The sequence below is a fragment of the Caretta caretta genome, chromosome 1 (genome assembly GCF_965140235.1).
Source record: "Caretta caretta isolate rCarCar2 chromosome 1, rCarCar1.hap1, whole genome shotgun sequence".
Lineage (NCBI taxonomy): Eukaryota > Metazoa > Chordata > Testudines > Cheloniidae > Caretta > Caretta caretta.
Genome location: NC_134206.1, coordinates 246738217 through 246882395, shown reverse-complemented (window position 1 = coordinate 246882395; position 144179 = coordinate 246738217). Strand labels below are relative to the sequence as shown.

Sequence of the window (144179 nt, the reverse complement as noted above, 5' to 3'; positions counted from 1 at the left end):
ACCCTGAGACAGAGACAAACACCTACAAGATCTCTGTCAAGCATTCTTACAACTACAATATCCACCTGCTGAAGTGAAGAAACAGACTGACAGAGCCAGAAGAGTACCCAGAAGTCACCTACTACAGGACAGGCCCAACAAAGAAAATAACAGAACGCCACTAGCCATCACCTTCAGCCCCCGACTGAAACCTCTCCAACGCATCATCAAGGATCTACAACCTATCCTGAAGGATGACCCTTCACTCTCACAGATCTTGGGAGACAGGCTAGTCCTTGCTTACAGACAGCCCCCCAACCTGAAGCAAATACTCACCAGCAACCACACACCACACAACAGAACCACTAACCCAGGAACCTATCCTTGCAACAAAGCCCGTTGCCAACTGTGTCCACATATCTATTCAGGGGACACCATCACAGAGCCTAATCACATCAGCCACGCTATCAGAGGCTCGTTCACCTGCACATCTACCAATGTGATATGCCATCATGTGCCAGCAATGCCCCTCTGCCATGTACATTGGTCAAATTGGACAGTCTCTACGTAAAAGAATAAATGGACACAAATCAGACTTCAAGAATTATAACATTCAAAAACCAGTTGGAGAACACTTCAATCTCTCTGCTCACTCGATTAGAGACCTAAAAGTTGCAATTCTTCAACAAAAAAAAACTTCAAAAACAGACTCCAACGAGAGACTGCTGAATTGGAATTAATTTGCAAACTGGATACAATTAACTTAGGCTTGAATAGAGACTGGGAGTGGATGGGTCATTACACAAAGTAAAACTATTTCCCCATGTTTATTCCCCCCACCCCCACCCCCCGTTCCTCAGATGTTCTTGTCAACTGCTGGAAATGGCCCACCTTGATTATCACTACAAAAGGTGTCCCGTCCTCCCCACTTTCCTGCTGGTTATAGCTCACCTTAAGTGATTACTCTGGTTACAGTGTGTATGGTAACACCCATTGTTTCATGTTGTCTGTGTATATAAATCTCCCCACTGTATTTTCCTGTGGCGGTTCAGTGATGAGACAGAACACAGCTTTATGCAAGCAAGCAGGCTGGTCAGCGGAGATGGGCTGTTCTGCCCCCCCGCCTTCCACCTTCTCCTTTTATTATATTTCTCCCCCTAAGCATTACACACTGCTACCCAAAGGAATGTATGACGTTGATTAATATACTTAGTTACCATCCTTTATCTACTACAATCCTGGTTCTCAGGCCTTGAGCCCAGGCTAAGAAAGCCTCCCACAGTTGCTGTCCAAGCAATCAAGTTCTCATGGTTCATATCTAGCCCTTGTCCTTGGATAGAGCAATGTGTGCATTGCTTCTACAAAACAGTCAGGGTGTGCCCTGCCTGCTTCCAGGTGGAATAGCTAAACATGAACTCTTCATCCCCCCGTTTTTTATTTAATGATATTTGGCCATCTCATGGTAGCCGTCAATTTGTTTTGTCATGCTATTTAACTCCCAGACAGACAAGGACATAACCTGGGGAGCTTTCCAGGGTGAAATTTTACAAAGTCTTAACAGGGAAGGAATACATTGTACACAGCAGCAGCAAAAAAATAAGCCCAATGATTACAAACACAGAATAACCAAAAAGCTCAACATCTGCAATACAATCATCTAAAAGGGGTACACTTCTTTTACTACAATTGTAACCAGCAAAAGGCAATATAAATATCATTCTACTAAGACAGCAAAGGGTGCCATCACTTAAATTTGCAGGAATATAATTAAAGGTGCGTGAACCGCAAGTAAAAAACCATCCTGATGGTAGGATGATATGGCCATAATTATATGAAACATTAACAGCATGGGAACAATTTAAAAGGGGTTGAGAAATTTTTCGACAGCCCAAGGGCACCTTTGTACTAGTGCAGTTAACTACACGCGCACAGGTGACATTGTGAGCCCCGGCCGGGTACGGTGTGTGGAGGGATATAGCCGTGCGAGGCAGAGTATAATTGGCCAGGCCCCAATTAGCCATGCTAGAGTACTGGGAGGAAAGATTCACATAAGCAGAGAACAGTGTCTTATTCTCCATCTCCTCAGGGTGATGACATACTGGAATAAGGCATGTATCTAACAAATCTCCAGCTGCTACAAAATTAGTAACATTTGCTATTGAAGCCAATCTTTCCCATATGTTATATGTCATTCGGGCTCGTAACGGGGGAAGCGCTTCCGAGCCAACCCCTACAGGAAATAGCAGGCACAAAAGGCACACAATCATTACAGAATTAGCAGTGATTTGGGCGAGAATCGCCACAAACAAAGTCTCAGGAGTCTCTGGCTGTTGATCTGCTGCCAGTCTTCGTTGGGCCGCGGCGACCAATGCTTTTACTGCTCCCCATGTCACGGGCTGGCTTGGGACGCTACGTCTCCTCCGTCTCCGTCCCGCCGTTGTCGACCTGGGAGGCAACGCGTTCTCCTCCAAGGTCAGCTGAAACTCCAGTATGGGGTTTGACAGCCCCTGGTGCCATGCCATGCTGCTTCAGTGCCGGTCGCACACACCGGGCCAGAACCCACAACGGTCCTGCAGGGAGAGACACAGCAGCATATCCCCGACCCCAAGTGATTAGAGGTACTGGGCCCAGCCACTGTGGATCGGGCAGCTGACGGTAATAGACACGCGGTCTTTCCAGTACCTCGGATTTATGAAAATGCCAATCCGCAGGGGTCTGCTGATCTGCGTTCAGCGTTAAGTTATTTAAAGTGAACAAAAGGATATGCAATTGCTGCTGAATGTCTCCTAAGGTTCGGAGACGCAGCTCCCCTTGTTTTAATTGTTTGTCAAGCAAGGTTTTTAGCGTGCGATTGGCACGTTCAACAATGGCTTGGCCCGTGGAATTATAAGGGATTTAAGACGGACGTCCCAGCGGGCACAAAAGGTGGAGAGGGCTGCAGAGCAGTAGGCTGGGGCATTATCTGTTTTAATTTGGCAGGGGCGACCCATAACAGAAAAGCAGGCCAGCAAATGGTGAATAACTTTGTTAGTAGCTTCCCCACGTTGTGGGGTTGCCCAAAGGAAGCCTGAATAAGTATCAACTGAAACATGTAAAAATGAATAGGGGCGAAATTGTGGCACATGAGTAACATCCATTTGCCACAGCTGATTTGCTGCGGTACCTCGGGGGTTAACGGCATAAGAAAAAGTAGGAGCAGCAGCAGCACAGTGGGGGCAGGAACAAACAACAGAACGTGCATGATCAGCAGGAATGTGAAACTGCTGAGCCAAAACAGAGGCAAACTGATGAAAAAAGGCATGGCTTTCAATGGGGTCAGAAAAAAGGGAATTTACCTGACCACGCAACATGCGATCGGCGCGTGCATTGCCCTCAGTGAGTGGCCCAGGCAGAGGGGTATGACTGCGAATATGAGCAACAAAGTAAGGGAAATGACGAGTGGCAAGAAGATGCTGCAAAGACAAAAACAGGCGAAGGAGGTCTGCATCAACCTGAGGGGTAATGAGGGCAAGGGGTAAATGATCAATTACCTGATAAACATAATGGGTATCCACAATTAAATTAAAGGGACAATCAGCAAAAAGTTGAAAGGCCAAAATAACAGCAGCTAATTCTGAACGCTGTGCAGAACGCTGAGGCAGTGTAAAACGAGAATGCCAATGAGGGGGGTCACCCAACTGATAAGTGACTACACCTCGGTGGGGAGAGCCATCAGTAAAAAGAGTGACAGCAGAAACAATGGGTTGAGAGCGGCTAAGACGATGAACAACCAGGGGCACCTTTTGGGTAATAACCAACTGAGGATCTTTTGGATGATTGTAAGAAATCTCTCCCACATAATCACAAAGAGCAACCTGCCAGGCCAAGGAGGTGTGGCACAAAGAGTCAAATTCAGTACGGGACAAGGGGAGCACAATGGCAACTAAATCAGTGCCAGTGAGTTGCACTGCACGGTGGTGGGCTTTACGAACAAGATCAGATAGGGCATCTAAATACGGATAAATATTTCGAGGAGGGGTGGATGAAAGGTATAGCCATTCTATAATAGAGACGGCTGTGTCTGTACGGGGTACAAACAGAGCCGCAGTTGGCGTATGAGGGGTGGCAAGAAGAACCAATCGTAAGGGACGGACCTCTGGGAGTCTGTCCACAAACTGCTGACTCAATGCTGCATTGATTTGTCGAATGCAGGCAGTATGCTTTTCAGTGATGGCAATAACTGCACCCGGTGCCCGGGCTCCACGCAGGAGCTCAAACAACGGCTGCAGCATTGAAGTGGGGAGACAAAAGTAGGGCCGAATCCAATTTAAATGGCCCAAAATCTGTTGTAATTTAACAAGGGTTAGGGGTTGAGGTACAACTAATTCCGGACGAACCGGAGCAGCATAGGTTTGTAAAACCTTATATCTGAGGTAGTGGTAGGGATAAGAGCGTTAGATTTTTTCTGGTGCCACTAACAAGCCATTTTGGCTGAGAATCTGAGATAAAGATTCAAGCTGTTGTGCCGTGACCCGGGGACCACTTTGCAAAATGTCATCCATGTAATGGTAGACCTTTAGCGTAGGGTACTGGGCACGGAAAGGGGCAAGGGCCCGATCCACAAAAAGCTGACACAAGGTTGGACTATTTTGCATTCCCTGAGGCAAGACCTTCCACTGATACCTTTGAGAGGGTTGCTGATTATTATATTGTGGCACCGTAAATGCAAATTTTTCGCGATCTTGAGGGCAAAGGGGGATGGTGAAAAAACAATCTTTTAAATCTAACACACAAAGTTGATCGGTTTGAGGAATTAAATTTGGATTTGGTAAGCCAAATTGCAAGGGGCCCATAGGTTGGATGCATTTATTTATTTCCCTTAAATCATGTAACAGCCGCCAAGCACCCGATTTTTTCTTAATAACCAACACCGGGGTGTTCCAGGGACTAGTGGAGCTCTCCAGTCGCTGTGCTTGCAAATGCTGCTGCACAAGCGAATGAAGTGCTTTTAGCTTTTCTAGAGGGAGGGGCCACTGGTCAATCCATATGGGCTCTAAGGATTGCCATACCAAGGGTAAGGCGGAGGGCACGGTGGGTGAGGGAGGGTTTTGGGCCATCAGATGTTAATATCGAGGGTGGTGTCTAACTTTGTAAGTAAATCACGGCCCCAAATATTGAGGTGGACAGGGAGTACAAAAGGGCGGATGGTAGCAAGGGTACGGCCTCCCGGTTTAGAGACCGTGACCCAAGACAAACTTTGGCGCCCGGGTTTACTACCCCCGATCCCCCACAATTCTCTAGAAGGAACCGTAGGCCAACTAACCGGCCACTCCAGATCACGAATCACTGTAACGTCAGCTCCAGTGTCCACCAGCCCTGTAAAAGGAACATCATTTAAGAGAAGTGTTAACTGAGGTTTCGAGGGGCGGACTGACATTGTCAGAGCAACAAGTGGAGAAGACGCGCTGTGAGACGGCGAGTGAGACAACGTCGATCCAAAGCCGCCTCCGCCCCGAGTTCGATCCTCGGCAGCTGGCACCTGATAGGGGACTAAAATCAATTGTGCAATTGACCGTCCACGCGGGAGCGACTGTGGAAGATGAGTCCACACCTGAACCTTAATAATGCCAGTGTAATCAGCATCAATGACCCCTGGAATGACAAAAAAACCCTGTTTCCCAGCATGTGAGCGAGGGAGAACAAGACCTACAAAGCCGGCAGGGAGAGGTCCCGTCACCTGTGTAGGTATGGCACAGACCTCCCCTGGCAGCCGAAAGTCAGTGTCCTCCTGCATGATCAAATCAAGCCCTGCACTTCCAGCAGTCGCCGCCCTCATAGAGTCTACGGATTTTAAGGCAGAGGAGCGGTTATCTGAGTAGGAAATACCCCCGTTTGGCCCTGGGTTCGGGGGGGACCCGTCGCGCGGTTTCCCGACCCGCTACGACACTGATTAGCCCAGTGATAACCTTTCCCACACTTGGGGCACTTCTTGGAGGGTCGGGCTGGTGCCTTAGATGAGCGGCACTCCCGCTGAAAATGACCCTCCTTACCACAGCGGTAACAACGCTTCCCCTCCTTCCCAGTTTTTCTGAGGGCGGCAGCCAGAACTCCAGCCTTGTGGGCTTGTGTGCCAATGTTCTGGCACGCCCGCAGCATGTCTGAGAGCTCTAAAATACCAGAGGCTTGTGCTGCCTGGAGAGCACGGCGGCAATCCTCGTTTGCATTTTCAACTGCCAATTTTAACAGGAGCTCGTGAGCTGCCTCAGTGTTATCCACCTGCCGGAGGATAGCCTCATGCAATCTGTTGGTAAAATCCAAAAAGGACTCTGAGGCACCCTGACGGATACTGACAAAGCTTTTGGTAGGCTTGCCTGAATCCGGGACCTTCTTGAAAGCATGCTGGGCACAGGTGGAAATAATGGGGAAGACGGCCTGAGGGAGTTGAGACTGCATCTCAATAGTAGCAAACGGGCCCTCCCCTGCCAAATGCTCATAAATGATACCGTGCTCTCTATGTACCTGAGCTTGGCGTTCTGCCATCTGCCGATACTCACTAAGCCAAATAACATACTGACTGGGTGACAACATCATGCGCAGCAGCGTTTTCCAATCCTCAGGGATTAGGGAGTACCCAGTACCTATCCCTTCAATGAGACCACGCACAAAGGTGCTAGTCAGGCCAAACTCACGAATTGTTTTCTTTACCTCTCTAACCACCGAGTATGGCAAAGTGGTCCAGGTGCCCACGGGGTTGCCCTGGTCATCATTCTGCCAGGTCACCGGGCAAACTGAGACCAGATCAGCCAGCTCCTCCGCTGTAAGATCTGATCGAGCTTTCGCTGCGTGAACCATTTGTTGCACCAGCGAAAGCTTCTGAGCAGATACAGATGACCCTCCGGGAGGCCCCGGAGCATGGGGCCCCACGGAGGGAGGGTGATCACACACTGGCTCTAGTGGGGAAGGCAAGCGGGGCGGTGGTAATGAAGACACTGGGGGCAAAGCAGGGAGAGGGGGGCTGTGGGTACGGGAGAGGGTCTTTCCGAAGCGACACGCTGGGTTGCATCAGTAGAAGGGGGGAGAGCTGCAACGGGGATGGCTACAGGAGCCGACGGGCGTGGCGAGATCACCAGCCTCGTGAGAGAGGGCCTATCCGCGGTGACACGCAGTATCGCGTCGCGACAGAGGTGCCAGGCATGTAAAGCCTGCACGGGCGCCCGAGGCTCTTCGTGCAATGTCTGGCCCAATCGCTCCCAGTCTGCTAGCTTAAGGCTTCCGGCTTCAGGATACCTGTAGCAGGAGAGTGAGTTCTCGAGCCGGGCAGTCATGCTGAGCCTTACGCAGCAAATATTGCAGCTCATTGCGGTGTTGCACTTGCAAAGCAGAGAGGGAGCTTCCCATACTTACCACAATGAAAAATACTCACCGGGATCCACGAAGCGGATGAGTGACGCATCTGAAACCCTTGCCGGGCGAGGTGAGTGCTGAGGGCCCCACGTTTGGGCGCCAGTTGTGGCGGTTCAGTGATGAGACAGAACACAGCTTTATGCAAGCAAGCAGGCTGGTCAGCGGAGATGGGCTGTTCTGCCCCCCCGCCTTCCACCTTCTCCTTTTATTATATTTCTCCCCCTAAGCATTACACACTGCTACCCAAAGGAATGTATGACGTTGATTAATATACTTAGTTACCATCCTTTATCTACTACAATCCTGGTTCTCAGGCCTTGAGCCCAGGCTAAGAAAGCCTCCCACAGTTGCTGTCCAAGCAATCAAGTTCTCATGGTTCATATCTAGCCCTTGTCCTTGGATAGAGCAATGTGTGCATTGCTTCTACAAAACAGTCAGGGTGTGCCCTGCCTGCTTCCAGGTGGAATAGCTAAACATGAACTCTTCATTTTCCACTGAATGCATCCAATGAAGTGAGCTGTAGCTCACGAAAGCTTATGCTCAAATAAATTTCTTCGTCTCTAAGGTGCCACAAGTACTCCTTTTCTTTTTGTGAATACAGACTAACACGGCTGCTACTCTGAAACCTAAGTTCTACTGTTATACAACTAAAAAATAATTATGATCCATACAAAATGTATTTTTAAATTATTTCAAATTGCTATTAACATCAATGGTAATTTCTTGGGAGTGTCAAGAGGGAAATGGTCCATGAAATTACACTCTGTAATTCACAGTAGAGGGAATGAGCCCCTTGTAAGAATTCATATTTGGCCAGAAGCAGGAATTTAAGATCACATGGCTCTCATCTCATCTGCTAGATACTAATCACTATTTACTTTAGTATGAATGACTGAGTCAGCTCTTACTTCCATATCCACATTTAATTAGAAAGATCCCTTCAAACTGTATGTGTTGATTTTTCTGAATTATGCTTTTTCTTGACAGATGGCTTACAGTTTCCAGTCTGACAAAGCACTGGCACACAGACAAACAGTTCTGGACCCAGTTTCTCTCAAATTTCACTGATTTTAATGCTATAAATGATTTGATAAAGCTGCCTACATTATTGATATAGGAAACCATTTGTCACCAGTTTAGTAAATATTGAACTGCATGATTAGTGACAAATTAAGTATAAATTGGCAACACTTCAATGCAAAAAGCCTGACTAGCGCAAAAGATTAGTCATGAATGTACAGATAAGTAAATAATACTCTGTATGTATTTCTACAGTCTGTACCCTTATGTTCACCCTTTTTCCAAGACTATGATAATTTTTTTTACAAAAGAACCTGTGAGGCATCATTTTAAAACTCATAATCTGCAGAACATTATTGTCCCCATAAAATGTGTGGCAACATTGTACGTAAAGTTTTATAAAATTCTACTGTATAAGACATGTTCCAAATCTGGAGAAACAGCTTCAGACCAGTTCCCCAGAGACAAAACGCTAATCAACACTCAGCCAGATGTCAACATAATCAAATGGACTATCACCTGGTTAAGTTGCCATTTTTCTGGCAGGAAGAAGGATCTGAGCGAGAAAATTACATCTTGGCAATGGAGCAGCTGGAGGCTCCCATACAAACAGACTTTCTGTCTCCTGAACCTTAGCTGGAGATGATTTTCAAAGAGGAAAATAACTATAAGTGAGACCAGAGAACACAAATCTCTCCCTTCATCTCTATTCCTGGCATCAACAACACTTGAAAGACAAAGGAATCATCATTGGTCTGGGGAGAGATCCTGGCTGGAAGAGTCAACCAGTAAGACTGCCAGAACATATGGTGAGGGAGACTTTCACTTTGAATTCACTTAGCTTGTTACGTTAAGTATTAGTTTGTGTTGTACCTTTTTATTTCTCTGTAACCAGTTCTGACTTTTACGTCTCATTACTTGCAATTGCTTAAAATCTATCTTTCTGTAGTTAATTTGTTTTGTTGTTCTATCTAAACCAGTGTGTCTGGATTGAAGCATGTGGGAAACTCCATTTGCCATAAGGTTTGTGAATATCTTCTAGTCATAAAATGACAAACTTTCTCTGAGTTTGTATTGTCCAGAAGGGTACTGGGCAGTACATGATACACATTTCTGGGGACAAATCTGGGACTGGAAATTTGCTGGCATTGCTCTAATATAATTCAGGAGTGGCTGGCTAAAGCACTCGTATTTTACAGTTGGGAGTAATTTACATGCAAGAGGCTGTGGGGGGGCAGACCAGGAATGGTTGCTCTCATAGTGAAACAGTGTAAAAGACACCCCAGGTTGGAAAATTGAGGGGACACAGCTGTTCAACAGTTCAGATTATACCTTGGGTAATGTCATGCTTATAGCATGTTCTAGCCGACTGTCTCAAAGCACATTATAAACATTAACATATCTTAGCCTGGAAGCCCTCTCTGGGGGATGTGAGATAAGCCATCTATTTTCCAAATGAAGAAACATGAAGGGCATCTACGCTCAGAAAAAATGGTGTTGCTACAAAACTGTGGGTGCAACACATGCAAAATAAATGCTGTCTTGGTTTGCATCATCAGTTGATTGCACCATTTGGGAGCAAGCCTTTAGAGCTTGTGTAAGTCTGTAGTCAGGAGCTCAGAGTAGAGGAAGCTCTCTGCTCACCCTGCTGGTGAAAAGGGAAAACTATCTCTATAGAAAGAGCATCATTTTACATATGTTACATACCCATAATTCCATCAGCCACACTTAGAAATCACCCTAACTGCACCAGACTTTCCCTTTGGTAGGGAAGGGAGGTTGGAACTCTATGACAGAGGAGGGGGGATCTCTCTCTTTGGGGAGAGATGCTCATCTCTGAGTAGCAAGACAGCTTCTCTTGGGTCAGATGCTCTTAACATCCCCCTTCTGAGGGTCCTGTGGCAGAATGGACTCTTTAGTGGAGACTGGTGGGGTGTTAGTACAGCTGAGGCAAGGTCAGTGAGGTTCTCCCTCATTGCTTAAACTGAGTTGAAATACAAAGTATGGTCAGGTGGTGGTACTTTAAAGTGGGATTAAGCAGCAGTTTCAACAGTGCTGGAGCCAGATCTGTAGAAAGCACTGTCCTTAGATACGTGGATTGTTACTATTTACTGACATGAGCTGTGAATGGGATTTGGGGTGGGTGGAGTGATGTGCCCATGGAAGTCTTACCTGCCAGGCATTCACAGAGACTGGAGGGGAGAGCATTGATTGGATTATAGTAGATTTATAGAGTGCTCTAATCTTTGAGTGTTATAATATTGCTGAGTTTTCTCTGATTCTATGACCCTGTTTCCACTTATAAAGATTCCCTTGTTTTGCATCTAGACTTGGAGTACAATAGGGCAGTCTGCCCCTTTAAGGGCCTCCAGAGCCAGGGACCAGCAAGCCCTGGCTTAAGGAGAAGCTCAGCAGGCAGGTGTTGGGAACCAGCTGATCCAGCTAAGCAGAACCTAATGATTGGCTCTGATTCCCAGCAGGAAGATATAAATGAGGACCCAGGCCTATAAGGGGGTGGTAGGAGAAACAAACACATTCCTCAGCAGCAGGCCTGCCCTGTAGTAACCTTGACATTAAGGGAGGGCCATGACCCTTGAGTTACTGGGTAGTAGAGAACCCTGCAGTATCTGCCTAGGTCAGGACAATCACTTCTAGTTTTTTCCATATTTCTTGCATTTGTGGCAGAAGAATAAAAGAGCCTGCGCAGAAGGCTAAAACAGAGTTGGGTGTGGCTGACTGTTTCCCCCCAAGCTGGTAGACAGGCCCACCAGACTACACAATTTATTTGCAGGAGAGGTGGTTCTGCCTGTTAAGGGCAAATGGATTTATTTATTTTTCATGGAATTTGGGATGGGGGAACAAGCTCGCTCTGCTCTTCAAGACGGACCCTAGACATATTGAACCTGGTCCTTATTACTGCTCTTAACCACATGGCAGAAGGATTTTATGAGGTCTGGTCCACAACTAGGGCTCCTTGGCTCTCTGGTAATACTAGTAATAATAATAATAATAGTGACACTTGCATACAGTTGCACTAGTGAAACGTGCACCAGCTTTCCCACGCTTGGAAATCACAGGCATTGCAGCTGAATGATTCAGCCACTCCCCAAGTTCCAACCCACAATGCGGAGCCTCATATGTCAATAACTGCAAGGGTACAGCAATACATCCCCTCCCCCCCAGTATCCCATGGGGCAGTGCTACAGGAAGTTCCTTACCTGTAATAAAAAAAAGGCAAACATATGTTACAGGTAACTATAGCAAGTACCAGATCAGCAGCATCCACTAGCGAGCTCCTTGAACTCCTGTGCTAGGTTCCCACTGCTTTTGGATTGTAACACTTCCTGCTGCAGTGAAGAATTTTTTATTGCACGTTGTGGGAGGGCATTTATTCTTGTTTTCTGATGCTAAACTTAATACATTTTTATTATCTGAATATTCAGAATCACTCTGAGGCCATTCCAGTAGTATACTGTTGACAAATCAGACCCCATTGGCCTGTCTCGTGTGACTATTTAGCTAATATGAAGAGCTGCAAGATGGACGCAAACTCATGAGTGAGGGACCTGTTCAGAATCTGGAGCTAGCAGCCAATCCAGGCCAAGCTTGTCTCTACCAAAGTCCTGGGTGATCTACTTGCAAAATGTCACAGAGGCTGACAGAGTTGGACATTGAAGCCTGTGCCAAGCTGCACAATGATAAGAAAAAGGGGTTGAAAGTGCAGTTCAGAAAGGCCCAGAATTCTGGAGCCAACAGATTCAGCTGCTCTTCTTTGAAAAGCTGCATTTGAGTCTCTTGGACAGGCCATCCAGCAAGTTTGCCATGCATGTGGCAGCTACCCAAGAGCCCAACAAGGACATACCTGGAAAGGACCCTAAGGATCAAGAGGTGACTTCCCTGAAGTCCAAGGATTGGATGGCAGAAGAGATGAGGAGCCATTGTTGCAAGGCATAAAGCTGTATTTCTTTTTATTATATTTTCCCATTGTTTAACCAGGTACTTAGAAGATAGGGGGTGGTTAATTTAATTCCATTGCCACTATTATTATTTTATTACTTATTGTAAAGGCAGACATTCCAGCGCCAATATTCTTGAAAGTCACCAGATGATATGATTGCAGATAGCCTTACAAATTCAATTTAACAGAATACATATGCGGGCAGTTGGACGTTAGAGAAAGGCTTATTGTTAATTTGGGTATGGTTCTTTCTAGAAGCTGTTTCACATCATTGGTAAAGTCTGTTCACTACTTACTCTCTGTCTGACTGCATCATTTCCTAGGTGTAGATGCTGCCTACATGATACTTCACACAAAGCAAGTAAAAACATTTCATTGAGTCAAAACAATAGAATCACCCATGATGGCAGAAATTCCCTGGTTTCTGGAAGTGTCAAACAGTACTAAAACTTACTGTACACTCCATTAATGCCATCTATAATAAATTAATCAGTGTGACAGCCCTCTTCCCATTGTGGAGTAAATACTGACTGCAGGTAGGTAAAAGCAGCAGATTGGAGATTTTCTCAGGTATCAGAATGATTAATCTCTCCACCATCCAGTCCTCTAGCTCCTGACCGTGTTAAGAAGCAAAACCTCTTTTCCAAGTCTCATGAAAACTAACATGCCTCTTTGACTGCAACAGAGTGTCAGTTCTGATCATCAAATTAAAATGTTTTGTTCCAAATTTCCAAGAGACTTTAACATAGAAGTGAGTGACAAATAGCACTAGCTATGTAACTGATTCAAACCCCCCAGATAGCCCCTTCTACAATAGGCTGACCCCAAATACACTCCAACTTTGGAAGTGTTCAGATCTGGATCCAGGTTTTTGGCGTGGGCCCAACTATAATTATAAGGTTAAAAATAAACTATAATTGTTAACAATAAGGATGACTGGTGAGGCCAAATCCTGCTCTTTCTCCATCAGCTTACACTGACCTTACACAGGTGTAACAGAGTTCTGAGTTAGTCATTAACAACTGCATGTTGCATTTTCTCCAGTTTTGTTGATTTCTTCCTGTCTTTTGTTGTTCTCTTCGCTAGCTAGAGGAGGAAACATTTTATGTGCTTTTCACTGTCACATATTTGTTACGCTCCTAGTTCTTTAACTGGCCACTTGTTCTTCCTTAAGGGAGGTTGTGGAGTCAGCTGCTACTGCTTCAGAAAGGGACCAGAAAGCGTGATACAGAAGACTAGAAAATGAAAGTGGCATATAACGTTTACAACCTGCTCTGTCAGTAAAGAATCCCTCCTAGCTATACTGATATGCCAGTCACTGATAGAAAAGGCCCAGTGAGTGCTATTCAGGAAGGGGGGATGTAAAGTAACAGTGTGGGATCATGGAGAAGGCAGCTCAAAAATTAGCTCAACAACCTTGCTTAAAAAACAAAGCTGACCTTGAGTCAGTGTTTCATCAGAGTATGAAACTGAACCCTTGCCATACATTTTGTTGTGTCGGAGAGTGAGTGACCAAGAGCCCTCCTAGAGAGATTCAGGAGATTAAGCACTGTAAAAAGAAATCTGCTCTAATTCTAGTCTTGTGGTACTGGTGCTTTATTTTTGAAGATTCCTACCACCGCCACCATCTTCTAACCTAATGAATGTTATGTGGGATGGTTAATTTCACAGAAGCCCAAGACAAACCAAACCTTGTCAAACTTAAAATAGTGATATGTCAAACATCACTCCAATTGACTCAGCAGTGTGTGCGAGGCACAGAAAGTTTCAAAAGGAGTACAAGAAATGTTTGGGGACTGCTTGCATCAAGGTTCCTTCCCCACTCTGAACTCTAGGGTATAGATGTGGGGACCTGCATGAAAGACCCCCTAAGCTTATTCTTACCAGCTTAGGTTAAAAACTTCCTCAAGGTACAAACTTTGCCTTGTCCTTGAACCATATGCTGCCACCACCAAGCGTGTTAAACAAAGAACAGGGAAAGAGCCCACTTGGAAATGTCTTCCCCCCAAAATATCCCCCAAAGCCCTACACCCCCTTTCCTGGGGAAGGCTTGATAAAAATCCTCACCAATTTGCATAGGTGAACACAGACCCAAACCCTTGGATCTTAAGAACAATGAAAAAACAATCAGGTTGTTAAAAGAAGAATTTTAATTAAAGAAAAGAATCACCTCTGTAAAATCAGGATGGTAAATACCTTACAGGGTAATCAGATTCAAAATATAGAGAATCCCTCTAGGCAAAACCTTAAGTTACAAAAAGACACAAAAACAGGAATATACATTCCATCCAGCACAACTATTTTACCAGCCATTAAACAAAAAAAAATCTAACACATTTCTAGCTAGATTACTTACTAACTTTTTACAGGAGTTCTGGGCTGCATTCCTGATCTGTTCCTGGCAAGAGCATCACACAGACAGACAGACCCTTTGTTCCCCCACTTCCAGCTTTGAAAGTATCTTGTCTCCTCATTGGTCATTTTGGTTAGGTGCCAGCGAGGTTATCTTAGCTTCTTAACCCTTTACAGGTGAAAGGGTTTTGCCTCTGGCCAGGAGGGATTTTATAGCACGGTATACAGAAAGGTTGTTACCCTTCCCTTTATATTTATGACAGCTTGTTTTTAATAGTATAGTTTCAATTGAATTACAGATTGTACAAATGAAGTTTTATGGCCATTTTGATTCTTAAGGTAGCTTAATCCATGACTCATCAAATACCCCTGTGGGTGCATGTACCCAAATCTTTAAATTCTAAATCTCCTGGCTAGCCTGATGGCTTGGCTATAGCACACTTTCTCACATAGTGATGATTATGGCTCCCTCCTCCCCAGAAACCAAATATATGACAGGCTAAGACACTCAGCTGGCCCTCTAAATTCCTTCCACCTAGATTGGCTGGGAAGACTCCCCACCCCACGTAGCCTTAAAGGGCCAGTAGACCTGTTTACACCATGCATTGCTTGTCCAATGAGCATATTATCTGCTGGACAAAGGCATCAGGATTCTCAGTCTCATTTCTGAACCCAGGTCTCCAGCATGACAGCACAATAAACTGCCACTGTGCTGCACGGCGTGTCAATGTGTCAAAGTTCATATCATTTCTTGCTTTTGTTGATATTAAGAGCCATGTTTTAATTTCTGATTAAACAAGTTTTTTAAAAAAAAAACCTAACATTGGGACTCATAGTTAAGTCAATGTCAATGTTCACATGAGTAAAGTTATTCAGGTACATAAGCATTTGCAGGATCAGGAGCTAAGTACACGCTTATAAAAATATCCTTCTTCACCCTGGAGCCTCTCTATAGATTTACATTAATTTTGTTTGTGTTTTGAAATATATTCCTCTAACTGAGCAATGCAATCTTTTACTCCCTTTCCCAGTAAAACAAAAAAGCTTTCAGTGTGATATGAGGGCATGCTCTGTTAAGTGACTCAGCCAGCTTACACTTCACCGGATTTGACATCTAGCAGCTTGCTTCACTGTTTACAGCTTTGCCATCAGGTTTATCTATGCTAGAGGATTTTCAGTGGTTCTGGCGAATGAGTGTTAGCAATGTCAGAAACCCTACTGTAAGAAAAGATTTTGGCTGTCAACATGGTTTTCAGCACCATGTTGATTAGCCTGGCCCAGCAGGGTTTGATGACATTCATTGAAATTGTATCTAGACTAGGGCTTCTAACATTGCTAACATCCATTCAGATTAACCAACATTGGCACGATTAGGAAATGTTGATAACACTTCTTAGAACAGACATCGCTTCTGTGAGCCAGTCCACACCCACCCATGGTACAAGCCATGACAGGTGGCTAACGCAATAGGAATCTGAGGATCCTCTAATCAAATTTGTCCTCACTTATTCTGCCAGGGTTGCCTTCCACTAGCCCTGGGACTCACCCCCAAACCTGTCGGATCCCCAGGTTTCTACAAGTGGCTAAAGCCATCTGCAGGGCAGTCCTGTGCCTCCACACCAGCTCTTTGCACCCAGTGAGCCTACTGCTTCCTGAAAATTCTGCCACAATGGAATCGCACTACCAGGAGCTCCTTCCTGCCAGTAGCTGCACCTGGGAATCCATAAAGGGGGATTCCCATTACCAAGAAGCTAGGTTGTATTACGTTTTCTAGGTAATCTCTGCAAGACTAGATGGGGGTCATGTACTTCCTCCTATCCCCACCCTCAGCCAATATGGAATCACCCATTCCCTGTCTCAGCCCTTTGAGTCCTCATCTGCTGGGTTCCTAAAAGGCGTGATGTTGCATTAGAGGTGCTGGTCCCACTCTTTTGCCTGGGGAGGGGGAATATCCACATGCAGACTGTGGGGATGTGATCTGGCCCTGTGTAAACAGGGTGGTGACAGATATAAGTGATGGACAGAGTAGAAGAGCCACTAATGTATATAGAATTTACTTTTTATTTGATAGAGCCTAAGAATGGTCAGCCAAATAAATTAGTTCTCAAAGGCTAATGCCCTAATTTACTAGTATTGTGTTCTCAGTGTTCATAAATATTTCCAACATGCCGCTAATGTTCAGCTGATCACAATGAACAAGAACACTTTAAACACTGTCACCTATTAAATAAAGATGGCAAAGGGTTGGATTCATCTTGCTTTTCTAGACTGTTCAGCAGTGAGAAAAGCAAGAGACAATTTGATACTAATGGTCCGTTAACATTTTCAGAGTTTTTTTTTCAACTCTAATATAAATAGCCTGAGACATTTTGGAGCCCAAAATGTATGTGTTACTATAGTCTCTCTGTAAATAACACAAGTGCTGGTGACCTTTGTGATAAATTGTATTTATCTTGCACCTTTGACTATCTCACCTGTACTTTGCACATTAATTCATCTCCACCAGGATTCCGTCTAACATTCCAAACCCCAGAAGAGCTTTGCCTTCAAAAAGCAACGAAACTGCCAGGTAAACTTTCCCACATATTACACTGGCTTGAGGAGTAGGACTGGGCAATATGCAGTTCTGTAATAGTGACACAGTTAAGTGTGACCATTCAGGGCTAAAAATGAGAACTTTATACCCCTGGGAAAGGAAGATTCACAATTTTGCAATGGGACAAAGAGCACTTGCTTCTGGCTTGATAGGTTCTAAGATATCGTATCTTAAAATCATAACATTATTCTATATAGAAGAGTTCCTTTTAGGTTCCTACAATGTTATTTTCTCCCTATACAGTTGCAGTGAAGATATTGGCACTCCTCTTTACAGACAAAAAAGAATATTAAAGGCGAGTCTATACGACAAAGGTTTTGCCAGCATAGCTGTACTGGCAAAGTCTCCTAGAGGAGCCACAGTATATATCAACAAAAAGTTGTTTTGTCAGTATAGTGAAACTACTTCCAGGAACAAGATAAGCTATACCAGCAAAAGGAATCTCTTGCCTGTATAAGCTGCATCTACGTGGTGTTTTGCTGGCAAAACTTTATAGTATAGACCTGGCCAAAGACACTTTTTTATAAAACTGTCAATCATTTCAGAAATAATTTCTCTCATAAATATGCAAGGGTAGTGAACACATAACAGGGCAGTGTGGAACAAAGGTTTTATTGTCATTGATTTGGGATAACCAACATAAAGTAAGTGTGACTTTGCCATTCAGGACATCCTACACTCAGGCCAATTATAAAGCACATCATCATATATTCCGTGGTGTGTGTGTGTAATATGAATGTGATAGGTATGGGTGCTGCAGTCTGGAAAGTTAACAGGTCCTTGGTATATGGCTGCTTAAAGGACAGAATATAAAAGGGAAGGGAAAGCTGAGTCAAAGGGAAACCAAGGAGCGGGTGTATTCTCTTTCCTCCTGGCTGGTTAAAGCAGGAAAAGCTTCTGGGGAATAATTTCCCAGTGTTATTCCATTGATGTTCCTTGAAAAGGCCTTAAAAGACTAACACCTAAAGCTTTATCGCCCTGCCCTGGCTGGCCTACTGCTCACTAATTTACTTTTTTTTTTTTTTTTGTGGTGATAGCTTGAAGTCAAAGGTTTTATACAAGCATGTATGTACCCAATGGCAGGCGCATGGATCCCAGCATCAGGGAAGTTAAGACTGCCCCTGAAGACTAAGTGCTGCCCTGAATGTCCCAGGAGCACAGGCCAGTGGGAAGCAGTACAGCTGCTCTGCTCTGCAACGGCAAGAAATTGATCTAGAGAGGAAAGAAAGTAATTAATGCTGGAGATATGAGAAAGCAAGAATATATTGAACTGTCCACCAAGTAAATGTGGATAGATTTGTTTTCATTGATTTCCTACCACCTGTTCTGAGGTATCCCTGGTGGAGTGATGCTTTTATTTGCAGAGTCATTGCATGATTTTAACAGGTTTTTTCCCCTTCAATGGCAATGATGTACTTATTATAGCATAAACACAGCCCCTAGGAGCCACCTAGCGTTTTTAGGTTTAAACTGATACTTAAAGAAGTCTCCAAAAGTAATATCAGAATAATAAAATTAAAATGAGTGTATTAATGGGCCTTTTTAGTCAGTCTAGCATTATCATCGTTCTTGGTAACAAATCATGTTTCCATTCATAAAAGAATTACCTGAACTGAATAGGCTGGATAGAAAGAAAGGTTTCTCTGCTGTTAGTAGATTTTGTCACCCATCCTGGAGTCTTCTCTTTTGCTCATAGAAATATGTATAAAAGACCCTGGGTGAAATCCTGGCCCTAATGAAGTCAATGGCAAACCCTCCACGGACTTCAATAGGGCCATTAGTTTGGGATTTTCATTTTGCCTTTGATCTGTGCTGACTGAACAAGAGGGAAATGTCTCATCTACTTAACTAACTCCCTACACTTTGTTTCCTAATGAACAAAATCTCTTCTATGAAAATATTCCTTTTCAAACAATGGGCTGGAGTGCGCATAGCCCTGCCGTAGGGGCAACACCACACCCCATTCTGTGTGCCTGCATCTGGGCTAGATACAATTTTGGTCTTTTCAAACCCCTTTTTCCTGGAAGTAGGATGAATTGTCCATTCACAGGAATTCCATTGTATAGAAAGATTTGCTAATGCAGTACTTGGAGCTATATTTTTAATTAACTAAGTTGTCTTTTTGTATCCTTACAAATCCATTACAGAGACATGCCGTTAGCAGACCCATATTAAAGGAGGTATATGTGTAAAGTGGGAAGGTATGAACTTTACTTTAATATTGCCTCTTGCCCAAGCACTGAAGCATGTGTTTAACTTTAAGTATATAACCCATTGAACTTCAATGGGCTGTTCATGCTTAAAACTAAGCACATGCTGTCCTGCATTAGTTAATAGGATCCTATAGTAGGAACAAGCCTTCCTCTTCAATATCAAGCCCGGGGTCTTGCCTATACCTAAAACTTAGGTAGATTTAGTTACATTTCTTAGGGCTGTGAAATATTTCTCAACCTGTGTGATGTCGCTAGGTTAACCTAATCCCCACTGTAAATGTAGATAGGTGGACAGAAGAATTCTTCCATTGATCTAGCTACCACCTCTCGGAGAAGTGGATTACCTACAGCCATGGAAAAACCCTTCTGTTGATGTAGGAAGCATCTACGCTACAGTAGCTGCTGCAGTGTAGACATTCCCAAATAGCTGGCCTTGGTGCAAGAGGATTCTGTGACAGTGAGAGGGGAATGCCTAAATCTTGGGACCACTGTTGTAGCTAGGAGGCTGTAACAGCCTTTCCTGTTGCAGCAGCATTGTTTTATAAGAAGCAGTGGCCAGCAGATAGTAGCTTCATCTTCCCCTTCACCTTCTTCCCACCAGACCTCACTACCCTGCCTCACTATGTCGGTATGTGAAGGGGGCCACCAGAAGCCAGGCAGCACTAGAGTACAGATCCCACATGTGACCTACCTAAATTCTCCCTCCACCTTTTCACACTCAGCATGGTGTCAACTGGTAAACTTGTCCAGTTTTAGTGCCAGCCCTGGATGCAAAGGATTTGTGCACTAGTAAATAATTTAACCGCTGCCTCAAACTCTGAATGAGCCTGACTCTAGAGTCCCAGGAAAAAATAGATATCTTTCTACCTAAAAATGACTGGGAGGAGTTTGTGGGATTTCTTCCCCCCCCCCCCCCAAAATATAATATAAGACATTTTTGTGGGTTTTGTTTTAAAACTAAACATTTTAAAGTAGGGCGGCAGTTTTATTTTTGTATCATTTCCTTTTAGTGTCTGATTAGAGATAAATGTATCCTTTTAAATTTTGCATTATCCTCCACCACCTCTTTGTTGCTTGGTTCAGGGATAGCGTATTAAGTAAAGGAGCTTAATTTTTCTGAATGACAGGTGCATTTGCAATTATATTTTAAGATCTATCAGGTAACCAGTGTTTGAGCCACTTAATAGGTACCATGTTGATTTTGTATTGTTCTAGCTTCTTAATGAAAATGTCCTACAGAAATCTAAGTATAATACACTATTACCTTTATCAAGCAAACTATTGTATTCTAGTCAGAAATAGATCTGGTCAAACTAACTTGATATCTATTTTTCATACAATCATGTTGATTGGCATTAATTATATAATCTTCCTTTTAATTCTTTATGAAACCAGTCCTGTATTACCAGTGACATTATTTTACCTGGGACTGATGTCAGTCTGGCAGCCCTATAGTAGCTCTTGCATTTACCCATTTAAAATATTGGTACAACTTTAGCTTTCTTCCAGTCCTCTGGAACTTCCCCAGTGTGCCAAGACTTATTAAAAATCAACATTAATTATACATTGAGCTCCTCATACAGCTCTTTTAAAACTCTTGGATACAAGTTTTCTGGACCTGCTGACTTTAAAAATATCTAACTTTAGTACCAGATGTTCAACCTCCCCTTCAGTAATTCTGTTTTGAATTTTTTTCTTCATAGTTCTTATTTTTAATCAACTACACAGCACTTAGATCTGCAGAAAAGTGTCTTTTAAAGTTAAGTAAATAAATAAAGCATCTGGGCAGTTTAGGAACATGGGATGTGTCATACTGGACCAGGCCAATGGTCCATCTAGTCCACTATCCTGCCTCCAGCACTGAGTAATCCCAGCTGTTTCAGAGAAAGGTGCAAGAAACCTTGCAGTAATCAAATGTAGGTAACCTGGTCTCAGGGAAAATTTCCTCTTAATCCCTGTTACAAATTGTTTTTATGCCTTTAAAGCAGAGGATTTGTGTCCCTTCCAAAACTCTTCTCTTTTTTTCTTTGTGTTAGTTTTTAATCCTTGCTCTTGTAAATAGCTTCTATGACAGATGTGGCAATTTCATGCAATAGCCTTGAAAAACCTTATTGAATTAAGGTGAAGTATCTTTAGAGTCCATTGTACTAAGTGCAAAGTGATTGTATGTAATCTCTCTATGGGGGAATATGATATGAACCCTGGGAAGTGTTACAAACTTCAAAGAACTGTATTGAACATTGTGCCAGACAAGAATGGACTTTTACGACAAACAGTATCAAGTGGTTTCCTTGTGATCTCTAGGGTGAAGTGAATGCAAATTTCCCACCTCTGGTTATGTGAAAACCTAACTTTTAAAGCTACCCCCTGGGAGAAGATCCAACATCTGCTGATTTGTTTCTGGAATCTGAAGTTCAAAGACCCAAGTTTTATAAAGGAAAGACTGGATTATTCATGGAGATTCTGGTTCTGAGCTAAGGCTTCATGAACTTGGAACCACAGACAAACTCCTTGGTTTGAAGGCTTGACTCCTACCAGAGCCCTGTCTGGAACTGGGGGGGGGGGATAATCGTTGGTAAGTTTATTAGCATGCAGATATTTTCTTGTATTGTTTTAATCTGTTTTCTCTGTACTGCTTTCTCCTTGAGAATAAACGTGCTTGCTTAGAAAAAGCTGTGTGGTAGCTCATAACTGCTGACAATTACAGCTTTTCATAGCCTTTGGAGAGAGCAAAGTGCAGACCCTGGCCTGTTTAGGCAGCCTGGCTTTTTGGGAATATCAGTGTAGGCAAGGAACTGTGCAGCCTGGAAAAACCCTGGTTAGGAGGGAAAGAGGTACACATCTCTACCCAAGAGAGGTGTGACAGCTGGGAGCCTAGAGTGGGTTCTCTTGGTGGACCACAGAGGGGGAATACAGATGCAGATTCTCTTAACTATGGCATCTTCCATTTATAAGAGTGAGTGGTAGACAGGGATCAAAAGACATCACTATACTGCAATTACATTACCTGCAATTAAATTGCAATTACAATTACAATAATTAATATATAATGTAATTATATTCTGGAGTTACTTAGGCCCAGATCCTATAAACCACTACACAAGTGAATAGTGTTATATATGTGAGTAGCGCATTGACTTCAGCTAGTTAATTACTGCTAATATCCAAAATATTGTTGTTCTACAAAATATGTATGTTTTCATTGCCATTCTCTGCTACATCCAGATGCTATGATATTGTAGTTAAAGCATGAGCTGTTATAAGTGATGTGAATTTTAATATGCTTAGATGAAAGGGCACAACAACTAGGGGGCATTAATATGTTATTTAGCTTATTTGGCTGCATTGTTCTTTACACTTATCACTGCTTCTGAGCTCTTGTAAAATTGGCTTCTCTAATTTTTTTATTTAGAAACAAAATACACAGCCTTCCCAATAATGTTGTGTTCTTTTCACAAGTTGCTGAAACATTTTTTAAAAACACCTACATATCATATCAAGAGGATCATGTTGCTGAGTAAATTGGCTGCTAGATGTAGCTCACCCACCCCCATGAAACTTTTAATAATATAATTCATTTCAGCTGCAACCAAAACATTATGGGTTCTGCTTCAGTAATTGTCTGTCATTCTTTTTCATTTTGAAAAGCATAACCTCTCAGAATGCATAATGATCTTTTTAAAATGCAATAGAACTTGTCCTTATTTAGAATGTAAATTGGGCCCTTAATTATTTCTATTCAGAGTAGACCTTGTTGCCATCTGCAATAAATCTGTTCCTTTTGGGAAAATTTGCAGTAAGCACAGACTGATCCCCAGACTTAATCATATTAATTCACCTTAGGGATGCTCATTGGTAATGTTATAAAATGAGTTAGTGGTTAACATAAGGTCCAACCCAATTAATAGCAAATTTAAGACAATAAAACAAACTACAAAGCTGACTGCAATTTCCATCAATTAGCTATAAATATTACAAATTAGGTTTGTAATTAGGACTAAAGTGAGAAAAAAAGCAAGGGTAGGAAAGATATGTTGAATTTCCAGCCAGGCATTCAGGCAGAATGAGGAAAGTTATGTTGTTGAGTGAAAATGCACAAGGAGAAAAATCATGAAGACAGAAAAGCCAGTTTATTGGGTACTGCTAAATAGAGTTTGAAGTATAGATGACCTAAGCGGGTTAGTTTTGGTTTTGCCAGACTCTATTCATCAGGGCTTTGATCCTGCAAAAACATGGTGGGTTTTTCCCTTCACACCCCTCCAGTCATCTGGGGAGGTGGGAACACTTGGGTACATTATTCTAATATTCTTTAGGCTCATCTGCAGCCTAAAGTGCGTAATTTGAAATGAAAACTTTGTTAAATGGTGGGGTGGGGAGGGAAGGAACTCCTTGTCTCAGTCTATGAAATCTGCACTCAGCTACACCATCTGGTTTCAAGGGGGCATTGTGATCATCTAGTCTGACCTCCTGTGTAACACAGAACATTGTGATTCCTGCATGAAGCCAAACAATTTGTATTTGGACTACGACATATCCCCTAGGAAGACCTTCAAGTGGTGGAGAACTTATTACATCCCGTGGTAACCTGTTCCAATGGCAAAACACTCCAACTTTTAGAAGCTTTCTAATATCAAATATCATCTTTCTGGTTTAGGTACTTGTAGACCATGATTAAATCATCTACCTTATACAGTATCTGAGGCACTAAATAGACTGAGCTCTTGTAGTGTCACAGGCCAGATCAACACTATAGACTTCAACATAGCTATACTGGTAGGTCAGTCCATAGATTAGATGCAGCTATACCAGCAAATCTTTGTTTTTACCAACATAGCTTGTTTTGCTTGGTAAGGGTGGTGGTTTTACTATACTGGCCCAAAGCATGGGTTTCCTGGTAAAGCTGCATCCACATTGGGGTATGGAATGGCTACCGTATGAGGACAGATTAATAAGACTGCAACTTTTCAGCTTGAGAAAGAGATGACTGGGGGGAATATGATAGAGGTCTATAAAAACATGATGGGTGTGGAGAAAGTAAATAAGGAAGTGTTGTTTACTCCTTCTCAAAAACACACAAGAACTAGGGGTGACCCAATGAAATTAATAAGCTGCAGGTTTAAAACAAACAAAAGGAAGTATTTCTTAACACAACACACAGTCAACCTGTGGAACTCCTTGCCATAGGATATTGTAACAGGGTTCAAAAAAGAACTAGATAAGTTCATGGAGGATAGGTCCATCAATGGCTATTAGCCAGGTGGATGGGGATGGTGTCCCAAGCCTCTGTTTGCCAGAAGCCAGGGATGGGTGACAGGGGATGGATCACTTGTTCTGTTCTGTTCTTTCCCTCTGGGGCACCTGGTATTGCCACTGTCAAAAGACAGGATACTGGGCTAGATGGACCTTTGGTCTGACCCAGTATGGCCATTCTTATGCAGTATACTCTGTTCCTATACTGGTACATGACTCCTAAGTTAGACATAGCCTCATTCTAAGGCATGTTTGCCAGGCCAAAAATCATTCTTTTATGAACCCTCTTAAATTAGGGTTAAGCATAATCCATTCCCAGGCCATGCAATAGTCAACATTCCAGAGATTTTTTTCTCAAATTGTGCAGCCAAGGTACCTATCCTGACACACAGTAGTTCACCAAGAGAATAAAGAACAAGCATATGCAGGCACAATGAATCACTCTGGTTTTAACACTGTTTAAAGTTTTGAAGGAATTGTCTTATTTTTCTCTTTGCACTGGGTGAAACTTTATCCTGTTCAGAGGGTGAGTACAAGCTGCACAATTTAAGCACTATATTCAGGGCTTAAGTGGGATTTTAGGTCACTGATACATGTTGTGTTGGCTCCCTGCACAGGAACCTATTTCTCCTATTAAGAACTTTATGTTCTAGAACGTTCTGTATGAGCCAGTTTTCTTGGAGGGCAACACAATGTATTGAATTTGTAGCTGATTTAAACCAGTAATACAAATTAGAGCATGCACAATTATATAGGTAGGACCCAATTCCAGTCTCATTTACACCAGTGGAAATACAGAGTAAACCCACTGAAGTCAATGGAGGTAAACTGATGTGAATAACGCACATATCCCCTGTGCAAAGCTATAACCAAATTTCATGAATGCAAATTTGCTTAGAATTCCATATTTGTAAAGAAAAAGCAGCTTGTATTCTCTAGCCTAGTGCAATTAATATCAATTTACAAGGTAAATACAGATTGATTCAGCTTTTACTGGTAGCCCGTAGGTAACCCATGGTTTTGTGACATGAGCAAAGCCTTGTGACTGGAGGGTACAGCATTCAATTTCATTGTGATAATATTATCCTTCAGTCCTACTAGGTTTTTGCAGGACTGTATATTTGAATTTTTGCTTTACTGCAGCTATTTTGGACAAATATTTTCACCCAGAACCTTTTTCTAAACTCAATTCTGAGGTCTTTGGATCTCAGCTGTATTTGGATCACGTTCCAGCATTTCTCTGATCCAGTTGTCCTCTAGAGAGCCCTCAATAAATTCCAACAGGCTGATCAGAGCTAAAGAGAAAATTCTATATAACATTATTATTAAACCTCTCCATCACTTCCCACTGTGATATGTTAACAGTATTTTAGGTTATATTGTTGCATTTAATCCTCAGCATTTGATACTCTGTTCAGATGTAATTCCAAGAAAAAGTACAATATTGTTTAATCTGTGGCAGTTTCTGCAAACAGAAGGGAACAGGGAAATGTGCTTTTGTACTGGGCTTAGAACAATGGAGCCCCGACCTCAGTTGGAGGCTCTAGGCACTAATGAGATACAAAGAATTTATAGTATAATATTCTGAAATTTAAGAAAACAGGGCAAAGATACTGCCTTGAATATCAGCAATGAGCAAATTTACTAGGGAAGAAATAACCCTGCTGCTGAGCTTTTTTGTTTGTGCTACATACGATCTTTGTCCAGTATGATAAATATCCAGTTGGTGCGCCGTTCTGCTGTCAGCAGGTCTAGCTCTGTAAAACAGGCTGCTAAACTCATTTTGTATACAGCCTGCACAGAGCAGTTGTTAATAAAATTTGTTTTCTGGTTAAGAAAAGACAAAAACTCAATCTAGATGTAAAAATAACAAATGTTTTCAAAGGTGGCCAGACCACACACCCAAAAAGCACAAACAAAAACACTTCCCCCTTCAACCTCCCCCCAAAAATACCCAGAGATTTGGCACCAACAAATGTTGGTGCCCGGGTGGCAACCCTGATCTCCCACTCCTAAGGCTGGCCCTGCTTGGCATCTGTTCTGATATTATTGATTTGAAATAACAGAAGCATCTGCTGCTAAATTTTGGACTGGTGTCAAAAAGTTCAATGTAATATAGTGGGCTCAGGATTTATTTTCTATACCTCTACACATGGTTCTGTTTCGATATTTTCTCCCAAGAAATAAATAGCATTGACGACTGTCTTCTTCATACATTGTGTTCCCTTCCTTAAGTTATTAAATGTAGTCTTGTAGTTCCAAGATTGTTGTAATTTTGTTATCATGTCAGTGGTACTGAAAAATAACTGAAACAGGCATATTTTATTAATAATCTCTCTCTCTCTGTAGCTCACATGCCTGACTCTAAAATATGCAGTATCATCTGATTCACTTTAAGTATTTAGACTGTTTCTGAAGGATATTCTTGAATCTTCAAGACGGCACTGTGTTCTTATGGATTAGGCTATGAGGATTCAAGAATCATGCATTAGAATCCAGATTCCAACACTGACTTTCTTTGTGATCTTGGACATGGTACTTGACCTCTTAGTTGGGGAAATTGAGAATCAGTAATATGGAGATAATCATATTTACATACTAAATAATGGGCCAGATCACTCCATCTCAGGAAAAATCCAAGGTGCCTTTCTTGTCGCCTGGATTCCTCAAGGAAACTGTGACTGCTGGAGACCGAAACAGCTGCCCATTATACTGTGGGACATCAGTAGCTCTCTAGACTATAAGAACGGCCACACTGGGTCAGATCAAAGGTCCATCCAGCCCAGTATCCTGTCTTCCAACAGTGGCCAATGCCAGGTGCTTCCAAGGGAATGAACAGAATAGGTTATCATCAAGTGATCCATCCCCTGTCATCCATTCCCAGCTTCTGGCAAACAGAGGCTAGGGACACCATCCCTGCCCAACCTGGCTAATAGCCATTGATGGATCTATCCTCCATGAGTTCTTTTTTGAACCCTGTTACAGTGTTAGCTTTTACAACATTCTCTTCTGTGAAGAAATACCTTCCTTTTGTTTGTTTTAAATCTGCTGCCTATTAATTTCATTTGGTGACTCCTAGTTCTTGTGTGTTTGTGAAAAGAAGTAAATTACATTTCCTTATTTACTTTCTCCACACCCATCATGATTTTATAGACCTCTATCATATCCCCCCTTAGCTGTCTCTTTTCCAAGCAGAAAAGTCCCAGTCTTATTAATCTCTCCTCATATGGAAGCTGTTCCATGCCCCTAATAATTTTTGTTGCCCTTTTCTGTACCTTTTCCATTTCCAGTATATCTTTTTAGAGATGGGATGACCAGATCTGGACACAGTACTCAAGATGTGGGTGTACCATGGATTTATATAGAGGCAATATGATATTTTCTGTCTTATTATCTATCCCTTTCCTAATGATTCCCAACATTCTGGTCACTTTTTTGACTGTCGTTGCACATTGAGTGGATGTTTTCAGAGAACTCTCCACAATGACTCCAAGATTTCTTTTTTGAGTGGTAACAGCTAAGTTAAACACCATCTTTTTGTATGTATAGTTAGGATTATGTTTTCCAATATGCATTACTTTGCATTTATCAACATTGAATTTCATCTGCCACTTTGTCACCCAATCACCCAGTTTTGTGAGATCCCTTTGTAGCTTTTTGCAGTCTGCTTTGGACTTAACTATCTTGTTATCTGTATCATCTTCAAATTTTGCCACTTCACTGTTTACCCCGTTTTCAGATCATTTATGAATATGTTGAACAGTACTGGACCCAGTACAGATGCCTGGGGGACACCACTATTTACCTCTCTCCATTCTGAAAACTGACCATTTATTCCGAAGCTTTATTTCCTATCTTTTAACCAGTTACTGATCCATGAGAGGATCTTCCCTTTTATCTCATGAGAGCTTACTTTGCTTAAAAACCTTTGGTGAGGGACCTTATCAAAAGCTTTCTGAAAATCTAAGTCTCTGTCTCCAGCCTGGCTTCCAGACCTCTGTCCTCTGGGTCTCTAGCTTCATTGCCCCAGAACCCTAATAGGGGAGCTCCACAGAGAAGGTGACTGAGCAGGGCTAGTTAGAAATTTGCCATCAAAACTGTTTTTTGCCTGCAACAGTGTTTTTGACTAAATGAAATGCAGAAACCTTCAACTTTTTGTTGAAAAAACAAAAATGTAGCCAAAAAGCAAAGTGGGGAGGGGTGGTTCTTTTGGATGAAAATTAAATTTTGTTTTCATCAATTTTCTGCAGGACAAAAAATCCATTTCCGACCACCTCTACGTCTGGGGCTATACTGCCTTGATAGTGTATTCTCCATGTGGTTGTGTGTTCAGCACACTCATTCCCTTGGTCTCCCACTCCCTTGTATGCCTGATGCAGTAGAGGACTCTCCATCCAAAAGGGCGGACTCTTGTTCCATGCAGAAAGGTCTGGCCTTTGGAAAATGTGAAGTCTTATGGACAGGTAACGTTTTTGTCAGAAAAGCACGGAGTGGGAGGGAGAATGGGGGAAATATTTCACCCAGTTACAATTATAACAGAATTTACTCCAATTTTGCCTTTTATCAGAGGAAAGTAATCATCAGGCTAAAAGAGCAGCTAATATTACCCACAGGCAGACCCCACTACAGCAAAGCATTTAACATATGCTTCAGTCCATCCCTTGCTTAATTGGACCTAAGCATGTATTTAAGTGCTTTACTAAATTGGACCCTAACAAGTTTAAACACCCTAGACAGCCCTTCATAATCTCCATTTCCAGCTGTGTGATGGCCCCATTTTTGTCTCCTATGGCTTGAAGGGGCATTTTAGCTTCTCTTCTGGGATTCCTTGTACTAGTTTGCTAATGGCTGTAACATATCCTTATTCCCTCCTAATGGAACATTTCAAAGGAGTTAGATTATATTTGATCTGATGGTTGTTTACCTGTCCTACTTAGCTTCTTTTAAAGGGTTTATGATGTATCCCAAAGGTTACTGGCATTTAAAGAAACTAATGAAAAATGCCCGCATAAATGACATGACATTTCAATAATCTGCTCTCAGATTTTCACCCTTATAGCTTTCTGCCTCAGTGAGACAGTTTAAATATTCCCTTTAATGATTATTTAGGATTAGGATATTCAATTGGAGATGAAGGTATGACCTAATAAAACATTATAGTTAAGTTGAGAACATTTCCACACTTGCAGACATCTGATCTTATACATACAGCAAGTGTATACATCCATAGGGAGACAAGGTGGGTGAGGTAATATCTTTTATTGGACCAGCTTCTGTTGGTGAAAGAGACAAGCTTTCAAGCTACACAGTTCTTCATCAGACTTGGGGCACACATAAGCACAGCATGCATGCAGATGTTTTATGCCAGCTGTAGTTAAGGCTATGTTGAGGCTTTCATTATAAATTCCTTCTTTCAACATGTTTGTCGTGTTCTAAAAGATTCTCTTTTGGGGCTCAGATTTTCTGTGGTCAGCCTCCACCCAGAGGGAACTATTTCTGGAAAGCTGAAGCAAAATTTTCTCCTTCTGTCTTTGAGTTATGAGAATGAAAAAAATCCCATTGTAGGGAATTATATAGTTTATACGTAATCTTTAAAACAGCTGAAGTTTACAATTTGAAATGTTGTAGGCCCACCTCTGAAGAGAAAGGCTGGGATTATCAAAGAATCCTTAGGGAGTTAAACACCTAATTCTCATATCAGTAGGAGCCAGTTACCTCACCCTTTCTATACTACAGACCTGTATCGGTATAAATACGTCGCTCAGGGGTGTGAAAAGTCCACACACTTGAGCAATGGAGTTATACCGACCTAACCACCCTTGTAGACAGTGCTATGTACTATACTTAAGTACTACAGCGGTGCAGCTCTGCCAGTTCAGTGTATTAAATGTAGAACTGCCCTCAGACTTCTTTGAAAATCCCAGATTAAGTTCTTTCTTTCTTCTCACAAAATGACTGAGTTGGAAGCATTTATATACTTGGTTTTCATTCATGCATAGGAGTAATTTTATGCTAATATTGGGAACTCTAATACTAACTGCAAAACTAAAGCCTGTCTACAACACAGAGCCAGTATTAATGGGCTGTGTACTGAGAGAAGGAAGGGCAAAGGAGTGGAGAAGGAATCCTCCTCCAGACAGCAAAGTGACATCTGAGCTGTTTCATAGCTGCTAAAGCAGGCCCAAGGCCTTCTCTTTGTGCTCCGTCACTACGCCGTTCTGGAACATTCAGTGGCACAGGTAGCCTCAGAGAGTGCAATGGGTCTGACAGCTTGCTCAGCGTTTGCCACCAATTCACTCTTGTAGTGGATATCTGTATGGAGTGTTTTCAGGAGAGCTGGATGATAAACAGGAAAATCATTATGTGAACATTAAATTTCAAAGTTATCCCCATTTTACAGGATTCCAAATGGACCCATTTCCTGATTTTTCAAAAAAATTGCTATTGAATTTTTTTAACTGAAATTGTTTTTTGAAATTTTTTCTTTACCAAAGCCCAGTTTTCTTTACAAGACCAAGTTTTTTGGAAAACTGAATTTTGTGATGACATCTTTGAAAACTTTCTATAGATATCTTGGGAAAAGTTTAACAACAGACAATTTTTCTCAAAGATTTTTTGATAAAAGGGCCACTTTTCTATTTTAAAAAATTGTTCAATAAATTTTCCATCATCTCCAATTTTCAGTGTAGGAGACTTCCTTCACAGGCAGATTTCAATACAGAAACAGATTCTGTATTCGCAAAAAGAAAAGGAGGACTTGTGGCACCTTAGAGACTAACAAATTTATTTGAGCATAAGCTTTTGTGAGCATCCTATGAAGTGAGCTGTAGCTCACGAAAGCTTATGCTCAAATAAATTTGTTAGTCTCTAAGGTACCACATGTACTCCTTTTCTTTTTGCGAATACAGACTAACACGGCTGCTACTCTGAAACCTGAGATTCTGTAATGAATTCTGTATGCTTCCAACTGACCATTTGCAAGCTCAGTGGGAGGAAGGCTCCCTCCTGTGGAGCTTATGATCTCTGCAGCTTCTCTCCTGCAAAGCACATAAGATTTTATTTCCTTTATTTTATTTTCCTTTCTTTATTTTAAAGTTGATGAAATTTTTGAGACAGCCCAGAGTTCAGGATGGGTGGATTCAAGAGGCCATAATCAAACAGCCATTGATCTTGAAAACTTAAGATGAAATCTTGGCCTCATTGAAGTCAACCACCGTTGATTTCACCCTGGGCTTTGGCGAGGTGGCTTTGGGAGGCCTTGTCTAGGGATGACTATGATCAGAGATCCTGGGTTAAGATCAGCCATGTCTGAGAGGCTTTCATGAAAGGCAATCTTGTTTAGAAGGTGTCAATTGACAACATTTGGTTTAAGGAAGCTGGGTTTGGGACTTCTTACTTAAGGAAAGCAGCATTCAGAAGGCATAAACAAACAGAAATACCCTATGTATCTAAAAATACGGGGAAATTGCATCTTACTACAGAACTATACAGTAGCAGACATTGAATTAAGTTAACATTTACCAATCCTTCTCACAGGAAGATAACTCAGGCCACCCACTTCAAGTACAAAATCATCTTTCATCCCTATATCAGCAAGTCTTTGATTGATATTTAAAAACATCTATAACCCCCTCTTCCTCATTACTGTCCAAAATATAAATCAGCATATTCTGAGGATATTCCAACTGTACACCCAAAAAATGTGGGTTTTTTTCTAAACTCATGAAGTGTTATCCATCCACTAGGGTGTTCATTGACAAATTTTGCGGGTGGGGGGTGGGGAGAAAAAAGTAAACTATAAGTAAATGTGTTCATTTCATCTTGATAAATGTTACCATTTTATGTAAGACTTTCAAAGACTGTTCAGGATGTTTTTAAATACATTTTTGCATTTGTCTTTTTTTAATGATTATTTCATTCGCAAGATCATTTCTTTGATTTCAGATGATCCATTTGATGCTGTGCTTCACACATTCCAAGGTCCCAGTCTGCTCTGGCGGTTGTGTGATGATCAGAAATCTCAGTCAAAACAGGGTCCCTCTGAAGCAGATGCTCTTAGTGTTTTACCTGCATTACAACACTGCCAGGATACTAACCTATCCAAAGCCAGAGTTTATAGTAATAAATGACTTTCTCTTAGCAATTTGAAGTGGTGGTATAGCTGTTAGTCCCATGCAATTAGAAAAAGACAAGGTAGGTGAGGTAATATTCTTTATCACCCCAGCTTCTGTTGGTGAGAGACAGAGCTGAAAAAGAGCTCCGTGTAGCTCGAAAGCTTCTCTTTCCCCAACAGAAGTTGGTTCAATAAAAGGTACCCTCACCCACCTTGCTTGTCTTAGCAAAGCAACACTGCACATCCACTAGATGTTGATGACCTTTGTCTACCTACAGGAACAGCAACTCCCCCTGTGTTGTGCATTCTAGGTGCATATGACCCGTCACGGGGAGAACAGACAAACCACTCTAGTAACTAAATTTATTCTGCACAGCTGTTAAACTTGCAGGAACATAGCTAACGGATAATGATAGAAAATGGGTATTGGCGGTATAGAACTCTAAGCAAGGGTTAGGTGAATCATTCCATTTAAATATAACATCCTGTATCTCCCTCCTGGAAGGTTATTATTTACTTTCCTTTGCTGGGATGGCAGAATTATATATTACAATCTTGCTGCAGAGGTACAAGTCAGACTACTGAGTCATAGAAACAATAGGGGCATTACAAGCTTCCTCAAGAAATAAATTCTGAAAAGCCATTGACTTCAGTGGTCTTACTCTACATTTACACCAGGGTGACAGAGTGTAGAGATGGGCCCAGTTGTCCTTTAAGGTGTAATATTGTTCTTTAATAAATTAAATACATTAAGTTCTCCCAACCACAAAAGAATCTGCTCAAAAGAGACCATAGGCTGAGTGGTTGTATTCTGTGCCAGAAACCCCCCATTGGGGGAGTTCTGGAGGCAGCAGACAGTGGGGGAAGCTGACAGAGGGAGGAGGGTGTGAAGGCAGCACAGAAGCCCCTGGTTTCCAGTGGATTGTCCAACAGCATGGGTTCTGCAGTTCTGCCAAGGGAATCTTATGGCACCCCCGGCTGGTGGCTTTCTCCCAAGGAGGTGGGGGGAGTGATTTGTCCTCAAGCTGAGAATCTTGGCGTCACTTTCAACCACACTTAGACCATGGAAAGCCATTTATCAGCCATGATAGAAGTGATTTTTCCAGTCACTGAATTTATATAAGCAACATTTTAATTAAATCCATGATAGTCTCTCAACAGCCATACGTGCCTTGAGGCCACAGTAGCCCATTAGCTGTGTCTAAATCCCCTAGTATGCTTTGAAAAGCTCAACGGTTATAATTTAATCCAGTTTTGTTCTTATGCAGCACCCTTAATACCGCAGCAGGTATCTACTCTGCAGTATATAGAAATATTTAGTCAGTCAATCACTTTTCCCTTCCTTTCATTTGAAAGCTCTTCTTAAAAATGTAACCTTTTCCTGGTCAGACATAAATCAACTTTTATACCAGTATAATTTGTGTCTGCCTTCATTTCTTGCAGCTTGGAAATTATGTATATGTTTAATATCTCCAAGTTGTTTAGATGCTTTTCACTTCTATGTCAAAATGTAAAATTAGAATTTACACTTAACTGATAAGGATGCAAACTGTTAACATTATTTTCCAGAGAAGACTGGAGGCATTTCATTCAGTTAAATCAAACAATATTTTTTAAAGCCGTGGTCATTTTTTGAGCACCAGTATTAGCCATCTCTCTCTCTCATACACACACACACACACACACTGTTTGCACATGGAAAGTTTCTTCCATTTGAAAAGCTTCTACTGACTTGAGAGAAATTCCTTATTCTTAAAGGTTGTGGTCCAATTCCTGTTGAAGTCAATGAGACTCTCACTGGACTGCACTGGGTGTTGTATCAGGCTGAAAATGGGGAATGCTGATAGAACTGGTAATACCTCTCAAATGAGAAATTTTTAGGTTCACCCCCTGTATGTTGGTGGGTATGTGTGCATGTATAAAATAATTCTTCTAATACACAAAGAAAAGGCAGTAACTCAACTAAATGTATATTTAAAAATGTACTTATACAACTCTCAGTAGCTCTATAATGTAAGTTCCATCTGTCCATGGCAAAGTTGCAACCTGTCCAATTCCTGATCAAAATAACAGTAGAAAATTAAATCTCAGTATTTATACTTAATGCAAGTAATTTCACTTTATATACTGTACAAACTGAAAGATTAGTGTCAGCCTATCAAACATTCAGTTCTGTTAAGTCAGATGCATCTGTAGAATTAGATTTCAAGTAGATAATCTGCTCAGAGTAACAGCTCTCACTGCAAATATAATTACTCCTGTCTTAATCCATTTTAATTAGGTGAGCAGAAAATAGGTAGGCCAGTTTAGTAAACAAACCTTGATAAATGTAATCAAGAAAGACATTACTTCAAAATTACTAGCTTTTTTTTTTTTTTTTTGCTGCTATTCGGTAGATTAAGTTTAGCCTGCTATTTTTAGTTAGAGGTAAGAATATTTAATTGATAACCTTGCAAGATGTAACAGTTTTCCTGGTAAATGAATTCTGCTACATCAACTTTATTAAATTCTAGTCAATATCACGTATTTGTCACAGGCTTGAGCAGGTGGGTCAGTAATTTAATTAAAATGAAATTGGATATGGAGATTAGGCATTGGTTAATTTTATTTCAATTATGGTTTGCAATTAGATTAGAAAGCATATTAATACCTGGGTTATATATAATACATACAATGTTCAAGTGAGCTAATGTAGAAGTTAAAATTTCATGCGTCAAAACATATTGAAAATAACAATATAATCAGACTTGATCCTTTTCTAAAAAAATTGGTTTAAATGTTGAATGTGTTTACATAGGCAGTAAAAAAAAATTAACAATCCTCTCTAGAAGAAAGAATCATTGAGAGGCTGCATGGTCCAATGAAAAGGGCACTTGACTGGGACTCAGACTTGGGCTGTGTCACTGATCTGCTGGGTGACCTTGGACAAGTCACTTTGCCTTTCTGTGCCTCTGTTTCCCCATTCCATGCCTTGTCTATTATAGGCAGGGCTGGTAGCAATGCCCATTATTAAGGGTGCACTGACGTTTTCCATCATGAGACCCTGTTTTCAGTTATAATGTTGCCAAACTTTTGCCAATCAGACGGAAATTTTACATTCCAGGTGTATGCCTTAATTTGGGCATTTCCAAACTTTTCAGTACTTGACGTCACAACCTTAATGTTCTTTTAATTGGAGTGCAGGGTGGGGGAGGAAGAGAGGACATTTTCGGCTGTAAGCTCATTATGTGTTTAGTACGTGTATGTGCAGTGTCTAGTACGATGAAACTCCAGTTGCGGCTGCCACCACTAGTCAATGCTGCGATAAGAAATCATCATCACAGCTGATGCTTGGACACCTTGCACTGCTTGTAGACAGGGTCAGATCGGCACAATTGCCCCAGTCATTGGCTACAGACAAGGAGAGTACGCAATGCAATATGGAGGCCAACAGTGTGTTCAAAGATGGCTTTAAGCCACCTTTTCTCTCCCTCAGTTCTGTGCTGAGCCGATCCTCAATCATCAGCTAGGGCAGCTGGAAGGTGCCTGTAATTTATTTTGACTGCCAACTCCCTTCAGATGCTTTTATGTCGGTGGGTGATCACCAGAACACAAAGAAGCCCCAACTATACCCTTTTTTCTCATGGCCATTCTCATCCACCAGTTGCAAAGAAGGGAGTGACATAGGAGTCATTACATAGGCTCTGTGGCACTGGAAGATCCTCCCAGGACTAACTGTGCTGTCTTTGCTGTGCAAAGTGGCCTCAGTGTAGGGTAGGATTTGAACCAATGAGAGCCTTAGTCCCTAATATTTTGTGCACCTCCCTCTACATTTTTAGCAATTAACCATGTGTGATACATCTGAAACAGCTCAGAGGCTGAAGAATAGCAGTACTCCCAATCCACTGCAACCATTCTTATGGCAGATCTCATCCCTCTGTAGTTCCTCCCTGCTCCCTCTCTCATTCCGTCTCAACTCCTCCAGCCAGGACAGCTACATCACTTCTCCCACACCTTCTCCAGTCAGCATATTGTTCCTTCACTGTACATGACTGACATGCTGTTGCTGCAATTCCCAGCCACTAAATGTATGCCCAGCCAGCCTCTCTTCGCAGTTTTTGTGTCTGCGCAGATCCCTGCACAACTTCTAATCTGAGCCACCTACCTGCCCAGATCCTTCTCCAAAATAGTACCTCCAAAATTGCCACAGCCTAGTCCTGGATCTCATGAACCTGTGGTTTAATACACACCTGCCTATAGTGCTGCCCAAACTCTGCAGTAGTCACTTGCAAGCCATGCAAGTTCATGGAAACCATATCGCACAGGGTAAATTCACGTATTGACAGTATGTCACTCGATGATATGAGTTCCATAGCAATTGTGCCGTAGCATAGAGTAGTGACGAGAACACTGGAGGCATCTGTGCCTGCCAGCTCTGAGTCAGCATCAGAAGGAATCGGAGACATTCATGCCGTTCATTGTCTTCCTGGGAAGGACAGGTGAATCCTGCCCATATATAGGTTGGAGGAGAGCACAGGCCCATAGAGGACACCTGCACAAAAACCCTATTAGAGGTGTCAGTGACTGCACTTCCTGAAGATCCCACAGAAATGGACAGGTCACCCAAACTCCCTGGGGGGAGGTAGGAAGGATGGTAGTTGGAAAGGATGACTGGAGGAAGGATGTGGGTGGATAGCGGTAGGTGAACAACGTTAACACAGATTTGAAATTGCTGTCTTATCCTTCCACTGCTTGGCCTGGTTCTCCTCTTACTTCAGTCAACCTGCCACTGGAGTAGCTCCTTTAACTTCAATGACTCCTGAGTGATGCTGGCATAAGTCAGAGCAGAATAAGGCCTGTTGTCCATCACTTGGTCATCATTTTGGCCTGATTCCAACTGCTTAGGCAGAAACACCCTAATAACAAGAGAGATTTTCTAGGGCGTGCAATACTGATCATTCCTACACTTCCTCATATTCTCTCTCTTCTCTGATGTTTGGATCCAATGAAGGTCATTCCAAAGGTTAATTTATGTGGATTTATATGACTACTTAAATTGCAGTTAACCACATTTTCAAATCACAATTTCAAGCAGCGTGATGTAGTCTTAGAGTGTGTAGCTTGACTTGGCTCCATTTAGCTGGTTCTTTCAAACTGTTAAATTTCTAATAGGTGCTGAATAGCCAAAGTGATCTCTTCAGTTTTCCTTTGAGAAGCCTCCTGGCTTTGAGAGGAATTTAGACCATTCATGACCTCATTTCCACAGTCTCTCATTCAGGCTAAATTTAAATCTAAGCACCCTCCTGACGATTATCATTTTAGCTCAGGTTTTTCAATCCATCACTATGTGATGACCTGCAAGAAATATTGAGATTTCTTATTTCAATCATGACTTATCACTGCTTCTTTTATGTAGGAAATTATGGCATTTCCGCTCAAAATAAATCAACCAAAAGAGACTGAAATTCCTGTCTTCACTGGCCCCAGACAGTTCAGTCATGTCTTAATAGAAAGCATATTTTATCCTTGTTTCTCCTATAGTATGCTGCTTATGTTAACGTTCCCTTTCTTGTGTTGGGAACCCCTGGATTGCTTGTAACATTGCTGTATGCAATAAATTAGTTTCACTCCCGGTCCCCTCATGGTCAAGTCAGGAGATGCTGCAATGTCAGCACAAGCATTTCTCACAGGGGAATAGAGAAAAGGATTCCCAAGTACTAACCAAACTCTTCCTCTTTCCTCTCCAACTTTCCACATTCTCCCATTTTCAGTCAGTGCTGAAAGTAACAACCCACAGCTCTAAGTGACAAGGAGGATGATAACTTTGACTCTTTCCTTTCCCTTACATCCAGGCCCTCTGTTTCAATGAAACCTACGGGTATGTCTACAATGGAGCTGGAAGGTGTAATTTCCAGCTTGAACAGACACAGTCACTAGCTCCAGTCGAGCTACCCTGCTAAAAATAGAAGTGTAGCCGTAGCGACGCTAGTGGTTGGAGGTGCTACCCACCCAGAGTACATACCTACGGTCTCAGATGGGCTCATACTTGGGACAGCTAACCTGGCCCACCGCTCACACTGCTGCAGTTACACTTCTGTTTACTCCTTCTAGCTTGAGTGTAGACAAATCTTAAGAGAGGGGAAGAAGCTGGGAGCAAAAGCAGTCACACAGCCGGATTTCCACACGCCTGTATGTAGCCAAGAGACTTGGAGCCAGCTTGTAAAAATGAGATGGGAGAGGGGCCTCAGGATCCACAACCATGCTGATCCAGCATCCCAGAGATCTGTGAATGGAGTGAGAAAACCAACATCAGGTATTCTTACATAGGCCATGAGTTCTCAACCTTCAGGTCATGACCCCCAACAGGTGTCAAAGGAATTACAGCCGCTCTGCCCTTCCTAGCTAGTTGGGAGAGTAGTCCCACTATGGAAAAGACATTGCAATATGGGTAAAGTTGAGAACCACTATTGTAGTCCACAGGCTAATTGCCATGGATTGCCCATGGGCTAGGGGGCAGATTAATTACATGGGCTTGATACAGGGGGACGGTGACTTTCACTCAGTCTGAATTGCCACGGCAGAGAAGTTTTCCATGTGGTGCAATGGGAATTATGATTCACATAAATTAAAGATAGAAAAAAGTCCATCCCTCTCCCCTTCTGTTAATGTAGAATTGTTTCCCACAAGACATTATCTAGTGCATTGTTCCATCCAGTTTTAGATGCCCCAAAGTGATAGCCTTTTACACATCCCTTGAAAGACTATACCACAGCCTAAGAGATCTCACTGTCAGGAAGCTTTTCCTGATATTCAAGCTCGAATTTCCATGTCTTAATTTCATCCTATTAATCCTGATTATTCCTTTGTTTACTGCTCAAATAAAGACTCTCCATCATTGCCGTTTACACCTTTCAAATATATGCAACAGTTACAATATTACCCCCTTCTTTGTTAGCTCTTAGACCCTGATCCTGTAATGCGTTTATGCAGGTGGGCCTATAACCCCTTATGGGAATCCATTGACTTCATTGGGTGTCTACACAGACAGAGGGGTTTAACTCTGCACCCTTCATTGCAGGATCAATCAAGGTCTTAGTGAAATTACACATTTCAGAACTGGGGCCCACTTTCCTAAGCACAGTTAAACAAGGGGTCTCTATGCAGTGCTTTACACACAGCACAACTAAAGACTTAAACATTAAAGATAGCAGAACTAAAGCGTTAAACATATTTTCACATACAGACACTGCTTCTAAATATCAGCTATTTTATAGAGTTGTTTTCCGCTTGTGGATGTAACTGTCTTTAGACATTTTCATAAATAGACCATGCCGCTGATTTAAAAAAAAAAAGTTCCATAAAAAATACTACTGGGGTTCTGTATAAATTATTCTAAACAATAATCTTTCTCTAGGCTTTTTCTGAGCCAGCCTCTATAATTGTAGCTGCTTTCTGTTAAATTCCATAGAAGGAGTTAATTTAGTAAGTAGGAAACATTTTCTCCCCTGGTACCTTTTCCATAAGGGATGTGAAGTGTAAATGTTGAGACATGCATTGACTTTTTATGAATCGCCACTGTGACTATTAATCAATCCCCCCAGAACATCTGCTGTGGCTTCCGAGATCCACCATTCTTTATTGCGTGCAATGACTTTTTAAAAAATGTCTCTACAAACTGATACAAGCAGAACTTGGTTTTTTCTTTTAATGTTTGTCCCACGTTTTATGGCATTTAATATATACGCTCCTCATTTATTTTATAGTTCCAGAAGCTGAGTTTACATATTTTTACTTTTTTTTTTATTTCAACCATTCAGTATGTACAGGTTACTGCACTGCATTTAAAAAAATCCTGAAGTTTACTTTCAGTTAGAGAGACTCATAATGCAAACCCCAGATCCAAATATCCCTAAACTAAAAGTGGATTGTCTCCATCTCCATGTTCAGATATATATTCTCAGACTTACCGGTTTCATAGTAGCATTTTTATCTAGTATGTAATTGTAGAAAAGCACCAGCCCTCCACCTCTTCCCATTCTGTCTCTCCTACATAGTATTTTTACTCTTCAACAGGTCATAAGCATAAGCTCCCCATCTCTCCTGCATAACTATTTTATGTCCCACCTAACAAACTTCATCTGTTTAAAACCCTGCAGTTGATACACCCTTTACGTAAATGGAAACTATCAAATCCCAATAATCCTCTCTTGTAACGTATGGAATTCCAGTGCTCCTTGAATCCAAATCATGGTTGATGCCTTCACTGATATCATCCTTCTCCTTTCTTTCCTCGTGCTTGCCAGTGGTAGGGTCTTTGAGAAGATTACATGCTCTGCTCCTGCAAAGGCCCTTAAGACATTTTTGGTTCGATCAAACCTTTCTCCACTGATGTCAGTTGTTCCCATATTAATTCCATTCAGTGGTATGTACCACTGCATTTTTAAGGATTGCTCTTACTCTTATTGTGACATACTTTATTTTAGCACACTCCCAGCAGCCTACCTTCCTTTGTTTACCTTATCTGGACTGCATATGTCATGGGCCATATTCCTTATTATGGACAGATTTCTTTGTGAATACTGTCTCCCAGTGCTGCCATGTGTTCTTCAGTTGAGCTGTTCTTAGTTTGATCCTCCTCCTGTCACATCAAGGGCATGATAGCTATTGTTGATATCAAATTAAATGGTGCCAACATGTTTCCCTTCTTCTCTTCGTGCAGCTTGTAATCTCCTTGACCTCTCCATCTTTCTTCATTTTCCTACTCTCCCCCATCAAATGTATCAACCTGCCATGTCTCTCCTGATTGTTCCCATTGGTGTCTCTCCATTAAAGCCTGCTTTGTTTTTATCAGGGACTCCAGCTGGTGTTCAGGCTCCTACAACTGTTTTGCTGATTTTTTTCTTCTCACAACAGTTTTACACTAGTGCAATTCTATTGGTTTCAGTGGAGTTGCTTCTGCTTACACTAGTGTGCGAGGAGACTCAGGCCACTCATCTGCAAATAAGGAACCAAGCCTCTCAAAAGGGCATGTTCAGACTCACTGATCTCTCTGTCTCAGGGTTTGCCATTTGGTTTCAAAATTAATATCGTACAAGTACATATGTGAAAGCAGGAGTATCCTCACTATCAAAATGTTATTGTCCATATTCTAAGTAAGAGACCCAACCGTAGAAAATGGGAATAGGCACCATTTTAGGCAACTTTGACTTCAATCAGAGTTTTAATTCAGAAAGTAAATCTGGATGTATTTTAATTTTGCTTCTCAGTAAGGTCCACCAGATATATCACTGCTGCATAATGTCCCTAAATGACTGGGACTGCATTTAGGGAATGCAGGGAAAATGACTGACAAACACAGTCTCATTTGTTTTCACTTTACAGTAATTGCCAAGTAATAATGGTAGCAATCATAAACAACACCAGCTTTAGAGAGCACAGTCATCAAATCTACATCTATTTGATTCACGTCCATGCCCTCAACCTGGCAGGTTTCTCCTCCTTATGGCTGTGGTTTGCTAGGAGCCATGATAACCATGTGACCAATTAAGTGCTTGTTTGAGGACTAAATTGTAGTCTTGCCCCACAGCTGTGCATGAGCAACACAGCTCTGCATAACCCCACACCCCAGCTAACATTCCCACATAAGAATACAGGATTTTCAGCATGTGTATGTTTACATATGAATACATACAAGTGCTCATATATGAGGAAAGGTGTCACTTCACCCACTGCTAAAATCCACCAATCTCAGAAAGCAGAGCACAGCAGCAGCTTACAAACGCCACAGTAGCACTGCACAGCAGCTAGGACAGAAAATAAAGAAAAATCACCCCAAAAAATTGAAACGACACCAGAAATATAGATAAGCAGAATATAAATTACTTGAATGGCCATGAATCGTCCACCAACACTGCTATTTTTATGGAAAGTAATACAGAAATCTGCAGAGTCAGATTTTCAAAACATTTTTGTGTGTGCAAGTCTGTTGTAATTGAAAGAATTTACATGTACATTCAGCACTTGTACACGCAAGTATCTTTTTGCCTGTGCAAAATCTATTTGCATGTAGGTACCATAGTATGTCTGACTGGGGCGCCAAAAGGAGTTCCTAATTGTTCTCTTTGAATGAGAAGATGACGACTATGACACTGGATCGAAAAGGGTAGAGGGGACATACTGGGGAAGAACTTTGGCACTCTAAAGCAAGTGCAGAGGACCCACCGTGATAAAACAAACTAAGTAAAGGTAATTTTCACATTTTGAAACTGTCTGCATATTCCACAGCCACACTCATTTTCATAATTATTGTACAGAAGTATTGTTAAAACCTGTAGCAGAGTTTTTACAACAGAGTAACAGACCTACCAGGAACAGAGGGTGCACAACATGAAACTCTCAGCTAAATACTCGGCCACTGGAATCCCAGTAAATAGCAAAACACAGCTGAACTAGAATCCTTTTGTGCAGTCTATTGTGACAGGTAGGGTATAGGCAAGAAGTGTACATTGCTGCCTTCCATTCTGTTCACTGGAACGAATATTCTATTTTAAACTGCTCCCTGGGCTATAAGCAAAGTCCAGTAGCAGCAAAGCAATTATCAACAATGGTATTCTGAGGGATTAATTTGGCCACTGGCTGGGAGAGCACAGCTTGAATAAGAATAGCAAACCTGGTCTAGCACTATGGCAGACCTTGCTAATTCATTAAATAAATTCTCCAAGGATGTTCTACCAAAACAAATTAGAAAGATTCACTGGGCACCATGGACAACATTCATTCCTGATTTATCTCTGTTATCCCCAATGGCACCACTTGAGGGATAAGTTTGGCCAGATATGTTCAGATCTCCAGGAGATGCTTTTACACAGCTCTCTATTCCCATCTGGACTTATTGTCTAAAGTTGATAAAGAATCATGGAATGGAAAGGGGAGGGACACTGTGGATTGAAAATGCTCTGAAAGAGGAAAATGCTTGTACTCAACTTCACTGAGCTAAAAAGAAGCAGACACGGCAGTGACAGAAATTGGAGCCCTAGCATTTTTTATTATTTATTTAAATAATTCCAAGAGTTGGCAATAGAAGCAACACATCCAGAGTTGCATCAGATATTTTAATGATATTATTTGAGAGCCACACAAATCATGAGAAACCATGTATTGGCACAGAGAACTTCTACCATTTAGGTCTAACACCTGAGCTAACAGATGGCAAGTGACACAAAACTGATAAATATAAATGAATAAGTCCAAGGAGGGTGAGAACAGGAAAGAGCTTGAGCATTTTGATCAAGCAGCATATTTGTAGAAAAATCCCCAAAGCTTCACTTCAGTTTGCAGATTGTCTGGAATAAGGGAACTGGATTCCAATCATTTTCTTCCAAGTGACGTTGTCATGTTTAATTCATTATTGTATACAAAACACCTTGAGATCCTTGGATTGAAGACCCTGTAAATATACAAACTAATATAATTAAAATGCAATCAAAGGAGATATCATCACTGCACAAGGTGTTCTCCAATCAATACATTTCCAGCCCAGAAAAAATGAGTCTTGTATATCTTTATGTGGGCGGGCAGGGAGGGAGGAGAGAAAGCGCATAATTTAGTTTTTATGTAACTAGGGTATAGCCTGTTGGAAATTTGGAAATATTGAGAGAAGTCAGTGAGACTTCTGTTCGAAGTTCACTGTCTCTCATGGTAACAGCTGCCTTCCTCTTGGTTCCTCCATTTTATTCCACCAAAATTTTTCTTGTGGCTGAAAAGCCATTTTCATTAAAAAAGCTTTCCCACAAACTCTTCAAAATAGATTTTAAGGTACGGCTGCATCTTGGTTTAAACTGAACAATTCTGCACCACTCTCTAGTCTAGAGGGTAAACTATAAACAATACCTACAGGGCGGGATGGTTAAAGCACTGGATTAAGATTCAGGAGGTTTGGGTTCAATTCCCAGTTCTGCCACCAGCTTTCTATATGCCCCAGGGTATATCATTTAATCTCTCTGTGCCTCACTATTTGTCTGTCTTGTTTATTTGTACTGTAAGCTCATCAGGGCACACAGACTCTCTTACTATAGGTATGTACAGCACTATGGGGCCGCTGATGAAAAATAAGGTCTTGAGATAGGCAACACCATTTCTATTTAGTTATTATTTATTTATTTATTACTGTGGCCAGGTTGTCAAGGCATTGAGAAACAACAGCTGTTCAAGAAGTTTAATCACACTTGTCATTTAAGGCAATGGCTGTAGCAGGGATTATCCCTGCTTCGTTGCTTTCCGGCACTGAGCTGACTGTACAAAGAAAGTGACTTTCTACTCACGTCGCGGCTCTTTTCAGCACCACCAACTAGTGAGATGATTTGAATGTTTTTCCTGCCACTTTCCTGGCTGTCTTGCTTGTGCCCAGAGCGAGCAAAAAGTGACAGGAGCTGAGCTCCCTCCTCAACTGGCCCAACTACCTATCCATCCGAGTCTAAAATATAAACAGCTTCTAATTGTTTCACTGGAATTTTAAAGGAGAGAGACAAGGACAGAAGGGATGAGAGAGGAAAGAAGGAACGGAGGGCACAGATGGGCGGCTAATGGTAAAACATGCAGGAAGTGGGTTAAGGGTAGAGTACTCCATAAGGAACTCCTCTACTACTGTTCCATTGAGTGGGACAGGGTTGTTGCCCACACAGAATGAGCTGCAAGTTTGGCCTCACCTCTGCTCTCCACTCCAGAATGAGCTGCAGGTCTAAGCCCAGGACCCATGAACTTTGTAGGAAGTCTGCGCTATCTCAACCAGCTCTGGTCCCTTTCCCACATTACTCCCTGGCAGCTTGTCTCCATTGGAGGAGCACAGACAGGGTAATACATACCCCAGCTCTTTCCTCTCCCTGGGAAACTCCATGGAGCTGGCTCCAAAGCTGGCTTGCTAACTCCCCACGCCAACCCTCACAGTCTCTGCCATTTCATCCTTCCCAGGGACCTCTTCACAGGGTCACAAGGAAAGGGGCCACAAAAGCAGCTACACACCCCCTGTGTGTGGAGGGCCCCATCCACACACATATCTCAGAGTATGATCTAGCCCTGAAATCTCTTCTGTTGTGTATAACATCTAGATATGTATCCTGGATGAATTTGGCACACCATAGATCTCTGCTTGGGCATCCTATTCATGTAAAATACAATTCGACATTGCAGTTATAGTATTCAAAGCCTTGACTAGTCTGAGGTCTGGCTTTCTGAGCTCATAGTTCAGATTGATTGAGCTGCTCTCACAGCAGCTTCTTGAACTTTCCAGGACTAGCAGCAGAGTTCCATCCCTTCTGGTATTCTTTCCCCTCCGTGGTGTGGTGTTTTATCTGTCCGAGGTACATGAGCCTTCTCACCATAGTATCTGAGCACTTCACAATCTTTAATGTATTTATCTCTAACCACCCCTGTGAGATAGGGAAGGGCTAGTACCCTCCCCATTTTACAGATGGTGAACTGAGGCACAGAGAGCCTCTAGGCAGGATCGGCCTTAGGGAAAATGGCACCCTGGGCAAACTTGTATTTTGGCACCCCGCCCCCATTGCCCCTGGTCCTCGTGGGCTCCCCATTCCCCCTTTGCTCCTAGCTCCTGCACTCTCAGCCCTTGCACCCCTTCACCCCTAACCCCTGCTCCCTCCTATGCCCTAACCCCTACACTGTGTCCCTTTGTCCCTAACTCCTGCATTCCCCTCCTGCACCCCCAGCCACTGCCCCCTCCTGCTCCCTCTTCACCCCTAATCCCCGCACCCACCTCCTGAGCCCACGTGGAGAAAGTGATCTGGATGCATGGAACAGCTGGCATTGCTGCCCGCTCCCCACTGGAACGCTGCTCCTCCGCGCACCCCTAGGGGGTTACAGGGGAGCGAGGAGCGAAATCAGGGCTCCTTGCATCCAGGTCACTTTCCCCATCCGGGCTGCATAAGGGGAGGGCAGAGAGCAGCAGCTTCTGATGCTCGCCTCACAGCACAGCCCAGGTAGGGAAAGTGACCTGTATGCATGGAGCACTTGGTGTTGCTCCTCGCACCCCCTCCCAACCCCCTATGGGGGCACAGAGGAACGTGGTGGGAGGGGTGCTGTATCTGTGTGTCACCGCTCTCCCCCCCCCCATGTTCCTCCGCTCGGAGGAAGCAGGGAGAAATCTGGACACCCCCTAGCAAGCAGTTTGTGACACTACACCGGCAGCGCGCACCTTTGCACTGCTACACAGCGCCCCCTTGATCACCGGGTGCCCTGGGCAGCTGCCTGGGTGGCCCACCCCTAAGGCTGGCCCTGCTTCTAGGTGGCTTTGAAAATCTGAATTTAGATGGCTTAAAAGACAAACTGAGGATACCTGCCTAGTGCTTTTGCACATGCAGAAAAGGCCTAAAAATTCTACTACAGGTCATGAATTGAGATGAAATGCTGATCGCCTATACGTTTAGTGCAATCAGTGAATTTCATGGTGTTCTAAACATCCTGAGGTGTCCAGGGCTTGCAAGATATACCATAACACTCAATGAAAGAAAAACAGATTGCTTGTGAGGATTATTGTGAGATAAATGTGGTTTCCACATGATGGCAGTGTAGCGTCTGCTCTCCCTGAGGTTATACAAGTCGGCAGCACAGAATCAAATTGCTCATTGATCTGAATTCCATGGGGCTTAAACTTACTCTGATCTCTTCTGACAAGGAGTTCCACTACCCAGGCCCTGTTACTGACACTATTTTGTTCTCAATGCCTCACGGTCAGAACCTGGGTCTACCCAGACACATGCAATAGGGATTTGTGCTGAAAGAGCCAAATCTTTCTTTATTTGTACGACCATATGAGCCCCAGTCACGGAGCAGGACCCTCTTCTGCTAGGCGCTGAACAAAATGATGGTCACTGCCCCCAAAGAGCTTGCAATCTAAGTATAAGACAAGAGACAAGTGATGGACACAACCAGACAGGGGAGTACAGGGAAACAATGAGACAGTATTGTCAGCATTGTAGGCATTATTCTCTGCACACCAGCAGCCTGTTTGCCAAGTGTTTTGTAGGCATCTTGGCAAATGAGAGTTTTGGGGAGGGTTTTGAAGGGCAATACCAAAGCAGCTTTGCAGCTATTTATGAGGAGCACCTCCCAGGCATGAGGGGCAGCATGAGAGAAAGCACAAAAGTGGTTGCTGAAAATGTAACAAGTGGGCAATGGAGGGATGATATCCTGGGCTGATCCGAGGCAAGCATCAGCAGCCTGGTAGCAAATGAAAGACAACAGATAGGGTGGGGATTTACCAGGAACAGCCTTGAAAATGAATACAAGCTGCTTATGTGTGATGTTATACAAAGGGAGAGCCAGTGGAGGGATTCAAAGAAAAGAGTGACCTGGTCAAAACTCCTGTAGTCTTCACTCAGGGAAAAACTCCCATTTACTTTACCCAGTCAAAACTCCCCCTAAGGTTTGCAGGTTTGGGGCCAAAAACTTTACAACAAAATAAATAAGTTTTAACTTGAAATGTTTTTGGTTAAATGACCTAGCAAGTCAGAAAATAAATGATTTCTTAGTATGGGGCTTCTGAATGATTTACCATATATATTCAAATCTATATGTGTACTATATGTATTCAAATGTCCTGTCCCACCAAACCCTTTCGGAGAACTCTTCTTTCACTAGCTGCTGCTGTCACTCTGGGAATAAATCAAGCAGATGGCCCTGATGAACTGCTTTGTTCAAAAGCAACTCTCACATTTTGTATTTCAGTCAACCCCTCCACCAGCCATTAGCAGATTTTGGGAAGTTTCCCATTGGAGGAGAAAGCGGTGACATGGAGTCTGCGTGTTTTCTTAGTGTAATTCATTTTATTGGCACTTTATACCGCAGGCCTTGAACAGAGGTGGTCACAGATGGCATGAAGCAAACTCCTTTTTCAGAACTCTCAGCCCCAACACCAGTGTCTAGGTCCCAGAAAGAAACTTTGCCCCAACAATTGACTTTTGTTGCAGAGATTAAGGCAGAGAACAAACTGCCTGGCCTTTTGCATTGAGCTTGCCCAAAAGACCCTGTTCTTCAGAACTGTGTGTAACAGTGCCATCTGGTGACTCCTGCCACAACACTGTATTCAAAATCTTAAACAAATCTGCTGCACAATTATTGTGTATGTGAAACTGGCTTGGTTTAGATTTTTAAAACTATCCACGTTTTGTGATCGTGCTTTAATTCCAAGTCTTAAACTGACTGCTAAAGGAGGTGACGTTGATAATGTGTGCAAATTCCACTCTCTCTTAGGACTTGTCTACACTGTCAAGTTTTGTCGCCAAAAACTGCCTTTTGGCGACAAAACAGTGATAGCGTACACACTGCAATGTGACTTTTTTTCAGAAAAAATGCCCAGTTTTGGCAACAAAAAACTTCCACCCCTGCAAGAGACATTTGTCTTTTCTCCTCCCTTTATCGTTGACAAACAGCCAGTGTAGACACCACGGCTCTTTTTTCGATTTTATTGGCCTCCAGAAAGTGTCCCACAATTCCCATGCTGCCGCTCTGGTCAGCGGTTTGAACTCCGCTGCCCTGCAGCCAACCCGCCCCTCCCCCTTGCAGGCCCCAGGAATTTTAAATCTCATTTCCTGCTTGCTGGCTTCCCAGAGGAGCTTCCCAGGTGGCTTCCCAGGTGAGCATGGCTGGCTATCGCACCAAACGCACTCCCGCTTGGACCACAGCTGAGTTGTTGGATCTGATCAGTATATGGGGAGAGGAATCTGTTCAGTTGCAGCTGCGATTGACCCATAGGAATCGGGACACATATGGGCAAATTTCTCAAGGCTTGTGCGAAAAGGGCTATGATTGGGACACACAGCAGTGCAGAGCGAAGATAAAGGAGCTGAGGCAGGAGTGCCATAAGGCACGGGAGGCGAACCATATCTCTGGTGGTGCACCTAGACCTGCTGCTTCTATAAGGAGCTGAATGCTATCCTTGGTGGTGACCCCACCTCCATCGCCGATAGCCCTGTGGACACTTCGGAGGCAGCAGAAAGAGGGGGTAACTCGGTGGCTGAAATGCTGGATGAAGAAGTTGAGCTAGAAGAGGATGTGGAGCTCCCAGTGGGGTCACCTGGTGGGGCAGGCAGCCAGGAACTTTTCTCCACTCCAGAAGTGCTCTACGGGGAGCAGGAAGCAGATGAGACACCAGGTAAATTGCTGTGGCTTGTGTATGGAATCAAAAAGTGGGAGGCAGGTAGTGTTTTCTGTGAGCTGGACATTGCCCTGTGTAGCTAATCTGCATGGCCAAGCAGGGTGTCAATGGACATCAAGACCTGCAGGGAATCCTTCAGAGAGAGGCTCTGGAAAGTTTCCAAGAGGTACTTGTTAATCCTCTGCAGCAGATTCCAAGGGATTGCAGCCTTATTAGTTCCCCCATTTAGGAAACTGTACCATGCCATCTAGCAATCACTGGAGCTGGGACCAAAGCAGCACATAGCTGAGCTGCATATAGACCAGGGTGAAAGCTGCAAGCATGCAGTAGTTGGGCCTTGGTGTCCCTGGTTAACCACAGCAGTGAGTTGTCAGCCAGCAGGTTGGCTGCCTGTGAAAAAAGTGTGGGATAATTTTAGAATGAGTTCCCTGCAAAGCTGCCCTGCAAGCCATGACCATTTTGTCCATATGCACAACTGCCTTCCCCCCATTCCCGACACTCACCATGATTGGGGTGCTCGTGGAGCTGTGTGCCTGCCTAGAGTGTTTCAATCGTTTGCTGGAATGTAGCGATCCCTCTTCTGTGCAGCCCAAACCTTGAGGAACACACCACACACCCCTGCCGACCAGCTTCCGCAAATAAGGAAGAAGTTGAGACGCAGCAAAGAAGACATGTTCCGGGAGGTGCTGCAGCGCGATGAGAGACAGACCAGGGAATGCAAAGAGTGCTGGGAAGCCGAAAGGCAGGACAGAAAAGAGAATGCAGCATTTGCTAGGCAAGCAGCAGAGCGGATGATAAAAGTGATGGAGGATCAGACAGGGATGCTCAAGTCTTTGATACAGCTGCAGACTGAGCAGATCCGTGGTCGACCTCCACTGCAGCACACGCACAATTCTTTGCCAACCCCACCCCCCTCTATGCCCACACATTCCTTTTCACTTCACAGCCCTCCTGAGTTTCCCCATCGCTCCACCCCCGCTCACCGCTTGCACAATGATAGCTGGAGCTACACACTGTTGTGAGGTTTTACCCTTTTTAATAATAAATAAAGGCTAAGGTGTTTAATGGTAGAGCATTTTTATTCTGTGTTCTACAAAAGCGTACAGCAATCAATTCACTCTCAGGAACAGGCTTCTAAAGCATTTTGTTGCATGCCTCTTGGGCCCCAAAATTGTACACGAATGCACCAGGGAAGCAACTCCAAAGCAGACATGTGTTACTGCCCCTCATTGTCAAAGTGGTCCCTCTGGGTTCCTCTGACAGCCCTAGCATCTGGCTATTCAAACTGTGCAGCCAAGCGCTCTGTCTCAGTGCTCCACACCTGAGCAAACATTTCACGCTTAGATTCACACAGATTATGCAAAGTGCAGCACGTGACTATGACCACGGGAATATTATCCTCAGTAAGGTCTAGCCTGCCATTGAGACACCTCTAGAGAGCTTTCAAATGGCCAAAGGCACATTTGACTACCATGTGGCACCTGCTCAGCCTGTTGTTAAAACGTTCCTTGCTGCTGTCCAGGTGCCCTGTGTAAGATTTCATGAGCCAGGGCTGTACAGGTTAAGCGGGCTCTCCCGGGATTACTATGGGCATTTCCACATCTCCCACTGTGATCTTCTCGTCTGGAAAGAAAGTCCCTCCCTGCAGCTTTCTGTTCAGGCCACTATTCCTGAAGATGCATGCATCATGCACTTTTCCAGACCAGCCTACATTGATGTCCGTGAAATGCCCCCAGTGATCCACAAGCATCTGCAACGCCATGGAGAAGTATCCCTTCCTACTGATGTATTCTGAGGCAAGGTGGTCTGGTGCTAAAATTGGAATGTGTGCACCATGAATCGCCCCGCCACGGTTAGGGAAACCCATCTCTGCAATGCCATCCACTATTTCAAGCACATTTCCCAAAGTCACAGTCCTCCGCAGCAGGGTGGAGGACTTGGAGTAATACAGCCCTACACACTTGGAGTAATACAGCCCCAACAGTGGACTTCCCCACTCCAAACTGATTTGCAACTGACCTGTAGCAGTCTGGATTTGCCAGCTTCCACACAGCGATTGCAATACGCTTCTCTACCATTCTGGTGTCCTCGCGCTGCAGGTCGGGGACCAGCTCAGCACATAGCTCCAGGAAGGTGGCTTTATGCATCCGAAAGTTCTGTACCCACTGGTCTTCATCCCACACCTGCATGACATTGCGATCCCACCAATCAGTGCTTGCTTCATCATGCTGTTGCTGAATCAATCAGCAGATGGCACATTCCTGACAGCTCCATGCTGCCAGATGTTATCGTGTTCTTTGGTTCTCCCATTCTTGAGGCTGTTGGGTGGATTCCAGTCTGCCCTCCGGGGGGTCCTCTGGTTATTTCCACTTGACGCCTTCTTCAGCCGATGAACACTGGATTCTTAGGCTGGCACCTCCCTGATCATTCAGTTATTATCCACACCAAGCATCCATCCACATACATCCTCTATCTCTATTTTAATCACAATTGTTAACAAAGCGAGATGAATACAACAAAAGGGTGGGGAGTCTCTGGGTGCTGTTTCTGTTGTTAAAGAGTCTCTCTCTGTGTGAGTAGTTATTGTTACAAAGAATTGCTTTGAGAACAGACTCTGTCTTAGAATGTACTAACACAATTAGCAGCTTGCAAGTTTCACACAGAGAGGGAGAGAAACAGTACCAAAAACCAAGAGACTTCTTAATTAGTAATACCCTGGAATTTAAACTATGGGGACTCAAACTCACAGAACTTCTAATATGATCCAACATCTTTCTTCCCCCCACTTTACATTTTCTTTTTCTCCATTTTCCTGAGATGTTTTCTGGCCATTCACCCCTCTCTACCTACAAGTCCTCCCTTACCTCATGACTGCCCCATATCTCTGGTTCCCTCCTCTCCACAAATTCCTGGTCCTTCTTTCTCTCTAGGTACCCCTGCAGCAGCAGTTCTCAAACTTTGGAGCATGCCTCCCAAGGGAGGCTCAGGAGTGTGTCAAGAGAGGTGCGAGCTGTGTGCTTTTTATTTATTTATTTATTTTAGGAGCTCGGGCTGTCAGCCCTGGGTGGCTGGGGCTTGTGCAGAAGGGCTGTGTACACCCGGGAGGCAGGGATAAAGGGGACAGATGGAGCCCCGCCATGCGGGGACTGACAGACTGTGTCCCAACCCGGGCTCAGCTCTCCTTCCCCGCCCACCTCCTCAGTCCCTCACTGGGAGGCATCCCGGGCTCAGACTCTCCTTCTCTCCTTTCCACAATGCATCACCGGGAGATGGCAGGGCTCCGGCTGGCAGCAGCAGCACAGAAGTAAGGGTGGCAATTAGGGGCTAAATCTGCTGTGAGAAGTGATATTAACATATCACTCTTTACATTGCCACCCTTACTTCTGTGCTGCTGCTGGTGCAGCGCTGCCTTCAGAGCTGGGCGCCTGGCCAGCAGCTGCTGCTCTCCACTCTGTCTTCAGAGCTGTGTGGTGGCTTATGCCCTGGGGGGGAGGGGTGTAAACGATTACAGACACAAAGAAGGGGGGGTCTAATCAAGTCAGTTTGAGAACCACTGTCCTGCAAGTTATCTCCATATCTCCTGTTCCCATGAGGTTCCACACTAACTCACCCCCAGATTTCTTCTTCCTTTTCCTCCCTGAGCAGAAAAATCACTCACTTTGAGTGTAGGTCTCCCTTCTTCTTATCTTACATTGAAACTATCCTCACATATCACTGACTCTTTGATGAGCCACATTACCTCAAGGGACTTCCCAGATCATGTCTGATCCTCCGTAGTAGTAGCACAGTTTACCTCAAAGAACAGGAAATGGCAGCTGAAAAAGTATTGGGCCAACGCCAGGGGAGGGAAAGGGAAGCTATTAGGGACAGGCAGGGAGTTGCAGTGAAGAAAAATGGGAGATGAATAGGCTGAATCAGCCCAGAGGAGGGGACCTATACTGCTGGTGTAGCAGGTATGTCAATATGGAAAAAAACACTAAGAGGAAATACTGGCTCTACCAATTCACAATTACCTGTTGTTGGGGTAATACCCTTTTTCCACTTGCTCCTAATTTTCAAAAAAGTCACCTTTTTAGCTAAAATTCCCCAAAGCTGGTCCAAAGGTTTTGTTTGTTTTGTTTTTAAATTGAGCAACACTGGCTCCTCTGTGCCTTTTTTTTTTTTAGAACAGGAAAAGTATGCACTTTCCCATTCTAAATAAATTCCTGTGGGTTTTTAACCACTCAATTGCCAAATTGGCTGGAAACAGAAAATCAACACTTGGTTTTGAGATTGCATGCCCAAAATTAAGCCTTGATCCAGAAAACTCTTCTGCACACGTATTCTTTCACCCCCAGCAGTATAGTTAAGCACATGCATAAGTATCTGAGCCTTAACTTTGGCATTTTTTGACTTTTAAGTAAATCATTCAACCTCAACTTTTTTCTTTTCTTTTTTTCTTTTCTTATTTTTAGTAATGAACGTATATATTTACACATCTCAGGAAGTTCTAATGATAATGTCAATGTCACAGTTTCAGGGCAACTGCACCCGTATTTCCCCTGCATGGTTCACCAAGGGCACCCACTTCATGCTTACCTAGTATCAGAGGGGTAGCCGTGTTAGTCTGTATCCAAAAAAACAAGGAGACCGGTGGCACCTTAAAGACTAACAGATTTATTTGGGCATAAGGTTTCATGGATAAAAAAACCACTTCTTTTTTACCCACGAAAGCTTATGCCCAAATAAATCTGTTAGTCTTTAAGGTGCCACCGGACTCCTCATCACTTCATGCTTCTGGTTCCCAGAGGTCACCTCTCTTGGATGGAGACCAGCATCTCACTTCCTCTTGACTGGGGATTTCAAGGCTGTACAGCTCCCTGCCTTACACTGTGATATCCCCAGCAAGACAAACTGCTTAAAAAGGCCAGCAGCTGCATTTTGCTCTCTCTCTGGCGAACATGACTAGTGTATTGCCTTGCCCGTAGTTAATAAGTTACCACACAGCGCCCTCTGAGCCAGCACATATAAAAGCACTTCAGACAAAATACTACAACCATAAAAGAAGCTGCTACACAGATGCTAGAAAGCCTATCAGAGTTCAACTCCAGCACAGGGTTCTGGGAGATTTTAGTCCCTCAAAACCCACAACTGGGGTTTCCCCCATGGTTACAAGTTCATATCTGCCTTTGGTCTAGAACCAGAACAAAGGCTGGGCAGACCAGCCATTTCTTTATACAGTCCTAGCTTTTGAACTTGGCCTTATGTATCAGGTAATCAGCAGACAATGACTATCTCCTCAGGGCATAACTTCAAAAGGCTGGGTTTTTGCATAACCGGAGCTGGGGAAACCTCTCCCTAGGGATTTACTAGGAATCCATGTAATGCTTATTGTCCCAAAAATCCATACTTGTCTGCTGTGGCTCAAAAGCTGGTCTTTCTCACTAACAGAAGTTGGTCCAACAACAGGTATTCCCTCACTCACTTTGTCTCTCCCATACTTGTCTGGCACATTTTCAATACAGTCTTTTGAACTCCTTTATGCTTCCCAGTTCTCACATCTGTCACATCTCTCCCCTCAGGGAAGTTACATACAATCCCGGCCCACCTTAATAAATTTAATACAATAAGGTCTTCCCAGATGATTGCCATATCTGTTACACAGTGAAAACATTGAAATCAGTAGGACTTCATTTTCAAAGTTGTCAGAATCCTGCATAAACAGACTTATTCACAGATTAGAAGTGTCATAGTTAAAGAACTGTCCAATATTTTGTATTTTAAAATGTGTTTATTAAAATCATATACAATATATCCTCCTGTCTGCATGTTTACTATTTTTAAAATTCAGTTTCTTGAAAACATGGGAAGGAAGGTATGAAGCTTTTTGGGAGTTGTAAAAAAAACCCCACATTTGTTTCTTTTCAAAACCAAAAAAACAGCAAGATGATTATATCAGAGATAACAAAGAAAATTATTATGCTGATTTCTTTATTTTATTTGCATATGGTTCTGTCGGTTAAAATGGTGCCTGTAATAATTTCCTTTGGACTTCCTCACATTCTGAAAAGGATATTGCTTCTGTGAAGTCATAGCTGCGAAGTGTAGCCTTCACAATACTTCATGGTTGTGATATATGTATGCTATTACACATGTCAAAACTCGCCTTATAGGCTAATAACATATTTTAGCTATGTTTTGAGGTCTGAGTGCATGAAGCTCTGATCATTCCTACCACAGTATCACATGTCTTGGAATGTGTCATTGCTTCTAGTTTTGAAAAAAATGTGTTTTTTTTAATTGTCTGGTTGCTCTCGTAAATCTACTAACTTGGATTCAAACTTGCATTTGAAGCAATTAAAGCACTGTTATAGCTAGAGTGACCAGATGTGCCGTTTTTGAAGGGACAGTCCCGTATTTAAGCCCTCCTGCAGGTATCCTGAATTTTTATTAAAAAGGGGCAAATTGTCCTGTATTTTCTGTCTTCCCCCGCACGCCCTGCCCCCAGCAGTACTGGCGGGTCTTGCTGCTGGCCGGATTCCTGCTCGCCAGCCACCCACCCACCAGCTAATGACGGTGAGTGTGTGGTGGGGATAAGATACAGCGTGGGGCCAGCCGCTCCCCTGGCTGGTCCATCAGCGCAGCCCCCACTGCCTGCTGGCTCTTGGCCAGCAGGGCCCCGCCCCCTGTCCCGTTTCCTGCTAGCACTGGGTGCGTGCTGTGAGCTGTGGTGGCTGGTGAGTGCGGGCAGGCACCAGGTGGCAGCCAGTTACATGTAGCCTCTGCTGCCCATCCATCAGCCCTTTACATGTTTCCCCTCTTGCTGTCTTCTCCCTGCTTTGCCCCTTCACCTCCTCCCCCCAGCCCCACTGAACCAGCTCCTGGTCGGAGTGCTCAGCTCACTAACAGCCTGGCCGGCAGGCTCCTTCCTTCCCGCACGGCCTGTGGCTGGGCTAGGCTGACCAGACAGCAAGTATGAAAGATCGGGACAGAGGGTGGGGGGTAATAGGCGCCTATATAAGACAAAGCGGGACGTGGGAGGGGGTGGATAGGGGGCAGGGACCAGGCTGTTTGGGGAGGCACAGCCTTCCCTAATCGGCCCTCCATACAGTTTTGCAACCCCGATGTGGCCCTCAGGCCAAAAAGTTTGCCAACCCCTGTCTTAACCCCTTCCTGCCAGCACTGTAGCCAGAGATGGCTGGGTCATAATAGGCTTTGCCTTCCCTGGTGCAGCTGCTGACCAGCCGCCGGACAACTGGGCCATGGTGCCCTCCCCCCCTTCCCCAACACCCCCAGTGCCTTCTCCACTCCACCACCCACCCACGAAGGTCCCCACTGCTCACTGCGCTGCTGGGGCCGGCGGATCAGCTGGGGGAGAGGCCCTTCAGGGGCAGGAGGAGTTGGTGCTCAGGGAGGCTGCCCGTGGCCCGGCTCGACTCTGGTGGGGGAAGAGCCGGAGGCTCAGCCTGCCACTGGGGCCATCCCAGCGCTCGGGGTGGCCAGCAGCTCGGCTCGGCCCGGCCCAACGGTGGGTCGGGGAGGCCAGCTGGGGCGGGCAGGCCGGGGCTTCTCCGGTCGGGGGGGGGGGGCCTCTCAGGGCTTTTCCTTTTAGGGGGTGGATTCAGGACTCCAGCGTGGGGGGGGCATGTGAACCTGTGTGACTCCCCCCCGCCATGTATTGCCTCTGGAAGACATGGCGCCAGGTACCAGGAGAGGCGGGTCCATCCCGGGGCCCTAACCAGGCATGGAGGGTGGAGAGCACGGGGCAGGGAGGGTCGGGTCAGGTCAGTCAGCCAGCCACCCTCCCTGTGTGAGAGAGGTGTACGGGAGTGTGTGTGTGTCACCTCTCCCTCTGTGGGGGGGGTTGGGTAAGGGTACGTGTGTCACCCCTCCTTGTGTGAACCCTACAGCCTTAAAGATAAGAAGGTAAATAAAAGGAATCCAACTACCCAATATTTCTTTTTAACAGGGGTTCAGTCAATGTGTTAATGTTAATGTTTGTAACTGCATAGTTCTGACTGATTGCCATTGAACTCGCTTGAATATGAGTAATTTTACCAGGTGTCCCATATTCACCATAAGGAAATGATTATAGCTTTAACATAACTTTTAGTGTAGTACATATTGTCATTATTTATAATAATAATTTATCATTTTAAGTACTCACACCCTAAGACCTCTGTGTCTTAAGAAAGAACTAAAAATAATAAATACCTCCTAACATGGTAGGAACACAACCACCCCCACACAGGGACCTGATGCTGCCAACACTTAGGCTAGTGCTGAACTTTACTGCCCTGTATGCCTAAGAGTTGGCAGGATCAGCACCACAGTTAATAAGGGAGAAAAGATGTAGAAGTCCTGTATTTATGTGTGGGCATATCTAGATGTGCTTTGGACTGTGTGCCCCTTGCCCATGTGGATTATACATTCGTTCCTGTATGGATAGTGCCCAGCACACTGTGCCTGCTGCTGATCGTAAGTAAAATTTTGTGTCCATGTGTGTGGTTGGGGGAGGGGGCTGTCTCTGTAAATGTGTGCCTATCTTTTATGTGCCTTTATGGCTGGTTGCTTGGGTGTGTTTATGAGTAGGCATGGGCGTGCCTAGCAGTATTTGCATTTGCAAATGTGCCTTGATGGCTGGTTGTTTGAATGTGTGAGCGAGCATAGAATCATAGAAATGTAGGTCTAGAAGGGACCTTCAGAGGTCATCAAGTCCAGCCCTCTGCACTAACGCATGTGACAGTGTAGGCCTGTATTACTAGATGTGGTTTTATGTTGAAATCAAACTAGGACACTTTTATTCTAACATATGTGCCCACGCACTACACTAGAAAAAGGTCTTTTTTGCTGGTACAAGCTGTGTCTACACCTGGCCTTTTGCTAGCATCTATGTTGATTGGGAGTATGATTTATTTTTTTTCACATTCCTAACAGACATAGCTATGCTGGGATAACTTTTTAAAATGTAGATTAGGCCACAGACTTTTACCAAAATAACAACAGGTGTGAGTTAAAACCAGATTAGATAAATTGGTGCAGCCCAGCCACACGGGTGTATGGCAGTGTATGTCAAAACTTCTACATCTGTAATTCAAGCTGTTGTTCTAGGCCCCATCTACACTACAAACTTTGATGGAGGCCTGTTATTGGGCATAATTCATGTATTGCTCATGTGGGGGCACACTGGGTGCTACTGGGCCAGAAGAGCTAGTCTGCAGCCTAGAGGGTTACCAGGCATCCAGTTTTCGACTGAAACGCCTGGTCGAAATGGGACCCTGGTGGCTCCAGAGCCATTTAGTTAAAAGTCTATTAAAAGTCCGGTCGGCAGCGCAGCGGGGCTAAGACAGGCTCCCTGCCTGCCCTGGCTCCACGTGGCTCCTGGAAGTGGCTGGCATGTCCATGCGTCCCCCAAAGCATCGGAGCTGCCGCTGGGGCTCTGCATGCTGTCCCTGTCCCAAGTGCCGGTTCCACAGCTCCCATTGGCTGAGAACTGCAGCCAGTGGGAGCTACGGGGGCAACGCCTGAGGACTTGAAGTGAGCTGTAGCTCACGAAAGCTTAGGCTCAAATAAATTGGTTAGTCTCTAAGGTGCCACAAAGTACTCCTTTTCTTTCTGCCTGCGGACTGGGGCAGTGCACAGAGCCACTTGGCCAAGCCTCTGCCTAGGAGCCAAAGAGAAATGCTGGCCGCTTCCAGGAGCCGCCTGAGATAAGCGCCACCCAGAGCCTGCACCCCAAACGACCTCCTGCAACCTCCTGCCTCAGCCCTGAGCTGTACCCTGGAGCCCGCACTCCTTCCTGTACCCCAATCCTGAATTCCTGTTCCCCGTCCTGTTCCCAAACTACCTCCTAGAGCCTGAACCCTCTCTTGCACCCCAACCTCCTGCCTCAGCCCAGAGCCACCTGCACCCTGAACCCCCATTTCTGGCCCCATGCCAGAGCCTGCACCCCCACCCTAGAGCCCAAACTCCCTCCTGCACCCCAACCCCTTGCCCAGCCCCGGGGGACAATGAGCGAGGGTGGGGGGAGAGCAAGCGACAGGGGAGGGGAGATGGAGTGAGCTGGGGCACGGCCTCAGAGAGGGCGGGGCAGGAAAGTTGGCCACCCTAGTTACCTACACGCTTTGTGGGGGGGGGAGGGGAATTCTCCTTTCTGCCCTGACCAAAACTCATGGCAAAGTTGCTCTTTCCCCTCCCCTGCTATACAGCGCTTGTTACAACGCGCCCCCGGCCTGGCTGAGCCCACGGCCTCCCCGCCAGAGGCTCAGCCCGCCCCGCCTGGTGTCCTGCCCCTGCGGGCGCTGCAGCAAAGCGGTCACTGATCCGCACACCCGGGCGCTTCCTGCCACGCCGAGCTGCCGCTGAGCAAACGCAGGGCGAGGCCGGCTGGGCGTGCGGGATCGGAGGGGGCCGCGCCCACGCCCGGGAAGTCCAGCAGCCCTGCCCCCGGGGCGACGGGGAGGGTGCGCTCCTCCCTGCTGCCGTCGCCAGGCAGGGGGAGGAGCAGGGAGCGCGGCGGCCGGCTCCTGGCAGCCAGCTGCTACCTGCGCTGGCGGGAGGGCGTGGCAGAGCCCCCGGCTGCCCAGCCCCGTAACCTCCTGCCCTGGGCGCTGGAGTTGGGCGGCGGCGGCTGCTCAGCCAGGGACCGTAGGGAGCAGGCTCCACCGCCGCCTCCGCTGGAGCTTCTTCCCCCAGCTGGACCATGGGCACCCCGGGCTCCTCCGCCGTCGAGCACAGCTACATCCGCACCGTCCTGGGCCACCAGACCATGCAGGAGCTGGACAGTTCCACCCTGGCTTTGCCCTCCGAGGCCAGGCTGAAGCTCGTGGGCAACCGCGCCGGGGAGGAGAAAAGTCTCCGAATCCAGCAGCAGGTCCAGCAAACGCTGGCCAGGAAAAGTAGAGGCTCCCTGTCAAATGGTGAGTGCCCCAAGCAGGACCCGATTCTTCACCCCCCCCCCCCCTTCTGACTCTCCCCTTCTCTCCACTCTTTCCTCTTCTTCCCCCAACTCCCTTTCTCCCTTCTCATTCTTCTTGCTTTCCTCACCACTTCTCCCCCCCCCCCCCCGCCTTCTTTTCTTCCTCATTCTCCTTGTTCTTTTGATTCTTCCTCCCTCCCCCTTACCAAGATTAATACAACAATACCAATAGTCTCTGGTACATTTTGCTTTCTTCTTTACAGTTCTCTCACAAGGCAGCCTTATCCTGTAGGAAGGCTCCTCCTGAAGGTGACACTGATATTCCATGGCTCTCTGTATTCTCATCTTGCCTACAGAAAAGTTTGAATCAGTCACCTCCAGGAGTCAAATGTTTCCCTTACAAATCTCTTCCTCCCCCTGTCGAAACCATTCTGCCTGTCTTCCCCCTTATCAGCTGTTATGCTAAGACCAGCTGTGAGGTTCTCCATTTTTCTGGCTTCTTTCAACTGTGTGTCATGTCTCCAGTTGAAATTGTTGCTATATAAATGTAACCAGGAGTACCTAAACAATTTAGGAGCGCAATACTGATTTGAAAGTCAAGGGGATTTATGCTTTATCAGTGCTTTTGAAGATCGTGGGCCTTTTGATTAAGCTCAGTATCGGTTATGTTCTCTGTCTTAGTGTTTGTAAACTGCAGTGGTCCTCGGGGAAATGGCCTTGAGGTGATCTAATGGGCCTTTCCTGCCTCTTACAATATTTACCATAAGATCATAGTTGTGTTTCTTCTTTTTTCTTTAATGCTCTCTCTCTCTTTCCTTTCTAATTAAATAAATTAGCCCTGATTTTCCTCTCTTGCTACAGTATTTTCACAGTAGTATAACTCCACTGACTTTAGCTGAGTTATTCCTGGTTTATCAGGTGTGGAATCATAGAATATCAGGGTTGGAAGGGACCTCAAAAGGTCATCTAGTTCAACCCCCAATCCCCAATTTTTGCCCCAAATGGCCCCCCTCAAGGATTGAACTCACAACCCTGGGTTTAGGAGGCCAATGCTCAAATCACCGAGCTATCCCTTCCCTGTGTCTTCTGTTGCCATCCTGTAACCATTCCAGTGTGTTTGTTTTAATCCTCTCTTAATAACTATTTTTTCTAACTGTCCCCATTTGCTAAAGAAAATGGAAAGAATAAAGAAAATAATGTCTTGCCTGCCTTCAGGCTGCAAACAAAAAGTAAACAAAGGAGAGGCATAATAAAATACACATGGGAAAGGAGTGATTAGGAGACATGGAAATGATAATACCATAGAACAGGGATTGGCAGTCTTTGGCCCACAGCCCATCAGGGAAATCCAATGGCGGGCCGAGACGGTTTGTTTACCTGAAGTGTCCACAGGTTTGGCCGATCTCAGCTCCCACTGGCTGTGGTTCGCCATTCCAGGCCAATGGGGGGCTGCGAGAAGCGGCGACCAGCACATCCCTCAGCCTGTACTGCTTCCTGCAGCCCCCATTGGCCTGGAATGGTGAACCGTGGCCAGTGGGAGCTGCCATCGGATGAACCTGCAGATGCTGCAGGTAAACAAATCGCCCTAGCCCACCAGCGGATTTCCCTGATGGGCCATATGTCAAAGGTTGCCAATTCCTGCCATAGAAGATTATTATTTACACTACGCATTGGTGTGCGTAGTGCTTTATAGTTAAATAAAAGGGTATCAATCCCCACCTTTAGGAGTCTCTGACCTATGGGTTGGATTCATGCAGCCACACCCTTTACACGCCACATGGATCCAGGGCCTAAGAACCTGATCCTCTAAAGCGCTGAGAGCTGGATACCTTCTGCTTTTCTTATAATATGGCCTTATATTCGTATTAATTGGCGTTGGAAATATGATTTTATTTTAAAACAGAGGCATCCCAAAGCTAGGGTATAAGGATCAATCATGAAAGCTTTAATCCTGTTTTTTTAAGTAAAAAGATGAGAAATATTGACTCACTCTTTATTATAGTCTGATGCTCCATTGATGTGAAGAGTCTTAAGCTGAGTTTTAAGTACTGAAGCTATCATCTTTTTGTTTTCATAAAAATATGAGAGAAAGTACCCCTTATGGATAAATATAATTCATCCAGCTGTCTTGTCCCCAGCAAAAAAAAAAAAATCTGATCTAGTGCTATTGGTGGCTTCCAGCTCAAAAAAATTCACTAAAAATGAATCGGATGCAGTCATAACTGTACCTTCGTTAAAAAACTTTGCAAGACATCCATCAAAATCACGTACCCTTGGTTTCACAATCAACTGGTCAGTAGCTCTAGACAGAACAGTTTATATGTAAATTCTGAGCTTGAGTATAAAAGAAGCTTCCAAAGATTTTAACAATTGTCATTTGTTCTGTTGAAATGCATTTTTATTTTACTTTATATTATGGCTGACAATAGAGTTGAGACTTGGAAAAATGCTTCTTTAAACTGAAGCTGACAAATGAGGGTGAGTTAGGACAATGCAAATGTCAACACACCCAAAACACTCTGAAAGAGACCTCCAGACCTACTACTTTCTCTAATTCCTCTGTTTGCAATTCTGGTGGATTTGGGATATTGGGGTGGGAGGGTGTATTTGCTTTGTTTATCTAAAATTCAAGTATTTCAGACATTTTGCATTTTTGAAATGCCAATATTTTTTTTAAATAGGCTTCAGAAACAAGAAGCCTATATATAAAATACCTGTGATATGTGCACTAGTTATGCCACTAAGGACTTTAACCACTGTTGTTCTTCCTTATCTGCTCAATTTATCACACTTCTTTGGGTTATTTCCAACTCAAAACACAGAAAGACCCAAGAAAACTGGATTTGCTTCATATTAATTTTTATACTTAGGCAAGCCCCCTCCACAGAGATTTGCTATTATTTTAGATGGAAAAAACCACCCATCTTCCTGAATTATAAAGCCTTTCAAACTTTGCTTTAACACCACTGGCTAAATATGCACCAAATGCCTAATCCTGCATCCCTTAAAGTCAATGGGAAAACTCTCATGCACTTCAAAAGGAGAATGCCCAATCCCCTCTGATATAAATGCCTTATTGGTAAGCATTGCAGACCCAGTTCAGCAAGCCACTTAAGCATACACATAACTGGACTATTCATAGAATCATAGAAGATTAGGGTTGGAAGAGACCTCAGGAGGTCATCTAGTCCATTACCCTGCTCAAAGCAGGATCAACACCAATTAAATCATCCCAGCCAGGGCTTTGTCAAGCTGGGCCTTAAAAACCTCTAAGGGTGGAAATTCCACCACCTCCATAGGTAACCCATTCCAGTGTTCACCACGCTCCTAGTGAAATAGTGTTTTCTAATATCCAACCTAGACCTCCCGCACTGCAACTTGAGACCATTGCTCCTTGTTCTGTCATCTGCCACCACTGAGAACAGCTGAGCTCCATCCTCTTTGGAACCCCTGTTCAGGTAGTTGAAGGCTGCTATCAAATCTCTCCCGCCCCGCCCCCCCGACTCTTCTCTTCTGCAGACTAAACAAGCCCAGTTCCCTCAGCCTCTCCTCGTAAGTCATGTGCCCCAGCCCCCTGATTATTTTCGTTGCCCTCCGCTGGACTCTCTCCAATTTGTCCACATCCTTTCTGTAGTGGGGGGCCCAAAACGGGACGCAATACTCCAGATGTGGCCTCACCAGAGCTGAATGGAGGGGAATAATCACTTCCCTTGATCTGCTGGCAATGCTCCTACTAATGCAGCCCAATATGCTGTTAGCCTTTTTGGCAACAAGGGCACATTGTTGACTCATATCCAGCTTCTCATCCACTGTAATCCCCAGGTCCTTTTTTGCAGAACTTCTGCTTAGCTGGTCGGTCCCCAGCCTATAGCAATGCATGGGATTCTTCCATCCTAAGTGCAGGAGTCTGCACTTGTCCTTGTTGAACCTCATCAGATTTCTTTTGGCCCAATCCTCCAATTTGTCTAGGTCACTCTGGACCTTATCCCTCCCCTTCAGCCTATCTACCTCTCCCCCTATTTTAGATCATTAATAAAGATGTTGAACAAAACTGGCCACAGGACGTACCCCTGGGGCACTCCGCTTGATACCGGCTGCCAACTAGACATCGAGCAGTTGATCACTACCCACTGAGCCCGACAATGTAGCCAGCTTTCACACACTTAAAGTTAGGCAAACACATAAGCACTTGTTTCTACATGTGTCAAGAGGAAACAATGGTACATACTGCACTAAGGGCCCAATCCTATTGTCCCTGTGCCCTAATAGTTTTCATTGACTGAACTGGAAGTTTTGGGTGTGCAAGGAGTATAGCATCAAACAGTATATTTTCTATAAAAGGCATCAAACTAATTGTTCCAGCTCAGCCTTAACTGTGACCTACAAAGAGAAACAGATTGGGTTTGTGCCCTTTTTTGCTATTTCATAATGCATAAAGAATCCTGAAAGCATTTTGTTGTTGTGGGTGTTTTTCTGCTTCTTTTTTGCTTGTTTGTTACAAGTTCAAATCCATCTTGAAATATGTGCATTTTTATTCCTTGAAAAAATTTATAGTTAGTCTTCAAATGAGAATTGCTCCAGTTCCTATACGATTAAAATTAAGTGCTGTTTCAGTTCTATTTTAAAAGAAAAACACCTGGTCAGTGATAAATACCCATAAACAATCTCCATTGTCAAATTATTATATTATTATTAAATATAAGATACTAAGTGGCATTAGTTCCAGCTACTGTTGAACCAGTTGCTGTCACTTTCTAAGTTAAAAGTTTGGTCAGAAAGAAATAAAATTGAGCACTAAAGCAGTCAAATGAAAATTTTGATTGTCTAAATAAATAACAGATTCTGTTTTGCAGTGAGACCAAGTGGCAGAGAGTTTATAATCACAGAGAGAGATAGCAGTATCAAAAATGTTATGCAATAATGGGTCTGGAATTCCTCCCTTCAGTTCACATGTGTAATTTAACAGTAGTGGTGATTTCATGTGCTCTTCAACAAATTAGAACCCATTATATTTCTCAAAAAAAGAAAAGGAGTACTTGTGGCACCTTAGAAACTAATCAATTTATTTGAGCATAAGCTTTCGTGAGCTACAGCTCACTTCATCAGATGCATTCAGTGGAAAATACAGTGGGGAGATTTATATACACAGAGAACATGAAATAATCGGTGTTACCATACACACTGTAACGAGAGTGATCACTTGAGGTGAGATGTTACTAGCAGGAGGGGGGAGGGGAAACCTTTTGTAGTGATAATCAAGGTGGGCCATTTCCAGCAGTTGGCAAGAATGTCTGAGGAACAGTGTGGGGTGGAGGGTGGAATAAACATGGGGAAATAGTTTTACTTTGTGTAATGACCCATCCACTCCCATCAAGCCTAAGTTAATTGTATCCAGTTTGCAAATTAATTCCAATTCAGCAGACTCTTGTTGGAGTCTGTTTTTGAAGTGTTTTTGTTGAAGAATTGCTACTTTTAGGTCTGTAATCGAGTGACCAAAGAGATTAAAGTGTTCTCCGACTGGTTTTTGAATGTTATAATTCTTGACCTCTGATTTGTGTCCATTTATTCCTTTACGTAGAGACTGTCCAGTTTGACCAATGTACAGGGCAGAGGAGCATTGCTGGCACATGATGGTATATATCACATTGGTAGATGTGCAGGTGAACGAGCCTCTGATACTGTGGCTGATGTGATTAGGCCCTATGCTGGTGTCCCCTGAATAGATATGTGGACACAGTTGGCAACGGGCTTTGTTGCAAGGATAGGTTCCTGGGTTAGTGGTTCTGTTGTGTGGTGTGTGTGGTTGCTGATGAGTATTTGCTTCAGGTTGGGGGGCTGTCCGTAAGCAAGGACTGGCCTGTCTCCCAAGATCTGTGAGGGGTCATTCTTCAGGATAGGTTGTAGATCCTTGATGATGCGTTGGAGAGGTTTTAGTTGGGGGCTGAAGGTGATGGCTAGTGGCGTTCTGTTATTTTCTTTGTTGGGCCTGTCCTGTAGTAGGTGACTTCTGGGTACTCTTCTGGCTCTGTCAGTCTGTTTCTTCACTTCAGCAGGTGTGTATTGTAGTTGTAAGAATGCTTGATAGAGATCTTGTAGGTATTTGTCTCTGTCTGAGGAGCTAGAGCCAATGCGGTTGTATTGTTTTTTTCTCCTTTTCACCAATCTGGATCTCTTTGATGTGTCTTTACTGGCTACTTAACTCTGTATCTCGCATTTCCATTCCTTTAGTGATTGACAAAAGTCCACACTCCTTTACGTTATTAACAATTTTATTGATGGGTGAATCTGGCACCATAGCTTATCAAAAAGGGCCCTGACTATATAATTACTTTCACTGAAGAAGTCACATTCAATTTTATGAGTAATAGACCTATAAATCTTCTGAGGTTTTGGAGGACAGTTTTGGGTGTAGGCCAGTTATGGATTAGGTTACCTTTTATGTCTCCCTTATGTTTCTTCATTTGTATAGGTCTGTCATAAATATAAAGGGAAGGGTAAACACCTTTAAATCCCTCCTGGTCGGAGGAAAAACCCTTTCACCTGTAAAGGGTTAAGAAGCTAAGACAACCTTGCTGGCACCTGACCAAAATGAGCAACAAGGAGACAAGATACTTTCAAAGCTGTAACGGGGGGAGGACAAAGGGTTCTCTCTGTCTGTGTTGTCTTTTGCCGGGACCAGAGCAGGAATACAGGTCAGAACTCCTGTAAAGGGTTAATAAGCAATCTAGTTAGATATGCGTTAGATTCTGTTTTGTTTAAATGGCTAATAAAATAAGTTGTGCTGAATTGAATGTATATTCTTGTTTTTGTGTCTTTTTGTAACTTAAGGTGTTGCCTAGAGGGATTCTCTATGTTTTGAATCTGGTTACCCTGTAAGGTATTTACCATCCTGATTTTACAGAGGTGATTCTTTTACTTTTTCTTTAATTAAAATTCTTCTTTTAAGAACCTGATTGATTTTTCATTGTTCTTAAGATCCAAGGGTTTGGGTCTGTGTTCATCTTTGCAAATTGGTGAGGATTTTTTATCAAGCCTTCCCTAGGAAAGGGGGTGTAGGGCTTGGGGGAATTTGGGGGGGAAAGACGTTTCCAAGTGGGCTCTTTCCCTGTTATATTTGTTAGACGCTTGGTGGTGGCAGCAATAAGGTCCAGGGACAAAAGGTAAAATAGTTTGTACCTTGGGGAAGTTTTAACCTAAGCTGGTAAAAATAAGCTTAGGAGGTTTTTCATGCAGGTCCCCACATCTGTATCCTAGAGTTTAGAGTGGGGAAGGAATCTTGACAAGGTCTTAATGGGATTTTTCTCCCTTGCATTTAGCTGACTTTCTCTCTTCTAGTTTGAGTAGATGTTTCAGTAGAAGTTGGATCATACTCAATCTCACATTTAAAAACAAAGAAAATCATTCCCTTTTAAAATTATTGTAGTAGAGAGAGGCATTAAGTAGAAGGAACATTTGCTGAAGGCTTCCATTCATATTTTTTCCTGTTAAATTCTTTGCTACTTCTTCCTAAATAATAAAGCCTTTTTGTTTTTCTTAAACTATGAGAAATTGTGCAACTGTTCCAGCCTGGACAAATGTAAAGTATAAAACATTAGGAAGTATACTGTAGAGATCACTCCTCCATTGGCAGGGAGATAGTCATCCAGATCATTCAGTCCATCTCGAGCATCTGTGATTCCGCAAAGGGCTGATACAGTATGGTAGAAATCTAAGTGCTTCTGTGTTTCATGAATGTTTGAATATGAAATAGGAGAAGGAAGAAAGCAGGAACCCAGAACTCCAAAGGTTACCTGTAGGGGACACTTTCACCCACTCTGAGACAGGGTGGGGAACAGAGATTCATGAGGTGAAAAACCAGAGCAACATGAGAAGATCATGACCACTAACGGACTCTGACTAGCTGGGGTGTGATTATATTGAGACCTGCTGGGTTTCTTGGCTCCACAAGGTTTTAGGCTGGACATATATTGTCCTTTTGTTATAAAATAATTTGTTATAAAATAAGATTGTATTTACATTAGTCTTGTTTCAATTACAGGAGGTCTCCATCGGGCCACCAGTGTTCCAGAACATGTTTATAACCTGGACACAGTTGATAATTCTTTTGTTTCAAGACTTGCACATGGAGTCACATATTATCCCTCTCTCCAGGTGAGGAAAATGTAGGAAATAACTGAAAATATGTAGAATTGCAAATTTATGACTTTGTTTGCTGCCACAAACAGTGGCTCAGGTTTTTTTTTTTCTATCATGTTAAATGTTCACACTGTAATCTCTTTAAACCAGTGGTGAGCAAGCTGTGGCATGCAGGCAATCCGCTGGCGGGCCACCAGACTGTTTGTTTACATTGGCACAGCTCCCAGTGGCCACCGTTCGCCATTCTCGGCCAATGGGAGCTGCAGGCAGCATGTCACCCACTCCACATTACAGAATAAATAGTATCATCTCTGGAAAGGAGGGAGCACTGAGGGAAGGAACTGGAGGTAACACAGGAACCTCAGGGAGATATCATGGTTTTGATGGTAGAAATGGAAGAACCAGGGAGAGTGGATGGCATGGGACAATGGCTTGCAGCTTCCCTATACCACAGTGTGGGACTGTGACTCCTGAAATGAAGCATTCTTTTCCCCCTTGCAGTTCCTTCCATTGCCCTTAAATACGTATCTCTCTTCAATAACAAATGCAACCAACCCCACGAGCCTGACCCAGTCCTACAGCTAGATTGTGCACCCCTTCCTTCCACTGGTGAGCATTCCCATTTTTGAGACTATCCCTGTGAGGAGCGAGCTCCTCACCAGTAAGAGTAAGGAGTTTGCAGTCTGGCCCCTAGATGCTATGGCCTCCACCCTAAATTCATAATTCACAGTAACTTTTTAATGCATGTGTATGTAAATAAGGTGTGGTTTAGGGATTATGACAAGTTGCCAGTATGACCATTGATGCCAGAAAAGCTGTTCATCACTGCTCCAGTGCAAGGTCAGATAAGCTGACTGCATGTACAAACCTGACTAGAATATCATTGTTAATGCTCTTCACTGACGTAGCCTCTTTCATCTGTCTGAGGGTTTAACTTCAGCTTGAGATGTTGGTGTTCAGTGTCTTCGAAAATCAAGCTCTGGGCGTGTCAAGTTGAACACCTAAAAATGGAGATGACCCAGAATGTAGAGGCCCTTTTGAATATCTCTCAATTTAGTGACTTGCCCAGGATAACACTTCAAGATGGTGGCAGAGCAGGGACTAAAAAGCAGGAGTCTTGACTCCTAGCCCAGGGCTCCTAAGCACTAGAATGCACTCCCTCCTCGTTTCAGTGGGAGGTTAATGAAGAAGTGCAATAAAACCCATTATCATCTGCATCTTTGACTGAAGTTCACGTTTTATTGTACTATTCTACTAGCAACTGGCAAAACATTTTATCCACCCAAATTATAAAATAATAGTTAAGAAAACAAAAAAAGCTCTGTTCTTCTGGTGACTTTTGTCCCTTTTTTTGCTGGTTTTGTACAGATGAGCTTACCAATCACTTACAGAAATGGCTGGGGGAATACAGCCACACAATATAATTCATACAAGACCATGGAAGAAAGGTACCAAAGGCAGCCTCTGAAGAGATTAGAAGTTTCTCCTCAGAAAGGTCCTGAGAAGCTGGCATATGTATACAATGATTTCCGCTACAACAGGGGAAACCAAGTTGGATTCACTCCAAGGCATGGTGATAGCAGGAGATCCAATGTTATTGCCCCACCAAGATATGCTCGCTCTGAGATTGTTGGTCATGGTAATCGTGATTCTGCAATCAGAGAGCACATTTATCAAACCCAGTTCCATAGAGGACCTTTTAATGACACAGTCTTTGACAGTGCCCCCACCAGCCCAAGTGTATCTATATACCCACAAGCTGGATTCAGTCGCAGTATGACCAACCTCTTAGAGAAAGAGAACTACCTGATTACAGGTAGTGCTGTGGGACAAGTCAGAGCACCTGTTGCTTCCCAACCTGGATTTCAGAACAGGCAGTCTCTGAAGTCCAGCTGGCAACAAAGTACCTTCAGAAGCACACCGTCCATGAGGGAAACTCCCCAGCCAGCTGCAGGGACCAGCGCTACTGCCGAAACAGGTGGGAAGAGGATGGCAATGACTGCAGCTCTGGCGGCAGCATCATCAGAAAATGTTCTCTTACACGCTGGGAAAGCAGTCTCCAGTGGATCTCAGCTAGGGTAAGTCTGACTCTAAATCTCCTCCAGTTCACAGATACCTGGACATTTTCATGCGGATTTTGTATCCCACGTGTTTCCCAGTAAAAAAAGAAATGATCCTAGTCCATCAGTTCACAAAGCATAGATGCATTTCTGGCCAGTGGCTCAACAGCCGACTCAATCTAAAATATTTCAGTGTGGAAGAGTCATTTTATGATTTCTTTTTGGACTCTTATTTTGGATGAATGGACGGAAGAAGGGAAAATTATTATTATTACTATTATTGTGAACTATATATACTGTAGTGCCCAAAAGCCTCGTGACTGTGGTCTCATTGTGCTAGGCACCAGTCAAACATATAGGGAGACATGTTATTTGCCTTGAATAATTTACAGTCTAACTTGCAATGACATATTGACAGGCCTTGTGCTATTGGGTAGATCAGATCATTTCAGCTCTGGTTCATTTGGCAGTTCTTATATAGATTGAATGGTTTAATAACCAGAAGAATATTACACAGTTTACTATACTTCACATTCCTATTTCATGGTTTATTGTACATGTTAATTGTTCTGCTAGCACCAACAGTGTAATTAGAGAATTTCCTTTTTTCCCCACAAACGTGTAGCCTTCAAATTCCTTTTTTTTCCAAAGCTTTGTTTGTTTTTGTATTTTGTTGTTGTTTTTTATGTTTGCTATTCTATTTGATGGAATTTTGCTGTGGGGCTTGAACATTTCTGATCAGATAGCTACAGCATCATTTGTTTTCTGAGAAATTAAGTGTACAGACCATTGAGGTTTGCAGTATCAGAGTAGAGCATTGTTCTGTGTGTTGTCAGGTCAGGACAAGTTATCATACAGTAAAACGATTCCAGTCAAAATACAGCCTGTTTAAACAAAAATACTGAATTCCTGATATGATTCTGATGCTCTTTTAAAGCAGGCAAGGTTAAGGGATTAAGCTGACTGAGGCTATGGAGCAGGCAGTGCTGACAACTGAATTTCTGTATGTATCCTCTGACTAGGTATGAGGAAGTGACTGGTTGAAACTTAAAAGATTTTGCTGTTCATTTCAGTTGGGATATGCATGCAAAAGTTCAGATTTTATTTGTACCTGAAAAGAAATATCTGAACCTTGGTTGGTCAGCGAAATTGTCCTAAAAAACTCTCAGGAAGAGCCTCTCTCATGAGTATTCCTTACTTTCTGTGTCCAGTTGGCCAGTTCTGAGAATGGTCTGCCTTGAGGTGTTATGGCACTTCTGGTCCTAGTCAGAACAAGGAAGTACAGAAACACAGGAAAATGAAAGAATCAGAATAAAAATTAGCCACACTTTTTTAAAAAACAAAAAACTCAGAACAAGTGTGTTTTGGGGAGAGGGGCGGAGGAAGGAGTTGGTTCAAGTTTTAGCTCAAGATTTAGGCCAGTTCTTATTTTATCCATGCCAGTTCACTTCTCCATTGTATGACTTTCAGTTGTGTTAAATGTTGGATTTGATTCACCCTTGGTCAAGCTGCTCCAGCAGAGACATTTATCCCGGAGATAAGGCAGACACAAGTCCCATTGCTGCCCTCCCTCAAAGGTCCTGCTGGGGGAAGCAGCCACTGTCTGAGACTTCCCAGAAGATAAGGTAAATCAGAGCATCTCCTGGGTACCCTGATCCCATGCTCTCTCAGGCTGACTCTATTCACTATGTGAGCAGTGTCGGTTGACTCCAGGTCCCCCAGCAGTGCACAGGCTGGGGACATGTTTATATCATTTGCTCCCAACACCAGAGGAAATTTCTACTGCATAAGCCCACATCTTGGATTCTACAGGCAGAACGCATCAGGCCCTCATATTATATTTTCCTGTATAAGCTACTATTAACTGTTGAATGGTAATTTAAGTGGATTTGTTTCTCCACTAAGGCCTTGATTCATGAAAGCACTTACACACGCCTAAGTCCCACTGACTTAAGTATGTATTTAAAGTTAAACACGTGCATAAGTGCTTTCCAGAATCATGACCTAACTCTGTACTTGTTTCAAACTAAACTCATTCAAGGGAAAGAGGAGTGCTTTACCCAGACACCAGTATATTTTTATAGAGAAGGTTTTTTTATAAAATTAGAGGAGCAGCATAGAACAAAATACAGAAATGATTCACAATTAGACAACATGAGGGTGAGTTTTCAAGGCAGCGCCCAAAAGTAAATGCCAAAATCCAGTTAGCGAACAACTTGGCTTGTATCTCCCACAGATAACAACACTTCAAGGGCCACAATTTAAAAACAAAACAAAATCCTTTAGCTTTGTGCTGGAATAACATTTGTGTTTGCAATTAATTGTGGGCACAAATACTAGAATTTAGATGTCAGACTGTAAGGCTTGTTGGCAAAATTGCTGTTCACACCTACAAGTGTGTATTCTGTTGTTGTGCCTATAACTGATTGTGACCATGTTCAAGTACAGAGGCAAAATTAGTGGTCAGATTGAGGCCCTCTTTGAAAATGTAGCAATTAACAGCCAATTTTTTCAGCCTAGCTTTTGTGGGTACTCTATATTTTTGCACCCACAAATTATGGGTACAAATTATTGTGGGAAGCCTATACGTCACTTGAGTATCTAAATACCTATATGCTCCAAGTTTAGATGTTCAAATGCCCTAAACTGCAATTTTGAATTACAGCCATATTATGAAAATCTAGCCTTAAATTTCCATAAGGATATGGCATTTACTCGAAGTATAAGAACCTATATGATAGGTCATATTAGTTAGAGATTGGAAAAGACAAATAGTCAAGATATAGTCCCTGAAAAGAGATGTATCATTTGATAGTACACTTGATCTTAGACAAAAAGTAAAGAATAAATTATAATCATGTAAACTGTCTTTAAATAGTGAGTTAAGAATAGATTTGTTACAGGTGCTGGTGTATAATAAGATACCCGTGTTCTGCAGATGTGTTATGTTCAGGCACCTACAAAAATGGTAATTACAAACTCTACAAATTCCCCCTTATTAAAAACATCTCTAGATGTGAATAACATTTAAGTAGAGTATTTTTTACAGTTCATTCAATTCCATATTAACATGCTCCATCTACTCTTATAGACTGCACAACATAAAGTAGAATTAGGTATAAGAGATACCAGACACATTGTGCTCTCATGTACACCATTGTAAACTGAGTAGTGTAACTACACTGAAGTCAAGACAATAAACTCTGAGCATAAATTGATTTATTCGGGGTTTACATCAGTGATACCAAAAACAAAATTTGGCCCTACAAATGTTATTCTGTAATAGTAATCACCACAGATGAAGAAGAATCAGATAGGTCTTTCTCTTCCAGTAAATGCTGGATAATTAAATGTTATGAGTCCAATTCTGTAGTACTTTATTGACTCTTTGGGGTCTGATTCTGCACTATTTAAATAAATGAGAGTAGGATCAGGGCATTACTCATGTAAGGCACAGAGGATGAAATCCTGCCTCCATAGAATTTTATTGGAGTTTTGTCATGGACTTCAGTGGAGGCAAGATTTCATGCAGAGTAAGCAATCCCCTTCCCCAAATATCTCTTAATCTAAGACGTGAGTAAAAACTTCAGCATTAAGCCTTAGAACAATTCAGCAGTTAGCCTTATAATAAGGCACACACTGTATTTTACAGCTGTGTGCAGGAAATTATTTAAAACTTAAGGATTTAATCCTACTCCGGTCTCTTTAAAGATTAGCTGAGAGGATATAAAATCATTAAACTCTTTATATATAACATATAAGCATTTTAAACATTTACAGAATATTTAGCTAACACTGTGAATTCAGAGCACAGGGCACAGAGACACTTAGCCCTATCTTTTGGACACACCAATAGGATGATGCACCAGAACCATTCTCATATCAAAGGTTTAGAGATTTCCTGGAGTGCTGCTGCCCTTTGATGTTACACAGCTGTTTAGAGAGCAGTTCCTTCTGGAGTCATCATTCTACTTGTGCTGAGTGCCACCTTAAAATGATCAGACAAAATGGTGCATCGCAGCTACTCTATGATGACTAGTGCAAGGACTGCAGTACACAACAACAGGATGGAGGCTTTGGGGTATGACAGGTGAATGCAGATATCAGCCATGAAGAAAGACTTTCAGTGAACCACATATTGCTCTAGATCACCTTGCAGAGTTACACTGACTTCAATGGGAGTTGTGTATATTCATTTTGGGTAGTACATGACCTTGTCTTTCTTGACTGATCTCAGTGCCATTCATTAGCTGTTCCTGATGTACATATCCTGCTATCAGGCCTACTTTTATAGCAAAAAGAGTGGGAAAGGGTGTACTTTTCTGGCTCACATTAAGGGGAGTAAGAGGAAGGGATGTGATTCAGTTCAGTGCTGTTCAGGTTCATTATGTATGATTTTGATCAATTGTAAGATCCTTACACCAATGTTGCAATTTAGAGTACCTCAGCAGCTGCACTAAATTGCACTGGTGCCAGGGCCAGTCACGAGAATCAGGGCGCTGTAATTGGCGCCAAGCACAGTTTGGTGCACAAGAGAAGCTAACCCATGTTGATATTATTTTTGCTCATAAGTCTGTTTCTATTTCTCCCTTCTATTTGACACCCTCCTCCAGTTTCTCCTTCACTTCAGCTTTCATTTTTGTCCTATCCTTTTAAAAAGTATTATGGATATGCCTAGCAGATGTCTATGTCCTACAAGAGCACTCCTTGGCACCTGTCTGTTAAATAGATCAGTTCAAAACACTAATTCAGAGAAGACGAGAAGACAGGAGATTGCATGATTCATAATAAATGAAAACATAGTGGAGACATCAGGACATAAGAATGTATTTCATTTGTGATATGGATGAATCACAAAACTAAGTGATTGGGCAACAAAATGGCAAAATAAATTTAATGTGGATAAATGTAAAGTAATGCACATTGGAAAAAATAACCCCAATTATACATACAATATGATGGGGGCTAATTTATCTACAACTAATCAGAAGAAAGATCTTGGTGTCATCGTGAATAGTTCTCTGAAGACATCCACGCAATGTGCAGCAGCAGTCAAAAAAGCAAATGGGATGTTAGGAATCCTTAAAGAAGAGATAGAGAATGAGATGGAGAATATCTTATTGCCCTTATATAAATCCATGGTACGCCCACATCTTGAATACTGCGTACAGATGTGGTCCCCTCATCTCTAAAAAGATACACTGGCATTAGAAAAGGTTCAGAAAGGGCAACTAAAATGATTAGGGGTTTGGAACGTGTCCCATAAGAGGAGAGATTAAAGAGGCTAGGACTTTTCAGCTTGGAAAAGAGGAGACTAAGGGAGGATATGATAGAGGTCTATAAAATCATAAGTGGCGTGGAGAAAGTGAATAAGGAAAAGTTATTTACTTGTTCCCATAATATAAGAACTAGGGGCCACCAAATAAAATTAATGGGCAGCAGGTTTAAAACAAATAAAAGGAAGTTCTTCTTCACTCAGCGCACAGTCATCCTGTGGAACTCCTTGCCTGAGGAGGTTGTGAAGCCTAGGACTATAACAGGGTTTAAAAGAGAACTGGATAAATTCATGGAGGTTAAGTCCATTAATGGCTGTTAGCCAGGATGGGCAAGAATGGTGTCCCTAGCCTCTGTTTGTCAGAAGGTGGAGATGGATGGCAGGAGAGAGATCACTTGATCATTACCTGTTCGGTTCACTCCCTCTGGGGGACCTGGCATTGGCCACTGTCGGAAGACAGGATACTGGGCTGGATGGACCTTTGGTCTGACCCAGTATGGCCATTCTTACGATGTCACGGTTGTTTTCCTTCTCTTTGCTGTTCTTGCAGCCATACTCATCGCATCTTATGCCTTCTGATGAACCTCCAGCAGCGATAGATTATAATTTACAATTAGAGTTGGTCAGAAAAACTCTGACACAACATTTTTCCATTGGAAACCTGCCTGTTTTCCTGCCACCTCACTCAGCTCACAGGCTGCAGGGAACACCAGAGCTTCCAGGGTCTGCAGCTCCAGGGCAGCTCACTATTTGGTGATCTCTAGGCATCCAGGCTCCTATGGCAACTGACTTTCCACTGTTATCTTAACAACAAGATTCTGGTCAGTTTCACCATGTTATTCAGTGGTGGGCACAAGCAAATCTGAGGAGATTCTTGTTAATTTCAGTCAAGAACAGCCAGGGTTTCCTGAGTCCTGGGTTCAGCTGCAGACCATCAGATAAGCAACCAGGGATTCCAGGAATATATTTTGTTTTGGAAACACCATGCTTTGGTGTTGCCAAAATAAATTATTGCAGGATTTCAGTTCCATGAAAATTTTTGGGTTTTTTTTGTCCCAATTCAAAATGAATTTCTTTTCTGAAAACTCAAAAATTTTCATGGAACTAAAATTCAGTTTCCTGGCCAGCTCTGCTTACATTGTAGAGAAATGTGCTGGGGGTGAAAGGGAATGAGAGATGTACCTTACCTGTCCTAATTCTACACATGCACATGTATGCATTTTATTGGCTTACATCCCCTGTAGATACATTTTATTGACAACACATGGGCCTGGTGACTTCTTCTTCCAGCTTTTGACATTTTGCCTGACGTAGTCATCATTCAGGCAAAGGTGGTGGCAATTAGGGGGGAAATGGGAACATACTTTTGAATGCTCCTGTGAGTCAATTTTATGTTTCATTCAGTGAGTGGAAAATAATTTTGTCTGTCTGAAACAAAAGCAATTTTCAAGCCCCCCAAAAAACCCAAGGGCCAATGCAGCAGATGTTCCATGCACAGAGCAGCTGAGAAAGGATAGGACATGGTGAGTCTGTGCCATCATAATAGTATTGCAGAGAAAAATAAACATCAGAGAACCTTGACAGTTACAAACGAACACTCTTTCTAATTTGGCCTCCCATGGGGCCCATCCTTCATGGTGCTATGCACCTCCTAAGGTCAGTGGGAGCGGAGATTGCGCTGCACCTCACAAGGAGGGGGACTTGGGACCTTCTGGTGTGGTTGCATAATTCTGGCAGGATTTATCATGTGCTGACCCACTTCATGTTATAACAACTCCATTTGTCGGGATTTTTGCCAAAGCATGTGTTAGGCAGTTATGGATACCATGACCTTTCTCAACTCTCCAGTTACTGGGAGGAGCATCATAGTCTAAGCATAACTAAAGAGTGTTGATAGTTATGAATTGCCTGGTAAAAAAACACTGGCTGAATGCTGGTATTCTGCCATCTTGATTCACCATAACTTCCATGGCTGTATATTTAGGAGTCCAGAAGGGGAGATGACTCTGGAGCTTGCAGTGAACACTCTGGACACTGAAAAGACATCCTCGTTACCCAAGATCCTTGCTGCAGTTAATTTTATACAGCGTGAGTGCTTCCAGAAAGCAGAAGCCAGAAGGAAAGTGAGTAATTGTTTTCATATCAACTTCATGCTAGTAGAGCAAGGAATGTTCTGCATTTACTGTACTGTGTTGTCTGCCACTGAAAGAAAATGACAGTTTAAGAAGCATCATGGGAAATAATAAATAACATTCTAAGCCAGACTCTCTGCTGCTGCAATTTACTCCCGCATCATTGAAGTCAATAGAGTGGCTCCAGTTTACACTGGGAAAAAATCTGGCCCTCTATGTAGTATGTACAAGCAGTTGTGCTTACCATACAATTAATATGTATTTTCTGTTTCTCTTCTCCCTTCTTCATTTTTTAAAAATGAGGGGCAATTTCATTAATATATATGTTCGGTTACAGTGGAGATGGCAGCCTGATAAATACCTAGGTAGAAAGAAAATAGGGTACTTTCATTGTGCCAGTGGAAATCAAAGTGTGCTGTGGTGTTTGGACAGGAGTATACACTGTGGGATAATGTGAAAGAGCAAAATTATCTAAGGGTCTTTCTCATTTAAGTTGAGAAATCAGTTACCCGGTTATTTAGCACTACAACATCTGAGGATTGGGCATATAAATAATAATTTAAAAAACAAAACCAAAAAAAAACCCCACATAACCTGCTGAACCTAGCACAGCAAATTACATATACATATATAATAAAGTGAGTAGTGTGATTCCTCATTTGAGAAGAAAATGATCAATTATGGTCCACTAATTCCAATATTTTTTTAAAAGATATGTGCCCAGAGTTAGGCTCCTAAATTCATATTAAGGCATCTAAATAGTGGCTTCATTATCAAAACTATTGAGCACCCAGCAGCTCCCAGGAGCGCCTAAATATGAACTTAAAAGCCTCACTTTAGACATGATTGTTAAAAAAGATCTTGGACAAAATCTACATTTAGTAACTAAGTGTCCATTTTAGATACCTAAACCAGTACTTGGATGACTAAAACAGGTATTTGTGTACCTAAATACAAATTTGGGCATCTAAGTTTGATCACCCAAGTTTGAAAACTAAGCCTTTTATGACTGTATTCTGTTTATAGTTGAGGTGATATGGACCTGAGCTGCAAAGTTAAGACCTAGATTTGTACAGTACCTTTTTGGGGTTTAGGAGTAGTGTTTGTGTTGGATTGAGATTCACTTACTCAGCAGATGGGTCTAACAAATCTTTATTAAGGCAAAACTCTCAGCAAGGGATTGTAGTAAGAATTATACCGGATGATCTCAAATCTTGATAGTGTAGGAAAGCCTAGATTTGGGGAGGTGGTCTTGCTGTTTTTAATGGAATGAAAGCCTGAAAAAAATACAAAATCTGGTAATGCCCACCTTCCTCCTAAATAACCCAAGTGTTTGTACACCCTCCCAAGACATACAAAGTAGAAAGAATAGTTATACATAGTTCTTGTTACTGCTCAGCATGCTGTCTTATGAAGTCATTATGTAGACTATTACATGTGCTGGGTTTGTCTGCTTTGTATATTAATGTTTGTTTGCTCTTACTAGACTTGTAACCATTGGAATAGCAAATAGATAAGTGACACAGATTTCTTTATTTTAAAGAGCCCTATTAGGTTATTTTACATAAAAGCTGAATTACATAGAAAACTGCATTAAATAGGTTTCAGAGTAACAGCCGTGTTAGTCTGTATTCGCAAAAAGAAAAGGAGTACTTGTGGCACCTTAGAGACTAACCAATTTATTTGAGCATGAGCTTTCGTGAACTACAGCATCCGATGAAGTGAGCTGTAGCTCACGAAAACTTATGCTCAGATAAATTGATTAGTCTCTAAGGTGCCACAAGTACTCCTTTTCTTTTTGTGTTAAATAGAAGCATTAACTTACAATATAAGCATTTTTATCTCTGTTGATTGTGAAACCACTTTTGTCATACAGTAAAAATGCTGATCATGGTGAACTGTGGAATGTTCCCCTAACAAATTCTTCTGTCCTTGGATCAGCAGCTGTCTCAGGAATATAGTGTCCCACAGTTGGAAGGGGGGGAGGGGGGCAGGGAGAATGTAGACTGTATGCACACCATTCCTTCTAGTCCATGTTTTATGACATCTGGAACCAAGCTACTGAGTATTTTGTGTGATCAATTTTCACAGTATATTGGATGCTATTGAGTGCTTTATTTTTTACTATGATCTTGTATAACTGTGGAGGTGTCTGGAGTAACTCCATAGGTAAGGCTGAGTTGAGTTTTGCACTTAAAGCAGAGAATCAACCTTTTTATTATTATAAGAGAAATACAGTGTATCCTCCCCAAAATTACTGCAATTAATACAGAATGAATTTTCTGAGAATTTACAAGTAAATCTGTTAATTTGTTTAGGAATTAAAACTAATTAAAAATGGGTCCTTTAAAGAAAGCGAGTATCTAGTATCAAACTTGTTTTTTCATTTCCCCCAAAAAACTCAGTGACACAATAACACAGACTCTTCAAGCGTCCCATAAAGTTAAAATTTTGGGATATTTTGAATAGATGGATGGATGGATGATAAGGATCAGAGGATCATTTTTCCCTGTTATTATTTATAACTGAAAGCCTCTCCTGCAGTAGAGGCTGAAAGGTTAAAATGGCCTACAGAGAATACCATGAAGAACCTCCCTCGTTCAAAATGGCTGCTTTCTCTAGTTGGTGTCAGTTGTACTGACATTACTGCTGACCTCCACTGGTGGCCTTTTTAAGCCCTGGCTGGGATGATTTAATTGGGCATCGGTCCTGCTTTGAGCAGGGGGTTGGACTAGATGACCTCCTGAGGTCCCTTCCAACCCTGATATTCTATGATTGTATGATCTCTCTCTCTCTCTCTCTCTCTCATTGTTCTCAATGGTTCTGAGTGTCTCTACCGCCGCACAGCATAGGGGGCCAGCATAGGAGTTTTCCCTGAGGACAGCTGTGTCCTCAGTCCCACTGAGAACAAGGGGAGGTGGTAGCCATTTTGAAAGGAGCAGTTCTTTGTGACAAACTTTCAGTTATGGAAAATAATGGCAAAAAATTGCCATTAATCCTAACCATCTTTTCAAAAGCTGTCCTTTGCACCAGATGTACTCAACTGGTAGGCTGGGAGGAGCGGGAAAAGTAATGCAAGTGCATGCAGGAGTGGGTGGGTGAGATTCTGTGGCCTGCGTTGTGCAGGAGGTCAGACTAGATGATCATAATGGTCCCTTCTGACCTTAGTATCTATGAATCTATAAATGTAAGGGGTGCAGGAGGCAGAAGTAAGCAGGTATGTACGTGCAGGATAATGCACAAAGGTGCAGGAGGGAGAGAGAAATTGGATGGGTGGAGGTTTGTGGTGCGGGGGGGGGGTGGAAGAGGCAGGGGCATTTGGAGGATCAGAGGGAGGGGGAAACAGGGTGTACACTCTGGCTGGTTTGCATTGCTCTGGCTAAATAAAGCAGCTGTAAACCTATTTTAACTAGCCCCATATGCTTTGGCTGCTATTTGCTGCTCCAGATTGGGGCAAAGCAGTCAAAGAGTGTGTCAAAGAATCTGGTCATAAAAGTTAAAATTACTATCTACATATAAAAAAGGTTGATATTTTAGATCTTCAAATCACTAGAAATATTACAGGGCAACATTCCCTTTGAATTTCTGGTTTAGGGTTCATGTGTGAATTTTTTAAATTGAAAAATAAACAAGGAAATTTCTGGACCACCTTAACTCTGCCCTGTCACAGACCCTTCAATCTTCTCATATAGTTAAAACTCATAAGCTACATTGAATTTTTTCCAGATTAATACTTATTATTTCCCCCCATTATTCTTCATAACTGAAAGTTTCTCTTTCTGTAAAAATCTTAATTCTGCTCTGAAATGACAACAATGCAAGAGCAATACAATAATGTTTAAAGCTTGTTCGTGTTTGTGACTGCTTGTTCGTGTCTGCTTAGATTAAATGAGTTTTGAAGACACATTTGATTTTCCCCCTTTTATGGTGTCAGTGCAGGGCAGAGTTAAGGTTGATTGGGTGCCCTAAACTGTGCATTACCAAACCATAACGTGTTTGGATTTCCTTTAAATTTAATCTCTAAGTGTGAATTTCCTGGGTTTCCTTGGTTTTGAGATAATTACAACAGCCTTGTAGTGTAGTCTACCCTAAGTTACTGATATATACTCTCAACCTTAACTCCATTTTAATGTAGTCTTTTTCTGGGAACATGTTATGTTGCTATGTATACTAATCTTATGTATGGATGGATTATTACTTCTTTCATTAAATGCCAGATGTTGAAGGGATTATATGGCTTACTGTGTTGGTTACATGCTACAGAGCATTTTCCTTCTTAGGTCTCAGCTCAAATACACTTAGGCTTCTGTTTTTCTGAGTTTATTCATTCCATTTTCTGGGTTTATTTTTAGCAGTTTGAGTTTTATGTAGATGTGAAAAAATCAGCATGTTTCTGGGCTTTCTTCTTGTATATATGGTAATAAATAATGCATATTACATTATGTTAGTATATACTGAGGGCTTCGGATTTTAGGTTTTAACTGATAAACACTGATAAAATGCCCCTGATTTTAAAAAAATGTCAGTATTTATCCAATAAACACTGGAAAAAACACCAGAAATGGTTACTTGGATCTAAGGGCTTGTCCTCACAGAGCAGTAATACAGACTACAGGAGTGTGATTTCTCAAGCACACTAACATGTTGTGCATTAATTGGCTTGTATAGACGCTCACCTAAACATTGTGCCCTAAACATTCCTTGCTGTGCTTTAACGTTGAAACAGAACAATGTTAAAGCGCACTAGGGAACATTACAAAGAGATTAGTCATTACAGTATATACTACATTATAACATATAATATTAAGTATACATTACTCTTTACAGTTTATACCCAGAGAGAGCCTCAAAAAAACCCAGTTTTTGGACATCTACATAAAACTCACAAATTGCTAAAAATAAATAAAAAAATGAAATTAATAAACTCCCAAAAACCAGAACCCGGTATCTACTGTGAAGAATAATCTCTTTGTAATGTGTCAATTATGCTTTTAATGTAGTTCTGATTCAAACAGCACTATATCAAAGCACACTTAGGAACCAGTGTGCACCAGCACACACTAGTGAGCTTTAGAAATCACACCCCCTACAGTCTGCATTACTGCTCTGTGTAGACAAGCCTTAGCTGCAAGTTACCATTTCCAGTCTTTATTAGACAACCACTGATTTTTATTTATTTTTTTTTTTGGTAGTGGGGGTGTTGATCAGTTAAAAACAAAAATCAGAAACCCTAAATAAAATCTAGGTTAGCAGAGACCAAACCTTGTTCACTTCTTTGGTGGTCTTCATCTACTTCTTGCTGGACTGATGTCTGCATTTTAAAAACTACCGGCATAATTAGCACCCTTATTTTCAGTCTTCGCAGAGAGTCTCCGAAGGGGTTGTGAAGGACGGTCCCAGCAGACCAGAGCTTAAGGAAGCTGGTATCGCTGCTGCTTGTGTTGTACTTGTGTGGGTTAACAAAAGAGTTCAGCCCCCGGGTCTGGCAGCTTGACTGTGGGGCCTTTTACCTTTCCCTGGTCCATTCACGCATCCAGGCAGAGTTCCTCTGGATGGTGTCCACTGTCTCCTTGGATTCCTTCTTAAAGCAGTGGATGTTGTCTGGGGTTCTCTATTTGGTGTTCCTTTCGAGCTCCCTTGTTTTAACCCTTCCACCTGCACCTGTCCCCATATTTTTATTCTTTGTTCCCTGTAATCTGTTAGGTCCTGTGGCCCCTTCTTTATCTGAGAGCATGGCCTTCTGTTGTTTGGTGGATATAAATAGGCCAGTAGCTTTCATGAGCGCTAGAGTCACTGACAATTACAAAAAGAAAGCAGGTAAAAATGTTTAAAGAAAAACAACAAAACTAAGAAACCAATGTCAAAGGGACGTGTCAGTTTTGTAGCAGGAAACAAATAGGCCTTCAGTGTTTATGCTCCACTTATCATAAGAGATGGCTATTTCTCTCGCTCATTCTATGAGAATCACAGTGTTGAAAGCATAGGGAACCACGTCAGTAGTGTATTAGCAGGAAACTTTACCTTTTAGGCAGTTGAGTCAAAGCAAAGGCAGGCGTGCAGAGTTACTTTGCCAGGGCATGAAGATAACAGGAGGCTTTGTTGCATATCATTTCTTCCTGATCTCAGCAGCTGCCAGTTAGATTATATTCTTTTTATCATACGGCTCCATGCTACCCATAATAGTTATATCACGTTTCTAAGTCTTGTACGTACAACCTTTGCTACACAAGAATGAGTTTGTCCAAAAGACCCGATTGCATTATGGGATATTGGATTAAACCATTCCTAATTGTGCTTGACTGCAAGACATACTGAATAAGAAACTTGTTCCTAAAGAAGCCAAAACTCATTTATACCACATCTTGGGATAACTGGGATACTGAGAGTTGCCACAGCATATAATCCCTGAAAAATATTTTATTTCCCTACTGCTGCTGTGGTATAAAATGCTCTTTTTATTTTGCATTCTTTTTGGGTGAGATCCTCAGTACCTGGTCTTCTAAAAAGAGATTGAAGAGAGATTTCTTCTATAGGTACTGCAGTGACTTAAGAATTGTCTGATTTATTTATTTAATTTATAGGTGTATGTACTCTGAGGCTTTGTTTTGTGTTTTTATTAAAGTCTTGTATAGTGTGCTACTGCTAAGAAGTGCCTAGTCAGTAACATGGGTTATTTATTATGCCTTCAGCTCATGCAGCAGGGGACAAGAAGGAAAGCTGCAGCCTTTCCAGCAGGCTGGCTAACATAGGAAAATAATAATTTTGAACTTCTGTAGCATCTTCCATCCACGAAGCTCAAAGCACTTTACAAATATTATTCCATTAAATCTAAGGACAGCCCTGAGAGGTGCACAATTATCATCATCCTCATTTTATAGATGTAGATGCTAAGGCACAAAGAGGTTAAATGACTTACCTGAGGTTGCACAAGACTGTGGCGTATCTGGGAACAGAACTTTGATCTCTTTAATTCCAGCCCCACCCTTTAAACTATGTTACCGCCCTGAGCTGTGGATTTTGACTGTGATTTATACAGAAGCCCTAAGATAATGGGTTCCACAACAAAATTTACAATTAGAGCTGGGCATACTCTTCTATTCGGGGGAGGTGAATAGCACATTTGAAAAATGCAGTTTTGGGGTAACTGAAATCACTCAGGAATCTGAGTCACATTTGATGAATAATTTAGGCTAGATACAAAATATAGGGGAGGGAAATTTTATAAAGCCAAAAACATTTTCAAAACAAAGTGTTTTGACATTTATTTTCTAAATGACCTATTTGATTTTGAAATTTTGATTTTTCATTTCAATAGGAAAACCTGAAAAAAATTACTTTCCATTCAAAACTAACCAGTTTTCTTCCAGACTTTGCAGTTCCGCCACTGAACTAAAAACTCAGTTATTCACTCAGCTCTAGGTACAGTCATGGCCAATTCACAACCCTAACTGTTAACTATCAGAGCTTCAAATCGTTCAGCCCATTGTTAGACCTAAGCAAATGAAAAAGTGCACAGAAGCTATATTTGAGAAGGCATTTTTTTCCCTATACGTAAACAATGAAAACACTTCTCTTTGGTTTCCTTCCCCAGGTTTATTTACTTGGTGGCATTCCCAAGCTTCTACAGCTTCTGAAAACGCAGAATGAGGATGTTCAGCGTGTGGCATGCGGAGCTTTGAGGAACTTGGTATATGAGGACAATGACAACAAACTAGAAGTGTCTGAGCAGAACGGGATCCCAGTCCTGCTCCATGTACTCAGACAAACCAAGGATGTGGAAACTAAAAAGCAGATAACAGGTAATACTTGCAGAGTATTTGTATGCAAGTTTGCAGTGTTCTACACAGTGCACAGGCTTGCTGTAATATATGTGTTTGTTTATTTAGCTGGATGATTGATGGGTCAAGCATAACCAGGAGAGGAACAAGAATTTAAAGGGACATTGTCAACTAGTTAGGGCTCCTGTCCTCAACCAAACCCTGAAGTCTTTATTCAAGGCCACTTTGTTCTCCTAGGGAGTAATTTCCCCTCTCTGATCTTCTTCTGACTCCTTACATTGGAGGGGCTCAGTGACCTATAGCTCCGGAGAAGACAGTGCGGGGACCTTTCAGACTCATGCTGCTCTGAGAAATCCACTAGGGACAGAGGGCCGCTGGTACAGACGCCCTGTATCTCTGCAGCAGCTTTGGGCCCCCTGCAGCTCTGCCCTGACCTCCTGACAGCTTAACTCCAGTTTGTGAGAGAACTTAAGTCACCATTTCACACAGAGAAAAAGATCACTCTGTGAGCACTGCCTGTTGGCTCCACAGCACCCAGTCAATGGACAAACGCTTTCCCCAATACTTCTCTATGGCAGTTGTGTACAAACTAGAAAATAAGCAAACAGGGAGCCATGTTAATGCTCTTTAATGCACAAAGGAAAAAATTGTCTGTGTTCTTTCACAAATGGAGGAAGACAAAATGGGGAGACTGAAGGGATTTTATGTTAAGATATTTTTACTCTCAAACAAGAGGAGAGTAAAAATATTGAATTGAAAAGCTATTAAAATGATAGCACTTGAAGATGTCTTTTTTAAGTGTTTGAAATATTGTGCTTCCCGAGGACTGGAAACGAAGCCTCATGTTATCATCTGTCTTGGCCTGGCAGAGCAGCCACAGCACCATTAAAATGCATGAGAGTTCCTTACATGCAGCAACTGCAAAATCAGGTCCCTCAGGTCCTTTCATATGCAACACGTTCTCTCTGTGTATAGTGGTGCATTTACACTGGGAATGTTCACTCTTTCCATCACCATTGGTCCAATCCCAGCGTGAGAAGACATGGTGGTAAAAATGCCTGTGCCATGTGGATACTGGTGAAACCTCATCTGTACTAGCACTTCCCTGTCTCTACTGGAAATACCTCGCCTGATGCATCCTAGGACTGCGTTAGCCTTTTTCACGGCTGCATCACATTGGTGGCTCATAGTCATCCTGTGGTCAACCAATACACCCAATCTTTCTTCTCCTCTGTCACTTCCAACTGATACGTCTCCAAGTTATAGAAATTAACTGCAGATTCTTTTTAGGCAGGGAAGGAAGTTGCAAATTAATTGTAGGAGAAGAGTATGTCTGGTTGGGAGAGTGGACGAGCTGAGAGAAATGCCACCCACCTGCTTCAATGAGTGGGGGAACTTGATGAGACCGGTGGCGAGGGGAGCCAGTCCCAGCAGCAAAGGAGGAGACACTCGCTGAGGGACACTAGGTAGCCCTTCCCCTCCTGGGAGCCTCTGCCACCCATTGGCCAGTGGCGGGGAGGGGACTATTCAACAGCTCCCAGGATTTAACCCGGTGCAGGGGCTATGTAGAGCCTCTTTTGGCTCCATTCCAGCAGCCCCACCGTACCCACCCTGAACTAGGAATGGGAACCCGGCATGACAGCTGCTGAAGGTCTAGCCAACTGCCCATTTGGGGGCCAGAAAGGAATTTTTTTCCTCTCATGGGCCAATTGGCCATGGATCAGAGTGTTATTTGCCTTCCTCTCAGCACCTTCAAGCTACAGTGGATTAAGTAGGAATGCACTTAGTACCTAACTCGGGTACTTGGGTTGAGTTGTTAATTTGTCTCAGCTTCCAGTCGGGTTCCAGTGCAGTTAAAAGGATAAATGAACGGTTCCCAGAGGTGAAAGATCTGGGATTTTGGTGATGGGCCTTGGGCTCATGTGATAAGATGAGACCTTGTGGCATTTGTGGGCTAGGGTCAGATTTTGTGGCCATCGTGGGCTGAGGTCCCCACTCTGCTGCACTGCACCCTATGTCTCCCTCGCCACAGGTGCCAGGTTTCTAATCTACCGGGGCGGCCCTGCCCCCCCTTCCCCCAAGGCCCCACCCCTGCCCTGTTTGTTCCCACCCCCGCTTTACCCCCAACCCACCACGTTCCGCCCTGCCCAGTTTCTCCCCTGAGTATGCTGCGCCCTCCCTCCTCCTCCCCCCAGCACCTCCTGACACCTCAAAACAGCTGATCTGTGGCAGGCAGTAGGCGCTGGGAAGGAGGGGGAGGCGCTAATCAGTGGGGCCCGCCAGCATGCAGGAGCCACTATGGGAGGTGGAGGTTCTGGTAGGAGGGCTGCTGGTGGGTGCTCAGCACCCACCATTTTTTTCCTGTGGGTGCTCCAGCCCTGGAGCACCCACGGAGTCCATGCCTATGCCCTTCGCAGTTTGGAAGGTGCTAGGACTCGGAGAGAGCTGAATCCTGGGGGGTAGGCTGAGGAGAGTCTACCCCACGTTATGGGTTATATGGTAAGGAACCCTGTAACCCCTGCACTGGAGCCAGTTAAATGCCTGCTTCAGGAGAGTCTGGGTGATGGACAGGTAGCGACCCTCCCATATGCAAAAGTTAAATAAAAGTTGCGGCCTACTGCTTAATTCCATGCATGGGTCTGTCCTCTTTTCACTGCCGTGTCTGCATCAAACAGCACATTTGTTGATTATGTAGAGAGTTCAGCGGGGAACAGAAAGTAGAACACGCAGAACAACAAGAAAAATCAGCTTTTGAAGGTGAGCCAGGTAAGCCTGCAGGGGAGTGTCTAACCTATTGATCTTGTTATTGTGCAACATTTATCTAAAAAATTAGAGAAAATTTCTCCTGCAGGCCGGACTACAGCACAGACAGGCCGAACTGTCATAGAAAGAAATAATAATTTAAAAGGAAAACCCTCCCATCTTGCACAAATCAGCTCTCTAAGGGGAGAAAGGTATTCCACTGCTAGCATACTGACAGGTTTCAGAGTGGTATCCATGTTGGTCTGTATCAGCAAAAACAATGAGGAGTCCTTGTGGCACCTTAGAAACTAACACATTTATTTGGGCATAAGCTTTTGTGCGCTGAAACCCACTTCATCAGATGCATCACTCCATGCATCTGTTGAAGTGGGTTTCAGCCCACAAAAGCTTATGCCCAAATAAATGTGTTAGTTTCTAAGGTGCCACAAGGACTCCTCATTGTTTTTACTAGCATACTGTGTAGCATATCTGAAGGTAAAGGGCTTGATCCTGCAAACATTTTTTGCATCTGAGTAACTTGATTCATGCCTATAGTCTCAGTGGGATTGCTCACATGGGTAAAATTAAGTGTGTGTGGGAGTGTTTGCAGTATCAGCAACATTTTTAAATAATATTTTGGCAGCTGTGAGTCTTTTGTTCAAGGTGCTTTTATTTTTTTTTCTTGTTTTTATATAACACCTATGTTCCTGTGACAAACTGATGTTGTTTTGTTACATGAATTTTGTTTTACAGAAGCCAATTCACAACATATCTTACTTAGACCCTCCATTTTAATTCCTATTTCCTGCACTGATTTTTGTTTGTTTGTTAGTGTTTCATTTTTCCTAGAAGAAAGTTCTCTTAATACAGAGGTGTGTCAGCATTCCCAAAATTTAAGTGTTTTTTTTCCGCACTGTTGGCAATTATTGAAATTAAAACACATGCTGTATCTAGGCATTATAAAGGAGACCGTATCCATGAGCAGCTGAGAGGAACATCAGCCCTGCACTGTGCTGCTTTTTTAAAGGACGAGGTTTATGAAAATCAGAGCAGCAAGCTGGAAAAACAGTCGATCTCTTTGTAGTTCAGAGCAGCAGTTTACATATTTCACTCAGAACAGTACCTTTAAAATCCTTGGCTTAGTCTGTTAGTTTTTCCCCTACACTATTCTAACTAGTTAAAACTAGCTATGTAGACTGTGAACATACACAGTATACAGCACCTCTTCCAAAGCGTTCCTTTGGTTGGCTGGAAGATAACAGAATTCCAAACATTACTATTTTTCATTCCTGTGAGGAATTCTGCTGTTAAATGTGGAAGAAACTTGGTAACAGGAATCTCTCGTCTTCGTGTCTGCAATATATGATGGTGATGTGCAAAATATTCTGTAGTGAAGTATTGTTGGTGAGCTAAAATTCCACCCACTGATCAGGTAAATTCCACCCACCATGTCGTTCAGATCCTTTTGTCTTTATCCTTTGACATAGTGCGTATACTATGTTACAGTAGCTCCATGGTGGGGGAACGGAGCTCTCACTCATTTGATCTGTGTGTTTAATTACATTATGGAACTCTTTTTAAATGCTAAAATGCTTTTTAAATGCTAAAATGTATATCATGAGAGAGAGCAAGGAAAGTGAATAAAAAAATGCATCAACTATGAGCAAAAACTCAGAAACATGCAGTCACTTCTGTTACCATTGTAGGCCCCTGGGCACTTCTTACCTGCTTGTGCAGGTACAGTAAATGCCAAATGGAGTTCTTTGATCATTGTTCCACACTAGCTGCCTGTCTCCTGATTTTTGGCATTGCTTTTCATTAATTGGTCACTGCTGTATAGGGGAGAAGTTCTTCTATACTTGGTTTTAAAGAAAAAAGACAGGGTTGTCTTTAAGGACAAAACCTTAGCTTGCGGACTTCAATTAAAATTGTTTTAAGTCCTTTGTCAGTACTTTCAGAATTAAAAGCTATGGCTTGTAAACATAGTAAGATCAACAATGTAATACTTGTCTAGTAAACCAGTAGTACATGAACTATTAAACATCTGACTTGCTCAGTTAAAATTCCTGTTTAAATTTAAACATATGCATTAAAAAGCATAACTCAGTGGTTCTCAAACTTTTTTTTTCGCAGACCACTTGAAAATTGCTGAGGGTCTCTGTGGACCACGTAATGATCTTTCCAAACATTGTTTGTACCAGTAGCTAACTATTGTAAAGCGCTTTGAATAAAAGCACTATATTAAAAAAAACTTAATAATAATTAATATTTTTTTGTTCTACAAATAAAAGCACACAACTCATATTTTAAAATCGGCAGTCTTACCTTTCTAATGCAATGGATGTGCCCTTTCTCCCCCACCATGGCAGCCCCCGAGCTGGGGTGTCTCCCCCACCACAGCAGTCACAGAGCTGAGGCTGGGAAGGAGGACCACCACCTCACCTTACATGTGCATCTTCTCCAGGGTCCAGGCACCTAATTAGTGGAGCCACACCTGCACGACTCCACTAATTAGGTGGTGGCCCTTCATTCTCTCGTGTGCAGATGCGCACCGTAGAGGGAACTATCTGTGGACCACCTGAATGGAGCTCGCAGACCGCTGGTGGTCCGTGGACCACAGTTTGAGAACCTCTGCCATAAATCACTGTGCCTTTCCTTCTGTGCATGATGCACTGCCATGCTTCTCAGCCTGCCAACACTGGGAATTCATAATATCTGTTCCATCATATTGATGCTTTGGGTCTAATATAACTGAGAATAGTGGGGATTGAGTCTTCTTTTAAAAGTTATCAAATTTTCACCTCTGATCCAAAGCCCACTGAAGTCAATGTGCCTCATTAATTACAGTGGGTTTTGGATTAGACCTTGTAAATTGAGTTCTTGTTGCCATTCTAATTTATTTTGGCTATTGTAGGTTTGCTGTGGAACTTGTCCTCCAATGACCAGCTGAAGACCCTGCTGATCAGAGACACCCTGGAGCCACTGACAGAGACCATTCTTATCCCCTACTCTGGTTGGCCAGATAGAGATTACCCAAAATCAACTATTGTATCTGACCCTGATGTCTTCTACAATGCCACAGGATGCCTGAGGTGAGTTCTCCATCTACAAATACCCTAAATGCTACTGATGAGAATGCTGGGTTGAACACTCTTTTTTTGAACTTCATATGCTTTCAAGCACAGAGGGGAATATCTTGTTTTCAGGCTGATGTGGAGGTCAGATTTTGAAATGCCAACCTAGAATGAATCTGAACTGAAGAGCTGCTGATCAGTATCGGAAAAACAACTTTATCTATAAAGTTCCTACAACCCTTTCCAAGGGGTGCTGCACAGCTAAAACTTTTCAGTAAAAATGACCAGTAATCAAGGATCCAGGTACGCAAGCCTTATTCGCATTGAAATCAAGGGGAAGGTACATGTGAGCAGGAACTGTTGCTGTGGCTTGCAGGATTAGGCCCTAAATATACATTATAATATTAAAGGTCTTTGAAAAAAATCCCAGGTGCACCATTACAAAGTCTGAGCAGGGGTGGGGAGAGTCATTTAGTCCAATACAAGGGAAGACAGTCATTTAAAAAACTCCTGAAAAAATACTTTTCCAGTCAGTGTTGTAAAGCGTAGAGGGATGGGTGAAGCTGAGTATCCAACAGGAGTGGTTTTCCAAACCCTGGGGCCGTTGTAGCAAAGTTCTCTCACCTACTGCTCTAAACTGTGGATGGTGAAAGGTAGTGATCATCTCCACGGGGAAGAGATGTCAGAGCACATGTATCTCATCCACAAAAATACTGCCTCTGACACAGTTGTCACATCACTTGCAAAATCAATACCTGTTTAATTTTGTTCAGTATAATTTATAGGAAGAGTGAAGTTCTCATTCAAATAGTAGCTGTACATTTGGTAGTCTCACAAAAACATGGTCTGCCCCTTTGTTTTCTCCCTCCCATACACGCCCTAAATACTTAACATACTCACACACAGCTTGGATATTTGTCAGTACCTCTGGGCAGCCGGGTGGATTTAGGATTGCAATAAATGAAGCATTCTTATTTGAAAAGTAATTTTGCAATGCTCATTGATGCGGCTGGAGAATAAAAGTTAAACCAGAAAGTTTATTTAGTTATTTTTTTTTATTGTGCTAGAATGAAACATTGTTATGGAAAATACTTACAAATTGTAGTAAGTATCCTCAGTGCATACATACATACAAAGAAACCTGTCTTAAGCATTCAAGTGACTGATGTATCAATTCCTTGATTAAAACATGGCCTTCTAATAAAGGTGAAGCAGAGCTGTATTGCGTACACGTATAGCTACTTTGGGGTGGTTTCTTAAGATATTGTCAAACAAGGCAGAAGGCTGCCTGTTCTATTGATTTCACTGTTGTGGGGGTATTTTCTGAAATTCTGCGTTCACTGACTGCTCACAGGCAAGACTTCAGCAACGTGGTTACCTTTATAATTAATGAAGCTTAGGGTATTGTAAAACAATGGCTTGTGCAGCCTCTGGAGAGGAGGCTCCAGGTACATGAGCAATGCAGGTGCTTCTGTGGTGAGTCTGTGACACTGGGATCAGTCCCATGCAGAATTTGCTCCTCTGCCTTCCCAGCTGTTGTAACAGTGCTATGAAGCGGTGATGTAGCAAGGGGAAGGACGTCAAATACACAGCTGCATTATTTATGGTCCTCGAGCTGGCCAAAATATTTCTATTCCATGCTGCTGTACTGCATCTGCTTGGGTGAGACTGGATTCCAGAGGTCCCCAAGCAGCTAGCCCACTGAAAAGAATCACCATAGGTAACAATTTAATTTGTGAACTCGGCTATCGGGCGTTTAGGTTCTGATCCAGTACTAAGTAAAAGAAGTCTTTCCATGGACTTTAAGGAGTCAGGATCATTGAATAACCAAATGAGTAATTTACAAACTATTCACCCAGGAATTGTAAAACAGACACTATTCAGTTATAGTAATTTTATACCAAACACTTACTCACTTACTTACTGATAAGTGTTGTGCCACTGACTTTTTACTTGTTATTGAGAGCATGGCTGAGATGCAAAATTAGCCCATGGAAGCCTAAGGTGTGTCAGAACTGGAGGTTAAAACTGAACAGTCAGTGAACACAGTTGTATTCCCCTCTGTCCTTTCAGTCTGCAGCGTATGGTTTTTTTCTTTAAATCTGATATGGGATACACTGAGACACACCTTCGTGGTGGAGACTTTATTTCAATTAAAGACAAAGGAACATTTCTGTAATCAGCTTGCAGATGTGTGTTTTGTTAACAAATTCTTTGGCTTTGGCATACAGATCTCCTTTAGTGGAATAGTTGCATATATATTGCAGAAACCACTGCTGCTGCGCTAAAGGTATTGCATAAGCCATTCTCCCTTGTCAAACATCATGGTTTTACAGCAAACATGCAGTCGTGGTTGTACAGACACATGTTCAACCATGACAGGTTTCAGAGTAGCAGCTGTGTTAGTCTGTATCTGTAAAAAGAAAAGGAGTACTTGTGGCACCTTAGAGACTAACAAATTTATTTGAGCATAAGCTTTCATGAGCTAACGCTCACTGATGAAGTGAGCTGTAGCTCGCGAAAGCTTATGCTCTAATAAATTTGTTAGTCTCTAAGGTGCCACAAGTCCTCCTTTTCTTTTTATGTTCAACAATGAAGATTCTGTTCCTGTAGGAACACTGCAAGGCCACAGATATCCTAACTACTAATTAACTTCTGCTCTAAGGAATAATAAACCAATATAAAAGGCAAGACATTTTATTTGAAGGATTATAAAACCAAACTGAGGCAAATATTAACTACTTGGTATAAACTTTTGTGTCCTAGTTAATGTCTACTATGGGGTACTGTACATACAACTAAAAAGATAATCCTGGCACCTATAACTGTACCAAAGCTTTGTGTATGCAAAGAGATATGCCTGTTAGTTGTGCCCCTTTACAATGGGCATCTGTCATCTTAGGCTCGATTAGTTATTTGCTTACATATATAGCCCAGAACAGCCACTTCATAGCCAGGTTGCAGAGGCACAGAATTATTCCCAGTTCTGGCCGGGTACTAGTCTTACACAGCTTATTGTGGCAACTTAACAAACCTTGATATTTGCTTAGTAAAGGATAAAGAATTACAATGTGAACTGTTTTGGATCAAATAAAAATGGACATTGAGCCAAACTCGTCGCTGGGGTAGCTCCACAGAGTTCAGTGGAATTACAAAACCTGTTCACAGAATCAAAAGAGTTTTGATTAACTTTTTTTCAAAAGTCTTTTTGTTTGCACTCTTCTGCCCTTCCCACTTTTGTGTAATGAAATACCACGAGAAGATGTATTTCTAACCAAAATGAGATCAAGAAGTACTGAGGAACTCACAAATAAGGCTGACCTGTCAGATTGTGTAACCCAGTTCTTAGTGGAAAAAAAAGATTCTGATAAGATTTAGAATCCTTTCCAAGCCAAGCCTTATAAAATTGTCCATTTTCAATAAAGGATAAAGAGAAATGGTCTTGATTTTTTTCTCTCACACTTCAACATTGTTGTTGTCCCATAGATTACAGTGGAATTACCCCTGCTGTGTGTCTGTATTAAATATAGGAGAATCTGGCTCAAAGGATCACTGAAATCCAAAAGAATGCTACAGAAAAGTCATGCAGTGAAAAACAGGGCACAGAAGGTGCTATGCTGGCAAATAATTTGTTTTAATGTATATACATTGCCAGAATATAAATCTGTAATTAGTCCTTTCTTTTGTAATAACTGCTATGTTTGTTGCTCATGTTGTTAAAGTCTGTAGCCTGCAGCCTGTATTGCAGCATGAAAGCTGTGCTTTGAAGTTTAAAAATTATGCGTGGCATATTTCTCGTGTTAAAGGTGAACTGCAAAGCTGCTTTTCAAAAAATTAACACACTCTTCATGATATCTTCATGAAGATATTCTTCATGAATAGCTGCAGAAGATAAATGCAGGCCAAAAAATAAGTAAGAAAAATGTTTTTAAAAATTGACATTGAAATATTTAAAAATTTATTACTTCTTTACTTACAAGATAAGTCCTAAATTCAAGATTCACCTTCAACAGCTGATAACATTGCAAATAGCTAGAACACTTCAATGTACACAGGAAAATGCTTACCACCTCTGTTGCAGTGTGTATATGATCTTGGTCAATTATTGCAGGAGAAACATAGAAGACCAATCTTGAGGCCAGGATCAGGCCCATGAGCAGGGGTGGGGAGTGGGCAGAGGATGAAGGTTGAACTGATTTTCATTTATTTTGCTTTGAGTGTTAAAATATTGGCACTGTTTACCCTGAGCAAGTGATATGAGTGATAGTGGGTTGTGATTTTAGAAGAATTTCAAAATCCCTTCCTACTGTGATATTTGTGATCCCCCTCCAATTGTGTGCTCCCTTTTGCAAATATTGCCGGTTATAAAGCTGAACATTAGAAAATGATCAGGCATGTTTCAGTGGCTGTCAGACACTGAGCTTCTGACACAATGGCATTGTTTGTATCTGAAAGCAACTTCTGCATTGTGTCCTGAACACGCAGAGTAAATCAAAAGAAAGGGTGTGTTGCCTAACAACCAAGCAAATAGATAAAATTGGTTTTATTATTTGATGAGTTAGTCAAAGGAGTGCTGCAGACCTGGCATTGAACCCAGGAAAACTGTTGTGGGTTTTAAAGGTAATGTTGCATGTCTTTCTCTTGATCTGAAAGTACTGCACTCTGCTCTGCTTTGGCTTCATTCATTCCACAAGTGGAACTAGATGGGTTGGGTAGCCTCACAGCCTGAAATATTATGGTAGCCACTACACACTGAATATATGGTCTTGGGCAGGGGTTCTCAAACTGGGGGTCGGGACCCCTCAGGGGGTCGTGAGGTTATTACATGGGGGGTCACGAGCTGTCAGCCTCCACCCCAAATTGCCCTGCTTTGCCTCCAGCATTTATAATGGTGTTAAATATATTTAAAAGAATTTTTAATTTATAAGGGGGGTTGCACTCAGAGGCTTGCTATTTGAAAGGGGTCACCAGTACAAAAGTTTAAGAACCACTGGTCTTGGGTATGTCAGTGAATGGCTGATATGGCTCTGCCTTTAATATAAAAAACAAAACCCTGTTCTTAGCACAAGACTTCATGTGTTTCTTTGCTGTACTTTGAACACGGATGAGAATGTGATCTCCCTTTTGGCATGAAATACCTGTTCAGAAGGGTTCTTCATGAATAACAGGAGATGAATGCCTTGCATTGGACAGAAGATGATTTGTTCTGCCCGAGCTGCTGCAGAAGCAGATTTACACAAACCAGGCGAGAGGCAGAGCTCCTTAACTGCAGAGTGGGAAGGCTGCTTCCTTATCAGAGCTGTGTGCTGCCCTTAATAGTCTCTGGAATGTTCATTCCCCCTTCACTGTCCACTTCTCCTTCTCCATACCAATTCATTCTTTGTTTAAAACAACACAGACCTAGGGCATAGGACCTAGTGCTCAGCATACCACAGCCGCCAATCTTTCTTATTTCAGCAGAGGAGTCCTGGCTTTTTAAAATCATTCCTATGGGTCGCTTTATAACTGGAATGTCCCACAGCAAAATGTATCCCAGTTCTTTGAAAGGATGGATGGCCTTTTGCTTAAGGAACTGACCTAGGGCTTAGGACATCTGGATTTAGTTTCCAGTTGTGACTCAGAATTCCTGACACGCCTTGGAAGAGTCACTTAGTCTCTCAAAATGTGGTTGTACAGTGCTCAACAGACTGGAGCCTGTAGGTGCTACTGTAATATAAATTAGTAATGATATTACACCTCTTTGACCCCTGTTGCAGCAGGACCTTTTTACATTATCTCCATCCTCTAAAGTTTCCTTCCAATTATCGCTATCTTTTCTGGTCTCCCACCCAGCTTCACAACCCATTCATTTCCTCCCTGTTCTTTCCAGCTCAGCAGCTTGCAGCCCACCACCTTAGTCGGTTACTAAATTCATCCCTGAATTCGCCAGCACACTGCAGCATTGATTCAGTACAGCCTCAGAACAAAAAGCACCACCTGTTGATTCACAACATCCTCTGTCCTCACGGTGCTCCCTGAAGGACTCTCATCCACTTTCTGACCTGGCCTGACCCTGCTTAGGGCCAGATGGTCGCAGCCCTTACTTGGTCATGTACAGGGGAGTAAGTCTTCCCTCCCTGTTACTCCCCTGCTCAAATTGTGGTAGGGAACGAAAAGAGCTATGGCCATACACGCGCACACACAGCTGGGCACACAGTGGAGAGTAAAGGGAGGGATGAAATAACTTACTTCTTCCTAGATCAGAGGAGGAGTTGTGCCTCTGAATCATAATTTGTTCTCGGTTCTGCTCCTTAGGCAGTGCAGCCATGTGCCAGCCCTGGCCAGCAATTGTAAGGCTGCACTCTAGCCCTTTGTAAGATCTGACAGTATTACATATCCATGCACTATGGCTGCTGCTGTCAAAAATTCATACATTCGGATGGTTTTTTGTGCAGTGATTTTAAACTAGTATGCTGTGGCATAGTGCAATTCCATATCAGCTAGTGTGTCTTCGCTGGTAATGGAAATTCCATACTTCTCATTCATGATATTTTTAGCTCTTATGTGCTAGTGAAACTATTTTTGATATGCACAAGCAAGGCTGTTACACCCACACACACCTCTGTTGACATAACTGTAAACTGACAAAAGGACTTGTTTCAAGTGTGTTGCATCTGAGGAAAATTAAAATTGCAAAGCAACACCGATGGACACCATGTGAATAAGCTTGATTTCCAAGTGCATTAATTCTACTCAGTATAATTTCACAAGGGAATGTATGAACTCAGAATTATGCATACTAACAACAAAGCATGACTGAAAAGAAAACTGCAGTTATAGTGTGTCCTTGTTTAAACTGTATGAATACCACCAGAGGCAAAAAAACATGAGAATTGCATTGGCAACATATAAAACACCACATCTGTTTTACAATGCGTAAACAATAGGGAACTTTTAAAGTGGGAGCTCATCAGCTTTATGGCATTAATAAAATTTTAAACTATTGTAATTTGCCACCTGGTTGTGTAAACATTTTTTGATGAATTTATTGTGAGGGATTCATTTAAAGGGAAATTTTGCTACTTTGTTTGTGATGAACTGTGATATCAGACTGTATTTTATATTGTTTTCCAACAAAGAACCTGAAATGTGGTGCATTATGCAGGCCCCTCCCCAGCAGAACTGCCTGAGGCCTAAATAGTGAGGCTTAGATTTATGATGCCAGCAGTCTGAAATTCAGATCATGTCATAAATATAAAGGGAAGGGTAAACCCCTTTGAAATCCCTCCTGGACAGGGGAAAGCTCCTCTCACCTGTAAAGGGTTAAGAAGCTAAAGGTAACCTCGCTGGCACCTGACCAAAATGACCAATGAGGAGACAAGATACTTTCAAAAGCTGGGAGGAGGGAGAGAAACAAAGAGTCTGTGTGTCTGTCTATATGCTGGGTTTCTGCCGGGGATAGACCAGGAATGGAGTCTTAGAACTTTTAGTAAGTAATCTAGCTAGGCATGTGTTAGATTATGATTTCTTTAAATGGCTGAGAAAATAATTGTGCTGAATAGAATAACTATTTCTCTCTGTGTATCTTTTTTGTAACTTAAGGTTTTGCCTAGAGGGGTTCTCTATGTTTTGAATCTAATTACCCTGTAAGGTATCTACCATCCTGATTTTACAGGGGGAATTTCTTTATTTCTATTTACTTCTATTTTTATTAAAAGTCGTCTTGTAAGAAAACTGAATGCTTTTTCATTGTTCTCGGATCCAAGGGTTTGGGTCTGTGGTCACCTATGCAAATTGGTGAGGCTTTTTATCCAACATTTCCCAGGAAAGGGGGGGTGCAAGTGTTGGGAGGATTGTTCATTGTTCTTAAGATCCAAGGGTCTGGGTCTGTAGTCACCTAGGCAAATTGGTGAGGCTTTTTACCAAACCTTGTCCAGGAAGTGGGGTGCAAGGTTTTGGGAAGTATTTTGGGGGGAAAGACGCGTCCAAACAGCTCTTCCCCAGTAACCAGTATTAGTTTGGTGGTGGCAGCGGCCAATCCAAGGACAACGGGTGGAATATTTTGTACCTTGGGGAAGTTTTGACCTAAGCTGGTAAAGATAAGCTTAGGAGGTTTTTCATGCAGGTCCCCACATCTGTACCCTAGAGTTCAGAGTGGGGGAGGAACCTTGACATGGTGGCATAGTGGTGGGATTAACCTGAAATCATTTTGAGATCCAGTTGAGATTTTTTGAACTAGAAATACAGATTTTAAAAAGGAAATTTTTTTTTCCTTTGGAAAGGAAGTCCAGAAAGCAGCTGAAACTGAAAGCAGCTTGTTTTTTCTCTGCTTTGTGGCCAAGCAGAGACAAAAGGGGATTATCTTTGTGAATTGCAGGTTTTCTTTGCCTGGAGGCAGGGTACTTAACTCCTGCAGGGAAATTCACAGTCTTCCAATCCAGAGTTTTTTTTTTTTCTTTTCTTCCTAAAAGTAAATAGGGGGTGTGTGTTCTACCCATTTGCTTTTTCTTTGGGCTGGGTAAGCAGGTTTCCAAGTAGTTGGAGGTTTTTTGCTTTAATTTGGGCCCAGAGCAGAGACAAGGGAATTGTCTTTTTCTGTAGGCTGACAATCACTATCAGAGAATAGGTATTCTATTCCAGCACAGCAAAATTTTACAGCCAAAATTTTATTTCTAAACCTCGGGTGTAAAGTTAGTTAAAAACATAGAAGTTAGAATGACAAAATCCGCAGCTCGACTACAGCTGGAATTAGCCAAATTTCAGGCTGAGGAAAAACAAAGGGAACATGAAAGAGAGATAGAACTCATGCGGCTGGAGAAGGAGGTACAGGAGGCTGCCCACAAGAGGGAAATGGAGGCAAGGAAGCATGTGGAGGAGGAGAAGGAAAAAGAGAGGAAGCATGTGGAGGAGGTGGAGAGGATAAAGGCCCAGCAGAATATACCAACAAACCCTAGCAATCCTTCTCCAGGAACCACTTCCCATCCCAGAAAGTTCCCCACCTACAAGGCAGGTGATGATACTGAGGCCTTCTTAGAAAACTTCGAAAGGGCCTGCCTTGGGTACAACATCTCTACTGACCAATACATGGTAGAGCTGAGGCCGCAGCTCAGTGGACCCTTAGCTGAGGTGGCAGCTGAAATGCCTAAAGAACACACGAACAAGTATGAACTGTTTAAATCCAAGGCGAGAGTCAGAATGGGGATAACACCCGAGCAGTCTCGTTGGAGGTTCAGAGCCCTAAGGTGGAAACCAGACATGTCATTTACCCGACATGCCTACCACATTGTGAAACATTGGGATGCCTGGATATCAGGAGCAAGTGTTGAATCTCCAGTAAATTTGCCCTTCCTAATGCAAATGGAACAATTCTTAGAGGGTGTTCCTGAGGAAATAGAAAGATACATCCTAGATGGGAAACCCAAAACTGTAATCGAGGCAGGAGAGATTGGAGCCAGATGGGTGGAGGTGGCAGAGAAGAAGAAAACTGGTCGCAGTTGGAGCGGAGACCAGAAGGGACCACCCCAGACCACACCCTATTACCGGGGGCCGCCCAAAGCCCCAAAGAACCCTCCAGACCCCTTATCGTCCCGCCACCCCGTTCTCCAGCAACCCTCCTCGCCCCAGTGACCCGTCAGCTGGACGATGTTTTAAATGTAACGAGCTGGGGCATGTAAAGGCCAACTGCCCCAAGAACCCCAACAGATTACAGTTCATTGCACCGGAATCACACCAGAGGTCCACAGGCCCAGATACCTCCCAGATACCCTTGGAGCGGAGGGAAACTGTCAGTGTGGGTGGGAAGAAGGTCACCGCGTGGAGGGACACCGGAGCACAAGTGTCAGCTATCCATGCTTCCTTAGTGGACCCCAATTTAATCAACCCAGAGATCCAAGTGACGATTCAACCCTTCAAGTCCAACTCTTTCAATTTGCCTACAGCCAAGTTGCCTGTCCAGTACAAGGGCTGGTCAGGAATGTGGACTTTTGCAGTCTATGATGATTATCCCATCCCCATGCTGTTGGGGGAAGACTTGGCCAATCATGTGAAGCAGGCCAAGAGGGTGGGAACGGTCACCCGCAGCCAGGCTAAACAAGCCGTGAGGCCTAGCTCTGTTCCGGAAACTTCTATCAGGACCCGGTCAGAGGTGATGGACCCGGACCCCAGGCCAATGTCTGCAACGGCAGTAGTGGATCCAGTCCCAGAGACCCAGACGGAACCAGTCCCAGAACCGGAACCAGCCGAACAACCAACACCAGACCCAGTGTCAGCACTGAATCCAGTACTTGCAACCTCAACACCAGAGGGCCCCACCGACCCTGAACTGGCAGCAGCCGATAACCCTACACAAGAGGCTCAGCCGGAGCCTGAATCCCAACATAGTGCACCAGCGGAGAGTGGTTCACAGTCAACAGAAACAGCTCCATCCCCTATATCGCTTCCAGAGGGACAAAGCCTAGGTCCACAATCCAATGAGGAACTGATGTCTCCAGCATCAAGGGAACAGTTCCAGACTGAACAGGAAGCAGATGAAAGCCTCCAGAGAGCTTGGACGGCGGCACGGAGCAACCCACCGCCTCTCAGCTCTTCTAATCGATCCAGGTTTGTTGTAGAAAGAGGACTTTTATACAAGGAAACTCTTTCTGGGGGACACCAGGAAGACTGGCATCCTCAGAGACAGTTGGTAGTTCCAACTAAATACCGGGCCAAGCTCTTGAGCTTAGCCCACGATCACCCTAGTGCCCATGCTGGGGTGAACAGGACCAAAGACCGTTTGGGGGGGTCATTCCACTGGGAGGGAATGGGCAAGGATGTTTCTACCTATGTCCAGTCTTGTGAGGTGTGCCAAAGAGTGGGAAAACCCCAAGACCAGGTCAAAGCCCCTCTCCAGCCACTCCCCATCATTGAAGTTCCATTTCAGCGAGTAGCTGTGGATATTCTGGGTCCTTTTCCGGAAAAGACAGCCAGAGGAAAGCAGTACATACTGACTTTCATGGATTTTGCCACCCGATGGCCGGAAGCAGTAGCTCTAAGCAACACCAGGGCTAAAAGTGTGTGCCAGGCACTAGCTGACATTTTTGCCAGGGTAGGTTGGCCCTCCGACATCCTCACAGATGCAGGGACTAATTTCCTGGCAGGAACTATGAAAAACCTTTGGGAAGCTCATGGGGTAAATCACTTGGTTGCCACTCCTTACCACCATCAAACAAATGGCATGGTGGAGAAGTTTAATGGAACTTTGGGGGCCATGATACGTAAATTTGTAAATGAGCACTCCAATGATTGGGACCTAGTGTTGCAGCAGTTGCTCTTTGCCTACAGAGCTGTACCACATCCCAGTTTAGGGTTTTCCCCATTTGAACTTGTATATGGCCGTGAGGTTAAGGGGCCATTGCAGTTGGTGAAGCAGCAATGGGAGGGATTTACACCTTCTCCAGGAACTAACATTCTGGACTTTGTAACCAACCTACAAAACACCCTCCGAACCTCTTTAGCCCTTGCTAGAGAAAACTTACAGGATGCTCAAAAAGAGCAAAAAGCCTGGTATGATAAACATGCCAGAGAGCGTTCCTTCAAAGTAGGAGACCAGGTCATGGTCTTAAAGGCGCTCCAGGCCCATAAAATGGAAGCATCGTGGGAAGGGCCATTCACGGTCCAGGAGTGCCTGGGAGCTGTTAATTATCTCATAGCATTCCCCACCTCCAACCGAAAGCCTAAGGGGTACCATATTAATTCTCTAAAGCCCTTTTATTCCAGAGAATTAAAGGTTTGTCAGTTTACAGCCCAGGGAGGAGACGATGCTGAGTGGCCTGAAGGTGTCTACTACGAAGGGAAATGTGCTGGTGGTGTGGAAGAGGTGAACCTCTCCATGACCCTTGGGCGTATGCAGCGACAGCAGATCAAGAAGCTGTGCACTAGCTACGCGCCAACGTTCTCAGCCACCCCAGGACTGACTGAACGGGCATACCACTCCATTGACACAGGTAATGCTCACCCAATTAGGGTCCACCCTTACCGGGTGTGTCCTCAAGCTAAAACTGCTATAGAACGGGAGATCCAGGATATGTTACAGATGGGTGTAATCCGCCCCTCTGAAAGTGCATGGGCATCTCCAGTGGTTCTAGTTCCCAAACCAGATGGGGAAATACGTTTTTGCGTGGACTACCGTAAGCTAAACACTGTAACTCGCCCAGACAACTATCCAATGCCACGCACAGATGAACTATTAGAGAAACTGGGACGGGCCCAGTTCATCTCTACCTTGGACTTAACCAAGGGGTACTGGCAGGTACCGCTAGATGAATCTGCCAAGGAAAGGTCAGCCTTCACCACACATCTCGGGCTGTATGAATTTAATGTACTCCCTTTCGGGCTGCGAAATGCACCCGCCACTTTCCAAAGACTTGTAGATGGTCTCCTAGCGGGATTAGGAGAATATGCAGTCGCCTACCTTGACGATGTGGCCATATTTTCGGATTCCTGGGCAGACCACCTGGAACATCTACAAAAAGTCCTTGAGCGCATAAGGGAGGCAGGACTAACTGTTAAGGCTAAGAAGTGTCAAATAGGCCTAAACAGAGTGACTTACCTTGGACACCAGGTGGGTCAAGGAACTATCAGCCCCCTACAGGCCAAAGTGGATGCTATCCAAAAGTGGCCTGTCCCAAAGTCAAAGAAACAGGTTCAATCCTTCTTAGGCTTGGCCGGTTATTACAGACGATTTGTACCGCACTACAGCCAAATCGCTGCCCCACTGACAGACCTAACCAAAAAGAAACAGCCAAATGCTGTTCAGTGGACCGAAAAGTGTCAGAAGGCCTTTAACAAGCTTAAAGCGACACTCATGTCTGACCCTGTACTAAGGGCCCCAGACTTTGACAAACCGTTCCTAGTAACCACAGATGCGTCCGAGCTTGGTGTGGGAGCAGTTTTAATGCAGAAAGGACCTGATCAAGAATTCCACCCTGTAGTGTTTCTCAGCAAAAAACTGTCTGAGAGGGAAAGCAACTGGTCAGTCACTGAAAAAGAATGTTACGCCATTGTCTACGCTCTGGAAAAGCTACGCCCATATGTTTGGGGACGGCGTTTCCACCTGCAAACCGACCATGCTGCACTGAAGTGGCTTCCACACCGTCAAGGAAACTAACAAAAAACTTCTTCGGTGGAGTTTAGCTCTCCAAGATTTTGATTTCGACATCCAACACATCTCAGGAGCTTCTAACAAAGTGGCTGATGCACTCTCCCGTGAAAGTTTCCCAGAATCAACTGGTTAAAATCGTCCTTGAGATGTGGAAAATATTGTTAGTCTTTATGTACTTGGTAGTATATTTAGAGATGCATGTGTCTTATTAACTCTGTTTTTCCTAGAGCTCCAGGAAGAAATCCCAGCCAGTGTTTCACCCTAGCTGAGATTTGGGGGGCGTGTCATAAATATAAAGGGAAGGGTAAATCCCTTTGAAATCCCTCCTGGACAGGGGAAAGCTCCTCTCACCTGTAAAGGGTTAAGAAGCTAAAGGTAACCTCGCTGGCACCTGACCAAAATGACCAATGAGGAGACAAGATACTTTCAAAAGCTGGGAGGAGGGAGAGAAACAAAGGGTCTGTGTGTCTGTCTATATGCTGGGTTTCTGCCGGGGATAGACCAGGAATGGAGTCTTAGAACTTTTAGTAAGTAATCTAGCTAGGCATGTGTTAGATTATGATTTCTTTAAATGGCTGAGAAAATAATTGTGCTGAATAGAATAACTATTTCTCTCTGTGTATCTTTTTTGTAACTTAAGGTTTTGCCTAGAGGGGTTCTCTATGTTTTGAATCTAATTACCCTGTAAGGTATCTAACCATCCTGATTTTACAGGGGGAATTTCTTTATTTCTATTTACTTCTATTTTTATTAAAAGTCGTCTTGTAAGAAAACTGAATGCTTTTTCATTGTTCTCAGATCCAAGGGTTTGGGTCTGTGGTCACCTATGCAAATTGGTGAGGCTTTTTATCCAACATTTCCCAGGAAAGGGGGGGGTGCAAGTGTTGGGAGGATTGTTCATTGTTCTTAAGATCCAAGGGTCTGGGTCTGTAGTCACCTAGGCAAATTGGTGAGGCTTTTTACCAAACCTTGTCCAGGAAGTGGGGTGCAAGGTTTTGGGAAGTATTTTGGGGGGAAAGACACGTCCAAACAGCTCTTCCCCAGTAACCAGTATTAGTTTGGTGGTGGCAGCGGCCAATCCAAGGACAACGGGTGGAATATTTTGTACCTTGGGGAAGTTTTGACCTAAGCTGGTAAAGATAAGCTTAGGAGGTTTTTCATGCAGGTCCCCACATCTGTACCCTAGAGTTCAGAGTGGGGGAGGAACCTTGACAGATCACATTACATTTATTTCTATATCTTAAAGTTATTGGCCTCATTGGTCTCTCCATAAATTGGTAGTTCATTCGGGGCTCAGGTTCAAGTGGGAGTCTTTGGTTTTTAAATCACTTTTATAGTTCATTTTAAGATTTTGTCTCACAAACCACAGATCTTCTGACTGAAAGCTGTCATCTCTGAGGCAGAAGAAATCATGCAGCACAGATTCAGTGGCAGTCTGCGCTGGAATGGGGGAGGGAGGGAAAGATGGCTTTAAGCTGCCTTTGCACTTCTACATTCTGGGACTCTTCAGGAGCCCTCTGGGCTTGACTGACTTAGAGTCCAACTGCCAGTAGGCTTCTATGGGCCATGGAAAGGAGAGAATAGCCAGAGAGTAGTATGCTCTGGTCATGTCCCCTACCTCTCCATTCCCTCGGTAAATTACCTTTGGAGATAGCAGGGGAGGCCAGTGTAAAGTTGCCTTGTCAGCTGTACACCTCTCAGCAAAGCCCCTTACACAGAGGGCATTCCCTGGGGTGGAGACACCTACTTGTTGCCTTTAAGCCCCTTTTATGTAAAGGGGCCTTGAAGCAAACAGGGAATCAGGGCTAGGATCCTATATTGGGACACCGGGAGAGTGTAAATCTCCCCCCACCTCTCTTTCACCTGTGGGAGCAAAGGGGCACTAAAGATTTATAGCTGATGAGGAGATAGGCCCACAAACTCACCAGGTGGTCGTGGAGATGAGGTGAGCAAGGAGGAGGTGCTTGGCCACTGACCAGTCCATCAGTTCTTCATAGCATCGCTGTGGGGACTATAGGGGAGAGAAGGGAGCCTTTCCCAATGGATCTAGCAAAAGTCACCTCTCCTGCTTCCCTTTTGCATGCAGCAGCAAAAGTGGCTCATCTCCTCACTCCAAGAGGTGAGGCAAGACTGCTGCTGTCACTTCTAGCGAAAGCCTACTTCCTGTTCCCTCATGCCACATTCCTATCACTGCTGCTGTAAGGAAGCTCTGGGCCTTTTTCCCTACTGGACTGAGCTCTCCTTACACTCACAGGAGATGTGGGCTTATCTTCAACACTCACTAAGTTTGGGAAGTTGCTTATGCAGCAGAATTAATCTCTGGTTCTCGTTTGCTCACCAAGTTAGGTGAAGGGCAGTCACAAAAAAGGAGGGAAATATACATTTGTTCACTGTCCCAGTACAGGAGCTGGGACAAGGACTCTGATAATGTCTGGGCCACCAAAATAAACCCCAAAAAGAACAGAGCATGACTCCACCACTGCCTCTGGTCTCTGCTTTCAGCCACCTGGAAGTAGAAAGAGAGGCTGGGGAAAGAGGAAATACAATATGGAATTAACTCTGAAAGTGAATTTGAAGAACAAACTCTCAATTGGAGTTCAGCTCCAAAGGAACTACTGATTCCTGGCAACCCTTATGGAAAAGTCCTAATGTAATTTGCAGTTTGTATTGCAGCGGCATCTAGACACCAACCAAGTTGGTACCCCTTTGAACAAACACATAGAAATTAGAATATAGTAGGAGTGAAGCCAATAGGGTTCAAATAATCTATAGAATCCTCTATTAAATTCTATAGGTTTTTTAAATCAGCCTAATAAATTCTGTTGCTGGAATATAGTTCTCTATTAAGTGCTATATGATAGAATTTTTTAAAAAAATCTATAGAAAGGCTACTTGAATTTGGCCTCATAACTAAGACTTTAAATTGCAGTGAGCTGAAGAAGTATGAACTTGTTTTATGTCAATTTGTGGAATTGGGGAATAAGTATGTAGAATGCAGGGTATGGAGAAGGGAGTCGTCTTCCATTATTCAACACCTACATTTTATAACTAATGTGCAAAGGTTGCAGAACTTCTTATCACGTGTAACACTAGATGAGTGATCGTGGTTTGGAGGATTTAATTGGTTGAGATAACTGCCCCAAAGTATGGATGCTTATCAAGACTTGGGGTCTGCCATACTGTGGCAGAAATCTTAAAATAATCTTTCCGTTGATATTTTGACACATCCATTTACAGTCCTGAACTGAACTAGAAATCTCAGTGGCACATGGAAATTAAATAATGGAAAAAGTCTATCAAACTTGTTCGAACTTTAAAAAAAGTGTTGGTCCAGCTTCTGGGCGAAGGTTTAATACCTGTCTTATTCTATACAAATAGATTCACCTATCCTTCTACAGTATGTTATATTGTCTGGGAGTACTTCCAGGGTTTTAAGATGGCAACCTTAATTAGCAGAGTCTTTTGTTACCTGATGACTTTTTGATTATCAACATCTGGTGACACCCAGCAGAGGAGTCAAGTCATGCCCCCACAACTTCAGTATCTTTTCTACTGTTTAGCCAGTGGGTGGGAGGAAGACAAGGAAGTGACCAATATAAATCTCTTCTTACCTATGTATTCCTTTCTGGACAGAAACATGAGTTCTGCTGGCCCAGAAGGAAGGAAAAAGATGAGAGAATGTGAGGGATTGATTGATTCTCTTGTGTATTACATCCAAGGAACCACTGCAGACTACAAGCCTGATGACAAGGTATCTCTTCAAAATGAAAGGATTCTGCACCAGAACTAATTGGGAGCGGAAAACAACCAAACCATTCAATTCATAGGGATACGGTAGAACCTCAAAGATACGAACACCAGAGTTCTGGACTTACCGGTCAACTGGACATCCTGTGGAATCTGAAGTAATCAGGCAGCAGCAGAGACACACACAAACAAACAAAAGCAGATACTTTACTGTCTTGGGGCTTTAGCCCTGGGGCTCAGGGCTTCAGCTGGGGAGAGGGAGGTTAGGGCTGCAGCTCCAGGGTGGTGAGGAGGTCAGGGTTCTGGGCGGGTGTGACATTCCCCTCTGGTGTTATCTGGACCGTGATCTGCTAGGTCACTCCAATCCTTGACTCTGGGAGCCAGCCTTACTCGGTTCTGCTGTGAGAACCCCCACTCCTGGGCTGTTCACGCACAGTCTCTGGCATGTAAGTTGCCCCTTAGATTGTGTAACCGAATGACACTTGCCAATATCTCCAGTCCAAGACACACCCTAGGAACCTACGTCTTCTACAGCATCCAGTTGTGCCCACTGGACGCTGCAAGCTTATGTGAGTTCGTCAATTTAACAAAGAAATTGATATGTCTTAGGCTTGTTATCCCAAAGGGAGTCTCGGACACGCTTGAAATCAAACGCACTGCTTCAGGTAGAATAAACAAACACATTTATTAACTACAAAGATAGATTTTAAGTGATTATAAGTCAAAGCATAACAAGTCGGATTTGGTCAAATGAAATAAAAACAAAACGCATTCTAAGCTGATCTTAACACTTTCAGTGCCCTTACAAACTTAGATGCTTGTCTTCAGCCAGGCTCTCCCCGTTGATCGACATTTCAGTCGCTTGGTGTGGTGTCTGTAAATGGAGGTGGAAAAGAGAGGAAGAGCATGGAAAACATCTCTCCCTTTTATTATGTCCTTTCTTCCCCCTTGTCTTTGCACCCCCTACCCCCTTCAGAGTCAGGTGAGCATTACCTCATGGTAGTCCCAAACTGACCAAAGGAAGCGGGGTGACTCACTCAAGAGTCCAACAGATCGTTTGTTGCTACCTGGGCCAGTGTCCTTTGTTCCTGTGAGGTTGGGCTGGGTTTGTCCCATACATGCCCTGATGAGGTGTGAACTGCCCCTCTGCTCTTGGGGAGTTTTGCCTGGGCTTGCTTTAAGCCGTGAGGACACATTTTCAGCCTCATAACTATATACATGAAAATACAACCTATAACAACAGTTACTATAACATCATCACTATGGGCAGGTCTACACTACAGCTGGGATTGATGTTCTGAGATCGATCCTCCAGTGGTCAGTTTAGCAGGTTTAGCGAAGACCTGACAAATCGACAGCAGATCACTCTTCAGTCAATCCCTGTACTCTACCCCTGACGAGAAGAGTAAGATATCGTAAGGTACTAAGAGTAAGGCCTAAGGTACGTCGACTTACCACGGTAGTATAGACAGAGCCTATAACAACAATGCACAGTGCATCATGAGCCTTCCAAAGACACCCGACCTGACAAACTTTGCATTGGATACCACACAATCATTTTATAAGAATGAACATGGGGGTGCTGGGTGTTCCCCCAAGGTACAGAACGTCACAGTAGGGGAGCACCAGGGCTCCGGGCTTTAGATCTGGGGGGAGTTCTGGGGCTCGGAGCTTCAGCCCCCTGGCTCCTTTCCTGGCTTCAGCCCAGCGGGGGGTGCTGGGGCTCGGGGTGCTGGGGCTCAGGGCGCCCCCCCACTGCAGCGGAAACCAGGAGTGGAGCCATGGGCAGCCCCAACCCCTAGCGCCCTCACCCCTGCATCAGAAGCCGGGAATGGAGCCACGGGCTGACGCCCCAAGCCCCAGCACTCCCCTCACATCTAAAGCCCTGAGACCTGGTGCTCCCAAGGGTCCGAAGCCCTGACCCTCCCCACCCTGTCCAGAGCCCTGACCCACCCTGCAGCTGCAGCCCCAACCTCCCCCCCACCTCAGTGGCTGAAGTCCATAATGTCTTGTTCAGAATTACGGACATTTCAGAGTTACGGACAGCCTCCATTCCCAAGGTGTCTGTAACTCTGAGGTTCTACTGTATGCAGAAATGATTGTGAAGCAACTACCACATTTTCACTTAGCAGAGATGAAATGTCAGATGAGACACTTTTCGTAGGGGGATTTATCATTGTGTCCTATGAGGATAACACAGGTAGAGAGTAAACTTTTCAAAAATGCCTAAGTGAATATAATAAAATGTCCCATATTTTAAAAAGTGATTTAGAGCTAGATTTTTTTAATGTATTTAGAAGCCTAAAGATGTAGATGGGTACTTAGTGGGGTTTTCAAAAGCACCTGTGGTTTCTGGTGGCCTAATCACTATTGTCTAGTTCTTCTTTAGGCGACCAGAAACTAAAGGTTGGCCATCTAAGATCCTGAATCAAACATTCCTCCCATGTCTGTATTGTCTCTTTGACACATGCAGAGAGCTATAATGACATTTACTTCTTCATTATTTTAGGCCACAGAGAACTGCGTGTGCATTCTTCACAACCTTTCCTACCAGCTAGAGTCAGAGCTGCCTAGCAGTTATGCCCAGAACATCTATATACAAAGAAAAAATACTCCTACCAATGATAAAATCTTGGGGTGCTTTGGAACACGCAGCAGGAAAGCAAAAGTGGTAATGTGTGACTTTATTATACTTTGAATTATTAGGCAGATCTAGTGTGGCTGGTGGCGAATGGTGATCTAATGACAGCTGCAATAGACCTGGGGTTCTTCAGGGTTAATGACTTGTCTGGCAGGGTGAACCAGCCAAACTCATTTCAAATGAATGACACTTCACTAGAAGCATGTAGGTTTCTGACCCACTGCTGTTAGTATTACAAAGTCTGATGTCACAATATTTTTAAATACTTATCTTTTATAAACCATTGTTTGAGTCCACAACATATTGTAGTTTGTTATATCTGGGTGTCTGAAGATCCAAGCAATGAACTTGATTCTGATTGTACACTAGTTTTACACTGATTTAATTTTGTTGATTTCAGTTGATGGGGTTACTTCTGATTGACATTATTAAAAATAAAAGCAAAATCAGGCTACAGTTACAGAATGCCTCCTCTAGATTGTGGTGCGCTGGATCATATAAGGTCTTCAGTTCTAAAAGTTGGATCTCTTTACATGTTTAGAGGCAACAAGATACTCTGCTACCCGAGGAAAAGAGCAGTCCCAAAGGTGTAGAATCACTCTGGCATTCCACACTTATTAGGATCTATATCTCCTTAATAGCAAAAAGTACAAGAGACTACACTCAAGAAGCATCTTTGGGAGCTCTCCAGAACCTCACAGCAGGCAGTGGACCAGTGAGTCATCCTGTTTCCTGTTTCTTTTTTCTTTAATTTAGAAATGTGGAGACTAGGGCTGCAATATGAGATGTTTACAGCTTTGAGCTCAGACCCCCATTGTGAAGTTACAAGTTCACAGAATTGATCAATAAGAAAGAATCTAAGACTATGGACGTGGGGGAGCAAGCTCAGAATTGTGGATACATTCTGCTTGGCACATTAAGGGGCTGTTCCTTCTCTGTATGTGTTTCCTTCTATGTAACAAGCTAATTCGTTGGGACAGGGAGGAAGACATGGGTGAAAATAATTAGGATGTAACACATTTTTTCTTCTAATAGTATAATTATTTCTCTATGAATTTCCCCAAAGAGCAGAGAACTCCCTCTGGCACACCCACAGCCAAAGTATTTTTAAAGTGTCATCACTTTTCTAGTGTACGCCACCGACTGGCCAAACAATCCCAGGATCAGGTGGTACAAAAGTGATTTAAAGCTGCTATTGCATCACCCATCTCTTCTGTCCCAGCTTCTGCTTAGTTCAGGGTCTGGGCTAATATCTCAAACATTCCTGAAAATGGTATATAGGGACCTTCGTAACTGCATTGCCTGCACTTTTCAAAAGATGAGAGAACTTAATGTGATGTTTATTTATACAGCAGTAGAGTCATAACAATTGCTCATTAGAGTTGTGTGCCTTATGACAGATGCCATTTTCAGCCGCTCATACTGTTGTCCAGAAGACAAATGGCCTTCAGAGTATTCGATACATGCTGCATGTAAGCAATCCAAGTACAAGGAGGACTGCCGTCTCATTGCTCAGGAACTTATCTCGTAATGCCCCTCTGCAGAGTGAAATAGGTGAGCAAAGGACTCATGTTTTCTTTCAGATTTTATCTCTGTTTCTTCTCTATTTTCAGTTTTCCTTTTTTTTTTTTTTTTTTTTAAGAAAAGACTGGATTAGTGGATTTAACAGATTTAGGGCCAAATGCTTGCAGTCTTTTTTCAGGTAAAGGTCCCATTGACTAAAATATAGGTTTTGCCCAAGTGAGGAACATAGGCTCAGATTCTCTCTGTTTAACAGTATTCTGTATTTCTCAACATATCTTTTCAGAAAAGGTTAAATGAAAGAACTTAAATCAGTCCAGTTTTGGAGACGGAATATAGTCTTGCATTTAAAGTAATTCACACACTCATAGGTTTACCATGATGTAATTAATCCCTATGTTTGGCGCTTTGAGCGTAGCCACTAGCTGTCAAGTTCACAGTATGCTGGCATTGCAGCCTCTTCCCACTGGCACTAGTGAATAACTGAGAATAACTGAGGCCCTACTGTAATAGACATGATTAGAAACACGAACCCAGGAGGCTCCTTACCCACTGTACCAGTGCAGCATTTAACCCAATAACTTGAGTATATTTTGTTGTAGGGATCCATGCTGCATATTGCTGTGCATCTCTTGAGAAGTGCTGAGTATCCAGAACTCCCACTGATGTGGTCTCAAGTTAGGATTTGGTCTCAAATATCACTTTTCTGAAAGGGTTCTTAAGCACATGCATAACTTTAAGCACATTTAATGTTCAGCCCATGCTTAGGTGCTTTCCTGAATCAGGATTGGTTTATGTACATTCTTAAATTCTTTCTTAAATCAGGGCCTTGAATTGGAGTTCAGAAAGCTCAGTAGCTCCTGTGATCAGGCCCATAATATATATACCTCACAGTTCAGAATTGCTACGCTAATATTTATGCTATATGCATCACACCTTGCACAGTTAGTACAAAAATATTTTATAAGTTACATGAATTAATTGAAAGTTAGTGAAGTGTCCCCAGCTTGGATGGGTTGGAGTAAAATATAATACATGTTTCTGCCTCAGGCTGGGGGGCTGCAAAATACACTGTAGGGAGGAATATCAGCCTAACAATATTTATAGCTAGACATCATTATACCCACAATTGGCTATAAAATACCACCGTGAACTTTCTTATGAAGTGGCAACCCACCTGTTAGCAGACACCCAGTAACATAGGTGGAGTAAACCTGGTATTCATGTGTTGCTTATACAAAGCAGAATATATGGTACATTTGTAGCTGAATTCTTTGTTTCCCTTTCATCCTCTAGCCAGAAACGTCTTACCAGATTTGGTCTCCGTACTTCCTGACTCTGTCCAAGGGTCAGATGTTACCAATGAGACCATAGCTTCTGTCTGCTACGCCTTGTACAACTTGACCCAGAACAGCTCCCAGAATGCACGGCTTCTCCTAAATACAGGTGGCCTACCAAAAATAATGAACATCAGCATGAGTGACAAGTAAGCCATTTTCAAGTTCCCCCCAAGATAAAAGAGCAGCAGCACCATTGGAAAGAATAAAGCTTAAAGGAATAGACAGCCTAAATAATAATCGTAGTGTGACTCAAATCAAATACATTGGGTAAAACAACGAAGCCTTTTTAAATAACTGCTCTACCCTGTCTTTTTTAATGGCTCCTCAAAAGGTGATAGGTAAGGCAGCTAATCTTTCACAGAAGTCACGGATTCTGTGACTTCCCGGGACCTCCGTGACTTCTGCAGCAGCAGGTGTGGCTGACCCCAGGGCTGCCTGAAACTGAGGTGGCCCCGGGGCCAGCCACAACAGCTGCAGCTCGGACAGCACCAGGGCTAGCCACACCGGCCGCTGCTCCGGATGCACCAGGCAACTGGTCCTGGGCGCTGCCCCGGAGCAATGGTCTGGGACCAGCAGTGGCATCCCGGGCCGACGCACCACCAGCAGCAGCTATTGTGGCCCAGGCCGCTCCCTCCTCCCCCACCCCAGAGCAGCAGCGGTGAGGCCCCAGGCTATCCCTCTCCCCACAAAAAACTGCAGCAGGTCCTCGGGCCACCCCCCATCAGCAGCAGCAGCTGCAGGGTCCTGGGCTGCCCCCCCAGCAGGGCAGGGCCCTGGCCAACCCTCCCAGCAACAGCGGTGGTGTGCCAGAGCAGCAGCAGTGTCTACCGGAGCGTCCCCCACTCCGAGCACCTGCAGCACCCTGGAGCCCCCCAGACCACCAAAGATTTAGTCGGGGTATTTATAATACAAGTCATGGACACGTCCTGGGCCGTGACGTTTTGTTTATTGCCATGACCCCATGACTTTTACTAAAAATACCCATGACTAAATCATAGCCTTAGTAATATGCTAGGGCTGTGTCTCCACTGCATACCACTGATGGCGTCATGTAGGGCATGTGTAGATACCCACAGCAGTGCTTTTTATACCTGTACTGGGGGGTGTGCAACGTATGTAGTCTATCAGCCACTGTAAGGAGCGAGCAGCGTACCCTATATTATAGGAAATTCATCTGTTGGAGGATTAGGTCTTTTATATGAATAATTCTCTTTGTGCCAGCCCTTCTCTCATATGGGTGAAATTCACCTCAGTGCAGGGGGCCTACCCAGGACTGTCCATAAACTAAAGCCCCACTTTAACCCTTAATATTGGGTTTAACTAGTGCAGAGGGCCTTCGATGGGCCCACTGTGCTGCAGTGTCTTTCACCCTTAATGAATACCCCTTAGAGGTGGAGAGTTCAGGCTACTCTCTTGGGAATATCATCACTAATAGCTAAAGCAAGGAAGCGTGTCCCCTATGCTACTGTAGGTGGTAGGGATGTCATGAGCTGTATTGGAGAACCTGGGAGAATGAACTCAACTCTTGTCAGGGAAATGAAGGAGGAGCTGATCATAAACAATCATGTTTTTAAGTCTGAACACACACTGTGTTCACAGATTGGTATTTTAAATGTTTTATATTTATTTTTACAAATTGCAGTAATATGCTCAGCAAAGCTAGCAAAGCTGCCTCCGTCCTCTTGTACTCCTTGTGGTCACATACTGATCTCCACAATGCCTACAAAAAGGTAAGATCTGGGTTATTGCAAACATTGAATCTGCCTTCAAATTAAACTGCTTTGCGGGTTTCTTTGTGCAGTTCATGGAATGCGATGTCCTGTATACAGAACACGTGTGGAACATCTGGGAGGTCTGCATTGGTGGTAACAAATCCGTGGTGTGGATCACACTGGGGAGAATTGTATGCTTAATGTGGTGTCTGTGTGCCGGATCCTACTCGGTAACGAGTGCCCTCAACCCCCCCTTGGATACTCAAATTGTCTCTGTTTTGGGCTTCCTATGTGCTGCTCGAGTTTCTGTAGACGCTGTTGCTTGTTGTTGCAGTAGTACTGGTGGTAGGCTGTACATCAGCAGGTGTGAATCCAGCACCTGCTGAACTAATTTGAAATGGAGGAAATAAGACATCAACAAAAACAAAGGCAGGACAGGATACCACCGTCAAGGCAGTTGTGTGCTGGGTTTTTTTCTTTGTTTATTTAAAGCCCAGGTGTTAGGCTATGTCTATGCTAGGGCCTTGTCTACTCTAAAAAGTTTTGTTGACAAAAGTTACGCTGACATGCAGCCACCACTTTAATTAAACCACTGTTGCATGTCCACACTATGCTCCTTGTGTCAGCAGAGTGCATCCACACTAGCAGCTGTTGCATTGACACAGAGAGCAGTGCACTGTGGATAGCTATCCCACGGTGCAACTGGCCACAGGGTGCTTTAGGAACGGTTTGCAATACCTCAAGGAGCAGGTGCACCATCACATGATGCAGGTTTCTCAATCCCATAATTCCATAGGCATCCTACTGGATTACCAGCCGCTTCTCAATTGAAGTGTGGGGAATGGAAGGGGGGGAGAATGTGTGACAGAGTGGGGGGGGGAAGGGGGAGACAGAGACAGTGTGTGTGTTGGGGGAGTGTGTGTGTGTTGGGCGAGTGTGAGTGGGTTAGCATACTGTCTTTTAAATTCAGAGAGCAGCTGGAAGCAACCAGTCCTGAATTAGGGGGAGAGGGAACCCTCACACACATCAGCCCCCTCCACAGCAGCAGCCTGCTTGCCGCTGTGTTCCTAGTGCAGGAGAGAGCAGGATTCCACATTAATTATTTTCTGGTTGCTTCTGGAGCGGAGCGGCGTGCTCAGTTGTCAGAACTTCCCGGACCTTTGAAAGGGGAGGGTTGTATGCCTGTGAAGCTGGAATGCAGGGCAGTGGAGTTCAAAACAATGTGCAGAGCAGTCAGGTGGGAATTGTGGGATACTGGGGGAGGCCAATTATGTTGACATAACAAACGGCAGCATCTACACTGATGCTTTGTCACTTTAACTTTGCCGCAAAGCACTTTATGCCTCTCATTGAGGTGGTTTTATTTTGTTGGCAAAACAGGAGAGTTTTGCCGACAAAAGAAGCATTGTAGTGTGTACACCTCCACTGTTTTGTCGCCAAAAGCTGCCTTTTGCCGACAAAACTATGTAGTTTCAGAGTAGCAGCCGTGTTAGTCTGTATTCTCAAAAAGAAAAGGAGTATTTGTGGCACCTTAGAGACTAACCAATTTATTTGAGCATGAGCTTTCGTGAGCTACAGCTCACTGCATCCGATGAAGTGAGCTGTAGCTCACGAAAGCTCATGCTCAGATAAATTGGTTAGTCTCTAAGGTGCCACTAGTACTCCTTTTCTTTTTGCGAAAACTATGCAGTGTAGACAAGGCCTAGAGAGTTTACAGCAGCACATCTGTACTGCTGCAGCTGCGCCCCTGTAAGGTCACCCACGTAGCTGCTCTGTGCTGAAGGAAGCTCTCCCGTCGGCATAATTAAACCACCCCCAATGAGGGCGGTAGCTATATCAGTGGGAGAGCGTCTCCTGCCAACAAAGCACTGTCCTCACATGCGCTTCTGTCGGTGTAACTTATGTCAGTCAGGGGTGTGGTTTTTTTCAAGCCCCTGCATGACATAAGTTTTACCGACAAAAGGGAGTGGCAGGGGAAGGAGTGTTGGCCAAATTAAACAAACAGGAAATGGTCAAACCAGAATTAGCCAGCAAACCGGCTCTTGTCTTTCCACTTGGAGCCTGCGCAATTGCTTTTTTCAGCCCACAAGGGGGATCACTTAAATCTGGTTGATGAGTTGGGTGCCTCTTCCCTGAATTTCTTAAAAATTTCCTCATTCTTTTTTTCCTGCTGTTTAGGACTTTCACCTTCTAAAACCCTCGGTAACTTAAAAGAACAGATCTTTGAGTTGGTCCTGCATGTTTTTTCCTGTCTGAAATTAGAGCATCAGTCAACCATAGATATAATAAGTTGGTTTAATTTGTCACAGCTCTCCAGGCAGACTTAAAAGTAATGGCATGTCATCTAAGGTCTGGCAAGCAAGTCTACTGCACATTGTGCCTCCCATCACAGTAGCAAAAAGCAAAGCTAAAGTAGACAAAATGCAAAATTGGAGCTCGAGTTTTCATAATAAAAAAATAGCATTTCACCACAGTATACAGAACATTCTGTTACCAGTACTGCATACACAGCAGTATATACGCAAACCAGAAATCTAGGTTGTAAAGTAAGGTGCTGTAACTGAAACACCTTTAGCATTAGTCTCCATTGTGTACAACCACAAATTCATTACAGTGTCATAGAGTTAAGATAAAAGCTGATGGCCTGAGTTTTCAAAAGTCACTAGGGGCACTTTTTTGTGCTCAAATTGAGACTCCTTTAAAGGGGCCCGGTTTTCAAAAACTTCTGAGCGCTGTCCTTCTGAAAATCAAACCTTTTTAAGGTGTCTAAGATTGGGCAATGAAAATTTGAGGCACCTAAAATCACTGCTCACTTTTGAAAAATTAGGCTGACAAAGAAGCAAGAGGAATTACTTGACCAAATAATATCAAATAAAATCTTAGATCATCCTTTTACAGTAACATTTCATATGCTTTGTCTGTGGCTGGCAGTTGGCTTTTGTCCTACGCATTCCCTTTGTTTTCAGACTTGTCATTAACTGTAATTAGATCTTTTTGTTTCATTCCAAAGGCTCAATTTAAGAAGACAGATTTCATCAATAACCGGACAACGAGAGCATACAACTCACTCAAAGACTAAGGCAGGCTACAAATATATAGAGACTGTGTGTGGTTTTGTATAATTATCTACTCATATCAGCCTGGCCACCATGAACTGTCAAGTGCATCTTTTGAAATAATGTCCTGTTATTTCTCTTCCTTTCTGTGTTTAGAGGGTATTTTGGCTGGACCTGAGAGAAACACCACCAACCATGCTCAGGTCTGTCCCTGGTCCTTCTTCCCCTTCTCTGTGCACACAACCAGCCGCCTGCTGCTTGCAATCTATTCATTTTCAGCTCTGCTGCAGCTGTTACCAGTAAACAGTCCCCAGCCGGGGCTGGTGCAACATCAGCAACCAGATAAAGTGCTGTCAAGTATCTGACGAAACAGAGACTGATTTTGTATGACAGCTGATGCTGTCTTCTGCCTTTACCCTATATCACACTGTTCTCAGTGTATTTCAAAATATCAATCGTCAAAGATGGTGGTGTTAGGGATTCTTAGTGCAAATTTTTTTAAGCTTACTATACTCGTCAGTGTTTCAAACAATAGGTGTACAGAGAGGTTTGAAATTCTGACCTGCAACAAATTCTTTATAGGCTACTTTTTAAAGATGGAATTCTCCAGGAAATAAGTTTCACGTGTGCTGCTCAGGGAATAATAACTTTTTGTTAGCCGCAATTGTAGTCTTCCTTTCATCATGCATGCATAGCACTAAACATTTATCTCCACACTGTGTGAAATGGAACAGAAGATACAAAAAGTTGTTTTATCATGTGCATTTTTAAAAGCACCCAGAGAGTTAGAAGGTTTTTTGTTTTTTTTTGAAGGGAGTGTTTCTTTTTATTTTTTTTTTGTTTTTCTGTTTCTTGTATTCAAGTGCTCAATGGCTCACCAGTCTCTTTTGCTTTGAGATCTCAGCAGCAACAGCAAAATTGACAAGCAGTAATACAGCTTCAGCTCACTTTCCTCCCCACCTCCCTTTCACTGCTGGCAGAATTTTTGGCTGTGTCCCAGAAGGAGTTTTAAAAAGTGCCAGCAAGTTACTCCGGGGGGAATTCTGTGCCACTGCGCAATGCAGATTTTTGCAGAAATCAATGTTGTGTGCGCAGAGTTTCCTTCTTTTCCCCACAAAAAAGGGCTGCAAAGATGTTGGCTGCCACTAGGGGCCACTGGACCCATCAGAGCCCAGCTCAAAAAATAGAAAACAAGGCCAGGGGGAGGGAACTGGAGGGTTCCCAGCAGCTGCAGTTCCCAGCATGCCCTGAAGGAAGGAGGTGGTAGCATGCAGGAAACTCCGTGCAAGCCTGGGACCCAACATCAGGCTGTTTCTCCCTCTGGATCCCTGGGCTCTAGGAGAGTAGCAGATGTGAGTGTCTAAGCCAGGGAGGGCCCCCTGGCTGGGCTCTGGGGGGAAAGGGGTGTGAATGTCTGGCCCCCCGGCTGGGCTTTGGGAGGGGAGAAACAGGAACTGGGTTGTCGTAGGGGTTTCTCTACCCCTGGGGGAATTTTGTGTGTATATTGGTACAGACATACTTGCTGGTATTTTGAAATAAAGTACCAAAATAATTGAAACTAACATGATTATATAGTGTTATTTTGACAAATAAAATTTGCAGAATTTTAAAATATTGTACGCCAATTTTTTAATTTAATGGTAACGAGAGTGGAGATTGGTCCTTATCTTTATTACTAAGGATATAAGTGAGAGATTAGGGACATTGTTGCTTAGGAGTTCATCTTATCCTGCTTTATATGGTTTCACTTGCAGACATAAACTATCCTTCGGAAAATCATAGTCTCTCCGCAGCAGTTAATTGCAATATGACAATCAGAGGAATGTGACTTCAGCTGTAGGAATAGGTAACAGCAGGAGATGAAATTCTAAGTAATACGACACTTGGGGTTTATGACATGGTCCTGTATCTGGAGGAGGGGAAGTAGGCTAAATTACAGAAAACATGCAATGCCCTCTGTAAAAAAGAACTGTCTCTTCATAAATTTTTCACGGCTTTCTTTGAGCCAGCAGCTGATCTTTAATGAATAAAACTCGATGGGCCAGATTATCAACTAGCATAAATCGATGGCACTCCATTGAAGGCATTGGAGCTATGCTAATTTTATGCCAGCTGAGAATCTGGCCATACTTATTTATAGCCCTCTTTTGCCCAGCCTTCACCCTCACAGCACTTTCACTACCAGCCTCTGGCACAGGAGCTATTACCGTAGCCCTGATCCACCCAAGGATTCCTCCACATTATGGAAATCCTCAGCAGAGTCTGCTTTATGACTGGGAGCAAAGACTTAATGGGCCAAGAGCTGTACCCATGCATTTTAATAGTCCTCACCAAAGTTTCAGATCTTACCTTACCTAAAGCTATAACCAAACGAAGGACAGCACAGTAGCATATGCAAATGTATCTCTGGATACTCGGGAGGTAAATTCTGCTCTCAGATGTACATTGCTGTCATTGACTTCTGTGGGAGCCACATATATGCACCCAATGCAGAATTTGTCCCAGGAAGTTTAACAAACATCACTATTTTCCGACCCTAGATCATTTTCATGTATTAATTGAGGCTTTTTCTTTGCTTTGAATGACTAACACCAAATGCATCAAGTGGGAGGTTCTTAAAATAGGGGCATTTGCAACAAGTTCCATTCCCAAATATAGATGTTGCTAAAAAAAAAAAAAACTACAAGGGGAAGACAAGGATACAACCTCATGTATGTTAAAATGTTTTCTTTATTTTTTAAAACATTTAAAACGATTGAAAACAGGTATTTAAAATCTGAATATTTCTCTCTGGTGTTGTGAAACCAAACCCTGCTACATTGTACTAATGAATGGACACCAGGAAGTGGCACTGAACAGTGTTGCACTTGCCTTGAAATGAGTGAAATGCAAAAACGTCTACAAAGAGCATAAAGGGTGAAAGTGAAGAATGAAAACCAACACAAGTACCACAGAAACAGAGCAGAAGATCTAAGAATTGAGAGGGAGACTATCAAAAGTGCTCAAGGTTGGCCTAACTCTGCTCCCCTTGAAGTCAGATTGAATTAATTATGGTGCTAGTTATAGCAAGTACAGAATGGGTTTTTTTTATGTTGGCAGTGTCCCTTTAAATCATGAGTGTTCAAAATGTATTTTGCCGTTGTAAGCAGGAAAAGTCAGAGCAGCCAGCATTTGAAAGTGATAAATAGGGATGTTTGGGAAGAAATATAGGGACACACCTTATTATTAGGCTTGGGAGGATTCGTTTTTTATCGGTAAATGGTAAAATTGACATTTACCAACATACACGTACAAAACAGTGAAAAAATATTTCCATTGATGACAATCAAAATGTACAGATAGGCAAAGTAAGAAAAACGCTGCTTGAGAACTTACTAGAGTCCCATCTTAATGTGTGCAAAACGTGTTGTAATGCCGGCATTAGCACAGCTGGGGCTGGGGCTCCATTTAGGTAGCTGTAACTTTTTGAATCTCAGTATCTGCTGTCATTAAGTAAGTGCTGTCTGACCCACCCAAATGTCCTGCAACTGTGGAAAAATGCTTAAAACTCATAATTTTGTGCAACAGAACATTTAAATTGATAAAAATCAAATTCTGCCAAGGCAACTTACTACAGCTGAGCTTCTTTGTATATATGAAATCAAAAACATTTCAACCGGACTCCTAGGGGGAAAAACTGTTAACTGGAGAAATAATAAAGCACTCGCTCAAATGGAAAATCTGCCTTTGGATTGGATTGCTCTTAATGGAAATATTGGTTCTGAGTGAAAACTTCCTGCTTTCAAGCCTTATCTACCTTAAAGAGGGTAAGTCCATTTTTGTTATTAGATCTTGATATGAAGAAACAGAATTGCTGTAAAAGGACCATGTAGTGATGCAGTTTAGCTGTTTCTGGTTATACCAAAGAACTCCTGTATTAATCTGTTTGCAAGAGGGTGCCTGTTACAACGTTTCTTGCAGATGCAGTAATGATCTGCCCAAACACTTGGCATTCCTGAGTTCTCACTAGCCTTGGAGAGGTGTTTTCTATCAGGCTGATCACCCTGGTAGTATCTGAGCATCTCATAAACATTAATAAAATTATCCTCACTATGTTCCTGTGAAGCTGGGAAACATTATTACCCCCCATTTTGGAGAGGGATAACTGAGTTACAGAGAGATTAAGTGATTTGCCCAAGGTCATCTAGGGAGCCTGTGGCAGAGCTGGGAATTGAATCTAGATCTCCTAAGTCTTGGGCTGCTGTATTAACCAGAAGAACCTCCATTCTCTTTTAGCAGAAATAATTAATAGTTAATAATGCTGTGCTAGGACCATGGGATATTGAGGTGGATTCGCTGCCAGAGAGTGGTTCATTCTTTTCCTTGTTCTGCCCATCTAACTTCCTCTCTCTGCTGTCATGGCTGGTAAGTGAGGGGGCAGGGCTCTCTATCTCTCTCTCCCTTGCCAATCCGAGTTCAGCTGCAGCCATCCACAATTATGTATCATAGCCAAAATAGCTTTATTAGACTGCGTATATGATTTTTTTTCCAGTTTGGGATAGAAATGATAAGGTATGTATTAAGTTAAACCCAACCACTGCTTCTGGGCCCATGCAAAGCTCAGCGGGGGAGAAGAGTTAGCAACCATAATGAGCCCTGAGACTACAAGAGCTCCAGCCCTTGCAACATTTAGAAGCGTTTAGCCTGGTAGTGTGCCCTAAAGAAAGCAGCTTATGAAAGCTGAGGGATTGCTTCTTCTGTTTCTTCAATCATCTTGAGTCTGGATATTAGTGTGTCTCAAGGGTTATCTCAGCTTGCCCAAAGAATTTCAGATTTCCCTGTCCCTTGGGTTGTAGGACAGAGACCAGCAGCCTGAATTCACACACCTCCTCATTGCCTAGATTGAGACACATTCTGCTTCCTAAACACAATGAAAGTGCTACCGTCGTGCTACAAACTGGGACAGGTCATGGCAGCTCATGTAAGGTGTAGTAAAGTGGTCATCAAGGAGCTAACTGAGTTACTCAGAGTACAATGGGAAAATTGAGGGGATAGTGCAGAAAATGAGGAATGGCAGCAATACATTGAAAAATCCGGCAACTATTTTCTTCCAAATGAGATGATAGATCAGGGCAGCCAGAGAGCTATTTTTTCCTCAGTGCCTGTGGCAGTAAAACCTCCTCCCTCTTACAGTGTTTGTTACAAACTCAGAAACCAGGGGATACAAATTTGGAAGGTCTGCAGATGACCCTACCAGAGCATTATCCATCAAAGCCAAGCATCGTTGTAGAATGTTTCCAGTTTCATAGTAGAATGAGGCGGCAGGGTGACACTGTAGCTGGGTATGCGACAGAGCTAAAAAGATTAACTGAATATTGCTTCTTTGCCCTGGTCTACACTAGGACTTTAGATCGAATTTAGCAGCGTTAAATCGATTTAAACCTGCACCCGTCCACACAATGAAGCCCTTTATTTCGACTTAAAGGGCTCTTAAAATCGATTTCCTTACTCCACCCCTGACAAGTGGATTAGCGCTTAAATCGACGTTGCCGGCTCGAATTTGGGGTACTGTGGACACAATTCGATGGTATTGGCCTCCGGGAGCTATCCCAGAGTGCTCCATTCTGACCGCTCTGGACAGCGCTCTCAACTCAGATGCACTGGCCAGGTAGACAGGAAAAGAACCGCGAACTTTTGAATCTCATTTCCTGTTTGGCCAGCGTGGCAAGCTGCAGGTGACCATGCAGAGCTCATCAGCAGAGGTGACCATGATGGAGTCCCAGAATCGCAAAAGAGCTCCAGCATGGACTGAACGGGAGGTACGGGATCTGATCGCTGTTTGGGGAGAGGAATCCGTGCTATCAGAACTCCGTTCCAGTTTTCGAAATGCCAAAACCTTTCTGAAAATCTCCCAGGGCATGAAGGACAGAGGCCATAACAGGGACCCGAAGCAGTGCCGCGTGAAACTGAAGGAGCTGAGGCAAGCCTACCAGAAAACCAGAGAGGCGAACGGCCGCTCTGGGTCAGAGCCCCAAACATGCCGCTTCTATGATGAGCTGCATGCCATTTTAGGGGGTTCAGCCACCACTACCCCAGCCGTGTTGTTTGACTCCTTCAATGGAGATGGAGGCAATACAGAAGTAGGTTTTGGGGACGAAGAAGATGATGATGAGGAGGTTGTAGATAGCTCACAGCAAGCAAGCGGAGAAACCGGTTTTCCCGACAGCCAGGAACTGTTTCTCACCCTAGACCTGGAGCCAGTACCCCCCGAACCCACCCAAGGCTGCCTCCTGGACTCAGCAGGCGGAGAAGGGACCTCTGGTGAGTGTACCTTTTAAAATGCTATACATGGTTTAAAAGCAAGCATGTGAAAGGATTACTTTGCCCTGGCATTTGCGGTTCTGCCTTTGCAAAAGGTTTCTGGGGAGGGCAGCCTTATTTCGTCCTTCATGGTAGGACACTTTACCACTCCAGGCCAGCAACACGTACTGGGGAATCACTGTAGAACAAAGCATTGCAGTGTATGTTTGCTGGCATTCAACCAAAATCCGTTCACGCGGTGGGAGGAGGCAAAATGCGACCTTGTAACGAAAGCACATGTGCTATGTATGTAATGTTAACTTTCAAGGTTTACCCTGAAAGAGTGTAGCCACTGTTTTATAAAATGTGTCTTTTTAAATACCGCTGTCCCTTTTTTTTTCTCCACCAGCTGCATGTGTTTCAATGATCACAGGATCTTCTCCTTCCCAGAGGCTAGTGAAGCTTAGAAAGAAAAAAAAACGCACTCGCGATGAAATGTTCTCCGAGCTCATGCTGTCCTCCCACACTGACAGAGCACAGACGAATGCGTGGAGGCAAATAATGTCAGAGTGCAGGAAAGCACAAAATGACCGGGAGGAGAGGTGGAGGGCTGAAGAGAGTAAGTGGCGGGCTGAAGAGAGTAAGTGGCGGGCTGAAGACAGGGCTGAAGCTCAAATGTGGCGGCAGCGTGATGAGAGGAGGCAGGATTCAATGCTGAGGCTGCTGCAGGACCAAACCAGTATGCTCCAGTGTATGGTTGAGCTGCAGCAAAGGCAGCTGGAGCACAGACTGCCACTGCAGCCCCTCTGTAACCAACCGCCCTCCTCCCCAAGTTCCATAGCCTCCACACCCAGACGCCCAAGAACACGGTGGGGAGGCCTCCGGCCAACCAGCCATTCCCCCACAGAGGATTGCCCAAAAAAAAGAAGGCTGTCATTCAATAAATTTTAAAGTTGTAAACTTTTAAAGTGCTGTGCTTAAAGTGCTGTGTGGCATTTTCCTTCCCTCCTCCACCACCCCTCCTGGGATACCTTGGTAGTCATCCCCCTATTTGTGTGATGAATGAATAACGAATGCATGACTGTGAAGCAGCAATGACTTTATTGGCTCTGCAAGCAATGATTAAAGGGAGGAGGGGAGGGTGGTTAGCTTACAGGGAAGTAGAGTGAACCAAGGGGCGGGGGGGTTCATCAAGGAGAAACAAACAGAACTTTCACACTGTAGCCTGGCCAGTCATGAAACTGTTTTTCAAAGCTTCTCTGATGCGTACCGCGCCCTCCTGTGCTCTTCTAACCGCCCTGGTGTCTGGCTGCGCGTAACCAGCAGCCAGGCGATTTGCCTCAACCTCCCACCCCGCCATAAACGTCTCCCCCTTACTCTCACAGATATTGTGGAGCACACAGCAAGCAGTAATAACAGTGGGAATATTGGTTTCGCTGAGGTCTAAGCGAGTCAATAAACTGCGCCAGCGCGCCTTTAAACGTCCAAATGCACATTCTACCACCATTCTGCACTTGCTCAGCCTGTAGTTGAACAGCTCCTGACCACTGTCCAGGCTGCCTGTGTACGGCTTCATGAGCCATGGCATTAAGGGGTAGGCTGGGTCCCCAAGGATACATATAGGCATTTCAACATCCCCAACAGTTATTTTCTGGTCTGGGAATAAAGTCCCTTCCTGCAGCTTTTGAAACAGACCAGAGTTCCTGAAGATGCGAGCATCATGCACCTTTCCCGGCCATCCCACGTTGATGTTGGTGAAACGTCCCTTGTGATCCACCAGAGCTTGCAGCACTATCGAAAAGTACCCCTTGCGGTTTATGTACTCGGCGGCTTGGTGCTCCGGTGCCAAGATAGGGATATGGGTTCCATCTATAGCCCCACCACAGTTAGGGAATCCCATTGCAGCAAAGCCATCCACTATGACCTGCACATTTCCCAGGGTCACTACCCTTGATATCAGCAGATCTTTGATTGCGTGGGCTACTTGCATCACAGCAGCCCCCACAGTAGATTTGCCCACTCCAAATTGATTCCCAACTGACCGGTAGCTGTCTGGCGTTGCAAGCTTCCACAGGGCTATCGCCACTCGCTTCTCAACTGTGAGGGCTGCTCTCATCTTGGTATTCATGCGCTTCAGGACAGGGGAAAGCAAGTCACAAAGTTCCATGAAAGTGCCCTTACGCATGCGAAAGTTTCGTAGCCACTGGGAATCGTCCCAGACCTGCAACACTATGCGGTCCCACCAGTCTGTGCTTGTTTCCCGAGCCCAGAATCGGCGTTCCACAGCATGAACCTGCCCCATTAGCACCATGATGCATGCATTGTCAGGGCCCATGCTTTCAGAGAAATCTGTGTCCATGTCCTGATCACTCACGGGACCGCGCTGACGTCGCCTCCTCGCCCGGTATCGCGTTGCCATGTTCTGGTGCTGCATATACTGCTGAATAATGCGTGTGGTGGTTAATGTGCTCCTAATTGCCAAAGTGAGCTGAGCGGGCTCCATGCTTGCCGTGGTATGGCGTCCGCACAGAAAAAAGGCGCGGAACGATTGTCTGCCGTTGCTCTGACGGAGGGAGGGGCGACTGACGACACGGCTTACAGGGTTGGCTTCAGGGAGCTAAAATCAACAAAGGGGGTGCCTGTACATCAAGGAGTATTTCAGGCAGGACTGCACGGAGGGTTCCAATAAGAAATGGTGCACCTAAGTTATCGTTGTTATTGGAACAAGGAGGTTAGCCTGGCCTCTGATTGATACATGGCTAGATTTACCTCGCTGCACCTTCTCTGTGAGTGACTGCAGTGTGACCTAGAGGAATGAGTCCCCTAGACAGGGGAGGAGGCAAATGAGTACAAAACAAATCTGGTCTATTTCTTGTTTTGACCCACTCCATCTATCTTTTACATCTTTGGCTGGCAGCAGACGGTGCAGAAGGACTGCATGCCATCCACATCTCATGGCTGCTCGGCAGAAGATGGTACAGTACGCCTGCTAGCCATCCCCATCTCTTGCCTGCCTGGCAGAAGATGGTGCAATACGACTGCTAGCAATCCTCATCTCTTGCCTGCCTGGCAGAAGATGGTACAGTACGACTGCTAGCAGTCCGTATCGCCTGCCTGCTCACCATAAGACGGTTCAATAGGACTGACTGCAGGACTAAAGAGAATGACCTGGTCAAGTCACTCCAAATGTAGTCCCTGCGCCCATGTCTGCCCAGGCGCTCCCAGCCGACGCGGCCAGGAGCACCTCGGACACGATGAGGACGACTACCAGTCGTATTGCACCGTCTGCTGCCAGAAGGCAAGGGGTTACTGCTACTGTGCAGCAAAGCCGTACCGCGTCTGCCAGCACCCAGGAGACATAGGGTGACGGTTACCTGAGCGGGCTCCATGCTTGCTGTGGTATGGCGTCTGCACAGGTAACTCAGGAAAAAAGGCGCGAAATGATTGTCTGCCCTTGCTTTCACGGGGGGAGGGAGGGAACGGGAGGCTGACGATATGTACCCAGAACCACCCGCGACAATGTTTTAGCCCCATCAGGCATTGGGATCTCAACCCAGAATTCCAATGGGCAGCGGAGACTGCGGGAACTGTGGGATAGCTACCCACAGTGCAACGCTCCGGAAGTCGACGCTTGCCTCGGTACTGTGGAAGCGCTCCGCCGAGTTAATGCACTTAATGCACTTAGAGCATTTTCTGTGGGGACACACACACTCGAATTTATAAAACCGATTTCTAAAAAACCGACTTCTATAAATTCGACCTTATTCCGTAGTGTAGACATACCCTTTGGAAACGTCCTAGAGGGACAGATTTGTTTGTGGTATTATGAACGAGAGAATTCAAAGGCGATTGCTGGCTGGGATGAAGTGGGGGGGGTTTCCCTTATGTTGTATGTGCGTCTTACTGTGGAGCCTATGAGTTTTACTGTTTTGCATGAATACTGTGTGTGCCTCAGTTGCCCTGTGTGCTGCACCAATACCTCGGTGGTGGGAATAGGGGTGTGAGACTTTGGTTGAGACCTCTGGGGCAGGTGAGGCTGCTCTAGCTGCCTGCACATATCTGATGAAGTGAGCTGTAGCTCACGAAAGCTCATGCTCAAATAAATTGGTTAGTCTCTAAGGTGCCACAAGTACTCCTTTTCTTTTTGCACATATACTATGACCGGTGCCCTTCGTAACCTGAGATCCAGGAGGGGGATGCAACCAGGTGATGACCAGGTGACTCTTTGCCTGGGAAGCAAGACAAAGAGAAGGAAAAGGAGCAACGGGGGATCGGCGGTCGTGTCGCTGGAAGCTGGCAGTCTGCTTGGGGGAAATGGAATAGGGGGAGTCCAGAGCTTCTGGCCCAGGACTCCCCAAGATGGACTTGGCTGAAAGTCACTGATTTCTGTGCTAACAAGTTCTGTCCTACTCTGTGTTCCTGTCGACTAATAAACCTTCAGTTTTACTGGCTGGCTGAGAGTCACATCTGCCTGCGGAGTTGGGGTGCAGGGCCCTCTGGCTTCCCCAGGAGCCCCGCCCAGACAGACTTGCTGCGGGAAGCGCACAGTGTAGAAGGGGATGCTGAATGCTCCAAGGTCAGACCCAAGAAGGTCAAAGCTGTGTAAGCTTCCTTCCCTGGCGACAGTATGCTCAGAGAGAGGAGGCATGTTCCCCCAGAGTCCTGATGGCTTCATATGGAGTAGTTCCAGAGCATCGCCCAGTGACTCTGTGACACTGGCCACAAGGGAACTTAACCTGGCCCAAAGCAGTAGACTTAGCAATTGCAATGGAAGCAGCAGTGAAAAACTTACAAAATTTGCACTTAGAATCCAACTGACTCAATAAACAAAATACAAATCCAGTTGCAAGGAATTCAGACTCCTGGGGTGTATTTCCATTCTGGAGAAGCTCATTTTGCCACCCTTTGTAAACTTAAAATAGCCTGGTGTCATATATGTCTCAAGACTGGACACTTGGCCAGAAAATGCAAAGGTGACTCTCAAACAGCTGTCATGTCCAGGAGGGTAGAGTCCAAAAGGCCAGCCAAAAAGAAGAAAGCAGAGGGCTTTTTACCTTGGGGAGATAGGAGACACAGAGACGGAAGTACACAATATGTACCATCTAAAAAGCAAGAAAGTGGGTCTGTACGAAGTAATGGTAGAGTTTAAATAATCAATCTGTACAAATTGAAGTAGGTAAAGGGGCTTCAGATCCTGTGATCAATGAACATGTATATTAGTGCAAAGCAGGACTGAGCACACTAGTGAATGCAGCAGCCCACGTACCTATACCAGGGAACCTCTACAGGAGGTAGATTTTGTGTTTTTTCCTGTAAAATATAAAAACCAGAAGAAAAAGTTACCGATCCTAGTGATCCAGAGACAAAGGCAAAATCTCTTAGGCAGTGATTGGTTGCAACCATGAAAACTGAATTGGGAGGAAATTTTCAAATTAGAACTTAGCAAAATAGCAGCATTCCAGAAGACTTGGACGCTCAACCAGCCATGTTTAAAGACGGGCTGGTGACCCTGGAGGATGTAACAGGGGTATCTAGGATTGGCTCAAGCCAAAATACCTTAAAGCAAGACCCGTTCCGTATGCCTGCAGAGAAAAAGATTGAGACCGAGTTATCCAGGCTGGAAAAGGAGGGTATCATTTCACCAGTGCTGTTTTCTGAATAGGCCCTGTCAATAGCACCAATGGTGAAACCAGACAAGATCATCCACATCTGCAAGGATTATAAAATCACGGTGAATCAAGTCTCAAAGTTAGACAATTACCCCATTCCACGAAGGGAGGACTTGTTGGCTGTGTCAGGCAGGCATCAAAAATTCAGTAAGCTGGTCCTGTTGCATGCATACCAGCAGGTGAGGCTGGAGGAGGACTGTAAGAAATGTATGCCTCTAAATATCCACAAGGGTTTATGCCAGTACAGTAGATTGCCATGTGGAATATTGTCAGAGGGCCAAGGAAAATTTAATTGAAGGTGTTGCGTGTTGTAGTGAGGTCTGACAACACCCTTGTAACAGGAAGAAATGACACCAAACATCTGTCAGGCTTGGAGAAAGTCCTTCAAAGGTTGGAGGCAGCAGAACTTTGCTTAAAACAAAGTAAATGCTTTTTTATGAGTCCAGCAGTGGCGAATATGGGCTGCCAGCTAGACAAGGAAGGGATTCACTCTGTGGCGGACAGGTCATGGCAATTGAACAGGCTCCTGACCTTTGGAACACAACTGAGCTGTAAGCATACTTAGGTATGCTAAGTTATCACGAGTTTCTCCCAAATGTTTCAGCCCTTTAAGAGCCCTTGCATCAACTCCTAGGAAAGGAGACGTGCTGGTATTGGGGAAAGTGGCAAGAGAGACCTTTACAGGAGTCTAAAAATCCTCTGAGCTCCTTGTTCATTTTGGCAAAGAATCCTGTCATGTGATACTTCATCATGAGAGATAGGGCCAGTTTTGTCACATAACATGAGGGATGTCGGAGAACAGTCAAGTGAATATGTCTCCGCGTCACTGACTGAAACCAAGCCGGGTCATTCTCAGCTAGAGAAAAAAGTCAAGCTATTATTTTTGGAATAAAAACATTTCTTTGATACCCATACAGAAAACCTTTCACCATTTGGACAAATCACCAATTACTTGTGAGACTTTTCAGTGAAAACAAGAGCATGCTGGCCATGGCAGCCGCCCAACTAGACTGCCATGCTTTGACTTTAGTCACTGATAGGATTGTCTATATGCCCACACAGATGCCCTCAGTCTATTGCTGATACCAAAACAATCTGGCTCTATGGAGCTTCCAAGAGAGATTGTGTAACCCAGGGATCAGCAACCTATGCGTGTGGCTACCTAACCCCTAACCGACCGAGACTGGCCAGGCTTCTGCACCAGTCCCAGGCAGCTCAGCTCCGGGGAGACAGGCAGGGCCCCACAGGTGGTGGGAAGCAGAGACTGCCCAGAGCCAGAGGTGCACTGGGGTCCAGCCAGGGGGCGGAGAGGAGTCCTCGGCTGGCTGGCAGGCCAAGAGGAGCAAGTGGTGGGCACGGGGGGAGGGGAGCTGGTGGGGTCTCAGGGCACAGTGCAAGTGGAGTAGGACAGGGCCCCTTCTGAGCATGGGCCTGGCTCCATGGAACCACTGGCGCCATTGTAAACCCAGGACTGCTTCCTTCCCCCCCCCCCCCCCCCGCTCCACATTTTTTAATCCTACCAACAAAACCCATTCATTCTGACCTTGGGCAGGAGGAAGAATCTTTTGATCCTTGAGCACGGCTTGGCTCGCTTACAGAAGCAAACAAGGTAACCCAAGGGTGTGACTTTCTGGGTAGCGTTAGCCGGTAGAGTGCAGTGCTTCTGTCAGGAACACAGCAAAGAGAACAACCAGCCTTTTTATAGCAGTCAATAAATTTAAGTTGATGTTTTCCTTACCCTTTTCTGTGTACTTTGCACTTTTATAGGTTTATTTCCAGTGAATCACAATTCCGGGGAGAAACAATCTGTTTATTTCTTTCACACACTGATTGCAAAAGTTTTTTCCATATGCAGATAGCAGGAGAGTTACTAATTCAGTATCGTAAATCTGAATTCTTTCCTCTAATGCATCTCCCAGTGCTGTACCCAATCTACTTTAAAATGATTCATGTTAAAGGGCTTTAATAGCATGGTTACAAAATTAACCTGTTAGTTATCCTAAGCTCTCATGTCCTTAGTTTTATCCCATTATTCCTAGCGATATGCCCCTAAGACTGCCCTAAAATATCCAGGCACATTAGGAAGGAGAGGAATTGGTTAATCATTTGACATGTCAATATTAAATATAATTTACAGAAATCACCGGAACGCCCCTCAAAGACACAGAGACTTCTGAACATGCGCACCCTCCCAACCAAGAGAGGAAAAGCACTGCGGTAGTAAAGAGGAACTGGGATCTTATGGTTAAAGTACAGAACTAGTAATCAGGTTCTGTTCTGCCTCTGCTACTGACTGTCTGTGAACTTGAGTGAGTCAACTTAGCTGTGCCTTGGTGTTCCAGTCTGTAAATTGGGGCTAATACTTACCTGCCTTACAGGGCTTTTGTAAGGATTTATGAATTAATGCTTGTAAAATGCTTTGAGGTCCTCTAATGCAAGATGCTATAAAATGTAACATGGTGGTGTGATTCTACTTGAAAATCTCGTTCATCCCCATAAATGGGACTCTCAGCCTGCTTCTGACACTATAGAGTATGTGATGTTTAGTGGGAAAACTTGTGGATGGATGCAGGTACCATGTAATACAAAAAGCAACTATCTCTATTACAGCTGAGAAACCAAAAATAGGAGTTCAGGTTTGGATAAGAAAATTAAGTCTTTAGTTCTGAAATAAACAAGATGGAAATCTTGTGCAAATAGATTTTCTTGTCATATGACTAGCACTTCTGCTTTCTTCATGGCCAGAAATAGAAGTGGGGGGAAAAGTCAGTAACTTAACTGACCTCTACCCCAAAGCTTTTTTTTAGAGTGAGCAAAATTCAGGAAGCTAAATTCTACATTATTTTGCTGAATGTGAGTGCACTAATAAAGCCACACGTCAGGGATGACCAAACCAGGTTGGAAAAATAATGTTCAGCACAATAGGATCGAAGCTCTTTGGAGCCTCTGGCCTCTATTGTAATACAAATCATACTCAGCTGTTTCCTGTTCTGAGTGTAAGGTGGAAACTCTATCACCTCTGATATCATTGTATGGCAGCTCTCAACACCATTACAGTGAGCAGTAACACCACTGTCCTTCAGGCTGTATCACAAATTCTGTTTAAAAATCAATCTTTCTAAGTCATCTAAAATTGTCATGCTTCCTTTGAAATTTGGTACACCTCAGGTGAGTGAAGGATAGAGTTAATTAATTAAATTTCAGATCATCTGAGTCAGGGGTTCCAGAAATATAAGCCCTGGAAAAAATAGCCATTTTTCAGAAAGTTTCTAGGTGGGTTCGGGGGCGGTGGGGATTGTTTTTTTGCAGAGTTAGAGATCAAGCTATTTATGTGATGTGGGTCAAAATGAAGCATAGACTCATAGAAGATAAGGGTTGGAAGAGACCTCAGGAGGTCATCTAGTCCAACCCCCTGCTCAAAGCAGGACCAGGACCAACACCAACTAAATCATCCCAGCCAGGGTTTTGTCAAGCTGGGCCTTAAAAACCTCTAAGGAAGGAGATTCCACCACCTCCCTAGGTAACCCATTCCAGTGCTTCACCACCCTCCTCGTGAAATAGTTTTTCCTAATAGCCAACCTAGACCTCCCCCACTGCAACTTGAGACCATTGCTCCTTGTTCTGTCATCTGCCACCACTGAGAACAGCCGAGCTCCATCCTCTTTGGAGCCCTCTTCAGGCAGTTGGTCTCACTCTGTCACGTTTTACTCAAGGTCGTGCATGGCACCCACTAAATCTTTGAAGAACCCAAACTGGGAATGGTGTTTAAGAAAATGTACATTTTTTACAGTGTACATGCATCAATAAAGAAAAACAGTCAGAAGGTTTCCATTCCCACTATTTGCTATGCTATAAAACTTGACTCTTGTAAATGCTCTAAAATCTATACAGTTTCGCAGATTACTTGGGAATTTGGTGTGCCTCATTTTTGGGGGAGCATGGAGCAGCATTAGTGATCCAAATTTGGGATCATTTGACCAAAGGGTTCCCAAGTTACAGGTGCCCCCCAAAAAACAGCTTCCTTCTGCTGCCTTGTTCTACTAAACTGAGAGCTACTAAATAATGACTAACTGAATAACAGACCTCTGTGAGTTCACAGGCTCTGAATTCACCCTTCAATTAGCATAACGAAGGACAAATTAATCACAAGCCCCTACTTAAAATAAAAGGAATTTGGGAGTGAGTGTCTGGAGGTTGCTACAATTTGTGAGTCATGGGTGGTAATTTTGTTTTGGGGGAATGTAATCAAAGTCTTTGGGAAAAACCAATCAGACATCTGACCGCTTCCAGGGAGAGGAGGGATCTTAGGCAGCGGAGAAATGGGTCGGGGGCTGCAGCAAGGAGAGGGGAGTTATGGGGAGGGGGATAAATGAGGATGAGTGGGAGGGGCGGGCAGTACGAGCAGGGAATGTGCTGATGCTATTGCCATTGATGTCTCTAGTCGGAACCTTTGTACACTTCTGCAATAAAGATTTGCTAGCTCATTCTGCTTGCTACACGTGGCCTCTGTCATAATATAACATGTTTTTATTTTAGGGGGAGGCTTACTGTGAACACAGCAGAATAGTCAGCAGCCAGTCTAACCAAAATTGTTGTCCTATTGAGAGAGGAGGAGCTGGAGACAGGATTGCGTGTGTGGAGAGTTGGGGATGGAGGATAAAGACAGGGACAGGGGTTGCAACCATAGAGGGGTTTGGGAAATGAGAATGGGTGGTAAAGAAGCCTTTGACTGGTTGTCTGAGATAAATCTGTATTTTACTAGCCTCTGAGGGGATGGGGAGGAAGGGACAAGTGGCTTCTTCCTGATAGGGCAGATAAATGTGATGTTTCCAAAGACACATAATGCAGGGGGTTGGAACTGACAGTGCAGGTACCTTGACCATTCAGGAAAATGAAATGTGTGCGCTGCCAGTGTGTCGGTTCTGGGCGATTTCTGGATCACAAAGTTGCAGAAGTTTGCGGGAGAGCAAGGAGTACACCATGATATGGGGATTGCTGACAACAGGCTGATTTGGGTGGAGAGAGGCGGCCTGTGTTGGGATCATGTTTTGCCCATGCTACAGTGTCTAGCTGGTGACTTAAGAGGTTGTGATCTACCGGACATTGTGGTGATTCACTCGGGCAGAAGTGATCTGGGCCTTTTTCCCACTGTGCACCTCATGCACCTCAGTGTATGAGAGCAGATTTAGATGGCATCAGAGATTTGTGTCCGGGAGCTGCAATAGATTTCTCTGATTTGGCTGAACAGCTGACTAATTGCTACAGTGACAGTATGAAATCTATTAATAAGTGTTGGAAAAACAGTAATCTAGAAATTGGAGGGTTCATGGCTGACTGGAAAATGTGTACCGTATGGCATAGAAACATTATAAGCTCTGACATCCCCTGTTTCTTGTAGATGGGGTACATTGGACAGGGGTCAGATGAGCTTTCTCTCAAACATAAAACTGTCAGTCATTTGGAACAGAAATGCTATCTGTGATTTCTCTCACTGGCCCTACCACAAACTCCATTCTGAAACACCATTCTACTGCATTGTCCTTCGCTTGAGGCACTGCATGTGAGTTGGGTTACAGGAGGGAGAAAGAAGTGGCAATAGATGCATTTATATACCAATGAATGGGAATGCAGTGAATGGGTCAGGGGTATGGCAAGGGAGGTGTGCTATAATAGGGATGGTGGAGCCAGCTCATCAGAGGAAAGGCTGACTGGCTTGGTATGCAAATAGTAAGAAGTATGTACAACTGCCTGAATGATTACTAAATCCTACCAACAATATCTGTTTTTCTTTTAAAAGCGGGAAATTCAATGACAAAAAAACTAGGTTAATGCAGAGTTAAGCTTACTTGGTGGGATGTCGTCCCCGTGCAGAATTCTGAGTTGAGCAAGACTCAAGCTTCTGAAAACCAGGAAATGCACAGTTAAGGTTGCCCATGCAACCTTAACTCTGCCCGCTTTCAGCAATGCTCAGTATGCCCCATCAACAGACATCCCTTTAGCCTGGTTCCCCAGAGATGCGGAAATGTATGAGTGCTTTACCTCTTTTTACAATCCATTCACTGTCACCCAACTCAACATCCTGCAAAAGGATGACAGACAACCGAGCAACCTTAACTCTACATTAAAGTAGATTTTTGCCATTGAGTTGATTTTTTAACTGGTACCAATTGTACTCTAGATGAAATAGCTGTGTATAATTTCTACATTATTTTAAAAATTCTCTGGCATAAAGCAGGGAGCTGAAAGGGTGTAATGGGCCATTTTAGGTGTGAAAGGATGAGAAAAAGAAAATCTATGAGTTAATTGTGGCCTGGGTATGGTGGAGTATTTTCCAGCTGAACATAACCTAGCTCAGTGGTTTGGGTTTCAGGTTAATCATGGCCCAATGGACGTGAGGGATACCATAACAGAACTTGTTCCAGCTAACTTGAGCCGTAACTCAGCTTGGATAGTGAAACTAGAATGCTCAGTTTCACTTTGATTTCAATCAGTTTCTCCTTCTGGTTCTCATTCCCTGGAATAAAGCTGTTGTGTTTGGATTCACAATACCACAAGTTAATGTTTACAGTTTTGAATGTTTCCACTGACTTTTGTTTTAACTGAATCGAAACCATTTCCAGTGATATGAGTCTTTGTAAAATCCTTTCTTTAAAGAATGAAAATGTTGAGACTAAAACAACTTGTCAGTGTCCCTTCAAAGGAGTCTTAAAATTAATAGCTTCAAAGGGCTCACCGTATCTAATTTATTATATTTTGCAAAGTTCTTGATTTCTCCAACACCATCACCTGCCTGTATTTCCTTTCATTCCTCCCTTCTCCACCCCCATCATTATAATTCTCATATTACAGCTCCAATAGCCACAGAGAAGCAGGTTGGGACAGCTGTCACCCTTCTTTTAACCATCTCATTAATCAGAGAATCAGACATAAATCCCACATCAAGAAGAATCCAAATCTCTTAAAGAACTCGTTAAGAGTCTCGTTTAGCTGATGAATGAACAGCATCGGCCAAATGTCAAGGACTACTGAGATAAAGATGACGGCTAAACATGTCTATGCAATCTTTCTGGGCTGCTTTCATCAACAGATTGCTTTCAAGAGCTAACCCCAAAGCCACTTTAATATTTCTATTAAAGATCCCAACATCTGGAAATTAATCAGTGGAGTCCACATCTTTTGCGCTTATTTTTCTGCAAATGCAAACCATTGTGCTGAGTGGTCATGTAAATTCTTACAGGATTAGTAAAGGCTTTAGGCCACGATCATCTAAATATCTTTGATGCCTAACTCCTATTGATTTCAGTAGGAGTTAGCTGCCTAAATATCTTTGAGGATCTGGCCCTCAGCTCCCCCCACTGGTTTATATTGCTCAGAGAGAAAGGCATTATAATCCTTAGTGCTCAAAAATTTTACTATGAAAACTATTAATCAGTTTAGAAATTGTAGACCTTCCCTTGATAATACACAGTATATTTACGATAAACCAGAAAGATAGATCGGCATTGCTCTCCTTTTTCTCTAGCTTCAAATGGGAGATGAATTGGTTAGTCTCTAAGGTGCCACAAGTACTCCTTTTCTTTTTGCGAATACAGACTAACATGGCTGTTACTCTGAAATGGGAGATGTTAACCCCACCCTGTGAAACTTAATATCGGTGATTGTAAGGATTAAAGGCAACCTCCAGTTTGCTTAAAGCAACCACAGTGACTAGGTGCCACAGACAATAAATGAATGATGCTGACGTTGCATCTGGCACTTGGTAAATCCTGGACACTGAGCAGAAGGAATGGAGAGAGGTACCGTGGTATGGAATGAAATGACTGTATTTAAGGACATCAAGTGAAAGAACCTCACACAGAAATAGTTCGCTTGTTATGCCTCCGGGCCAGAATACCATAACACTCTGCTGCCCTCGCTATGATGAAGGTAGGCTGGCCACAAGATAACTCCTGGGTTCCCTTGCTATTGAAAGTAGATTCTGAAGAAGGTGTTGTAGAAAGTCTGTCCCCAAGTTGTTGATACTGCCTGAGAAATATTCTGATAGTGAACAGTTGCCTTGCATCCCGAGTGCCCAGACACTATGATGATGGATGGTGTAGACATATATAGAATAATTAGCCTTGTGCTTCTAAATGTGAGGTGTTATGGGATTGCATGCAATCTTATGTTGCTCCAAAGCAGTTTCAAAGGATTTCATTCGAGCTTGCACTAGAAAATGTTACCCCTAAGTCGTTGCTTGGTGATTTCTAAGAGACTTAAGAGGTGAGGGGCTTGTCTGCACTGCTGCAGCGCTGTAAATGTAGGCAAGCCCCTTGACTTCTAAAGCATTCTATGTTTTTGAAGAATTTAGGCTCGGGCCGTTGGGGGCAAGGGTTACACTCCGATGTTAGGCTTCTGAATGTCAGCGCACACCGAAAATAGCTGCTGCAATAAACTGACTATTGAGCCCATCTCTCACTCTGCAGAGAAATAATATGGTTCAGAATGTACTGTAGACACAGACCAACTGGTTTTACCTGTCTTTGCGCACTGTACTTAATCTTCCCACGCCCATAGTTAATCTATTTACAAAAGCTCTGTTGTCAAAATCTATAATTGACTTGATGCCTTCCAAGTCCAGCACAGTCTCATAAACCAATTTTCACTGGCATCAGATAGTACAGTGTTGGGTCCGTTATCCCAAATGAGGGGGTCTTCAATTCGTGAGATAGATGTCATTGGGACAGAGAACTACGTGTTGTTAGTCTTATTTAATTGTACTACTGTAGTGCTGAGGAGCCCCAGTCCTGGATCAGGGCCCCGTTGTGCTAGGCACTGTACAAACACAGACCAAAAAGATGGTCCTTGCCCCAGTGGGCTTACAATCTTAATATAAAACAAGAGACAGCAGTGGATACAGCCAGAGGAGGAATATAAGGAAACAGTGAGACAGTACTGATCTGCAGGGTAGGCAGCAGTCTCTGCACACTAGCATCCACCTTAAACTCATAAATAAACTGTGACAGGGTGTATCAAACCTGCACTGGCAGCGCAGGGGTTAACAAACTGCTTTGGGCTCAAGAGGCCATGCTTCCAGTGGAGGGAACATATAAAAGGAAGCAGATCAGCTCAGTCCAGGCAGGCTGAGGAGGAGCATGGACATGTGCTGCAGATTCCTGCTGAGAGACCACTGAGGTCAGGTATCCAAGCTGCACCAAGTGCAGCGAGCCAATCGCAAGGACCGAAGGAGATGATGAGTCGCAACCAGCAGAGGAGATACCAGAGGTGGAGCAAAGGGCAGGAAGCGACCCAGGAAATGCTCTTGGGAATATGGAGACCAGAGCCCCATAACAAGGTAACTGGTTTTGAAGGGCCATGGGTCGAAACCCAGTGGAGTAGGGTGGGCCTGGTTTCCCTCCCCCCCCCCAACCCCCACACTCATATCTGTTCATATCCCTCCCCCCCCAACCCCCACACTCACCACTTGGTGACCTTGCCACTAAGGAAAGTGGCCTACTGGGACTCTAGCCATTAGGCAATATTGCCATTAGCTACAGCGGTATTGGGACTTCCGCCATTGTGTGGGACTCCCACCGGAAAGAGGGCGGAGCCTTGGGCTAGTGCCCCGAGGCACCCCCACCATCAGAGAGAGAGGGCAGCTCCTTGGGCCTACTCATTCGCAGCAGTATGTTACTAGTCAAAATCCTCCACTCCAAGAAATAGTCACATGTCACTATTGAGGTAGAACCTGGCGGTAACAATAGCATGCATTTTTTAAAGCACACTTTTGTCTGACTATATCCCAAGTCTACAAAATGTTATTACAAAAGTGTCCTTTTTAAAAATGTTAAAATTATGGGTTTCATTAGCTGAATGTGGCAGTCCAGCAACAGACGATGAAGAACAGTGTTTGAATAGGGATAAGGTACAGGTGATTACACCAGGCATCCACTTTTCACTGCTGCTGAATGCGTAAAGGAAACAAGACTGAGAAAAAGGGGGAAAAAGCAGGAACATGATGGAGCTGCTCTGCAATAATTTATGAATAGTGAATGTTGACCTGATCACTGGAATGTTCACTGTATGAAGATATTGGCTTAACACAACTGTCTCAAAAAATAGTTGAAAGGACAAGAACAGCGCAAGATAGCCACTCTCAGCAAACACTTGAGAGCAGTTACGTGACAATGACAGGACTATTAGCTTTAAAGATTTTGCCTCCTTCTCCAGCCAATGTACAAAATTGGTTTCGACCAGGACAGGGAAAGACCCCTGGACACAGGAGATCGAAAGATTTATGACAAGATTTAAAAGGAACTCTTTTTCAAAAGAGGCAGCAGTAGTTTGGGGAAAACCAGATTGCAACACACTACACTGCACTCCAAGATTTACCTTGCAAATAGTACAGCATGATTTTTTTTTTTTTTTTTTTGTGAGAGCCAGTGGGTCAGGACCACAATACAGTTCGTCAGCTCATATTCTGGAGAATCTGATCATGTGAAGTATTTTGACAGGTGCTAAACACATCCCTCCATGTAAAACGTTTCCTGACATATTAAATTTTCAGAACTATTAAAATAAACCCATATCCAAAAAAAACAACAGAAGACCAGATGGCATTATTGCAGAATTTGAGCATTCTGTCTGCCTGTAAATATAGCTGGCATTTTCTTTTGGAAAATACTCCACCCTCAAGGTCAAATAACTACCTGCTGTGTTTTACATTCAGATTTATCCCTTCTGACAGACAATTCCATATGAAATATATTTAGGCAATCCCACACATTTGACTGTAAGATTCTTCATTCATCGTGCTAGCCCAGGGGCACAAGCCCAAGCCCAAGGGAGTTCCCACAATCCCAAGGCAGTTATTAGAGAGGGTTAGAATTAAAATAGATAGAGACCTCAGCTCTCACCTGCTCCCTCATTCTTTACATACAAAATAAAACCCTAACAGACTGTTATTTAGGTTGCAAACTCAAGCATTCAAAAGTTAGAAAATGCTAGTGTGACGGTCCCGACCCCCGAAATACTGGGATTTCACTGAGCCTCTCCTGCTCAGCCAGCCTGGGTTCCCTCTCCCTGCTTTGCTGAATTAGGCTCTCTGGCCTCTTGCAGCACACACACAGAGATAGGGCCACACTCTGCTGCAGATACAGACTGAAGTCAGCTCTGTGTGAGAGGGTTTACCCAGCACTCACATGCACACCCCTTTTGGGAGATAAACTGAAAATTATACTGTCTTGCACTGTATAGAAAAATCTGCACAGTGCAAGTTTATAAAAATCCACCCTCTTCCTCAATGTGAAGAGAAATGTGCATGACTTCTTGATCCCCCCAGTTAGAAATTACATAAACTGGGTTTAATAATAAACAAAATAAGTTTATTAACTACAAAAGGTAGATTTTAAGTGGTTAAAGAGATAGCAAACAGAACACAGCAGATTACCTTAGTAAATAAACAAAAGTCGCAAACTGAGTTTAACACACTAAATAGGTAGGATGCAAATTAGCAAATTCTCACCCTGAGTGATAAACTGGCTGGCAGATTCCTAAGGCAAGTTGCCTTGGCTCTTCCAGGTTTTCTTACACAGGCTAAAAATCCTTCCATCCTGGGACCATCACTTCCCACAGTTCAGTCTTTGTTCCTCAGATGTTTTCAGGTGTGTTGTTGTAGGGAGCAAGAGCTCCCCTCATGTTGTCATTGTCCCTCTTTTATATCTTCCCCCCTCCCTCCCCCCACTTGCTGGAAACCTTTTTTGCTGTGACCTGGGTCAAACAGTTCCCATTGTGTAGAGCTATCTCTGAGAGGTTTCTATTGTGCACAGTTCCTGGGGTAATCCTTGTGCTTGTGTGCATTTCTTCAACAAGCCACTAACATTGTTTGGCCTCATCCAATGTAGCACATTTGAAATACAGAGACATGGTCTATATTCCCAGCTTCAGATACAAAAATGATACATGCATACAAATTGGATAAACACATTCAGTAAATTATAACCTTTCCAATGATATCTTACATGACCCATCTTGAATAAAGTATATCTTAGTGATACTGTATTCATATCATAAGCATATTTCCATAAAGAATAGGGGGTGTAACGTCACAGCTAGATTTACGGCTGACCATGTAACCTTAATTCTGCCCTCTTGTGCATCCATCCTATGCACTGAATGAAGCAGGGGTCCCCTGGGAAATATAGCATGAGATGATGCAATTAAAGAGTGTATCATAATGTGGGTGCACAAGGGGACCATGAGCACCTTAGAAGTAAATTCTGAATGTGGTGGTAATAATTATTGAATCTTCCCCTTTCCCCAGTACTCCGTGGATACTTCATGCCACCTAAATGCTGATATAACAATTTGCTGCTACTATAATAGTGCGTTTCAGCAAATTCACGCAGTCTTAGTACGCCTTTAGCAACCCTTTTTCTCAGGGTTACTAAAACTGCAAAAAGCAATTAGCGCTGGGTGAACAGCTAGGGCAGAAATTTGAGCCTGCCTGAACCATCCACATTTACATCTAACCCATGAATCCCAAATTTGGCTTGGCAGAAAGCTATTAGATGTCTGCATTTTCAGTGTTTTGATGAGTCAGGACTCAAACATCTTATGCTCTCTGGGCCCATCCCATGGCAATAGCATGTATAGGAAAATGACTAAGCAAACTCTACTCTGGTAGAGCATCCCCAGAGCACAGGAGGGAGGATTTCAAGTTTGCCAAACTTCAAATATGTTTTTAGGGATAAGCACTTGATATAGTTAGAATTTTGCTGTCAAACACAAACATATCATGCCAATATTAATAGTACATCCGATTTTCTTAGAGTGAGGTTCTATACTGAAAAGCAGCTCTGGGGAAATGGCAGCATGGGGATCCATGTATATTCACTCAGTCTCTTTCAGATTCCAGTTTGCTCGGATTACAAGGAAAAAGATGGCTTTTCTGTCTGCCAGCTCTGCAAATTCACTCCTGGATCTCTGAAAAATCAAGCTTTTTTCCTTCTCCCT

At 43.5% G+C, this 144179-nt stretch overlaps 1 protein-coding gene and 1 long non-coding RNA gene across 2 annotated transcripts; one reads left to right on the top strand and one right to left on the bottom strand.

The window, feature by feature from the left end:
* Positions 1–3416: 3416 nt before the first annotated feature.
* LOC142069950 (uncharacterized) lies at positions 3417–7539 on the bottom strand. Its single transcript, XR_012665915.1, has 3 exons — positions 7382–7539; positions 5282–6602; positions 3417–3431 (listed from the first exon to the last, which is right to left on the bottom strand). It is a non-coding gene; the product is annotated as an uncharacterized LOC142069950 (long non-coding RNA).
* A 52795-nt stretch (positions 7540–60334) lies between these two features.
* On the top strand, positions 60335–120850 carry PKP2 (plakophilin 2). Its single transcript, XM_048830046.2, has 13 exons — positions 60335–60908; positions 68946–69058; positions 70412–71121; positions 78363–78501; positions 86102–86309; positions 91945–92122; positions 108855–108972; positions 111478–111639; positions 112151–112324; positions 113010–113163; positions 114427–114616; positions 116113–116200; positions 119193–120850. The coding sequence occupies exons 1-13, from the start codon at positions 60692–60694 to the stop codon at positions 119259–119261; spliced, it is 2520 nt and encodes an 839-aa protein (XP_048686003.2). The 5' UTR covers positions 60335–60691; the 3' UTR covers positions 119262–120850.
* Positions 120851–144179: the final 23329 nt, after the last annotated feature.

What these genes read in the sequence shown, in the direction of transcription:
- PKP2 (XM_048830046.2), top strand. Translation starts at nt 60,692, where the DNA reads ATGGGCACCCCGGGCTCCTCCGCCGTCGAGCACAGCTACATCCGCACC. An exon ending in TCCAGTGGATCTCAGCTAGG is followed by an intron (nt 71,122 to 78,362) that starts GTAAGTCTGACT and finishes CTGTATATTTAG; the next exon opens with GAGTCCAGAAGGGGAGATGA. An exon ending in AAGCAGAAGCCAGAAGGAAA is followed by an intron (nt 78,502 to 86,101) that starts GTGAGTAATTGT and finishes TTCCTTCCCCAG; the next exon opens with GTTTATTTACTTGGTGGCAT.